Source organism: Blennius ocellaris, assembly GCF_963422515.1.
Source record: "Blennius ocellaris genome assembly, chromosome: 15".
In the NCBI taxonomy this organism is placed as follows: Eukaryota; Metazoa; Chordata; class Actinopteri; order Blenniiformes; family Blenniidae; genus Blennius; species Blennius ocellaris.
In genome coordinates, this window is record NC_137664.1 from 16,218,382 (window position 1) to 16,362,560 (window position 144,179).

Below are 144,179 nucleotides of genomic sequence, written 5' to 3' on the forward strand. Positions count from 1 at the left end.
AATTAATGCAAGCCAAAAGGGAAATTCCATTGCCTCAGCATGCAAATCCAGTAGACTTTATGCAGGATCTTAGTAAAATGGGCCCACTGTCAGAAAAAAAATTAAAATGGCTGGTTTCCAGATTAATTTTAATGTTGTGGTTGGTGAAATGTTTCCATGAAACAGTTAAGGTTTACTAATCCATTTGTGTAACAAATACTTTGGGTGAATTACACACATTATCACACATCCAATTAAAACCAGGATACTGAAAAGTTGTCTTTCATCTGGTTGTTCAAACATACACTCTCGTGTCCCTCAGTTACAAGGACACAAGACCTTGCCAAAGGACAATCTGTCAAAGACTGAGCAGTATGCTGGCAGAAGGCAACTACCGCACAATCCCAGATATCAGGAGGCTCGCTGCCAAGATGAAGACATGGAGCTGGAAGCTGAAAAAGTGAGAGTTTAAGGCAAGATTCATGATGTGTGGGGTGATTGCGGAAAAAGATTGAAGGGCAAAGATACTCTTCAACTGACATTAGCATGCATATTGGACACCATACACATACATGTGCAGTACATTGAAGCTTATTGAAGCAAAACATCCTATATTTTAAAGTCAGACTAAAGGATAAACAACTGATATAGACACTCCCTGAAATAATACTAATGCAAACTGTCTCAGGAAAATAATAGTGATGAGTCAAAGATGGATCGCCCCAAGGATCATTGTAGACATGGCAGCCGGTAATTTCAGTGTGATGGACTTCCATAATAACGACAATCAAATCAACTGGAAGGTGAGGAGCAGAGGACGGTCACACGTCGCATAAGAAGAAGAAGAAAAAAAATTCCATGGTGGCAGGTTTGAGGTTGACAGACAGGAGTAAAGTATTTTTATCTGTTTTTATTCTTGAAGAAAAGACTGGTCTCTGTCATTGTGGGACTTGAAAATATCTCTGTGTCCACAGGTGAGAGTAATACTTGCTGTGGACAGACAACTAATGAAGCTGCAGCTTCAGTCCACCCTTCCTCCTGGAGGTAATGTTTCATCTCCACGAATACAAACACAAAAGAAAAGACTCAAGGTGACGAATGTCAGCTGGTAAGTCATGCCAGGCATAGACTCATAATACAGTTATCAACAGCTTTCTTTTTTTTTTTTTTTACAGGGAACTAATATTTTTCTTGTATCAAACAGTTCAAAATGACTTACTCTAATGGCGCAAGTCTTTTTCATTTGAACTGTGATTGTTGCTCTAATGTCACCAATGAATTTTCTTAAATGATTTTGAATACAAGGCACAGAAAAACAAAGAACAAATGCAAATGCAATGGCCTGTTGAGCTCAAACACTGGATTTCACAGGGCTACAGTAGGCTGCAGCAAGTATAAATACACAGGTTGTACACAGTGCTGGCCCATAGCTCTAGTCAGTGAGGTCAATGAGAGCATCTGTGGCTCACCTCATGCTCCACTAGCAGTTTTCTTTTAAAGGTGGGAAACATCACCACCTGCTTATTCTCTCTGTATCTACTCAATTTTTTTAGCTGCAGAAAGGCACTGCTGGTTGCCTTAATATCTTTCAATTCTTTGTTTGACACATGTGTAATAATGATAATAATAAAAAAAAAATGTGGAGTATTTCTTTTGGATGCATTGTTCATACATTGTGATCTGATTGGCAGATTGACCACCAAACATATCTTCTATCATACTTGTTAGTAAAGTAATTGATGGATATAGCCAATGTGATACTGGGAGATGCGTCAGTTTAACTGAAGAAGAAATTATGTATGGGGTGCAATAGGCATACCAAATTAATTCAGTGAGGATGGATAATATTATATAGAGAACAACCAGGTCAATTTTACCAGGTCAATTGTATAATTTTTTAAGAATGCTTTTTTTGCAGAGCGGCATCTTACAAATATAAATAAAAGTTCTCAAAGATATGGAACATGGTGTAACTTTTTAATAATAGTGTTATAGAGTTGTCATAATATAAAAAATTGGTGATAGCGTAGATAGAGTGATAGTGCCTGTGCAGGTCTCTCAGACTTCTTAGTAATTTGTTTGTTGTATATTTTTATTCTTATGGTAAATTGATTTTTTGTATTGCATTGTTTTGTTTATCTATTGTTTGCCAATGAATGAAATAAAAATGAACTAGACTAAAACAAACTTAACTGAAACATGTTTTTTTTTACTTTATACATTTTTGCAATCTACATATACATATACATAATTGTTATTTGAGGCAGATACACATATATGATTGTGTATGTAAAGAATAAACTGCCACCAAAAGCAGTTGGAAGTAACAAAGGCTCACACCATCTCATCTCTCCACTGAAACACAGGATTGTCTATCCTGGCAGAGAAAAACCAACAAGTAGCATCTGACAGTGTTGACAAACTATTACCATCACCTAAAACCCATTTTGGAAACCTAATGTTCTTTATAGGAGCCATTCTAGCTTAGAGCAGCTGGAACATAAAAACAGATTGTAGCCTATATACATAAAGGGCAACCTGATGAAGTCCTGCGGGGGATTTCTACTATACACACACTGAGTTTAGTTGCCACCATCTCTGCAATCGTCAGTGTATAAGAGCAAAACTGACAAAAAGAAGAAGAGTAAGTAGTTCGGCGTTATTTCAACTGTCAACTTCATTTTAACTTGCACCTCTGAGTCGATCAGGAACGGTCCATTCCAGCCCTGAAAGTTTCAGCTGAGTTATCATCTTGTCTTTAGGAGATTCAACCTTGATTTGTCTTTGAGTTTAACCGCCTGCATTTAAGGCTCTCTGGAGGGAGGAAGTGCAAACACCATGCCAGCACTCACTCAATCTCTCTCTTTCTCTTTCTCCCCCTCTCTCTTTTACACACACGCACACGCACGCACACCACATTCGAGTACACCTGTACTAAATGATCCAGCAAATGGAAATCCGTTGCACGCCCACATTCAAATACACTAATATGCACATACATTCCAAGACAGATTTTCAGAAAGCAAAGAGAATCTGCTCGTACAAAAGCATGCAGAACAGTGGATTAATTTTGTGAAGCCTGACAGGAATGAGTCACAAAGGAGCAGTTCCTGAAATTATTGTTCGAACTAGGGTGTATAAAATTCATACATATATTCCTGTTTCCCCCCGTGTCTCTCTGTTCCACACATACACAGTCACACTTAAGTGTTTCTAAACAGATCGCACAGAACATTCAGGACAGCTGGAGTGCCATCCATTTTTATGAAACTATTTCACGGTCTGTTTACTCAAAAATTAAATTCACTCACCTTTTCCTTTCTGCATTCATGGACACAAACACGATCACTAATACAGATAATATTCCTGCACAAAGATAAATGTAAAGAATCCATTTTTTGTAATAGAACGGTGGAGTAAGAGATTTGCACACAACTGTGATAGAAAATCACGTTAAAAAAAAAAATGTTTTACTCTGGTTTAAGGCATGGCGCCTCAATGAAAATATACATCATGATGTTCTGTGACAGTCCAGTTTTTACATCATGCAAACATAGATGACAAACAGTTTTATATTCAGAGATTAACTATGTAAAAAGTTATTGGCTAGCTCTATGACGAAATCTCATTTTTGCAAATAGGAAAATATCTACACAATTACCAGTGCGTTTGTAGAGGTCTAAACATATGTTGTCATGCATCTCCAGTTTTTATAATGTCATAGTGTATGCGTATCTCTACAAGCATTGTATATTTTATTAATCTTAATGATACTGCTGGTTTCTTGCAATAATACATTGTTTTAATGAGAGCTTCATTATTGAGTTGAATGCACACAGCAGTACAAGGTTTTGTATAATTTGTACTTTAATCCATCTGGCAGTAAATGTAAGCAAATGTCAGTAGTTGTAGAGTAGCATGGTATAATTAGGTAAATAAAGCAGCTTCTCATAGTTTTGTTGATGTTTTATGCATAATTTATGAGAGGACAAATGACTGACTTTAATCTGGTACGATGAATTGGCTGGTATTTTTTACATACACGCTTCTGCTATGCATCAGTTCCAATGTTTCTTAAAAACTGGTGAACTTTAAATATTAATGTTAGAGTGTGAAGTGTGAAGAGTGTGGCGACCCCACATCTATTTAACTTTGAACCCCTTGACATAGGGTTGTAAGAGTGGCTCCAGTGGTGTACATAGGTGACAAACAGCATAACATTACTGTGTGTTCATATAAATCCTAGTGGTTGTCACCTCTGAGTCAATGGAGGGTGACCTCCTGCAGTTAAACCTTCTGTTGTACCAAAGTTTGAGGAATCAACTTTGCACAGTGTAGCAATAAAATGACTGAGACGGTTAAAATCTTACTGTCTGTAAGAGCCTGAAAATGATAAAGAAAGGGACACAATACAACAGAAAGGTTTATGACCAGCTCTACTTTAAGCACCAGAATTGTATTGTCAGACTCCTAGCGTAGTATATCTAACAGTGTAAGTAGTAAATTAGTGAAATTGATTGACAAAGTTCCACTGTAATTGAAAAATACAAAAAAACTAACCAATACATCCATTACATGATTACGTGATTATTTGATACATATTTAGTACATTTTGCTTGATATAGCTGCTTATATACATGTTTCCCTCAAACGTTTGCATTTCCGGTCTTGGAATGACTTGTATCATCCACAAATACATGTATTTCTTAAACGTGACATCTAGTCAATATAATAAGTTCTCCACCCTCTAATTATGGGAGCTCGCCTCAAACTTAACTCTTATTCTGACCCATTCTGAAAAGATTGGTTCATTGAACAAATTGCCCTCAGTCTTGCTGAACAGTTGAAGTGCACACACGTGCGTGCGCACACACACACACACACACACACACACACACACACACACACACACACACACACACACACACACACACACACACACACACACACACACACACACACACACACACACACACACACACACACACACACACACTATAACAAGGTTTAAACCTTTGCTGATCAGTCACAATAAAGCCACATTGGAAAAATAAGTGGACCAGAAGCCATTAGAGCTCTCTAACATACTGACATGTTGAGTTTGGATCAAGTGGGTGTGCGCGTGTGCGTGCGTGCGTGCGTGCACAGGGACCAGCAAGTAGTTCATTATCTCCAGTCAGTCTTTACTAAGCTCAGAGACCCTGCGGAGCCCAGCTGCTGTCATTTACTGTCATCTACCACACACATTGGGGACAGACATACACAGAACAACAACTCAAACTGTGTATACACACACACACACACGCACGCACACGCACACACACACACACACACACACACACACACACACACACACACACACTCTTTCAGAGAAATGCAAGTTGATGGGCTCATCAAGTTTGAATCTGCATTGTACTTCGGACAACAATTACCATCCAAATACCAACAAAAATTGGTCACACAGGGTGAATAGCTTGTTATTGCAGTAATTACATACAGTGGTTGTAAATCTCTTCCCACTGTGTCTCTGCTCATTTATTGTTTTACTTTTCCTCAAACCGCTCCTTTCTCAGCTGTATTTTTGGGCTGTATTTCTCACAATACCCAATCTTTGCCTATTATTATCTGCTTCTGGATTGTTTCACAGACAAATGCTCGTGGATCGATTCACATGTTAAGGGTCTTCATTTATCCATCTTCACTACCACTTATTTCAACTCAGGGTGGCAGGGCGCTGATGGGTAGTCAATTCCAGCTGAGTATACAGTATGTGAAGGCGGGGTATACCCTGATCAGTTCACTAGTCCAACACATGGTAAACACAGTGAGACATTCAATTACTTGGAAACACATTCGCACTTCAGTTTGGAAATACTAAATCACCCAAAATGTTTCAGCTGTGAAAAAAAAAACAACAGTACTCACAGGAAAACCATAGAATATGCACGTGCCTAAAAACTCCCCAAAGCCCAGAACTGATGCTCCAGTAGAGAGGAAAAATGCCATTGGAGTGATAAAAAGTGAGTTATAAAAACAAAACGGATATAAGTTTAGAAACATAAATGCTCCAGTGGCGCCTTCAACTATGCACAATTCATTTGCAGTCTGGATCCAGAGGTGAAAATCTCTCATTCTAACTCTTGCCCGAGGGGTGCTTGTGATGGGGAGGTGCCTACAGCTGAATGTCCTCTAAATTTTATTTGGCAACACTTCTCACCGAGAATTATATATTATTTATTTATGACTTTGTAAACCCTGGTGAGGACTAACTTTTACAAAATCTCCCTGGTCCGACAGACTTGATTCAAATGAATCTCTCTCCATTAAAATAGATGCTTGATAATGACCTGCTTATGTGAATCAGGCCCATTTAAGCATGAAGAGCACCTGAAACATGCTGGTCAGGAGGTTTCCCAGACCCATGATAAAGAAAGTCTGCTTTATGTGATTTAATTAGCCTGACATGGTTAAATGAAAGAGTAGGTGTTGCTTACATCCTGTACCCTCATGAAATTATTGAACCAATCAGAATGAACAAGTAATGTATTAAGTGGAGACATAAACTGAGACATGTCTTATGACAGCATGTTTCCTGTGGCTATTGCCCCTTTTTAAAAATGATGGCATGAAGGGCAGTTCGCAGCGAGATCGTGGCATTTGATTAAAAAATTTCAAGCAGTTGTATGGAACAACTGTACCTGAGGTTGTGTATTGATGAACAGCATCCTCTCTCATCTGGAAAAATAAAACTCAGATTCTTTATAAAAGTTGACAGCACAGTTTCAGGTGATGAGATACATTACAAATGCCACTACTATGTCTTCCATTTCGAAAGACCTTCAAACATCACAGCCTGTTGAAAAGAGTACCCGTCCGGTGAGCCTCTCTTGGCAAATGGTTGACCTTAAACAGGTTTTTACAGCTTCTCTCACCAGAGGCAACAGAGACAGGAAGATTAAAGAGTAGAAGCAATGCAATTTTAATATTACTGGAAAGACCCCAAAGCTTTTCACAGTCTATGCCATTCAGCATGGTATTTAAGCAGGTTGGAAGGAGGCATGGTTAACTACTGTGATTCACTGCAGCATCACCAGGCAGTAAGTGACTAGCAGGGGGTCCCATTATGGAGATTTCCAATGTGCCATTGCAGTCAAAGAGGTTGTGTCGTAAATATCGATCAGGGGTGGCCGACCAGTCAGAGACCAAAAGCCACAGAAATTACTGTGATTCTGCAAAGAGCCACAAAATACAAATTGGGCTGATAAAATAAACTCAGACACAATGTATGATACATTTCCATGTGGAAATACAAAAGTTAGACAGTCGGCAAGGCATGGATTTACAGCATATATAGCTTAGCAACAGCTGTGAAGTGTGAGAGGGATGCTGCATTCCATGGTGCAGTGTACTGAGTGGTGCATTTATGTACGAAAATCATATTGTCATCTACATGGACCTATGGACATATCCCTCCTCCCTCTTTCAGTCTAGGGCTTTAAATAAATCCCTCCCTTGCCCACCCTGTTGCAAGGCAAAACTCCACTTACAATACTAAAACATCTTCCAGGCATATGTGAGGCAGCAATCACAATGCACTCTGTTGTTCTTGAGTCAGACATAAATGATTTCCAGGTCACCACTTTTGCACTCTTAAAGACTCGGACTGTCAACTAATGGCAACACTATGACAGCAAAAGCTTGAAAGAGCAGGACAGAAACAGCAGGGAACTCCACTGGTTTACCAAACTGCTTTGTCTTCCAGGGAAGTCCTGCTATGTTTCTTTCTCTGCTTGTGTGCTGTATCTTGTTCTATGCTTGACTGTGTTCACTTGACTGGGGGCTTCATTTCAAAAAATATTTTTGCCATTTTTTGCTATGAATCCACAAGTGATTGAGTAGCTTCAATAAGTATGAACATGCCAATGTTATAATAGATTTAGACCCTTTAACACTTTAAAAACAAGGGCCAACTATCATAAAAAGGCCACAAAAATCAATAAGTTAAGTTTAGCGATGCTAAACTTAAAGGTATAGTAGAGGATTTTCTTCTTCCGGGTGGATCATCAAAATAACTGGTCCTCCCAATTGTCAATCATTCTGGTGATATATGACGTAAGCCCGTCGTACGTGCTCGTCCCTGCGCGCAGCTCACTCCACACGGTTCTCATCATGCCGGTGGCCGACCCGACGCATTATTCTCGGACATTTTGACACAGTTTCACCCCCTCTGGTGCAAATCTTCTTGTAAAGTGAGCTTATGTGAGCGATGCCGACTTGTGACTTGTAAACAGAGCGTGCACGAGGAGAACTGGGCTCGTGCATGTCTCTCGCACGCGTTTTAGTAGGCGTTCCGTCTCGGGAGCAGGTACAGCGTTGCGCATGCGCATTTTTTTCAAACGGTGGAGAGGGCGGTTCTTTCCTAAAATTCCTGAAAATCCTCCTGTATACCTTTAACTTAAAGTAGTGGTTCCCAAAGTGGGATGCCCCCTGGGGGGAGGTCAGAGCCATTGTTGTGTTGCTGAACATGATCATTACAGTAAATTTCTTTAAAAACCCGACCTATCAAACCACACAGCTATTTAATTCTCAATGTGTCCTGTTTGATTTTGCAAAGCTAATTGATTCACTATTTTAAAAAAACTTTGTTTGATCTATTTGTAATAAATTTGCAATTTCTGTCAAACATTAGGAAAAATAAGTGTAGCAGAGTTTGAATATAAAAGATAAGGGCATGCATGCCAATACTGAAAAAATCAAATTCCAAAGACCATGTAGCATAGTTTCAGCAACCGTGCTAGCCACATTTGGGACTCTAGTAAATAGAGTGTAGATAATTATGAAAGTATAAATGTTCATTATTGTCAAGCAGAAGACCAGAGATATAGGCTGGTTTAGAAGGGTCTGTGACAGTAAAGTGCACAGAAAACTTTCAAGTGAAAATGCAAAACTTTTTTTGCTTTTGGGGTGTCTGTTCATACAAACGATAGTGCTCAGAGCCACTGAAAACACAACTTTTCAAAAATGGCTCCCAAGGTGGATCTTTTTGAAAAAAACTGTCTCCATGTTGACGGCAGAAAACACAACCTTTCTAAAACTCTCCCGACTCTTCGTATAGAGAACGAAAATGCTGCTACTACCACGGCTAAAGTAAACAGTTGTTATGCACTTGTGTAAGGAGATGGACAATAACAGCAATGACAGTCTCCTATAGTAGACAGCATGTCACGGCTGGGCGCCGGCGTGTGGAGTGTCCTGAACCCAACAGCAGACCTCAAGCAGAAAGTTGTTTGCAAACAGTTAATGTTTATTGAGGAAACGGGGAAAAGGGGAGCTGGAACGGTGACGGGACCCGGGGCAACTCTGGGGGGCCTCTTGGAACCGGGACGGGACCCGGGGGGAATCTCGGGGGGGCCTCTCGGAACCGGGACGGGACCCGGGGGGAATCTCAGGGGGGGCCTCTCGGAACCGGGACGGGACCCGGGGGGAATCTCAGGGGGGGCCTCTCGGAACCGGGACGGGACCCGGGGGAATCTCAGGGGGGGCCTCTTGGAACGGGGACGGGACCCGGGGGGAACTTCTTGGAGCCGGGACGGGACCCGGGGAATCTCTGGGGGGGCTTCTTGGAACCGGGACGGGACCCGGGGAATCTCTGGGGGGGCTTCTTGCAACCGGGACGGGACCCGGGGAATCTCTGGGGGGGGCTTCTTGGAACCGGGATGGGACCCGGGGGAACTTCTTGGAGCCGGGACGGAACCCGGGGGGACTTCTTGGAACTGGCGTCGGAACAGGAACGGGAACGGGAACCACCCCGGGGAGGACACTCACTCCCCGGGGAGGACAACACCGACTCACCTCCACACGGAGTGAAGACTAGGCAATCCTCTGGCACCGGACCCACCTCCCTGCAGGGCTTAAGACTGCTTGACAATCAATTAGCTGATTGCCTGCAGGAGTGCCAGAGAGGATCCGGTGCTGGAGCGAGGTGTGTGACTCCTGACACAGCACCTACTATTGACCCCAGATGAAAACTGCATCATTTTCAGCAGTCCTGTCGTTTCTGTGTCATTTTCAATGGACATTGTTTTAACAATTTTGCTGTGTGAACACAAAGCTTTTCTGGAACAAAAACTCTAAAAGCATGCATTTTCATTTGAACTGTTGTATAAATTGAGCCTTAGTCTTAGGGTTGCGGGGGGCCTGGGCAGGTCATCAGCCTTTTTTAATAATAATAATAATAATAATAATAATAATAATAATAAGATTGTTCTTATTATAGAACAGAAACGTGTACAAGCAAATTTACAGCATACTCACAGTAAGCTTGTCCAATTTCCATTTGATAATGCTGGGTAGGACAGGCACATGGTAAAGTGGTTTGCAAGATGTTGCTAAAGTGGCAAAATTGGTTGCTTAAATTCTTCCTCATTATATTACAGTGCTGTAAAAGATTTGACAGCTGCTGCTTCAACAGCTGGTTACTTGAAAATCTTCCTTTTTCTTGTTGTAATATTACCAGCAATTCATTACATGTACAATTAGGTGCTTTGCAGTGGCTAGAGAATAGTTTTATTAGATTAAAAATATTTTACAGCGAACTGAAAAACATGAGGTGAAAAGTACTCCAGAGGGCTATAAAGCTAGAATAGGGGCAATATCTGACATGATGAAACAGCTTTAATACACGGTGGAAACTCAGCTTTATTTTTCAATGTTTATTTCTTCAGGAATAAAACAATAACAGTAACTAAATGATTCACACATTTTTGATCAGAAGTGCCAATCTCAGTTTTTTCCATGGGACACCGGCAGCTCAGTTTAATATGAATTGGGCCATGAAATGTTATAATAATTTCCCTTAGTTCTGATGCAAAAACACTTGTGCCTGCCAAAATGTTGACATTTAATACACTTTTTACAAAAGTTAGTAAGACAACAAGGAATAACATGAAAATAAAATAAGAAATTCTGTCAGCACTGTTTCTCTTCAAACAGAAATGGGTAAAAAAGAAAAGTTCCACTTCTCAGTTCACAGCATTTCACTCACTTTGATGGTTTTAAAGTTTTTATGGACTTAATTGGGTGATTCTCATGTCCAAACCATTTTCCTTAATCAATATTTAATACATACTATTTCTGATCATTTCTATAAAGAGAATGAAATGTACTATCACGGAAAATATCTTTTTTATAATTCCATTATAATTTTCCAAATTATTCTAAAAAATATACTTTACAGCATCATTACCGAAATGTGCCCAGATGCTTTAATGTTCTCTTATTTTCTATTCCATATAGTTCTTTTCATATTAAAACAACAATACCCCTGTTTTTTGTAGAGATGTGTGTATTTATGATTACAGCTAATATTTATGCTGTTTAACAAAATAAAAAAGCATTGTTATTGAGAATTTTTTCATCTGCATTTAATTGTCCTCATTCTCCTGATGTGATTTCTTTGACCTGTCATAGAATCGGCACTGGTTGTGCCTTTAAACTGAGTGACCACTCCCATGATGTGTCTCTTGGAGCAGAAGATTTGAAATTTGCACAATGTCAGTTTGCCTCTCTTTTCTCACATCATTAAAGAAAATTATCAAAATAGATTTTTTTTTGTTTTGTTATGTTACTTTGGCGGCAATTGTGAGAATAACCCACTTTATCAAACTTATGAGAAGGGCTGTGGTGAGGATTATTGTTCTGATTAATTCAGTATGGAGAGGCCAAATATTGAATGCTGTACATTTTTCACAATCTCACTTCATCTAATCAAAGCTATAATCTTACATTAATGCTCTTTTGCTAACAATAAGATTGGTAGCTATGGATCTCTTAGGTACAAGCATTGTGTCGTGGTTCACATTTCCCTTCTTGTGTTGTTTTGTTGGTCTGACAGTCTCTGGCTCCTTGGCTTTCCATCCTGATATCTGATTGCTGTTCTCTTTACTCATGTCTTTCACCTGTGCCTGAGTATGTGATTGTCTTCATCTGGTGGCTATGGTACATATTGAGCAACTCCCATGTGTTCTGGTTGTTGGTTTGTCTGTGTTTTTGTGTCGGTAGCTCTCCAGCATCTCAGTCTATGTTGTTTCTGTGTTCTGCACATTTGGGCTTTTCTGGTATCTCATTATCTCGTATGATCTGGTGAACTTTGTGATTTTGATCATTTGGATTTTCGTTTCTTTTGTGTGCGTGTGTGTGTGTGTGTGTGTGTGTGTGTGTGTGTGTGTGTGTGTGTGTGTGTGTGTGTGTGTGTGTGTGTGTGTGTGTGTGTGTGTGTGTGTGTGTGTGGTGTGTGTGTGTGTGTGTGTGTGTGTGTGTGCGTGTGCGTGTGCGTGTATTTTCAATAAAATGAGCTTCTGCTCCACCTGTGGCAGCATCTGGCATCCTGAGTCTTCCTCTGAGGAAACCTGAACGCATCGTTTCCCTCTGCTGTTCAGTTTTAGGACAAAGTAAGAACAGCAGTTATCTTTATGTAAAAAACTACTCCCACTTTGTTAATATTGTCATTCTTTGGGCTGGATTAGCGCCTCCTGCTGGCTGGTTCTGACCTACAGTTGTATTTATGCAGCAGGCGATAGTGCCTGTATCACCAAACTAACTCTGCTTTGTTATTCAGTCTCCTACTGATGTAAAATGAAATGTGTATTTGATTAGGTATCCACTCCATCAAAATTATCAGCAGGAGGTCACTTTGTGATTGGATTTAACTGACAGGGAGAAAAATCTCCTGGATGCAGTACATATAGAGAGATTTAGAGAGCTGCAGTAGAGCGGTGCTTTGACAGGCAGCATTAATCTGTCCTGTTTGGCTCTGTGTCAGTGTTACCAAAGAGACCTGAGCGTGAGCCTGTGATCTGTGGACGTCATCGACTGGACCCGTCTTGTCGTAGTGAAAATCCCAAAAAGGCATCAGCACATGAAAAGAGATGGTTTAAGCATTGTGTACCATCACCATTAATGGTGAAAGAAAATCTAGGGGTTGCCAACAGTGTTGTTCAGCTGTCTGAGGCAATCATGGAAAGGCGGGTGGGTTTGTTTTATACACGCCACCATGATGCAATGTGGATCGGCGGATGTAAGGCCTCTGCAGCCTCTGGCTGAAGATCGGGTTTTGTTTGTTTTGCTCCTTCTGCCAGTTTTCTTTGCAAATGTTTCATTACTGATGTCGATCGGTAAGAATGAGTCTCACTCAATATTATAAGAGGAGCCTGATGAGAGCACTTCTCTATTATGAAGGCCTTGTTGCAATGCTGACACCTTTTAATTTGTTTCATTGATACAAGGAAAAAAGTAATTAGCAGAGAGCTGATCATGTTGTACAAAGGGGCCTTTGAGTCTCAACAAGTGTTTTAAAGTCACATTGTTTTGTAAAGCTGTTAGAACAAAACAATTGTTTATGACAGAGTTTCTTTGTCATAACAGTTAAATGATCCTAATTCAATAGACACATTGATGTAGAAAAGCCCCTAATCGTCACTATTAGTCTAATAGTCTAAAGCTAATTCTATTAGTGAACCTTGTGGTTGTACTTGACAGAAAATGGAAAGGTTTCTTGACATAGAACTGATGGATTTTGTAAAGGAAAAACTAAATATCTATTGTAATCTGTTCATAAGCTCTTGTTTTGTTCCACAGTAGTTCACCACCAAAAGGTCTGCCAAAGAAATTTAAAACAGCCCCTCTATTAATTGGTGAATTTATTCAAGATGGACCCAACTCGTTTCTAATTGTTTATCCTAGAGCATCACTAAAATGTAATATTAGACCAGCTATGATACTTGGGAAATTGCTGCTAGGGAGTGATTATTCTAAAAACCAAAAAACTAGTTTCATAAAGAAAATGAACATAACAGAAGTATGTCATTTAAACCAATTCCAAGATGTAAAATCTGTTCTGGTGCAGTCACAGATTGCCTTTAATAAAGGCTTTGGACTTCCTCTCCTATCTTTGATTGCTAAAACATCAGTGATGCCAAATTCTGGCAAAAACAGGAAACTTCAAAACAAAAACAAAAGATAGTGTCCAAAGTCGACTCTAGTTTTGTGTATCTTAATATATTAGTGTTGTTTTCTTTGACCGTTCTATGAGAATCCCTCTCTGTGCCAAACGTTGTACAAACAGCAAGCCATTATGTTTTCAGTGGGACAATTTTTATTCAGAAGACAGTGACAAGTGCGCCAGAAATTATCCTGAGTTATTACTCTAAGAAATGTACATACAGAAATAAAATGCACTACCACATTTTGAACACTGAAGAGTGTTTTTATTTCTGAACCTGGTGGGTAGTTGGTGTCAAAGCTCATGTGGATTGTGTTTAAGTGTCACTGCCAGTTTTCACCTGGCGCATATCCCAAAACACACAGACGTCAACAGTGTATATTGAAGTTTTAACTTGTTGTATGTCATATATAGATAGTAGGACTCAACGCCATTAAGAGACAATGAATGTCACAACTCATTTTCTGTGTCTTAGTTCTTTCCCTCACCACTGCTGACTTGTAACCTTTCTACGGAACATTGCTTTCATTTTTTGTTATCAAAGCCTTGTTTTTGTTTGCCTCAAATCACCTGCTCGTTGTCATACATTTGGCTCCCCATCCTGAGAACGTGTCCATTTGAGTAATTTTTGTATTTTTGGTAGCGAACTGATAAGGGCTATTACAAGGATAACATCCTGAAATATATTTTCAAAGCATTGCCTGCTCATGCGATACATTCGGCCCATTTTCTGTTTGTTTATCTCCTTTGTTGGTTTTGCCTGTTGAAAGGTGTCATATTAAAATGAGCCCATCAGGAATGTCAACAGTGTGAGGTAGCACAGAGGCAAACACATTATTTATTGAAACCCTCAGAAAAACGTATATTATTGCATCACAGATGTCTCTCCTAAAAACCATAAATGTTGACAGTTGCTCCAATCAAGATAAGGTGGATGTTGTGGACATCACTGGTGGCTGCAGTTCCATCATCTCTGACTCCATGAGGTCGTCCTTGCGAACCTCATGGCATGGCTGTTTCCTGTTTCCTGGCTGACAGATTGGTAACTGCTTGAAAAAGTCTGGCTGGTTCGCCGGCCGGGCAGATGGCTGCTAACTGGCCTCATAGTCGGCCAGCAGCGGATGGCTATTCAGATAGTCTGCCAACAGACAGTTTACCTGTCGCTGCCAGTCTGTGGTGGGACGGAGGCTGGCTGCTGCTTCACAGATCGGCTTGTCCTCTGCTTGAGTGACGGAATCAGAGGGGCAACATTTTAGTGCATAGGTCAACTCAAAGAGAATTAGATTGTTGCTTTGGAAAGACATCCTGTTTAGAGTGAGTGTCTTTGGTAAAATAATGACCCATAGCGTGTTTTGTACATCAAAACTGATCATTAAGGGGTGTTTAACAAAAAGAAAACATGTAGAAGATTATTTCTGTTTTACCGATTGTATTGTCCTTATCCAGCTTGCATTGAAACTGTTCTTTCAGTAAAAGCAATAGAATTACCTATGCATACAAGAGAACAATTTTCTTGCTCAGTGTTTTGACAGCACAGTTTCTCAAGGTGTGTTTGCTGTTGCTACTGGTGTCACACACACATACTGTTTCCAATAAGCAATGGATCAAAACACTCACCGTGTGGGTTTTCAGAAATAAGTCCTCTTCATCTTCCTTTGTGAATGCCTTCCTGCCAGGTTCCATCCTCTCAGAGGATTACGATTGATTCACTATAGATTGGTTGGCCATGGCTTGTCAGCAGGCAGACTAAGCACTAACTGACTTGTGCTGATGTGTATGTAAACTACCATTAGGAAAGATCGCTTAACAAAAACTAAGCGCATGTTGTATTGGCAGGTATAGAAAGAGAAACTATTGTATCCACATTCTCCACAAAAAAGTTTGTGAAGTTCTAATTCTTTTCATTTACTTCAGAACTATCTCAGGTGTTTTCAACATTGGCAATCCAAAGTCATTATAGACACTTCGACTTTGGGCTGGTATTTTGAGAATAAACTTGTCAGGAAGACAAATTGAGGCTCATTTAATTGGTCGACTTCAGAAACTCTTGCATACTGGCAGACATAAATCCGTCCATTGAGACCTTGTCAATTTCATTCACATTTCTGTTTGTATCTTGAAAGCTTGCAGATATGGACAAACGGATCAGAAGCACCAGTGAATATGGTGACAGTGTGGCCACTGCACCTGATTGAGACATGAAACACAGCAGTACTTTATGAGGACAATTTGTGTGAGTTGTTCAGATACTTTAAAAACGTAGGACTACTATTATCACCTCAAAACATTTTGGATAATGTCACCATTCCCCAAAATGTATCCTTATCACCTCCCACTGTTTTCCTTCAGTGAAATACACTGTTGCAGAGCCGAGTTTATAACTTGCTCCCAAAGCGTGCGCTTTATTTCCTGTAGTGAGGAACACCAGTGAGACCTTCAAACCGGATGTGAAGCTGTCATGTGTGGGTCAAGAGATGAGGACTCAGAATGCCCAACATCACAATTGTTGCCGATAAAAAATATTTTATTGTCCACATCAAACCAGAAATTCAATAACTAAATGTTTTGCAGTAAGTTGAGCAACGTTCATAAAAAGCCACAGCACAGGTGCAAAATCCACACAAATGCAGAATCTGCAGCACAGGAGTGCAGAAACACAGAAATGCAGAGGAACACTGTATTGCAGCCACGTTTAGATGCAGAAACACAACTTCTCTGTACTGACAACTCGTAGAGACGAGATGAGCCAAATTTATATCAAAGCCATCAGGTTATGGCAATCTGACATAACACAGGTGACAGGCATCAGGGCAGAGAACAGCAAACCAAACATGAGGAAAGGAAGCCAAGCAGCTCGAAATAAGAGATAATATTATGGCCCATTTACACATTAACAATGTAATTTTTGAGAGAGAGAAAGAACATGATCATTGACAGAAGCACCACTTGGCCGAAGAAAGTTGCAAAAATGTCCAGTGAAAAATCAGAAATATTGACAAAATGCTGGTGATCATCACTTTCCCTCATTGTTAATGCCAGGAAAAGCAATCCTCTATTCTCAAAATGCTCTGAATCTTACAAGCTTGTCAATGCTGACTTCATTCTAATCTCCTTCTCAGAAGGTACAATGTTACACGCTCTTCAACATGTTTGCTGCCGTCAACACAACTTTTGCTGCCAAAGTTAACTGTTGCCAGAAACTGCTGTGGAGATATAGCGTAACGTCCGTGCAAAGTATGAACATAATTTGACCTGGACAGACTCATTTATTTATTTATTTATTTTTTGGGTGGGGTGGGGGGAGGGGTTGTTTTGTTTTGTTTTGTTTTTGAAATTCATACGAATGTAGCAATAATGATTTTTGACTCTATACCTGGAAGGCAACAACCAAGGTTTGCGAGGAAGTGATTTCATTCTAAATGAGGAATTCTGAGCACATCAGCATGACTATCTGCAACTATAAAAAATTGTATTAATACCAGGTCATGTGAGTACCAAGAAATCATGAAAACAAATACAATGATTGAGACAAGTGTATGGATGCGTGAAACATCACTGCAGGAAGAAAACAAGCAATGAACACTCATATGTGAAAAGCCCTGAAGGAACCAGGTAATAAAAAACCTTAAACAAAAACCTCTCCAATCAGAACAATAGCTTGTGCCTGTATATGAATGATTGTTGATGCTACTGTGCTTCAACAGAAGCATCAATGAACAATATCATGGACAATGAGATAAGACAACAAAAGGAAAAAATAAGGCACAGACTTGGGAACTGTGTTCGTCCAACAGAATTAACAGCCACTGGTACAGTGCCCTGACTGTGATCTCAAATAGATTCTTTTCATGTCATTATATGCTGCTATCTGGTCAAAGACTCAGTACTGCAGTTGTGTTGTTTTTATGAGATTATAGTATTAACTCCAGAATGTCGTTGAGCAGTTACGAGTAATACCTATACATCTGTTCACCTCAGACTTGTCGCTCTCGTCCCCGTGCTAATCGCTAACACCCAATAACCGCCTTTGTTGCTGCAATTGCCTTTCGTCCATTTTTTCTGGTTCTCGGCTGTTGCTCCTCTGTTGCTCCTCTGTTGTCCTCGTGTTCTGTTTAGTTTTCTTGTACGTTTTCGAAGGACCCTTTGTTCCTCTGCCTATTCTTCTCTCCACTCGCCAGTACACAAAGAGTTCTTCCATTCTTTTGTTGTCAATGCCTCTTTGCCTTGGTACGGTCTGTGCTTTCCTCTCTTCTAATTTCTCTGATGTTGAGCGCCAGACATGTGGAGCTTAAAAGACACAGCAATCATGTCGTCTTTTAAATGGCATCTCACAGCAGACGTCCACTATTTTATCATTTCTCATATTACATATATGAAATTCTGTACAGTTGTGAAACGCATTTCTATAGTTTCTCACGTCCCTGTGAACAATAGGGAGTTTTTGTTCTTTTATTTTTCACTTATCTTGAAGCCAGTATTTTTGTAAGCAAGTTTCAGCTGAGATACCTGAAACGTGATATGTGCTCAGCACAGCTTTGATAGACTTTCAAGTACTACCCAGCAGTTGAAAATGCATTAGTAATACAAAATGCAGCTTGGAAGCAGAGACTTTCAAAGTGTGTTTCTAGCGCTTAGTTTTCTCACTTCTTTAGAACATGTACATTTATAGGAGGAGGAGAGAAGAAGTAAGCCCAGCAATTATGAACAACTAGGAGTTGAAAAGGTTCCCAGTGGAAAAAGGACAGAATGCTCTCAAAATGTGGTGAATCCCGCTGAGAAAGTGAGAGGTTTGAGAAGTAGGTCTGAAAACAAACAAAAAAAAGTGCTGCATTAAAAAAATATCTTGTTTTGCTCTTATGGTATGGGAAAAAAACCATTCAATGTATATCTAAATACTATATAATAATTGTTAGTTATGTTAACAATAGCAAACAAATTGTGCTTTAACAAACGTATGATATAAAGGAGTTTCCTGGTGTTTATCACGACTCTGGCAATCGCATTCTGGACCAGCTCCAGCTTCCTAATGGATTATTTATTTAGACCTGTAAGTAAACCATGACTATATTGTAATCTACTGAAAATAGAAGCGAAAACAAGTCTTGTCAACAGAAAACCCTTGATTCTGATGTTTTTCAGGTAGTGTTAGTCTGACATAGTTGCTGGTATAGTGAGATGTGTGATAATAATCCATAATCTGGGACAAGGGGTCATTAAATAGAAGTGTTGAATGTTGAACAGCAGCAGCCCAAGGATTGAACCTTACGGAACCATATATTTAATCTTTTTGTTTGTTTGGATTCATAATTAAAACATTGAAACACAGTAGTCCTGATCTTGTAGATAATATTTAAACCAATTTAGGACAGTCTTCCTAAGCCTCCTAAATTCAGTCTGTTAAGCAAGATGCTGTCATTAACCGTGTTGAATGCAGCACCGAGATCAGTCAAAACAGTAGTCCAAAACAGTGGTTTTGCAGGCATCATTATTAAAAAGCTTGTCACGATTCAATGAGTGCCTCTCTGTGCTCTGTGGTGTGGCCAAAATCTCTACGAAATGCTGTGAATAGTTTGTTTTGGACCAAAAACCTGTAAACCTGGTAAACATATAACAAAAAAACAACCCTTTAATGACCTTATTGAAAAATTCAAGGTTTGATTATGGGTCTTTACTTTATGGAATAAATATCAGATGTCTATATAAGGTGTTGAAATGTGTTGATAGTGTCAGTCTTAATGTAAAACTCCAGAAAACAGCTGTGATTTCAGGAATATTATTGTTTCACTGATCTGAATGGTGGCCTCACCATTGGGAAATATTTCTACAAACAATTGTCATTATTAAATAAAGTTTTAAACTTCAATATCAGTTTATGATGACTCGTCACTAAATTATGTCACTAAATAAGACGTCAGCGGGATGTCTAATGACGTTTAACATCTTTGCTGTGAACACATTATATCTGAATGTCTTTACTTTGTAATTCAATCATTTCAACTGGGGTGTACAATGCATGTCAGCTTTAACATGTTCACTTTTGACATCATGCCATCCGCAATGCCTTCCTTTGTTTCTCTTTTCTTTATTTCTTGCATGCACCAGATTCAAAGTGCTCTTTGAAGGCCACCTCTTCACCTGCAACGTGTCTGGCTCCGACTGGGGATTAGTCAGACATGTGCTGTCAGAAATCATTCCAGTCAGGCCAGCGGTGGATGATAGATCTACTTTCTATTTGCACAGAGCCAGATGATTTGACTTCGCGTGTGCAAAGCTCTCAGGGAACAACTTGTGGCCTCATGACCTGCATGTGTGAACACTAAGCCACTGTATTTGCAAATAAAATGAGGTCCACAGCACCCAAGGCAAGTGAGCTCTTGATTGAGATTTTATTCGTATAATGCCAAGCAGGTTTAACAACATGAATAATTTGAATCCATGTATTCATACTCGATAAATATAGCATTATTATCTGATCTTCTCTTGTATATTTAAATATCACTATGTTGTGCCGCTGTACTGTCTACTGATTCAAAGAAAAATGTGTGTTTATCATTAATGTGAACTGCTTAAAACATGATAGTTAGTAGATATAAAAAGTTGTCAATGAATATTGTGCGATTAAAAAAAAAAGTTCAGGCATCAGTGTCTCTCACTTTGGGTGATCCCAAGTGACACGAAGACCAACCACAGAATATAATCTATCCGTCTCAGTTGGACGTTCTTGATAGAACTCAGATTATAGACATCTAAACCCAGACAACCACAATTGACTCATCATGATGTAGCTTCATGTGGCTTCAGTATTTTGAGTCTCTTCCAGATGGTCGAGCAAATCATTATATCAGGGCGAGTCTCACCTTCTACCCTTCAACCAATCATAGTCAATATTTCATCATTTCAGTCATGAGGCTTCATGTCAATATTTCTCCTATTACCACAACAGTCCAATACAGTAAACTCATCGCTGTCAGAATCTGCAGACAATTTATCAAACCATGCTCCACTTGAGCGTCCTCCACCACCTGAAGAGTAAGTTATGGTGTTTCCTTTTATAAGTCAGACAGCTTTTTTTTCTTTGTTTCACATGTCCTCCTTTCCTGCCTCCCCAACCTTTCTTCCTGTATCACAAAAGAATATTGAAGTAAAACTGTCTGTCTCGACGGCAGACAGACTTATTTGACAGTAAAAGATGATGTCTTGACATTTATGGCCACGTTTTGTGGGAGTCAGAATAAGTGTCTGCCTCTCGAATTCACAGCTTCATAATGTCACCTTTTCTGTGTTTTCATTCTACCTATTATCAGCCTACTTATCAGGATCGAAAAATACCACCTATTAACCCGCACAGTTCTTTGAATCTTTGAATCTGATGATCTTACTTGGTGAACTTGGGCTCAAACGACAAGTATGAAAATATCACAGGGCACAGTAGAAAAGTGAGGATGTTGATGTTTCACATGGAACTCAGATGTGTTTGTTTCTACACATCTTTGGATATCTATGGCTGCGGAGAGAGGCAAAAAAAAAAAAAAAAAGCTAGCATGTGTTTTTCGCAGCCTTTCTCGCCTCGGACATGTCGAGAAGGATTGTCTTTATGGCTGGCAGATAAACACAGGAAACGGTTTCTCAGCACTTCGCAGTGAGACTTTATTTATCACACTTCAGGGAAGACCACATGTTGTGTTGAGACACATGCTTCACCACGCTTGATAAATTAATCTGAGAGCAGCTCACGGGAGCGCGGACATCCCTTCTTTTATTCGAGGGAAGAAGGTCAAAGCCTTCCTCCCAACTTTTCTACACGGTCGACAGCGAAAAATTGATTTACATTCGGGAATTAAAGCCTGAGGGACAAGGAGGGGTGAGAGGGGCGAGTTGGGCTTCCGCCACTCGCCTGAGCAATAAAAACAAATTCGACAAGACAATAAATGGCACAATAAACATAGCGGAGTGGCTGGAGAGATAACATCCGGCGGTGGGCAGCACAAGTTAACAAGTGTTTGTTTAACAGTGCCACGATAAACATAGATAGAAATACTGTTTGTTTTTTTCTTGTCGCTCCGAGACCTGGAAGCTGAATCCGGAAGCGTCCAGACTTTATTATCTTAGTCGAGGTTATCACATGCAGCCTCTCAGTGTGTGGGTGTGTGTGTGTGTTTCATTATCTACAAAAGTAGCCATTAATGTTTGTTCATATATCTGAAAGAAGACACATCCATCTTTTCAGATCCAATCGTTTTTCTCCCTCTGCAAACTCTGTTTGAAGATTTCAGGATATTGCTGCATGTTCTGCTTGACTTGCAGACATTCATAAGTATTATAATCCAGAGTCTCCCTCTGTGGTTTTATGAAGTGGAGTTAAGGGACTCTGGGTCTGCTCTGAGCTACAGCAACTAATATTCACTTTCTGAAATCCATCTGCTTGGTAATTCTCTCGATGGCTATGAAACTCCTACGTAGCCATGTGGGGCTATCGATTGTATCTGTTTCACTTGTCAGTGTTTGGGGGGGGGTGGGGTGGGGGGGTGTGAGGGGGGGGACACGATAACACCAACAGCTGCTTAGTCAGCTTTCATACAGATGAATTATCCCTGGCTTATCCCTGTAGGTGGGGGAGGGAAGGACAAATGTAGAGGGATAAATGGGGAGACAGAGGGAAAGGTAGAAGAATAAAGAAAGAGGATGGTGATGAAAGTAATAGCGTAGAGAAGGAAATTAGGGCGACTGGAGGAATGATGAAGACAGATGGAGGAGCAGCAGTACAAAGATAAAAAGAAAAGCCACGGAGAGCAGGAGGAGGAGATGTGATCCTTCAGAGCGTTATAGAGGAAAATGTAAGAAGGTGTATCACATATTGTCTGTGTGCATAACAAAATAAGATGTTTAAGAAAAGAGTTTTCCCATTGTAGGAGACGATTTACTTCATGTTTCTATTCCTTCTTGTCCTTCTTGTCCTCATAGCTTGCTAGTTAGTTAGCTCAATGCTTCTGTTACAGTACATTAAGGTAAAGTTTGTTCTACAAAGTTATTGCTTTATTTTTTATGATTGTTAGCCTATTCTCTGCAGTAATGTGTTTTCTTTGTTTTAGAGTAGGGTGATGTCGGACAGTTTTACAGTTACTGTAGTTTGTACAATGATGTCATTTTTATTGGAAATTGTATGAATCTTTGGGTTAAATCTACTGCAAAAATAGTTCACAACTCATCATGTGGTGATTGAAAAATTCATGGTTTCATAATGGGTGGTACTCTTGGTACTTAAAATAAAAAATGTATTTGTTGAGTCAAGAATGGCACGCGTCACAATAGAATTTTCGATATCTGCTGAGCCAGCAGAAGACTATCTAAGGAAACAAGCTTTTTGTGTGCAAAACAACAAAATATCTCAGAAAATACAATAATTAATCTTTTTCACAGCTGAAAGGTTTTTTTTGTTTGGGGGGGTGGGGTAGCCACATTTTAACCAGATATCTACCGTAATATCCAAGTTTTTTCTATATTACTAAGTGCATTTTAAAGACAAAAACTGAAATACATGCACTTCTTTTAAATAACATGCAGTTCGCGCTTTTGTTTAGGAACACCCCCCCCCCCCCCAGCATCATAGATTCAAATCAGTTAGTTTCAGCTCAAACTATTCTTTCACCACTTTACTTCCATTTTAAAATGCATTGTATTGTATTTTGTAAGCCTTTTAAGTTTCAATCATTATTTCCCCCCTCTGCATGTCCCCAGTCCCAGAGTTTGCAATGAATCATTAAGAACCCTTCTCTAATACCCTGCAAAGTGCCCAACTCCATTTACTATCATTTTCAATCAATTAATGGCTGTTGTGCATAATGGCGACCGTGGTCCCTGCACATGAATGCATAATAATTCTGCCTGCAGACCCAATGCTTTTAAGTTGTTCACACATTTTCAGTCACACACATTCAGGTAAAAAGACTGATTTTGAAGTTTAAAGTTGCAGTCCAAAAGTTAATTTGAGTTATCAACTGACAATCATTCATTTTATAGTCGTTCTTTGACAACATGCATTCCTACCTGCATTACAACCCAACTTGGGGTTGTCTTGTTAATCTATTTCTGCTTCTAATCAATACCTCATTTTGCTGTCTGTGTAATTGGGATGGAAGCTAAGCAAAGCCATACTTCAGAAAATGGTCTTTGTTTGAAGTAGAACATGGGTGAGTACATAAAAACATTATTATTCAGAGAGAAATCTGATTTTAGAATTAAATGTTTAAAATGACTCAATCGATCCACCTTATCCAACTTAAGGTGACAAAGTGACACATATAATCACACACCTACAGATAATTCAGGTTCACCAAAAATCTCAAATGCATGACTTAAGATGTTGAAGGACACTGGAATACAAACCCCATGCTCGCACAGGGAAAACATAAAGAAGTCCACGTGAGAATACTTCAAAGCCCAAATTCAACCCAGGCAGCTTTCACTGTAAGGTTTAAGAGTTTCCCACTGGAACACTGCTTTGCCAGTTCATACAAATGACATTTATGTAGTAGACGTCATTGAAAAACCATCAATATCGCTGTTTCAATAGTAGATTTTTATTCATATGTGGAAAATGACCATAATGTAAATTCAACTATCTAGCAAACTCCAGCAGTGGTGTTTCGTTGTCTTTGGACCCCAAAGAGTAAAAAAGTAGCTTAAAAGATTTTGAGTACTCTGGACCTATATTGATCACAATTTCAATAAATACTGTCTTATCAATAATGATTTATGCTGTGTTTCAACTTTAGCCATGAATACCTCAAAACAAGTGTGGTACATAGTAATGTACTAATGGTGGATTAGAACGATTGAAGGAATACAGAGACTAACAGAGAATGGTAATCCTCTCCCTTCAAAACCCACTTCATATTTTTTCAATTGAAAAAGAGGCTCAGCTATTTCCAGACTTCACTTATTTCACTTTATATTCAGTTGCCATGTTAACAGATTCTCAAGCATTAACAGGAATTAACTTCAGATAGGTTCAATACAAATTGTTACAAACATGTTGCCATTTGTCATCTCTCTTGTTTACGCCACAGCTGGGATTTGAAAGTCTATTACTGCCCTCTGCTGAGCGTGCACATATTGTTTAAATACCAAAAAGATAGGAATATATACTGTAAGTAAACCCATGACCCCTTTATGAGCCTTTTCCAGTTTAAGTGATAGCGCTGCCTTCTGGGTATGTTTTCTTTTCAAAGTCCTTTTGTATTTTACTCTTTGTCACTCTAGATTTTCCACATGCCATGAAAAACATTGTTCTCCTGTTCATTTTCACCCCGCCAGCTCTGAACGAGTCCGGGACCCTACTGTGAAAGTTTTTTTTTAGCTCTGTTTGATGATTACTGTTGGAAAGACTTAATGTGGAGCTCTGAGGCAGAGAGAACTCATGTTTTGCCAGGAAAACTTTAAGAAATCAATCCAATGCATGAACAAAAACAAAGGTGAATATCTTTTAAAAAGCAAATCACATTTTGGTTGGTTTGGGTGTTTTAAGCCCATGTTTACTCACTATTGATCATCCTCATATCAAGAAAAACAACTATTCTATGTCATAGGACATGATATCATCGCAGGTGCCAGTTGTGGAGATTTTCTATGATTTCAAATTGCAGTCAAGATAGCTCAGGGTCAGTATGAGAAGTAAAATATATTTTTTTAAAAAGATGGAAAAGTGATGCACACACATATTTTCACATGGCCGCCTGTCTTTTCGGGTTAATGATTATATGCCTTGTACCCATGGAGGAATGGAAAAAACCCCAGATCGAAAAGCAGGGGAAGTTATATGCTTGATGTTGTAACCCTTGTTTAGTGCTGCTTTTGTAAATATCTCAACTCTGAAGAGAGAAAAAGGTTCAACAATGGGGAGGTTGAAAGTTACTATGCTTTTGCTGAATTCCAAATATTATTCATTTTTAAATTCCTACATTGGTCTGAGTTTGTAAAGACTTTTTAAACAACTTAAACCTGAGAGAGAATTATTTTCTATGCAGCTCCAATTTATTTTATTACATATCTGAAACACCTTAAAAAAAAAAAATCTATTCGAAAACTCTTTACAAACTAAATTGTTTCAAAGTGCGGATGTTGCACAGAAAACATTATCAGCAGAAAGGTCACCTGGAGCAATGTGAGCCACTCACATTGAAAACAAACACAAATGTCAGTCTGTTATACTTTGACGCAAGCTAAAGCTCCACCATTGAACAAGTTTTACCAAAAATAAATCAAATTACTGAGGGCAGCGCATAATGGAGTGGAAAGACAATTATCACCAAACTCGGGGCCTGCTTAATTTTTTTCTTTTTTTTTAGACTTGAGCTCATCATTTTGGTTTTGTGACCTTCACATTCTGCAGTCCACTTAATTCCCTGTAAACTTACATTTCAGTTCATTCTCTCAGCACTGGCAACTTGAGCAACAAGCTAACGTTGAGGAACCTGGCAACCATAAAATGTCTTTAACCCAATGTGTGTTTGGAAACCATTTAAGTCATTTTGAAAGTAATCATTGAATATTACAATTAAACTAATTACTATTTTACTGGTCTAACCCTTGAACTAAAATGTGTTTGACACCTGTTCTCTGTTGCTACACACTGGCGCAGCAGGTTGGGGGTGATGAACACCAACAGGCTTAACAACCCAATTGGAAAGGCCAGTGACGTGGTGGGGGTGGAGATGGGAGTGTTTTTAGGAATTTGGTATTTTGGAGTTTTTTTGTTTTTTGTTCTTAATAAATTGAGTGTTAACCATGTCAACTGAGCCCTCCTTCCAGGAAAACAACTTGATTCCAAATGCTTCATGCACTGTAGGCCTGAGAATTTCAAACTTTGGTAGTAGGATCCCCCAGAGTGATTCAAACACAATGCCCCCAAGTCTGTCATAATATACCAATTTGTGGTTGATTTCCGAAATGTTTTCACATTTTAAGATACAGCAGGAGGGATGCAAAGACAGCAAAAACCATAACCATTCTAGTTAGATGTTTATAAATTCCTCGAGTGAGCCATCATTTGTCCCCAGCCGTTCCACTGAAGGTTCCTTATTGGAGCTCATAAAAAAATGTGTGTTTTAATGAAATCATTAAAAGCAACACCTTGCAGGTAGTTATTTCTTAATCACAGTTTCTTCTTAAAGAAAAGGAAGGAAACATGCTGTTAAAGGGTGTATCCCCTGGCCCCCAGTCTGTCTCACCTCAGATTATGAAAGTCACTAATGTAAGCCGTTGTTAGAACGGGAGCTGTGCTGAGATAAGGAGAAGGGGAAACGTGGCTGATGAGGTGGGACACACATGTAGTGGGAGGGCGCCTTGTCAGAGCTTCATAAAAAATGGCACGCTGGCAATAAACTGGAATGAATTGCAGGGGCATACTGCATGTAATCCAATCCAATCCAATCGAACGAAGATAAACAGCTTGATGGAACAATAAATTCTAACCGAGACAAATCATGTCACAACAATGGTGTTTTATAATTCTGTGGAAAGTAGCTGTTTAAATAAATTCAAAGTCAAGTTAAAGAAATATGCGGAGTCCCCATCCATCCTGTTTGTGTCTCTCCTGCTGTGCATCTCCATCCTCTGCATCCTCATCTGCTTTCTCGTCCAGGATCTGCAGCACCCAGTGTGGTGTCAGATGAACAGGAGGGAGGCTCACTCGCGTCTTCCCTCTAATTGGAGTCTACTGAGCTGTTCGCTCCATTTCTATCTGTCCTGTTCTCCCTGGTCAGGCCCGGGGAAGGATCAAGGAAAGGATAGAGAGAAGGTACGATTTAAATTCTTCAGTTCAGCTTCTTCTTGAAATAATGATTTTTGGCACACCAAAGTGGTAGTTTTGACTGAGAATAGAAAGTGGTTTTCAACCTGCAGTGTGGCAGCCTTGGGGTGCCACCAAGAGGTCACATGGGGGTTGTTAAGCATTGCCTGCTCTGAGTTTTTCAAAATCAAAAATTTATATATAGCTAAACCAACAATAACACACTTTCAGATTCCAATTTTCCTTCATTCACTACAATGAGTGCACCAAGTAGCATTTGGCTTCACTGTAATGTTTTGGTAAATCAGAGATTAGAAGCTCATAGAAAAAAAGGATGGGAGCGACTGCACTGTATTCCACGGACACACTGTTTTCTCTGGATAGACATGGTAAATGTTTCACACACTGACATCTGTATAATACAACACAGAAAGCTGAAACAGGTCTTTTTGATACAATTTAAATTAAATGAAATAGGAGTTTAGAGCAAGAGTTTAATTAAAAAAAAGGTACCACCATGGAGCTGGAAATGTTCGGTATAACAGGCCACTCATTATAATCAAGAGTGGAGAAGCAGGGTGACTTGGAAACAATTCTTTGCCCAACTCGAGACTAGAGATAGGAGCATATGTATTCTTAATGAATGTTGAGACCTTCTTCTTACACAATGTAAGGAAATATATATATTTTTTTTTAGGTGAACATACTTAACAGTAAAAATACAACTGCAGGGGCACTGCAGAGACAAGAGGGTGTCATCAGTTTGAGACTGTGCTCGTGTTCTCCCGTCCTCTGGAGACCAAACTCCCAAGTCCAACTTGTCAAGTTCTGAACTCTCGAGAACGCGACTCACAGATCTGAATATTCAGAGAGGCCTCCATAGGCATAACCACTGACAACAGAAAGTAACAATTCTTTCTTTTTTTATTCTCTGATATGTTTAATCTATCTAAATCCCTGTTCAGCAGAAGAAGCTGTATGATCCATGTGAGCTCATGAGGATATATTGTGCTCTGATGTTGGTACGCTACAACATGATGCTAGACTAGATTAGCAGGTGACCCAGCTTCATTATGCTGGACCAACATCAACAACAACAAAAATTAACAAATTTGTCATAGCTTTTTATTTTTATTTTTTTATAAAAGGGTAGCCTGCATCCAAAAGCGCCCCTGTAGCATCTACACATCATTACACCTAAACGACACAGAATTATGCTGTAATGTTGCTTTCAGGTAAGCTAGAAAATCGGATAGAAATCTACCAAACTTAAATGAGGAGATTTACACAAAGAAAGTTTGGGCGATTTTCTTTTAATATTGTGAGAAAAAAAATTAACTGGGATGTTTAGGAAAGCTCTCAGCAGTGTGAATGACACTACTTATCATAGCAATGGCTTTCATGAAAGTTGAGAAGTGAACTGACTCTGTGCTGTATAGCTTATTTTCATCTCTTTTTCCCTCATACCCATTGACAGAAATGACTAAACTTGACTTGATGTTTGTAGCTACAAAGTATATTGCAATGGTTATAATAATTGCTGGACATGTCAATGCCATAAAACAAAGCAATGACTGGAGAATTAAATTGCAGAAAGATAATGTGAAAATAATGTGATGACAAGCTTGTTATCTCTTTTCTGGACTCTGACAGCAGCTATAAAGCAACACGATTAGAGGCAGCCATGCTACTTGTTTGTCATCTGAATGCTGCAAACTGGAAAATGGGAACTTTTCAACTAGTAGCCATCCCAGTCCCCAACTGCATGAACTCAGCACAAGACTGGACAGGCTGCAGGAGTGGCGGACCTGTGTTGCCATGGTAACACAGATAGATATGTTGTTTACATTGGCTTGGTTTAGGACCTTTAAAAAAGAAAACAATTCCCAACCCTAACTACATGCAATATTCTCTAATGTAGACTCCCATGGTTTTTAGATTTCACTTACTTTCTCCTTTGCCTCCATCATATTCACTAAGGCACATGTGGGTTGCTTGTGCTGATCAAAATGAACCATGATCAGAATAACACAGCATACTTCTGTTGTTGTGTCTTTCGGGGCCTGAAAAGAAACCAACATGAACAATCATTTGCACAGCTCTACTTGGTATTAGGCTCGCTTCTCATAATGATCTGATGAATGGAAAATTGATGTGTCTTCTCTAAGTTTTGTCACTGCACAACGTGTTGCTACAATGAGGACTCGCAAATTATATGAATCACATTTCATAAAGCACATTTGGCATCATTAGCTGCACTGGGAGAACAATTCTCAACCAGAATGGGCTGCAAGAGGCAATCAGCAAGACGTTTGGCAAAAACACAGAACTATCATCTTTCCATTGCCAGCAAGAAGATGCAAGAGGGTCACACACACACACACACACACACACACACACACACACTCACACACACGCACACTGCTTATCGCCGGTGTGGCGGTAGAAATATATATCTTCAATACACACATATGCACACACAGGGAGTCTTGAAGAAGTGATGAAATAGATGAGAAGAGGATCTGCAGTGAGCCTGGAGGACTGGATAAATATTGACCTGAATGAATGAGGTCTGACACAGTACATAAAAAGGCTATGTGCTTTCTCTCACACTCACACACACACACACACACACACACACACACACACACACACACACACACACACACACACACACACACACACACACACACACACACACACACACACACACACACACACACACACACACACACACACACACACACACACACACCTCATGAGGACAGTACATTTGCTTCAATTGCAACTTTCTCTAAACTCAGCCATAATGACCACTTGCCACACCCTCATCTTAATGTTAATATCACCCTAGCTATGTCTTTATTCATGCACCGATGTCTTCTTTTATTTTGTCTCTGCCACACACACACACACACACACACACACACACACACACACACACACACACACACACACACACACACACACACACACACACACACACACACGCACTTTCACACTCTCGCCACTCTCCCTGCCCTTGAAGAACCCTTCAGCCTGGAAACTACACCCACATCCTCACCGTTTCAGCACATATTTTAACAAAGCCCGGGAATCAATATTAATATTAATGAAGAGGGTGAGATTCAGAAAAAAGTAGTATAAATAATGAAAGTGGTGGATGAGTGTGGCTCATATTGTGTCTTGCACAAGTGATACTGTAATTTCACTTATATTACACACACACACACACACACACACACACACACACACACACACACACACACACACACACACACACACACATACCTATATATATACCTTTCTTGCCCTTCTTTTTCTCACCCACTCTGACACATCAATATAATAATAATAATAATAATAATAATCCATTTTATTTCAAGGCACCTTTCTGGGCACTCAAGGACACCTTACACTTTGTTAAAACAGTGCATTAAAACAATAAAAACAACAGTTAAAAACAATGCAAGACACAGGTTCAATTGGCATCAGATGAAATATACAGTTTTGAATAGATGTGTTACAGTCTATTCTATGTTTTTCAGCTGCAGGTTTCTGGTTGGATTAAACAGTCTGAGTTCTTCTCAAGGCTTCCTAAACATTCTGCAAGTAGTTCTAAGGATTACGTTTATCAGCACCTTTTTAAGGTTTTGAAGAAATAAAATGGTGTATTTAAAGTAAATCCACAAAGCAAACCCTGAAATATACTAATAATGATAGCTTTGGTGATTGACTTTTAACACCTTTTCTTTGACTTAAAGTCTCTGCACATTCTCCCTTGAAGGAAGCAATAAGATTACAAATCATGCTGTCCTACTTGCTCGCAGCACGCCATTATGAAGATGATTTGGACCTCTGACTCTTCTGCAGAGCCAGACGTGAAGCATTGAATTTGATTGTGATGGTGGAGACCACCGAGTTACATTGTCAGCCTGAACCCAGGTCATCCACTCCACTTTTTGAGCAATACCACCATCTACTGTTATCACAGTGAGAGAACATCTCACTTAACATATCAAATCTGTATTATGAGTGCTAAGCATGTGTATGGTTTAATGGTTTTCATCTATTTGGTTGTTGTAGTTAATTGAGAAGCAAACTGATGAATCATCATGTCGAGCCGCTGGATGTTTGTTCCCACCTTTCTCTAATAAGTACATTTAGCCTCAGCGTAAACACAGTGAACAAATTTACAATAGTAAAGTCTTTGTTTAATTTGCCCTGCGTAAATCACTCCAGTTAATTAAAGTATAGTCGTAAGAATTAACATTGCATGTACACACACCCACATGCAGTGGCTATGAATTCAGCATATGATGTAAAATCCATAAAGCTAGGTTAAATATTTCATGTGGCACATTGAGTTACTCCACCAGGTGTTGAAGGACTCCAAACCCGGGACAGGAGCCATATACCTGAACCAGCTGCCATCATCATTCAAAAGCCGCTGCTGCTCATTTTTCAAGCTGTCAGCTTTGTGGTCTGAAAGAGTCCTATGCTCCGACTGTTCACTGTGGCATTAGCACTGCTGTTAATATTCATCACAGCTCAGGCAGGATGGTCTGCCTTGTCAGTGATATGATTTTATTCACAAGGTGTTTTGTGGTCATACGCCACTATGGCTAGATATCCTTTTTAAAAAAGCACACAGAATTACTGTGTTCAGTCCCAGAATTCGTTTTGACAATCGATCCCGACAGTCTGGATTGAATTGGGTGAGAAAAGTGCAGAATACCTTTTTGCTCTGTGTTTAGAATAATTTTTAAGCTGGTTTCTCTGGTTTCAAAGTGGTTTTCCGCCACATTGCTTAACGTTTGAGTAACCTAAAAGATTAACACTTAGGACAGATTGAAATGAGAGATTGAACTGACAACCTGTTCTATCAACTGACCTATTAAATGTCACAACACTATTATCAGTTTCACTGTCATTAAAGCAACTTGTCATGCTAACTTCAAAGTGAATAAGGTGAATTGTGACCAACTTTATAATGGACTGTCGCTTCATTTTTGACCCATTCAGACAAAAATCTCAATTTTGAATACTATAACATTAACAGCCCTGTAATACATTCAAGAAAGTTTTATTATCAACTTGTGTTCAACATTTGAAGCTCCAAACACCAGTTCTCCATTATAAAAAACAAAGTTAAGTCAAGACAGTCTATCCGGTCTCTAATGAACCACTTTTAATGTAAAATTAGCACTGTGGTGCATCTTTGAGGTGGAAATCTGTCAGACAGGAAACTCATTGGAGAATTATTCATGTAAGAATAATTTTCGACACAAAGGCTTTCATTTGAATCACAAACAGCTCATTGTGTTGGTGGAAGAAAACGCTTTGCCGTTGAAAGCTTTCCAGCATCACCACACAACAAACAAAATGTTTAAATTCAACAGAAGGGACAGCAGGGAAGAAGAGAATAATGTTTTCTCTTCATTTACTTTGGAATATAAAGGAGGGTTTTCACAGTCAGTCTGTCGTCCATAATTCCAGTTAGAAGCAAAGTACAAACTTAGTGCATACACAAGTATATTATATATACTGAGTCTTGGGCAGATTGGAACATTTCAAAGCCCTGAGTCAGCAAAGGCACTTCAACATGATGCTTTTTAAAGTACTTTTAAAACAAGAACAAACACGCAAGTCATTTCCAAAGAGTGCAGTGTGGCTGGAAACAGGTTCCTCCATCCACTGCAAGGACTTTATTTCTCTTGTAGTTTTTCCTGCTCCTCCCTGGTTCTGTAATGATCTTCTGGAAGGTTCCTTAACTTCTCAGCAGCCTAAAACAAAAGCATATATATATTGGCTTGTTGCAGTTTTTAAACAAAAGCTACAATGGGTAAACATTATTGTTTGTTTTCAACAAAAATGTTCTTTTATTTAAAGGCCGTTGTTTGAATGATTTTGAAATATGACTTTTTCTCTACTCTTAAACATAGAAATCAAAATTTAGGGGAATCACGAGTTGTGGGGGTAATAAACTAGCACGGTCATAATCCTAAAATGAATCAAACAATAAAGAAAATTGATGAATAGAAGTAAAGCTTTGCTACAGCTTGGAGTCTGTTTGGGATTACACGAAGATTCAAATTAATTTGACCCATGCATCCTATACCCACTGAAGATCTGTTCTCAGTTCTCTGAGATTTGTTTTACGCAACTTCCAAGCCAAAAAAAGACTTTCAACAGAAAGATTAATGCTAGTCTGAATGCTGAAATGCAGATTTCTCTTCTGTTTATTGTCTTTGCGGTGCGATGAAGACTCCATGTAAACATCTTTAGCTTATAGAGGATTTGTCCCCATTTCCTAAAACTTCAGTCACTGAAGGAGATATCAGCGTTGTCCTTGGTTTCATGTCAACATCTGTGGCAAATGTGACAAGATGAGTGTGGTAAATATTTGCCTGTGAGTGTGAGAGTGCTCTACGTGATCAGCCAGCCTCTGTGTTCATTGAATGCATTTATAATAGTGTCACCTGCTCAGGAGTGAGGTCCCTCTGTTCCTGGGCGAGCATCTCGTACCCCACCATGAACTTCTTCACCGTAGCTGATCGCAGAAGAGGAGGGTAGTAGTGAGCGTGCAGCTGCCAGTGGGAGTTATCTTCCTTCAAATGGGGCCCAGTTGGAGCTCCTAGAAAGACGAAAGACAAAGCGAGAGGTCCTCAGCACCCTTGTGTGACGTCTGAGTATCAGCGTGAAGAATATGAGTCAACGCCGGCTGTTTACAGCGATATGGTGAGCCCGGGCTTTGATTGTTACCCTGTTATGAAATGAATTCCTGCTGGTTTCTGTGTGATACTGTTTCTGTGAGTTCAGGAGTGAACAGCTTAATATAATCTGGTCAAACACTGATTTACAAAATGGAGTAGAAATAAATTAAATGTGAATCGTGACCATATTATTGGCAAATGAAAGGAAAGGGGAACCAAAGAATGCAGCTTTGTTGATATAATTGCGTGAGAAAACTGTCTTTAGAACCGTGCTTCCTAATATGTTGTCTCATTAACACTTACTTGTGGTAAAAGTAATAACAACCCTGGTTTGAAAAGCTAGTATTTCCCATTATAGCAAAGCAAATGAACCTACTGTTTTTATTTTAGGATAATTGGCTACTTGTCTCTGACATCTTGGGGTCCAAGTAAAGTTTCTTCATTTACAAAATACTTTAGTTTGTGTGTGTGCATACAAATTGCCTTCTTCAAATCGACTTATTCTATGGGATTCTAATATAGGCATTTTTTTTAATTGAGTTCGTAATTTTAAAATCAGTGTTTTTTGATCAGTATGTAATAAAGTTTTGTTGGGTTTTCTACATTTCACGTAATTTATGAACTCAGTTTAAAGGCCATATCATTAAAAGGACCCAGGATAGACCAGTGGGCCTTACTATACTGGTTGTGTTTTCCAGTTTATACTCTGAAATACGAAATTTACTTCCGTGATACATTTTTCAACTGTAGGTAGGTTTCTTTTTTTTCTCCCAAAACCAATGAGATCAGGACGCCCCTCCCACGCTGATCTGAGAAATGTGACTTGTTACTTCAAGGCTTTTCTTTCCAGTAAATATATTAGAGCAAATATTACAAGGCGACAATATTGCACTGACTAATTTCTGGCTGTATTTAACTGTGATTTCAGTGTTTGCAGCTGTTCTACAGATATGAGGATCAGGAGTGTGTTGAGTGAGAGCAAGATCGTCCAGTGTGCCGTATCCAGATCGTCAGCAGTATTTGAGAGAAATGCAAGAGGAGTACAGTCAGTCGACACACAATTTCATTGGTAATAAATACAGATACTCCTAACTCCTTTTTGCTTGCTTTGCTTCCTTTTAGCATATAGCACTATCCATGCACACGCACACACAGGGGAGACGGCACCATAAACACAAGGACACAACCAGCCTTATTCGCCTGCCATCCACTTTACAAACAAGGCCCCTCTGCTCATTATGTCCTTTTAGCTGCACATCACACACCCCAGCCAACAAGTTCAATTAGAAAAGCAGCTTGAGTCGACTCTGTGGACAATAGAGTTTTAATATTACACGTTTAAAAAAAGACTTGACGGGTAAGGACGTCATCTCAAGAAAATGAAAATTGCAAATGTGTTTTCTTTAGCTGCTCGACTAAGTCTCTAGTGACTCTGAAAACCATCACATCTAATTTACTTCATTTCTGTGGCTATCACGGCCTACACTCATTATGTTTCCTTCCGCTCTTTTACCTCTAAACTTGTCATATATAACAAGACAAAGCTGCAGCTAACCGCATGAAAATGTGTGTTATTACATTAAGTGTTAAAATCTTCTAAAGAGGGTCATGCCCGAATCTGCATTTTCACTGATTTGTCACTGTAACATTTAAATAGCTACTGTGCAACCTTAATGGGAGGTAATGAGGCAATCAGGGGAGTACAGACGGCAGTGGCATATATATCTTTAAAAAAAAAAACCCATAGAAGTAGTTAAAAAAAATCCTGGAGACATTGTACTGAGAAGAAAAGCTTCTTACTTTCAATAGGTGTCCTGACAATGAGGGCTGACCAGGCACTGATTCCGATGACAGTGGGAAAGAATAAAGGAAACTAATGGACAGCAAGACAGAAAGAAAGAAAAAAACGTGAACAAAGAAAAAGGTTGAAATGGTCTGATAAAGAATGAAAAGAGGCGGATGCTCCTATTAGTGGACAATTACACAGGTTAAAATTTCCTTTGGGTGTGTGTGTGTGAGCAAATGAATATGTGAATAATTCCATTCACTGAGGCAAACTATACAGCTGTAGAAATGATTGTAAGTATATATCACCACCATATAACCAGGCTGTGTGACTCAACAGCATGCGACTGCTCCTCTTTCTCGCTGTGCTGCCGCCAGTAACTCAAGCCCTAAATAAGGGCTGGCTGCTATCAAATGATCTGAAATTAAACGAATGGAAAACTCACTTTGTGGCTCCAATGTGTTTGTGCTTGAAACTGAATGTTCTGAACTAAGTGGAAGGTGTGCACACTGTGTTTGCAGTGCTCATAAATATAATTAGAACATAATGAATATTTGGTGTGACGATTTTTGTGTTCAAAATGTGCTATCATTTACATAATATAAGTTAATTAAAATATAATGTACACATTAAGTAGGCTCTCATTCATTGATTTAATTAGATATACTTAGAGTACTTAGTGCATATTTGTACATGGAATGTATTGGGCAATGGGAGTGGGTTTAATACTGTTACACACGGTAGCACAAGAATTTCCTTAATAAATCCAGAACATGAGATTTGAGTAATTTATATTATCTGTTATCATGCATCTTCTATAAAGTTTTATCTAACTGCAGGAAGCTCTAAAATGCCCTTATTTGGCAAAGGGCTTTGAATCAAACTTTGGGTTGCTATTTAACCTGAAATCCAGGTTATCTTGGACCACAGGAAGAAACTGGAGCACTCGGAGAAAACCGTGGCAATTGTGGTTGGTGGAATATTTTTGTTGTAACAATTTTTTTTTTAATTCATTTCAGGCATGTGACATTAAATACATTAAAAGCTATGAAGCGTTTCAGGCATGTTCATAATGGTATATATAGTGTGTGTGTGTGTGTGTGTGTGTGTGTGTGTGCGTGCGTGCGTGCGTGCGTGCGTGCGTGCGTGCGTGCGTGCGTGCGTGTGTGTGTGTGTGTGTAGGGATATTGGATATATGTATTGTGTGGACATGTAAGGGCGACACTCTGCAATCACATCTCTGCAGGTTGTGCCAGGATGTCATGGCTGTATATATTCCTTCCTCGTGTTACCACAGCTCCAATTTCCTAAAGGTGTGAAGTTTTGACTTGACAACATGTATTGCTTCTGACAAGATCAATTGCAGAAGATCATTTGCCTTCATCGTTAATTCTTTCAGCTTATTAAACAGCATGTTCACTTTCATCTGAAGTATTTGCTTTACATACCTTTCATATTCAGCGATAATGAAAAATTCAATGAAGTTTTCAGTCCAATTTATTTCCAAGCCATATTGTGACATGGCATCATCCTTGCTACTTGCCTGATCTAGCTCTCTTTTAATAGAATTGCTGCTTCCAGCTTGCCTTTCCAACACTTTCCTCTCACTCTTTATCTTGTTTTGAATAACATGAAACCGGGTGTTAACGAGCATGTTGTGACAGCTCACAAATCTTAACAGACACAGAACAGATCTCAGAATAGGGACATGGTGTGAATCAGACAACTTCTCTGCAGGTATATTGAGAGATAGCATGTTGCATGATCATCAGCGAATTTCTGTTGTACAATATAAATACATGAAATGTTTTACCTTTTTAATTCATGTAAGTGCTACTGAATAATAACACAAAAAAAAAGCTATTAATAATAATATTAGTGAATAAGGAAAAACTACATCAACTGTCTATAGAGCTGTAAGTCTTGGCGGCAGCAGAATAAAAGATAAGACGACTGCAGCCAAAGCTTAACATGAGACCTGTAGGAACTTTGTCCACAAGCAGTTTGGCCCCAAGATGTGCTTCAAAGATTTGCTATCTGACAAAATGAAAAAAAAGAAGAAAGTCAGGCTGTGATTGTGGCCTCTGATGCCCTTTGTCCTTTTTTGTGCCAGACTGCAGGATTGGTGCGAGTGTATCATCTTTCTTTTTGGAAACTACCTTTCATGAGAGCTTTGAGTGCTTTTTTTTGGGGGGGGGGGGGGGGGGGGGCACAGATTGACAGCAGCATGATATCAACCCAGGTGGTGAGCTTAAAAAAAGATGGTGCCACAGCTTTCTTTTTTTTGAAATGCTCAGAAAAAACTACTCCAATACAAAGACATTAAAACATCAATTTGTTTAATTGAACTAGTTAAGTTTTAACCTCCTGGTTACTTTTTAAAAACTGAACATATGTAAAGGGATGCCTGAAAGGTGCAAATCACAAAAAGCAGCAACTTTTTAAACACTTCTGGCTAAATTCTAACTGAAGTATCAACAGATCCCAAAAAGCAAAAGTTAAGAATAACAAAAGTTAGGAAAACATGCACACATGCATGCACATAGCACACAAAGACTTAACAGATGCCGTAATTGAAAAACATCTAACTCGCACAGGCAACTCATTTCCCGAAAGAGCCACATGAACAATTTGCACCAAAATTAAGTGCTGAGACATAAACTGACTTGTGTTTTGCTCAATAAGAATGATCTTTTGATCAAAAGGATTTTTTTTACATGATTATCTTTTTACATGATATCACAATTATTATTAAGAGCTACTTTTGTTCTGCGTCACTTTACATCACAGTCGTTCTCTACAGATCGTGTTTAAATGTTTCTAAATTTTGAGTAAATTCAAACTAGATTTATTTATCCACTGTGAAACACACATTTTGTCTGATAACAATTGCTGGCTTTACTAGCCAAAGTGCTAGACAAAACTGATGATGTAGTAATTCTCAATAATGTGAAAAATGGGATGTTTTAGATGCAATAAAGCGAATAACGACAGCAATTTTCATTATATGCAGGATTTTCCAGTGACACCCTGAAGGCTGATCATGCAGCGCTAAAGGGCCACATGTGGCCCCCCGAGCCATATGAAGCCCAAGTCTGAACAAGCACCAAAAGAGTCATTCTTTTTATTGCCTCAGTACAATAACATCTAAAAACGTGAAGTTCATTTAAGCAATAATTACGACTTGTCATGAGACAAATAATGTGTGGAATGACAGATGAGACGGGGCTCATCCTCCCATACTTTGAAAATCCGCGGACTGAAAAAAAAAGTCTCACAGGAGCACTGCTCCGGTTGAAATTGAACCTGCAACCTTTAGCTTACACAAGAATCACTGTGAGCACTCAGCCACGATGACACAGCTCTCCCGGTGCCATTCATCACCCCATCGCATCACTGCACCCTGCGACACTCCGGCTCAGTTTGAACTTGAAGCCAGGCGTTTCTCTGTCTGAACTCACTTAATGTATCTCAATGTTTGAGTGCAAGCAAGTATCAAAGTTACATTTACTTTGTAAAAAGAGAAAGAAGAACTGTGTTGAAACACCCTTTGTGCATAGGTGCAGTGTTTTGCAAGCATTGTTTTGTTCTTTTTTCGGTTCACTGTTTACTGGAAATGTGTTTATCGCTGAGAAACTAATTTAGTACTTGTTGCCGAGGTGACATTTTCCCTGTGATTCTTTTAAATGTGTTTACTTGCTAATTCACCTGCTGTCATTACTGGCCTTTCATTTCCTATTGCGGATAATGAGCAACGGGAGGAAAATGGGTGTTGCATCAAGAACACAACAATAAATTAAACTTTATGGAACTGAACATATTCAGGATATTAAACTGCAACAATTGTTGAAAACAACTATACAGACCTCCATTGTTCTCATGGAGTGATGAATACACACAATATCCCTGAGACACTAAATGACTTGTGGTAACATTGTGGTACTATTAGTTAGTTAGTATGCTGACATGATGGGGCACCTTCACCTTTTATTAATTCACATGGAAATGTACTATCAGTTTGTTGATTGTGCTCACAAACTCTTTATGTCAATAGTGTCCAGTTCGCCCAATCCATGTTAATACGAGTGAAGACAACCTGAAGAGGAGCAATTACCTTGTTTGCAATGACTATTTTTACAAGAAAATCCATCATTTTGACCTCCAGAAAAACACTGGCAAATGCTGGATGACTCGTCCTGCACATGGAGGACGTCTCAAAACTGTGCAGACAATAGAAATGTATTTCTAGCCTTGCACTATGCCACCAAATTCAGAAATCGGAACTGGCACGGGTGTGTGAGTGTGTTGCCATGGAGGACCATGTCATTGGGAGTTTGGCATCGGCACTCTCAGTGTACCTCCTCAATGTAACATAGAGCAAATTAATTGGTACATGTGGAGTTGAAGACAGTTGGCACAATGGGGGGTAGCTAGTGCACAGGAAACATTGTGACACTTTAACTGATTATTTAAAAAAAAAAATTCCATTTCACAGCTTGTTTTGTCAGGATTCTGGCGATATTTATCAATTTTCTTCTTTTTTTGGTGTATGAAGACAAAAATTGCACAAGTTCATTGTGGCAGAAGTCAGAACCCTGGACAGGTCTGCAGTCCATCACAGGGAAAACAGAAATTATAGACAGTCACACTCATGCCTACAGAGAGGTTTAAAATGCAGACTTGGGACTGGAAGTTTGCAGGTTTGAATCCGACTGCAGACAGACCCTTGACCTTGGTTTAAATGCAGAGAAGACATTTCCTGAAGGGGATTAATAAAATGTGCTTTCTTTCTTCTTCCTTTACTGCCAAGAAGGAATGACCAGTTAACCATGTTTTTAGGCTGTACAGGAAACTGTAGAACATGTGGGGGGGAAACATTTATTTGCTAAGTTCTTTATTTTCATGCATTGATCTATATTTAATTGATTAATTTCTGTTTGTACATGAAAACAATGTAGGCAGCTTAAATGCCAATCCTTGAGAATAAATATATGTGGACTACATAGTAAATATGTAATGTAGAAATTAGAAAAACATAACCATGCAATGAATACATAATTGTAGAAATACAACAATAAATATTGTATATTACTGCAGTTTTATTTGCAAAGTGGAATAACTCCATTTCAGGAGCTGTGAACCAAGGACAAAACAAACACTGAATCGTAAGTGAGATTATTGCTTCTACACATCAGCTCAATTCGTACAAGCCATTATATTTCAATTACAATCGTTCACCAGCGTCATGTGACATTTACAGCCTGTCATGCTGTTGTGAAGTGGCCAAAGATGAAGGCTAATTTATGCATCTCCTCATTCAAAAGTAATTAAATAAAACATTTTTCAATACTAAAACGGTACATGAGCATAATTAGTTCCCCTCAGCCAATTTCTAAAAAACACCTGACCACTTCAATATTCAAATGATTTTGTGGTTTTGGTGTCTGTGTTCTACATTATGTGGGTGAAAGCCTGGAATTACTCCACAAGTGAGAACTCTTCACCTGGGAGAGCTCCTGCTTTCCATAAGAGGGCACTTTCTTAAAGCTTTATATATTCTGATAGGTCTGAGTGTGCATTGAAGTGGGAATACAGTAACTGAGTGGGAAACATCACAGCCGGGAGATTCTCATTTAATTTATTACAGCGGAGTCATTTGAAATGCAACGAGCGTTGCCTAACCTGTAAGAAAATCGCCAGCGGCACCTGAACTCACATATATCTTCCCCGTGACACTGAACAAGCAAATCGATATGTGTTGGTGCATGGTAAGTGCTTTTGCTAAAATTTTACGAGGGAGAGGAAAAAAAGACGGATGAAACATGGAGGCTGCCGGAGGATGTGGAGAGAAGTTCTTCGCATGTAAAATCATATTGATCTGACATTTGGTAAAAGGGGATCATATAACAGAGGGATTTCAATAATGAATTGAAGGAAGATGAATAGAATGAAGCACAAAGAGAAAGAAGGGATGGAATATAAAACCCCAAGTCCCAAACAATCTAAATAATAATAATTTTATATTATTATTAATTTATATGGTATTGTATTGTGATGGACTGCAGACTTCTCCAGGCTGCATGCTGCCTTTGCTCATAGTCAGCTGGGATGGGCTCCAGAAATGAAATGGTCTAGAAGATGGATGGATGGTACTGATAGTGTAATCATAATAAAATAACATATCCCATGTTCAAAGTAAGACGTTTTATCATCTACTATCATCATATATCATGAAAGACTTCTCAACTAAAAGAAATTCAGTGTCAGAAGTACATCACAAAAAGGTCTGAATGGAAGCAACGGAAAAGCTGTAGGGGTATTAGGGAAGACCTCAGTAACATAGCATAACAGAAACAGAGCTGTTTAATGAAAAATGAACAATTTTAGAAAGAAAAAGTCCACATAAAAACATGAAACTTTTATGATTTGAGCAACAGCAGTACTTGTTCTCCTCAAACGATGAGTGAAGCACGATTCAAAACAATATCTGCTACCATCCAGACCATGTCTCTTTCAGGTAAGGCCTTGCATCTTTAAGAAAGGCACTGTTGGAACACATACTGTATAAATCATAACAGCATGGCTTTGAAAAAGAAGAGTCTGGGGGCTGAACTGCACTGCCTGCAGTACAGATCTTTCACTAACAATAATAAAAAAAAAAAAATTGTGCTTCTTGAAATGGAAAGTCCTGCAACAAATGCCCAGGAGTATTGAGCAAGTACAATCCTGCAGCAGATAAAATTGGGAAAACTTGCAATCTGATGTTTATAGTCAATTGCACTATGGTCCCTTAACTATTTAAGTGTTGGACTGCCTGTTTTCTCCTGCTAATGTTCTTTGTAATTGCTGCAGTGTGATCTACATGCATTTTAATTTCCCCCCTGGAACTAATAAGGCTTTTGAATTGAACTGATCATACCTCACCCAACACTGAAGCAACTGGTTCACTTCCCGGATGCTGACATGTCGTCGTTGGAAGAGGATGGGGTGTTACACTTGGCCCTGTCTCAACTTTTGGGAGGCGCTTCCCCCTAGCGTTTAGTGCTTGGCCATGTGTGCAGCTTGCATGTCCTCCATGTGTATGTATGGGTTTTGTCCAGCTTCCCTCGCAGTAATTGGTGGCTCGACATAGTATAGATGTGAAGTGACTATGGATGTGAATGTGACTGTCAGTGAAACCCAGAAAACTAATTCTACAGTTTGCACACACAGGCTCACCTAAATTTTCTCTCTCAAAAGTCTCCTTTTCTGCTGCAACATTTAGATGATGGGCCTCTTTCAATCAACTAAACATCTTTTAAATGCCACATGCGGACCATGTCCACCCATTAGTGGCCACAGCGAACCATCTTCTCACCAGAAGGATAATGCGTCATGTCTTAAAGCTTAAATCCTAAAAAAGCTACTTTCTTGACAAGTACTTTACAGTAATCCAATGTCCTCCACGTTAAGAGACCTTAATTCAATAACACACCTTTAGGATATGGTCAAATGAGACATTTAAAACCTAAATGTGCAAAAGAACTAATCTGCAGCAACTATGGAAAAAATGTCTGAGGAGTGCTTCCAGCTCTTTCTTGAATCAATGCCACCATGGATTAGGTCACTTCTGAAGGCAAAAGGTGATCCAAGTCAGTATTAGAACTGCATACCTAATAAAGTGGCCTGTGAGTGAAGAAGGAGAAATGGCAAGGATTTAGTGAATTAAAAACCCCAGGGCTGTAATACCGTAACGAAACTGCTATGAGTAAGGTGTGACTGAATTTTAATGCACCTCCTCCTTCTATATTACTTCACATTTCTGCTTAAATTGAAGCAGCAGTTCAAGTCTTTGAAAACCCAGAAGGAACAGACTCCACGTCACATTTCCCATAACAGCTTGTAATTGATTAGTGTTGGAGATGATCAGACTTTGCTTTCACTCGCCAAGCATAGTGACGAACCACTATGTGAACAGTCTCCACTTTGTAGCAGCAAACTGTCTCAATCCACTAATGTGTCCCAATAATTTGAGGTATTTAGACCAAAAATCTCTTTAATCTTTTCGACCATCTGTCCCCTGCTGCTTCTTTTATTTAACAAGAAAAACCTGTCAACATTCAGACAAAAACTTTTCTTTTCAAGTGTGCTCACACCCCCCCTCTTATTTTCTTACCGTGCCAGCCCATGGAGTAGGGAAAAGAGACTTCAAACAGATTGTCATACTTGGTCAGCAGTCTCTTCATAATGGCAGCCAAATCTGATAAATTGTGAAGCAGACAGAGATAAGATATGAAAACTGGAGGACGGTGGACAGAAAAGAACATATGTTCATACTGTTGACAGTGAATGGCTTCACGAAAGCAGTCAAATTAGCTTGAAAAAGAAAGAAGAAATATACATTATCTTTTCAAACGGTTAAAAAACATAGTTAATTGTACTGTGTGAATTTGCAGTCCAACTTGTAAGTTCATCTCTGACAAACAGACTCAGCTCAGACTGTTGGAAATTACTTTATTACACTCCCAGTCATTCCCTCTGTTAGTATCTCTCTCTCGCACGCACGCACGCGCGCACACACACACACACACACACACACACACACACACACACACACACACACACACACACACACACACACACACACACACACACACACACACACACACACACACACACACACACACACACACACACACACACACACACACACACACACACACACACACACACACACACACACACACACACTCTTACCCTGCCTCTCCTCTGTTGTCAGGTCACTGATCCTGAGGACATGTCTTCGTGGCAACAGTAAGGTCTGGTAAGGCCATGTTGCCCAGTATGGAACCACGGCCAGCCAATCGGAGCTCTCGACCACAACACGTTCCTGAGGAAGGAGAGCTCCATATCAATATGTTTCAAAGTGCGTATGAAAGAAAGATGGCAGCACGGTGCCCTTTCACTTCGGAAAGAATATCTCCAGTTGGAAGTCTGTTGCTGGAGCTTTTTTGTGCAGGGATTGCATGTTCTCCCTGTGTTCATACTCTTAACTGATGGTAGGTATGAAAATGTTCAAAAGTGTGTGTGAATGGGCATGTGTGTTTTCCCTGTGATGGATTAGTGAACGGTCCACAGTGTGCTCCACTGACCACTGGTCAACTAAGTCAGATAAAATGGTCTCAAAGATCGATGGGAGAAATTTTATGCAGTATTTTAGATTGATGGGACATGACGTGAATGTTTGATGGTGAAATATTTACTGCTTCCCAGTGTATCAGATGAGTGGGATTCCCACCTATGAAGATTAAACCATGACTATTAGAGGTATCTGGACCTCATCAATAACAAAAACTATAGGAAATACAATTTGCTCACATATTTCCTCTTTCTTGAGAGTCCAGAAGGTCTATAATATGTCAATGTCAGCAAATTAAATATGTATCAGGTGTTACAGTCTGCCTCTATAGAAAACTTTAATAAAAAAAATGGATGTACAAAAGATCTGATTAAGAACATGGTGGCTTATTTGGGCCAGTTACAACACAAATCAAGATGAAGGTGAAATAGGTGTAAGAGAGATAATATATTGACTGGCACCACTCTCTCTTCTTAACAAAACGACTCCATCGGGAAAATAAAACAAGCTACTTAGGATTGGCAGTTTGCAGGAAGAAGTCTAATTATCATAAACCGTTTAAATGCAGATTGTGTGTGAAGCTGAGCTTTAACAAGCTGATGAGTAGGCACACACACGCCCTGACCTTACCATTACAATCCATCAAAAATAGATTAGTTCAGTGTGGGTTTGGGTGCTAAATAGCCACAGAGGGAATCTGTGTCAGGGATTGCAGGTGGACCCAAACGCAGTCGAGCCAGGCTGTACAAACATTTTTTACATTTATTTAAGAAATAGAAGTCCAGGGAAGTCAAAGTCCAAAAACCAAACGGGTAACACTGGGGAGCCGGGACGTGGTCGAGACAGTTTGACGAAATGAACTGACCGACAACAAAGAACGGGAGGCTTTAACTACACTGGGAAGGGGTGGAGACAGGTGGAACTCAACGATTGGAGCACACAGAGGGAGGATGCCATTGGTTAATTGGAAACATGTGCTGAGACAAACAGGGCAGACAGAGACCTGACAATCGGATGTGAGTTAACTCAACCCTGAGTGACCATAAAAAAATCTACTGTATGTTTTTCTTTGCACTGTTATTTTAGTTGTTGCACATCAACACAGATTTCTGAAAACAAATCCCTTCATTGTTTTGTCTGATCACCTCATGATTGTTCTGTTTTTTGTCGTTAAAATAAGACTAAAAACAACCCTAAAAAAAAATCCCCTTATGAATTTCACTAAGTTCTCCAAGTTAAAAGAAAAGCAATTCAAACACTTAAATTAGCTCTGATTTCTTTGTATAAGTGTTTCACTCCGTCTCCGGTCCGTCAAAGGTGCACCCAGCTCTGAGCTCAGATCGGCACAACACAACATGACCACAACTTGAAAAAGTCGATTGTAGTAGATGAATGGATGGATATAATCCTAGCAGCAAAGTAAATAGACAAATCTTCTTTGAGGTCAGCTCTGGCTTGGCAGAACACTTTCCCAGTACCGCCACGTGATCAGCAAACCATCTATTCTCAGTCCCTCTACCATCACTCATCATGTCCAGCCTCAGAACTGGAGATGTGATTCAATACAGAGCAAAACAAAAAGTAGTCTGGACTAAAGACGTAATTATCAGTAATCAGACGCCCAACCACAAAGAGCTCGGAATGACTCTCACATGTGTTTGAATAAGCTTGTCCAACATTCGACATTAGTGCATAATTAATGGCTCTACAGGGAGTACTGCGCTCTTTAAAAACTGTAGAGGAAAACACAAAGTAAAAGATCCTCAAAGTGCTCAGTTCTCTTAATGAGGTGAAGCGCCTGTATATGAGAGTACTTAGTGCCGAGTGAGATACCACTTTGAACATTGCTTTGCCTTCAACACAATAGGGGTTCAGAATAACAAGTGCAGACTTTCTCCCCATGTATTGTTTAAAAAAAAAAAGCCTCTTCTCACATATTCTCACTGTGTTTTGGGTCAAGGTTTTAGGTTTCTCCTCACACTAGTTTTTCACTGCCCCTGTACTTTTAACACGATTACAGGGGGGGCAGAATGAAACGGGGCACAAAGATGAGGAGGAGAGCTTGAGGATGAGGTACGAATTGAAACAGAAAGGGAGGAAGTGGAGGGTGTCCGGAAAACAGACACCTCACAGACACCAAATCCCTAAGAGTTTTATTCAATTAGCTTAGAAAGTTTTTGTTCCAAAGTCAAGAGTGTCACCTGGGAGCTGAGGCCCAATTCAAACTCCTCTAAACACTGCAGTGTGCCAATTTACGGTTCTAACCTCGGGTCAGGGAGACAGGAGGAGAGACGGAGTGAGGGAGACGTCGGCGCACACACACACACACACACACACACACACACACACACACACACACACACACACACACACACACACACACACACACACACACACACACACACACACACACACACACACACACACACACACACACACACACACACACCCCTGCTTCCACTCTGATTTTATAAAGGTCAGTCCCCATGAGTAGCTGTCGAGGAGATTCAAGTGTCTACTCTGCTCTTCTCAAAATCTTAATGCTTATCCTTTCCATCACACACACACGCGCACGAACACACGCACAGACACGCACACACACACACACGCCAGGTCAGTTCATTCCTTGAATGACTTAGTTGCCGATTTCTCAGTTCCTCCTCATCCACCCATCACTCTTTCCTTTGACTTTGCATCTTTGTTTGTCTCTCCCATGAATCCTTGTATTGCGTTCTCTCCTGTTTTTGTTCTTTCACTGTCCTACTTTGCACTTCAACTCATCTCAGTTAATTCCACACTTTATAATTAAGCCCATTTTTACTCCTTCATCTCCTTTTGAGAAGTAAGATCTCTTTTCTTAGTCACTCAAGAAATCAGCTTTTAATTCCGGAGCAGAGAAGGCCTCCACTTGAGTGAGACCCCGAGTGGATTGTGGCTGTTTGTGAAGTGGCTAATCAGCAAAAAATTAAAGCTGAGATTTCGTTCCAGAAAGTGGAAAAACTTCACAAAACCGAAACACATTGGGGCAAAGTTTAATTAATTCATCTTAGTTGAAGTGGAATATTATGAATCCACTAGTTGAATTCAAGTACACTTGTGTCCGTCTAGAACTTAATAAAAGCATGTACAGCTGTGTCTGGAAGTATTTAAAGAGTCTTGCTGTAGTTAACAGCTACTTTCTTTGGTTTTGGAAAGAAATAATCCTTACCTCTTCATACTGTTGCACAGTGCAAACTCTTACTTGATGGTCAATATAATTTTACAATTTTAAACTTTAAAACATATTAGATTTTGCTCATAACATACAGATTTGCCTGACTCTTTCAGGGTGTCGATACTACAAAATAAACCAAAATATTTTAAGAAAATATTTTTTGCAATGCAGTTTTTTTCAGGATTAGACAAACTCGATTTATTTGGAATTTTTGGCTGTGGAATTTAAAAAAAAATAGAGGAATTTTGAGTGAGTGATGCTCAAGATATAAAGCTCTGATTGTCTGCTTTCTTGTAGTTTTTTGCACTTCTAATAAGGATTAGGCATACCAAATCTCAGTGATGATAAGATTAAAATAAAAATACTGAGTCACACAAAAAAGCATACCAATGCATGGACATGTGCACGGCAAGTCTATTACAGTGCAAAACCTCATTACCAAAAATAAAAAAAACTGGCGATTACCACCAGACTAAGAGGAACAGTCTGATAGGAACACTGCAACTCCTTAATGTTGGAAAAAAAGATAAATTCACACCACATTGGGCTGACTTATCAGTGGGTAAACACAAGTGAAGCCGATTTCCAGCTGTGACTATATGGTATGATTAAGCGTATGAATAGTAAAGAGGTATAAATAAGCTGTTGCGCCACAGCTTGAGGTAGTCAGGCAAAACTTCACACATCCACCGAGTTTAATTCACCTGTGGAAAGTTCTTTCACAGTTTTCAACGAGCCTCCACTCGCTAATAAGACATTTGCCAACATGCTAAATGCGCTCAGCGCCGTCTTCAGAGGCTTCGGCTGCTGACACTCCACACACACTGCTGGAGAGCCACTGAAGCGGACAGACGTACAGAGTTTTCCTAATCTCCGTGCACTTTGAAGATGGATTCTGCAGCATTATGCTAATGAGCATGTCTGCTGTCCAATCACACGCTTCACTGACTCGAAGACGGGCAGAGGATGCAGACAGGAAATCAAGAGGACGATGAAGTAAAGAGAAAGCGAGGGAAGCATTGAGGATGAAAGGAGATGAATGAAGGTGGAGGGATTCATACAGTCGAGGGGAGAAAACTAAGGTGCCACTTCACTGACATCTTAAACACTTTATTAAAATGGAATTATTGTGCTGACTTTGGGCATTTCTTCATATTCTGAGTCTTTGCTGGAGAACCTTTCACTGAAATGCAGTAGCGAGAAGGGGAAGAAAAAAAAAACTTTTTGACTGGCTCGATACAAGAAACTAACATCGTTTGTTCAGAGCAGATGGTCATATGAGGAATTCTGTGATAATCTGGTGTCACTGCATTCAGATTAAGCAATCACAGTAGTCTGAAAGTTCACTTTCATCCTCTAAACGTGCATTTTGTGAGAGATGTTCACACTTCATTTACACTGAACATGCGTATCTACTGAGAGTCCCCTGTTAAAATATTACTTTCATACGTAAAATCACATGATTTTACTCTTTATCATCAAAGTAATTTTTTTGTGAGGAAACACATAAAGCAACACCTGAGTCAATAAGACAGACCTTTTAAACTATGTCGTCGAGTTTGAGTTGATATCGTGATGTTTAATTCTAGACGAAAGATTAGACTCAGATTTTCATAAATCACAGCTCTTACCTTGCTCCCCCAAAGCTTTAAAATTGACACGATTCAGTGGGCTGTTTATGTGTGCACACCATACCTGTTTCTCAGCCTCCTGTTTGGCGTATTGCAGCAGCATCGGCTCCCCGTGCTTCTGAAAGTACACTCTCTGGCAGCGGTCTGATAGAGCTGGCTCATTAGGCAGAAAGTTGCTGGCCCACACCTACAGGAAGCAGGAGGAAGATGGAGGCAGATGATGACGATGATGATGATGATGATGATGATGATGATGATGATGATGATGCTCGGCAGAAAAATGTAAATCTTTGAATTAATCAGGTTATTTGTCAATATCAGTGAATCAATAAATGTTTTACAGATGTAGAGATTTTTCGGTTTTCCAGTACTTTAATTTTTTTCCAGGCTTTCCAGGATTGATAAATGGTTTTTTCCCCCAAATCACCGGTGCTCATTTATTTCAATACCAGCTGAAATTTAGCTGATACTGAAACCTAATTGAGATAGCTACTTCATCACAGCAATGTGGTTATGTTCCATATATAAGCAATAAAAAGCCCTAGAAACCCCTTTCCCTCCCTCCTGAGCATATTCAACTTGAAAACTAATTTGAAAGGTTTTCCATATGTCTGTGACTAAAAATGATGATGAAGATTCTCTACAAAACTTTATCTCAAATAGTTAATAAATATCATGCTCGATGTCAAAGACTCGACTCATTCAGGTCTAGAAACACAACATAATGTTGGAAAATGCAAAAAAAAGAAAAGAAAATGCATGGACACAAAATGATTCTCTGAATTTCAAGTTGAAAGAATTATGGTTAAGTTCTGCTTTTCAAATCATTCTTATTATTCTCCTGCATTATTTTATGGTGCTGTTTTGTCAAGGCAGTTGTGAGTGTGAATGATTTCCCATTTCCGAACTGCAAATCTAAAGCTTCTCCTGTTTTCAAAATTTTTCTCAACCATCTTCCTTTCTTGCTTCATGACAGCAAACTGCTTTTCCTGGTATACTGATCTTTTTTCCCCAAATACCTCAGTTACCCACGTTCTCAGGACAACACAAAAGTTTGTGTTCAGACGGCAGCATTTTGAAGACGATGTCCGTTTACAAAGAAATAGCAGAATCTCTGAAAACAATATTGTTTTGAATATTAATTTCAAAACATTAATTATGGCATCTACAAGGACATTCGCATGGATCATCCAACAGATGAGAGTTGGATCGCTATTACGGTGACTCTCAACTATAAAACTACCAAGTCGGAGTGGAGTTGCATTTTCAGGATCTCCAAACACTGTTGTTGTGTGAACAGACATCCAAAAAACAACAGTAGTTTTCTGGTTTCACTTGAAAATGTTGTTTTGTAAACGGAGCCTCGATTGCTTAGCTTGCCTTTGTGTTGATGTCCACGGTGTACTCTGTCTTCAATAATACCCAGTTGGGATCAACTAAAGCACCGGAGACACAGAGTTCATTAAGATAATATGGAAAATTAATTGATAGGTTCTTGCTGGTTTAATGTTCATTGTAGCATCATCTACGTAACAAAAGAATATGGGGATAAAGCCTTAATTTGCACAGGTTATTCCTTCACCAATGAAATACCATTTGAGTCTATCTGTGGAGTTTTGTTATCTGACTAAGAAACTGTCAGACTGAATAAAAACAAAACTTTGTCAGCAGATGTCATTTGAGTTTTCCAGAATGTGAACAATAGGCAATTGCTTCTAATTAGACTAGAAATGCAAACATTTCACAATTACAGAAAAATACAACAAATAATGTGCAAATGATCTCAAATCCACCAGTTAGACACAATAAATTAGCAATCAGACCATGTGGCAGTACAAACAGACACACATCAGAGAAAAAGAGAGAGGGGCAAAAAAAAAAAAAGTTCCTCATTGTGATATCAACATCTCAAAAACAACTGTCAAGTTTGAAGCAGCTGTTTTGATATCTCACTGTGACAAACGCATCGTTCAATGCTCTCATCAGCCACCAACTGGCATCCCCAACCTGATCACATCCACCCGAAATGAGACGTTGGTGTTGTGTCTGATTGGGAAAGTGAGCCTCCCGGGAGAAAACAATGTTTGAAGCTCCACATCAGATGAGGCACGGCAGGTCATTTCATTTATAGGGGGAAAAAAAAATATTCATTCGCATTGCTCACATCAACAAGCAACACTACAGTGAAGTTTCCCATCTGACTGGGGAGTATTTTTAGGCTTTATAATGTACTGCTTTTGCATGCATATCGGTGCACATCAGGACAGACATTTCAATTATCCTTGTTTGTTCTTTATGGTAATTTCCGGGCAGATATTTCCATCACAAACTCAACACTACATGATAAACTTGTACCTGAAATCAGCCTTACTGAGGTTTTGATGGGAGGTGTATTTATGGACGTTTTGATCAAAATTAACCCCCACACCAATAAACTGGAGTGTGTGCAGGGAAGGCAGACAGTGCAACAGTATGCAATGTGCTGTGTATTCACGGCCTGATGAGTGAAACCTTCACTAGAATATTGATTAGTTATTGCAGTAGTAAGGGTTTAAAGTGCAAGGCTGTCTGTGTCTAAAATGAGCGAGGCATTTCTCTGAGCTTTTCAATGTTTACCTTACAATTCAGCAGGCTTTTAACCTTTTATTGTATTATCTTACAAGGATTACCATATTTGTTTCATCAGGAGGAGGCTTTCTAATTATATCATTGTGTTGCTTAATGAACAAGGTAGTAATCAGGTGCTCTCTGCAGCTTTAAGCAGCAGTGCTTCAAACTGCATTGCAAATTGTTCCCTGATTAAACACTCCTCCACCTTTTTCGCCCGCAACATGGTGCAGCAACAACACTCCTTTGGATTGTCGTGTCACTTGGCTGCACTAAGACTGGAAAATAAGTTGGCATTAGAATAATTCGTCTGTCACTTAAATACTGCACCTAAGTGTTTGCAGAAGTGACATATTCTTTGGGGGGAAGAAAAAAGGGAGGAAAAGTGGGTCTCTTGCACTCTTTCAAGCTTTCAAGCTTTCACAATGTCCAGCAACAGACCTGACACGGTATCGACTGCAGTTTCCTCCCGTCTCAGTGACAGCTGAGTGGGTCGGGGACTGTTCACCATATAATCATGCATCCAAAGAAGTGACACCACTGGTCCACTGGGCTGAAGTCAGACGTTCTGAGAAGTTACTCACCAAGCCTGCTCTTTATATCAAAGCCATATACATCGAAGTTAAATTAGATAAGCTGGAAGAAATAGCAGCTGCTCTGGCACAAAAATCTACAAACAGTGAATGAATAATATCCACGTAAATCAACATGGTCATCTGTTTTACCTTTTACCTCCTTACTCACTGGTCTGCAACAACTAACAAGTAGGTGGAAGGGCAAGAAACAATGAAAATTGGCAAAAATGTTCCCCACAAGGCTAAATTAGTACTTTGTATGTCACACAGATGTTACACAATCTCTCTGTGACTTTTGCATCAAGGAGCTTTACATGCATGTCACTTGGTGCTTCCTCAACATTCCACAGGTTTGAGATATTTTCATCAATTGGAACTATTTTTGGAACAAAATTCAAGCATGTTTACAAAAAAGTGCACCTTACCAGCTAAAACCCTTTCAAATATTTTGAGATGTTTTGGAAGCTGCTTTGCGTGTTCCATTCACAGCGAGATAGTGGCATTAGGTGCAGCTTTTGGAGCTTGTAGTCTCAGTGGCTTATGGGAAAAAAGCCACACTGGAAAGCCAGAAACTCAACAGCCTCTAACGCTGGACGATCCTCCACAGTCAAAAACGATTAACTTTGGAGTCAGGTAAATTCCTGTCCGCGAGTTGAGTGGACGATACAGTCTGCTTGTGAGATTCAGCTTTTACAATTTGGGCCTGCATTATTGCAGCTACACTGGTCTCTGGCACTCTTTCACACTGCTAATGGTGATTTGCAATGATGCCGGCTGTGCACACTGGTGAAGACGAGGCCTGCGACCTCCAGTGGGACACCCATATTGACATGTCTGAACCAATGTACACAGACTCCCCCGCCCAGGGTACATGTCGTACATTTATAGTACATTATGCTGCATCACCCTGGATTCAGATTCATTATCGGCACTTTAACGTGATAAAACAAGAAAAGAAATAATTTATTGATCTCAAAGTTAATTATTTTCTCTTTGCACAGGGATTCCACACACAAGTAGTGTGACAGAGGTAGAAACCTTGTGCCTTTTAATTAGTTTTTGCTGATGTTGTACAATGCTTTATTAAGCATCCACAGTCCTGAAACAACAGGGTGAAGCAAACATCCTTGATGTGTGAATTAAAAGTGTAAAGCTGCTCATCCGCATGCCTCCAGCCCTGCCTTATATAGTAAGTGTGAATATACGGTATATATGCCGGCAAACATCAGCAGCTATGGCTCTATTTGTACACCCTTGTTTTTGTATGCACTGACCCATCCTTTTGCCCAACAACAGATTGTTGATTCTTAAAGAGACGAGGGTGAAGACAGCACATGGGAGAGAATTATCCATTTGCCCAAAGCTATGACTTTTCACCAGCTGTATAACCACCATCATTCTCTCAACTTCACAAGTGAAATACCCACTTCCAAAGTTAATAATGAATCGAAAACTATCTGCTCTTGAGAGGCAAACATATTCAAACTCATTCTGTGCTCTTCACTGAATTAATACTATATACACGTTGGGGTTGCTGATGTAAAAGCAGAAAAAAAAGACTATTACTATTCCAAAGGCATATGTTTTTCTTCCTACACTTGCATAGAAACACATACAGTTCTGCTCCTGAGAGACCAACATTGTCAGAGGCAATGTAGCATAAAGTCCATGATTAACATTTTCTCTTCATTATTCTTTCCTTCAGATCTCTGTTTAGTACATTTTGGCCTGGACGACGTGCCTGACATAACACTCGCATGTGCAAACATTAAAGAATTACTTCTTTTTTTCATGGACTTTGATGCGAAAAGAAGAGGTAAAGATTTGGACACCAGGAAACAAACAACCACAAAAAATGCCACATAAAATCTGTTTCATGTTTCTCAGCAGTTACATAACTCCAACATGAATTTGACTGAATATATATGAAATATAATCTTCATCCAAAAAAGGGAAAATGTATTGATGGGTTTATTCTGCTACCTCCATCAGTTATGAACTACTTTCTTCTGAGGTCACATACTGCCCTCTATTGGGGAGTTTTATGTTGACAGCATAGATTAAAAGAACGCCTTTTATATGCATTCATAAATAACTGAAAAAGAGGAAAGGTGTTATTTCTCAGAGGGAAAATGTACCTGAAAATAGTGAAACACAAGGTTTTTAACTGGGAAAATTACTTAATTAAATGGACTTTCTGCTGTTTGTCACAATTCCCACGTTATATAATTGATTGCAATGATTGCTCAAATATGTTGCAACAGTAAAAAAAATGGCTGCAAAGTATGGAGAGAAACAATCGCACGTTGTGAGCTTCATTTCATCCTCCTCTGGATTGATGTATGAGGCGAGACCATGGTGTGTCTTGTTTGTGGACTCTGCTTCCTGGTGCTCATTTGTTGCCGTCGTTATGTCTGGCTGAGAAATGGGACTTTCCAAATAGGTAACTATCCACAGTGTCTGTGCATGAATGATGTTGTGTTGTGTTGTGATGGTGGAGTTTAGTAATGCAGGCTGTTGTAACCAATTCACAAGAGTCCAACATTTTTGATTATTATTTACCTGTCTTTTTTTTTTTTCTTTAATTACAGTTATACATGTTGAGGCAGATGTTGCTGTATAGCCACTGTGCAATATATCTGTAGGGAGGATAGAATGATTTGGGGGGGTTCTCCCCCTCTTTGCTTGACACAGTCCCCTTCAGATCTAGGTATATGTAGGGAATCAGTCTCATCATGGGATAGCTAATTAGAATCCAAGGATTGAAAGTTCTTAAGTACCCTATTGAAATTGTACACATTATTATTATTATACACACCTTTTTGCGATAATGTGCACAGTTGTCAGGCTTGGCAAAAAAAAAAAAGATAATTTGGAGGAATCACACATGTGACTGGAAAAATGGCTCAACGGCACCACCTGAAAAATGTTTAAAAAATTAATAAATTCAGCCCCCGGATCCCGTTTCACCTACAGCTACGAAAGTCGGCACACATATGTAACACCCCAGGATGCAGAAAAAAAGTATGTGACACACATACCGAAAACTCAACAGGAAGTTCACAATATTGAAATATATACTGGATTTTCTAGTCCGAGGGGGTAATTCCAAATGACCTGAAAATTGGTGTGATGATAGAAAAGAGACTGGTGAGCAAAGTCTATCAAAGTGGCGCCATAATATCTGATGGCGTACCCAAAAATGGACATTTTGCCGCGAAACAGTAAGTGTAGTGTAAAAACAGGAAGTGACATGTAAGAGGCCTTAACATCACTTGATTGGCGCATAACTTGACAATCTGCATCAGAGACCAGTTCTCATCACAAACATATGATGAGTTTCAGTCATAACGCCATTTGAGGTTGTGACCTTGGCCATTCTCGCGATGGAGGAAAACTGCACCCGTGTTTTGTCTTGTGGCCAACCAGAGGATTCAAGTGAGCGCCATGGAGCGACTTGTTACGAGTATTGGGAGGTCTCCGAGAAACGAAAAACGAAAGACATGCCCCCTCCACAAACTGCTCTGTTGCGCCAGTAATTTGATCCATCGCTAGTAAAATACCTGAGCTGCCATTTTCAATATTCACGTCTAAAAGACGGGCTGAGGTCAACATATCCTTTCTTTCCATCAAGAAAACAACTTGAAGAGGAAATATCTCCAACGTTATGTGTTTATATTCTACTTCACCTCCATGGATAGCATACTTTTTCTTCTAAAGTAATATGCTGTCATCTTTTGGTAAGTCTTATATTGGAATCTTGGAAATATATTGATAGCGCAAATAACAGTTACATGTGTGTGCAAAACTCAGACTTTTCTTTTTTGTTTAGACTTTGAAGAGTCAGACAAGGAGAAATAATGTCACATAAGGCTTTAGCATTACTAACAATAAAGCAACATTTTCTTGTCAAACACTACTCGTGTATCTGGTTTCAGACTTATAGGATTAGGTTGCTTTTGAGTATTCCAGCAAGAATAATGTTTTTTTTGTTGTTGTTTTTTATACCTGAAACTAACAACCTCCCTGTTTTTGTGAGTCTGCCTCCTGGTTGTATCTTTTTAATGCCATACTGTGAGGTGACAGACATAAAATAAAAAAATATATTTTTCTCCTGTCTCTCTCATTCTGTCATTCTCGATCAACTGCATTCAGGTAAAAATCGGAAAGACAAGAAGACATCCAGTTGAGTGTGAGAAAGCCAAGCTGTAATATAAGTGTGAAGATGCATCAAAAACACAATACAGCAAGAAACGACAGACACACGCACGCCTCTTCTCACACGCAGTGAGATGGGATGTACACGGCAGCTGATCATCTCTAGAAGAAGAGTCAATTAACGACTCCAGGTGAGAAACTTCAGAGTGCTTTCATAACACACTGTCATATAATTTGAAGTGCCGGCATCTCCGGCATGCAAATTAGACCAATGTGACAGATTGCCTACTTAAAAAAAAGAGAAGCTGCATCTTAAACAACTATACTGATGGAAACCTATTCTCACTGTGGGGACCTTTAACTTATTCATTACTTGAATGTGTGTGTGTGTGTGTGTGTGTGTGTGTGTGTGTGTGTGTGTGTGTGTGTGTGTGTGTGTGTGTGTGTGTGTGTGTGTGTGTGTGTGTGTGTGTGTGTGTGTGTGTGTGTGTGTGTGTGTGTGTGTGTGTGTGTGTGTGTGTGTGTGTGTGTTCTTACCTGGCAGTGAGGATGTGGATTCGAACAACCCATCATAGCACCCTTATTCTCAAAAATCTAAAAACAATTAAGAAAGAGAGGACAATATAATGATCTACTAGTCATGTAATATTTACTCTATTGTTTTGCATGTTAACTGCTTGTTATATTTCTTTCTACCGTCTTATTTGTCACAACAAATCATTAAGGAGTCCTTTATCGGAAAATCTATTCAGTAGCTTTAATTGTATCTGATAATTATTCAAAATGTAAATTCAGAGCAGGGGTTTTTGCTACACTCTCTGTATTTCAGAATACTGACTTGTCCAAAATCCGGAAGCTTTTTTTAGATTCAGCGTGCATAACTCAGGTAATTTACATTAGGAGCTCACAGCCCCAGAATCTCCTTTTTCAATAAATGAAATGTCCTCATATATGGGAAGAATTTAATTACAAGTTGTACAATGTCCAGCATCCTATCTCATTCATATCTTTCTGTGGCAGCTGCGGCTGTCAGAATTTGTGAGTTTGCCCAGAAGCGTGATAAAAGTTTCACTCAGTGTGATACAAGATCCATTAACATTTAAGAATATGGAATGAGCAGAAAACTGAATGATTAGTGACTGTGGAGGACGCAAGGGCATAAGCTATTTTTCAAATGTATCCAGATCTGAACAGGGATCCGTGTGTGCATGCATGTGTGCTATGTGGAGCCTAGTCTGTTATGGAGTCTTGGTATCTTTGTGGGAACAGTGATCAGAATCAGAATCGGAAAGGGGTTTATTGTGAAGTATAGTTCACACAATATGAGGACTTCATTTTGATAACACTGGTGCAACACAGGAAACTACATTTAATGAAGGAAGTAATGTCCCTGGGAGAAAAACAATATTATATTGTTAGGGGAAAAACATATTTTAAGGTTTGACTAAGGTTAGTTTAGTTCAGGGTGATGGTTGGGTTTGGGTTTGGTAGGTGGCTGGCTGAGTTATGTCTGCAGGAAATTTCTGCAAATCAATGTAATGTCTATAACGTTGTCAAGACAACTCAAGCGTGTGTGTGTGTGTGTGTGTGTGTGTGTGTGTGTGTGTGTGTGTGTGTGTGTGTGTGTGTGTGTGTGTGTGTGTGTGTGTGTGTGTGTGTGTGGGTGTGGGTGTGTGTCTGATACCTGAACCCAGGGGTAGGTCGTGCCTAGTTCATCAACAAGCTCTGCCCACTTGTCAATCACCTTGACAACCTCTTGCTGTTTCATAAGAGGAAGGGTGACGTCAGACCAGGGATGGAAACACATGACTTTACTGAGAAGAGCATAATGAACAAGAAACAGATGCAGAATCCATGTTAAGTTGTAGGGATACACATTTAGGACAACACTTGTGATTCTTTCCAAACAGTTTATTCTGTTCTCTTTCTGTGAGCAGATTTTTTGTTTTATCAGTGTTTCTTTTTCTCACCTTTGTTTGCTAATAATAAGCACTAAATGATCTGCTGCTGTCTTCGCTCTCATGGAGTAAAGAGAGGTTCTCGATGTATTTGGTCCAACCTTGGTTCACTAAAGTGGAGTGACAATTTGCGAAATTGCTGTTTGTATCTCTGGTGGAAGTGAAATCACTGCTCTGCACTTTGCTGAGAGCACCTGTCAAATACAACTACACATCTACTTTGATGTCTTTGTCTTCGGATTTTCTGTTTGCGGCTCTTGTTGTTGTGACTGAAAAGTGCACTGCACACACTGTAAAAGCAACTCTGAGAATTTGCTATAGATCTGTGTATTTCACTTGCAAATACACTCACAAAAAGACCTGAATTGCACTTGTGGTTTGTGTTCAGTCCTGGACTTGGAACCCAGTGGTACCCAAAGAATAGTTAAGCCATTGGTGGAAACATGCTTGGAAGGGCATAAGTTGAGGTTGCATCACCTCGCGCTTTAACAAACAGAGTCAAGCAATCAGAAAGCAGCAGAAAGAAACAAACAACAGAGCTGTGAACATCACATCAAATGTTGTTAGATAACACTCAAAATGAAAGTTATGAGACTGAAACTGTATACTCTCACACTATAAAACAAAGGACATTCACAAACTTAAATCAACTTACAGGGCAGTAATGAGCAAAACAAATGGAAACCACATAGTTCAGTTATGCAGGCTGTTGTTATTTATATCATTAGAGTTTGATCTTTTTGTGTTTTGTCTGTAAATAAATCACAATTATACATTTTCATGGGGATGTTTATGTATACCCACTGTGCTAATGGCAGTAAAAACAGCTGGCAGAGGTTGCTAGAACGGTAAAGCAGATGCAAATCCGAAGCACAAGTTCAAAAAGTCAGACAAGCCAGGCAAGACGGAGCTCAGACTCTTGATGAGGCCACTTAGATGGAAAAGGACAACAGAAGAGACGCCAAAAACACAACAGAGGTACCGTAGACACAATCAGGAGGTAGATACAACCAGGAGAGGCTCTGTGATCAACACAACAGGAGACACAAGAAGACACACAAGTGACACAATATAGAAATAAACTGCCTAAATTATGGTACAGATTATGGTACAACAATGAATGCCAACTACAAGACTGATCAAACATATGACACAATAATGTCTTTCAGAATGTCAAAGGTAGGTTTAATGGACAATAAACCGAGGTCTGACCTGAGGGAAGTAATTATTGCAAAGATAACAATAGACATGGATGAATGCCCGGCCCTGATTAATAATTTCACAGCATGTGAGCCTATCCAAGACTCAAATATACAAAATAAGGCTTGTGTACAACCAACCAGGCTTTCACTCGTAACCTTTGGATCTGAATTCAATCCTGAAACCACAAAACAGGCATAATTAAAGAGACTTGACTTCGGTGTTTATGCTTCCAGAAAAACCGAATGGTTGTGGGAGAGTTCTGGATGTCCATTTTAGACCTCCAGTCAAACACATACCACAAAAGAGGAATGTTATTCAAGGCTACCTCCACCCTCAGCAAGAATAATGCACGTTTACAATGTCTGCCTTTCCACAGATTCAAACTTTTTCCAAATCAGTTATTTGATTTATCTGACTACGGTAAATACTGGTGCTATTGTTGTAATTGATGGATACAAAAATCATGCAGTTTTTTCAAAGTGTTTTAATGAAGTTAAAATGGAGCAAAGCTCACATCTCTGTGAGGTTTAACTAAGACACAGTGCTGCTCTGGGCAAGAAAGCATCTATAGCTGTTGCATTATGCATTCTTTTATAAACTCACCCTGACAACATGGTTTTGTGGATAGCTTACTGGCCCACAGGCTACATGGTTGACACCCCTGCACTAAATCATATGTTTAAAATGTAAAGCATAGAGTTGTATCCATGTTTACTAAATCTTAGTTAACTTTAAGTGTATGCCCTACTTTTGGCTCTAAAGGTTTGCTTGCATGAAAGAAAAAAAAGTCTTGCAGCTTTTTGTGTCCTGGTGTCCTGGATTAAAGTACTTGCCTTAATTCCTTCGCCCTCCTTGCAATTGGCACACAATTATTTCCATCATATATTCTATCTCGTGTCTCCACATTGGTTCTGTCACAACAAGTGAAACCATTAGCTGCCCTAAACCTTAATTTTATACACTTTTCTCAATGTACAGCGTTAGACCACAGATTTTCAATCCACAATGAAAGATATCACTGGGGTTATATCCATTTTTTTCAACTCAGTTTTTTTTTTTTTATATAAGTTGTGTTAAATGTCAGTGGCATGTTCAAGAAACAAAAACTGCAGTTATATAACAATTCCCTTCCAGGGAATTATGAGGAAGCCATCATGCCTAAATAAGAAAAGAGTGCATGGCTGAGAAGGTGCGCTCAAATAAATTGTTAGGAATTGTCTTCTCTCTTCCCTCACACCATCTCTATTTGGTCTCCCATGACCCAGATCCCCCAAAATCCCATTTCCCATCGCGATTTCTCCTCTAATTGGCTCCCCGAAATGCTGTTGCAGGGAAACAAACTCCAGGTCAGCTTCCAGTTTCCTTCTTTTTATTTTTCATTCAGCCACAGAAACTCGCCGACTGAATGGACCACGAATGCACAAATAGCAGCATTGTGAAGAAACACTCATGCAACCACACAGCTGCCTGGGAAGGAAGAAAATATACCCCAAAATGTAACAATCAAAAACAAAGACAAGCGCAACGCGTCAAACAAAGCTGCCTGTGCGCTTCATCACTCCGTGAGAGAGCATGGCAAGAAATACCTAACAGCCTCTACGTCTGCCAACACATGGGATTTAAACACAGGGTTCAGTTTTCTCCCTGCACATGCAGTTACTGTGGTTTGAGTCACTCTGTTATTCAGCTGTGATGCAACTCTGCTGTCAGGCAGCATCATCCATGTATTATATGGCGAGGAACAATATCCACACACTTTGAATTACAGACGTTTGAGTTGTATACATTGATCAAAATGGGATTCAAATGTGTGAGAAGCCAATTCGAGGTCAGGGTTCAAAGGCAATTCTGTTAGAATACAAAATTATCTGTGTGTTCATGTACAACAGGATCAAAAATGATTAGGTCTCCCCTCCATCAACCTTAGATTGGATAAATTGAGCATATCACTTAAGACTCACACGCAACAGTGACAAGAAGCTGTGAGGAAAGATCCCCACCTACTGGTGCTGCTGAACCACCGCACATCCTCTGACATAAATATACATGCTGTGGACTTGTGCTTTAGTTTCACTCAAGTTCCTGATGTTCTGAAAACAGGAAGCATGCGGTGCACTGATTAACAAAATTAGCCTCACCTTAATAGCTGATTACAATGACAACGCTGACAACAGATTAACTGCGCCTCAGCTTGACTGCTCTGATTGCACGCCTCGGTTGAATTATTAATTCGCCATAAATTTTAATTCATCAACATTTTTATAAAGGAAATATAATCAAGAGGCATCTATTTAAAAAAAATTAAGCCAACCACATGTCTAAAAATCAAAGCTAACGTTCACAATGACCACATGTTTTTCTCTATGTTTGGATTTATTGACACATTCAGTCGCCATATCAAACACAAATGTTGTTTCAAATGTTTCCAATTTACTTTAATTACATTTTTTGGGGGGAGTCATTTTGCTATCTTTGGATATATTTGAGAATAACACGCAATGCCCCACGTGCAACACATACAAACAGTTTGAAGATTCAAAGTTGCAGTATGTGAAATCTGAGTAATACCGCATTTGTACAATAGGTGGCAATAGGGAGACACCAGACCAATTAATGTCTGAATTTTGGGCTCAGATCTCACTTGATACTGGACTAACAGAAGTGGAAGGCTTGAGCTTGCTGCTTCGCTGTTTGTTCTTTACTGACGTCACCCCTTATTCAGTTATTTTCTAAAGTCTTCAATTAATAAATGAGATGAGAACATACATGAGCAAAACGTCCGGCGACTAATGCAAACCCGAGATGAAATTGCAAAGTGTAAATGGGCCCTGCCACCATATGTGACCAGTGAGACAATTTCTCACGTGGATGTATGGTGGTCATTTTAAGCATATATTAACCAGTTATCGATTTAAATGACTTTTAATTGATGTATTAATGATTCATTTATCTTTTTGTGACCCTCAAATTGTTCAAAGATCCTCATCCCAATCTAAAAGCTTGGAAGAGGTTATTTATTTAAGTGCAATCTTGAACTTCAGTGCACAATAAGACTAGACTACACACACTAGTATATTTTATTAACATTTTTGTGCTTAACTAAAATATCAAGTGTGGTTCTTACCACACGCCTCTGGCAGCTTTAGACTGAAACAACGGATCTTGATCAGACCCTGAAGAAGAAGAAAGAAAAATGTAAATTAAAAAATGTGTCTGTTGAAAACCTGTATTCAGTACAACATGCAAAAAAATGGTTCCTGTCAATATCTCAGCTCAAATGTTGTTTTACTGTAATGACATGGCACTGGAACTCACCTGGACCTGGAGCGTCAGGCTGAAGAGCAGGAAAGTCATTTTCAAAGACAAAAGTACTGTCATACTCTGGATTTTCCTTGAGATAAATTAAGAAACACAACAAATCAAGAGAAGGGAGAAACATTATTTGTCTACAGTCCAAGACAGTCATAGTGAATAATAACAGAGATTAAAAGAAAGGCATACATCCTCATAAAGGCCTTCAACTGAATTCAATTCAATTCAATTCAATTCAATTCAATTCACTTTACTCATCCCCGAGAGGAATTTCAAGTTGTATTTAGTTGTTCTAGAGCACTAATTTCCTTGTTACACATACGAATGGGTTACATCAGGTCATAAACTCATTAAATCAGGAACCACATTCAGTTAATTAACAATAAATAAACATTTGTATTTGTTTTAGTGCAAACATTAAGTAAAACAACATTACATACAAATTCCATAGTATGTAATGTATAACAATGCATCCTTATGTATTATATGATGAAATCTCCAAAATCTATGTTGCTACTTTATGGGACATATTTTTAATTTGAAACTGTTGCATCTGAAACCGATTTGACTTCTGTGTTTTCGTTGGCAAATCTGCTGACAGATATAAAATACTCTCTGCTGATTAATATCGGTAAAATCCTGTTGCTTCTCAGAGAACATCATTTTGGAAGCATGTTTTTACAGTCCTCACTGTGTTGGGAGAACGCAAAAGTTAATGACTTATCCAGATAATTTCTACACTTTGCCACGTCTTCTTGCAGGCTGTTAAAGCTGGTTCAAGGTGAAAGAAAGCCAGCCTGAACTTGTGTTTCTACCTCTTCTCACCTCTCCGTTCGCTCGTGTGTTCCCAGGACAGAGTGGGTTGCGGGGATCATATCTGGGTACTTGCTCCTCTGGTGGCTTTTCTACCTGACCGGCCCAGGGTCTCTTCATGCGGTGGGCCGACACAAGAACCCAGCTGTCCCGTAGAGGGTTATAACGTAGGTGCTGGTGCTCTGAAGACAACATGCAATGGGAGATGACAAAATCATAAAACAGAATCTATTCATTCATCTTCTGTACTGCTTAATCCTGTGCAGGGTTGCGGGGCGCTGGAACCAATCCCAGCTCACTATGGACAAGGGCAGGGTCTCCAGTCCATCACAGGACAAACACACGGAGACAGACAATGACACACACTCACATTTATACCTATGTTTCTGGACCACTGGAGGAAACACACACACACAAGTGTAAAACATGCAAACTCCACAAAGAAAGACCCAGCCAGTATTTTAACCCATCACATTGTTGCTGTGAGGTGAGAGCACGTATCACTGCTCCACAGCCCTACAGAAGAACTAACAAGAAGGCCGTTGCTCGGCTAATCCCCCGCCGGAGGGCTTTATATTTTCTCACAAAGCCAGCTCTAAGGCAGCACACTTGGTACACTAGAGGGTGTTCCATGGGTCCTAGTAGATAATTATGTAGAATCTGAAAGGTCTTCTTCATAAGCTATGTCAAAATACGTCTCCAGAGCCCAAAAGGTGTTTTTTATGCACTTAGTGACCCTGTGACCTGATATGCAAATTAGGTCATGGTCACCATGGTGCCCCTTCTCCCCAGGTGGAGTGTCCATGTGTGAAGTTTGGTGACTGTGGGCCCAGGAACTGCTGAGAAATGAGGAGAAATGTTTATATGAAAATACATGTATTGTGCAACCATGACGAGCAAACTTCAGATCCTACCAATCTTCAAGGTCAAGGTCAGGTCACTTGGTGTACTGGAGGTTAATCCCTGGAGTGTGTATCATGTGTGTATAAAATTTCAGAGCCCTAGCTCAAAAACCTAGGCCTCCAGAGCCCAAAATGTGTTTTTAAGCACTTCGTGACCCTGTGACCTACTTAATATGCAAATTAGGTCAAGGTCACCATAGTATCCCTTCCCCCTCTGAGATGTATCCACATGTGAAGTTTGGTCACTGTGGTGGGCCCAGGGGTTGCCGAGATATAGGTAGAAACGTTCGAACGGACGGACGGACGGACGTACGGAGACTGTTTCAAGAACCCCCTTCGGGGCCCATCAGCCACGGTGGGGGATAATAATAAACGCCATGATGGAGCACCTCCAGCAACAGATTCATTCCACCAAAGTCCACAATAGAGCGCCACAGGAGATCCTTCACTCCTGTGGCAATACAACTCTATAACTCCTCCTTGTGAAGAGTGTGTGTTCTCTGCTCTGCTCCACCATCACTGCTGAGTTCAACTCTGGGCAGTTAAGTGAAATTAGATAAATTACAATAAATTAAGTTATCCATTTCATTTATTTTTGTGTGGAGTTATATCTAAGAATGTCCCCCAGGAATTAATAAAGTGATTTTGATTCTGATTCTAAACAGTGCCTCACAAATACATTTTGTTTTACTCAGCAATTTATATGCTGGACTTTGATTTGACACTGATCAATTACTGGAGATGTATTCCGTGAAACAAATGTGTCGTTTCATCCTACCATACCAATCATTTACTCCTTCCCGAATATATTGTTATTTCTATAAAATCCCAATGAAACGCATGTATCCCTGCATCCACCAGATGCTCACACTATGAAAAGTATCCAGCTGCATCATGCAGCAGTTTATTCTGTGCTGAGTCATCACATCTGGACTGAGGCGCACCGATGTCAGCAGAATAAAAACAGCCTTTCGTTGCCAACATAAAGGGAGCATTTTTATTTTTTCGAGGGACTAGTTCTGAAAGCATAATTTACCCTGCGATAAATGCAGCTGATAAACAAAACACGAGCCATTATTTGTCTTTAGTCTTGTTTAATTGCTCCAAAATTCCAAGGGAAATGTGCATGGGATATAAGCTTTGAAACGTACAGTTCTGATAGAAGTGATGTCCTGACTTTTACCAGTATAATGTCACATAGTGTTGAGATTGGACACACGGACCTTCTGCAGGTGAATAAATGGAAGTTATTTCTTATTCTAATGAATCGATTCGAGTACATACCTTTTGGATCAAAACTGACGTTTAGTTTCCCGCTCATGTCGATTCAGATTTTAGTCTGCTTGATATTCATTCGGTGTATTATTAGATCTTCTGTGAACTTTAGCTCACTGTGGATCTAAAAACAGCTTTCTGCTTGCTGCTTCCTGTTTTGTTTTGTTTTTCTCAACGAGTTGAAGAGTGGGCTCTTTGGGACAAATCAGTATATAATATGAAACCACAATATAAACAACAAAAGTAGACAATAAAAGCAAAAATATTATATTGTCTTAATATACATGTAATAGAGCAATATAAAAGTTTCCAAAAAAATGTACATTGAAAAATATTGTTAAATATATAAAATAATACTTATACGGCGAAGGGGGATATTCTCTGGATACTGGCAACTGAGTGCACGCGTGACAGAGTGGAGCTGTGATTGGCTGAGCTGGCATGTCCCGCCCTCAGCTGACCAGGAAGAAGCGGAGTGTGGACTCCACGCCTCCTTCAGCCTGTTGACCTGCCTCCTGCATGTGGCCGCTGCCCTAAACGCTGTTTGAGCCTCTTTTGTATTAGCAGGATGATTTTAAAACTACTGTTGCTCCTCGCAGCCTCCGTCCTCAGCGTCCTGCTGCTGCAGCACTGGATGGCCTCGAAGCAGTATGTTTTTGATCAAGAAGACGTCTCCAAACTGGCCAAACAGTACGCAGGTGAGTCAGCTACGAAGAGCAAGCCAGGGCAGGACTTTAAAGTCTTCTGCGTGTAAATGGTCTAATTTCTCTGTCTTTTAATGTGTTTGATCTCAGGACAGGACCATGAACAGGCTTTCCTGAAAGTGGTGATTGAGCTGAGGAAAAGGCAAGTGACTTTTAATAAACACTACAGTGGCGCTGAGAGACACTCTGGGGTCCCAGGTTACAAAACACCTTATCGGAAGTCTCTCAAACACAACCTGTTGTGTTTAAAATTTCGATGCATTTGCTTGGTTTGGCGGGCTTGGATAGCAGCTTCTTGCAGGCCACCTTCAGCCGACGGGCCATATGTTTGACACTGTGTTACAACAATATGTGTAGTTTATCTTTAGGTAAAATAGTAACATCTTGAGTCAAACTGAGCTCATGCATTTTTTTTTTTTATTTTTTTTTTTACATCGTTTACTGATAGTGCAGGTTGAATGTGGTTAAAAATAGCTGCTGGACCTTGGTGTGGATTATACCAATGAATTAATGAAGAAAGCAGGGGGGTCATGGTGATGGCTTAACAATACTACATTGTTTAAAACAAAGTGACTCTGTGATAGGTATCCTGGACATATCCTGCCAGATGAAGACCTGCAGTGGGTGTTTGTGAACGCTGGAGGCTGGATGGGCTCCATGTGCCTGCTTCATGCTTCTCTCACAGAATACTTACTGCTGTTTGGGACTGCAGTGGACACAGGAGGACACTCGGGTAAGAGAAGCTGAGGTCACCTCGGAACACTTGAAATCAGTCAATGAGAAGTAAATCATGTGTTGTTCATTAGGATTACAGTTGCTGTCATATGTTCTGTCAGGTCGTTACTGGGCGGAGATCTCTGACACCGTCATCTCTGGCACCTTCAGGCAGTGGAAGGAGGGAACAACCAAAAGTGAAATCTACTATCCTGGTAATACGTCAACCCTTGAATCGGCGCTGTTGCATTTTTAAACATGTTTTCTGCCGATACATTTCTTCCACTACTCTCACGCTTGTCCCCCACAGGCGACACCATAGTGCACGGTGTAGGAGAGGCCACGTCTGTGCAGTGGAGCGCAGGCACCTGGATGGTGGAGTACGGCAGAGGCTTCATTCCCTCCACGCTGGGTTTTGCTCTGGCAGACACGGTGTTCAGCACCCAGGACTTTGTCACAATGTTCTACATCTTGCGAGTGTACACGAAGGCGCTGCTGCTCGAAGCCGGCACCATGCTCACAGAGGCTGGACTTTTTTAAGGGACAGCTGAGACTCGGGCGCAACCGAACATGCGTCACGTCTAAATTTTGCCTTCTGGGGGAAAAAAAAAAAATGTTCGCCCAGATTTGTAGAGGAATCAAGGTTTGTCATTTTAATTTTGGGAATCCTCAATTCCAAGTCAAAAGCTAACAGGGATACGTGACACTATTTTAACACGGACGAAAATCAAAAACCTTGTTTTATTCTGATTCCACTTCCAGCCAAAAGGTTCAAATCCATAAACAGCAGCTTTACTCTTCAATGATCTGACTATTTCAATGTCATCCTCTAGATTTGAGGTTTTACAGTTTACTTCAGTAAATCTGATTTTCCATTTTGACTCGTTTTTGGAATTTTAACTTTTTTAGCAATAGATTACAGTTGCACACAATTACAGATTTTCTAATTGGTTGCAGATCTTTGCACATTTGAAGTTCAATGAATTATTTTTAATCGGTGCTTAATTTGACAAATCAATAATGTGACGCCAAAGCTATGGATCACAATGATAAGTTTCCTGTTTATATGCACGTGATTTTTCATTCACTACTGTTCACTCGTTTGCACTATGGTTATTTGGGGGAAACGCTTAATGAAGATGCACATGTTACGTTTCATATTGTGACTCTTGTCAGATGAGAAACAAAAGTGAAATTTTATTTTTCTAGTTCCTGTCTTGTGCTTGTCTTCAGGGTCGTAGTGCAGCAGCAAATTTCAAACAAAGGATAAAACGTCTCATTCTTTTCTTCTTCATCAGATTCCACATTTGTAGACTTGATGTTCAAGATTTTAATTGTCTGTCGGCACCAGCACCAATTCTGTACAACAAATAATCATATCCATGGTTTCAAGAGTCTGTATTTTTAAATCATTAAGAGGAGAATTTACACCACAAATGGTATGAATGAGGCACCAGAGGATTTATAATTGCGGAAAAGCAAAAAGCTGTGTGGGAGAGTACTGTTCTGTACGAGAGGTCTCTGCTGTCCTATACTGGAAATGTTCACGAAGCAGGATGGATTTACTTCAGAGTGACTTTCACTCCTTGACCAGTGGCAGAATAATGTGTGTGTGCATGAGGGATTTTTTCTGTATTGACATTTGTTTTTCCTGAATGCAAAGAAGGTGGGTAAAGCCACTTGAGATCACTTTACAGAGATTTGTCGTGATACACAAAAAGAAAATCTTTCTCTACACATCCTTAAGTGATTCTGCTACTTTAATAGATTCACTTGAAATATATCAGACTCTGGTGGTGGTGCTTTTCAGGATTCATGATTGCTCTACTCAAGTTGTGGGAGAAGCTCTATGCTTCCTCGTCTTAACAGAACACTGATCAACAGCGTAATTGTGTTATTTGTCAGTTCTATTGCACAATCAAATCCCTGCTGCCCAAGGTTTTTACCTGCAACAATAAAAAAAACCTCATATATGGACTGTTTGCTAAACTAATCAAGAACCACTTACAGTTTCCACTGAAGTGAGAATATGCTGCAGCAAGGTAAACGGGTGATAATTAGTTTACTTACAGCAGCATCAGCAATGTGCTTTCAGATGAATGCTGGAACAGCAAACATTCTTGTAGCAGATGTGCAATTTACTGAAGGTAAAGATTAAAACTGACAGTGCAGGAAAAATAAATGTTTTTGAAATAAAACTGCCAGTCTGTTTTTTTATTAATTGTCACATGCATCAAATCTGTGTGAAGGTGGGAGCTTTGTTGCTAACATGAAGACTGTGTGCCGTTGTGTCAGAGAAGACACGCACCCCAATGAATTTGGTGCTGGTAATCACAACTTTTATATGTTATTACTCCAAAATCTGAAAGTGTGTAAAATTCTTCAATTCTTCCTCATCTCATTTCATGGCTTGTTTCAGTTTTTATGAAGCATGTGCTCCAAAGAGCTAATAAGAAATCAAACTATGTAGTTTCATAGGGGTTTAGCCAATCCCATTCAAGGGAGGCCCTTCCTTTGACACTCCCACAATTGTGCAGCTCTGCTCTGGCATATGGTAGCAAGAGGAAGTCCTTACTCCTGTTCCCAAGATGGACGTGTGGGAAGAAACAGTCTAGCTCAGACTGACACAGCAGATTCTGGATGCAGTTCCTATGATCCAATGTTCAAATGGATAAAGAAATAAAAAGCTGAATTTGTGGTAATACACTTTGAATACAACATAACTGGGCCAATGGGATCCATGTGAAAGTGTTGAAAAGCTGTATAATGTGACCCCTTTAATTATTACATCGAATGCAAAATTCTCCTTATAATGTGAGCTGATCACAGGTCAAGCGCATGAGATAAATGGACAAAGTTAAACTGTTTGGAAGAAGTTTTTTTTGTCTTTGCAGAGGCCGTGGGAAAAGGCGCGTTGTTGCTTTTTAACCTTAGTACTGCTGTTGAGAAAAAGAGTTTTTTTGCAGTGGGTTTTCTAGTTATTACTCCTGAGGAATCCAAGTCTTTTCACTCAAATCCCCTCACACTACATACTACCTGACGTGTAACTGTACATAATACACAATTATAATGACCAATAAATCGAACATCTTACAAAATGCACTTAAGCACAGAGAGGAAAAGTAAACTCCACATGGAAAGTTGAGGGAGCTGCCAAAGTAGATGGGTCGACAAGATAATATATCTAAGGACTGGAGAATAGCTCAAGAAGCAGATATAAAGGTTTACGGAGAGGGAAAAACAGCTCTGATGTGAATCCCTTGTGTTGGAGGAGATTTGAAACAGGCATAAAATGCAAGAAGACCCTGAAACATGGTGCATCTGAAGAGATTTTGCTCGATAGAATGATGAAACCTTATTGCAAGCCCATGTCAAAAACTGGTGGCTGTAAATGCAAAACATAAACAAGAAGATACTTGAGTTGAAGGGTGTATATTAGCTTGTGATGTACATCCTATAAACAATACTGGAATTCATAGCTTTAATTACAATTCACATTGCAATACTTAGTCCTGGATTTCAGTGAATTGCTATGGATGTAGTTTAGCCCAGGTGCACTTGCATGCTCGACAAAATAAAGGGTTTCAACAGCTGAAAGGAAGATGAGTGAGACCACAAACCGACTATATGCACTCTGGAGACTTCATCTAAATGTATAAAGAATAAAGGCAAAGGTTTTTGGAGTGTGGGACGGTTGAGGGCAGCTGCATGAACAGATGGTGTTGTTCCATAAAACAGGCCAGCAGAAGAGAGAGTAAACACATCAGTCCTCATCGCCGTCTGTAAATGTCAGGAGGATGCAGACAACCTGATTTGTTGTCATATCTGCTAGTGCGAAGAGTTGGGGTGTTGTTTGAGTGTGTGTGTGTGTGTGTGTGTGTGTGTGTGTGTGTGTGTGTGTGTGTGTGTGTGTGTGTGTGTGTGTGTGTGTGTGTGTGTGTGTGTGTGTGTGTGTGTGTGTGTGTGTGTGTGTGTGTGTGTGTGTGTGTGTGTGTGTGTGTGCTTAAAGGCATGTGAATATTCATGCTCATGCACATGTTCTCCATGCTGTTGGGCTTTTCTTGAGCCTGTGTGTCTGATGCTCCTTCCTCTGGTCCTATCTTTTCATCAGCCCAGATGAAAATCTGCAAGTCAATTAAACACTGACTTGACCCTGCTGCCCTCCTTTTCTTTGAATCCCTGGAGGTACATGGGGTCAGAATAAAAGATAAAGCGACCAGCCTGATTTGAGCAGAGTCCTAATGGGACGACATCGTCCCTTCTGACGAACCGTCAGCTTCTTCCAGACGGATAATGTCCTCCCACTGGTTCCAAGAGTTGCACAAACAGATGTTAGGGATGAAAGTATTGCGTAGGACAGATGCAAAATACAAACACCCAACACAAACGTGCTTCTCACTCACACAATTACACCAAGGCAAAATGAGATGCACAAGCACAAGACATTCCCGGTAAATAAATGAAAAGGATCTACACTTCAAAGGAAAGATTTTTTTCAGCTCTCTGCAGTTTTAATAGTAGTAATTACTTCTCTAAACTGGAATGGACACACTACATCAAGAGTGGCACATACCTCTACCAATGCCACATTTGTCACCATGGACACCAAATAGACTACAAGGTTATTTGAGCCACCACATCACTCCTTTCATCATTTGTCAAGGTTGTTTGAAAGGCTTCATGTTAACACTGCTTGACACAGATATACACACCTTTTACAATTTCTGTGTGACCTCCCCCCGACTTTTGACCCCCGACCTCTAACCAGCGTATTAATGTGACTACATCATGTGGTGTATCAGAGGATAGGGAACTGAAAACTGAACAGTTTGATGTTGGTTTGACATCAATCACATGGCCACATTATCACTGACATATATTTTTGACGTGTTTGGGATCTAGACCTTGACCTTTGAACCAATCACACCAATCACCCTTAGATAAAGACAAATCATTCCTGAATCCCCAATCTGGGTAAGTAGTTTTTGCGAAATGTTGGTCAAATACATACATACATGCATACATACATACATATATCAATCAGGTTCGACATACTTTACATACTTTCAGTGAGCGATTTCATTTAACTTTTGAAACATTGCCACATCAGTCCCCTATTCAGGTGCCGTTCTCAGTTTGAGTCCTTCAGGTAGTGAGAACCAATTCACTGCTGCTTGCAGCTTTCATTTTCTTTTTATTGTTTCAAAATGTTTTCTTTCTCAATCTAATTTTTTTTCAAATGAACAAACCTTTTGGCCTGGATCTCGCGCCAAACCTTTGGAGCGGTTATTTCGGTACCATTAATAATTCTTGCAATGGAAACCTGAATGTACTGGACCAAACCATTCCTTTCCTTGCACTTTTTGCTTTGAGGTGAAAACAGGGCTTAAGTGAGAGTTTGTGAATACTGAATAAGACTCATACACATTTTACGGTTTATATATTTGTTTTTCTTTATATTTATTTCAGATACAATATTAACAAGCCAAAAGATATATTCCAATCATTTTATTGAGAGCAATTCTTTGTATGATCAATACATATTACAACTCATAGATATAAAACACATGTTACAATGTTACATGTTACTATGCTACAACTCTCCACAGACACACGCAGGTACGGTGGCCCAGATGAGTCAGTCCGCAGGCTCCATAATAAAAACACAACTCGAATAACCACTGCTGCAACAACCGGCCAACACACGCGGATTACTAATTACTTCTCACAACAATGGAGCTCTCGTATCAATCAATGAAAATTTCCCATCAAGCCCGGGAGGCGGTGAGTGAACCGCAGCGAAGGTTTGCCTTATTTTCTAACAACTTTCTGAGGAAACCGTCAGCGAGCTTTCAACTTAAACTCATTAAGTAGCATTGACTGCCCAAAATGGCACACAGTGGTTGATAGTGAGTATTTAGGCAGTGCTTTGTTTATTGTACCGATGTTTAAAAAGGCAAAGCCCTGGTAAACAGTCGTAGGTGTAGTACTGAGTGCGCCATGGTAGTTTTACATTCATTAAACAGGACTACAGCGTTAATCTGAGTCCAGCGGTTGCCTGGTTACCTGTGGTTTTATTTATGATGGTTTGGCGCCCTCTCCTGGACATCAACGTCTCTACACGCTTCAATGAAGCAAGTCTCAGAGCATGGAACCTTTTTTCTTAATTTCATCCAGAGTGGAAGTGTGGGATATTTTCTAGGTTGTTGTTTTTGTTTTTTGTTTTTTGCAGAGCAAAAATATTTTGAAGATTTTTCTTGTTATTGTTTCCACATAAAAAAAACAAATGATGTAATCCTGCTCTGTGATATTCGTATATATCATCATCTGGTTTTGACATTTCATGTGAAACCTGAAATCAACTCTGCTAAAGCTTCGGCTTTCATGTGTCTGTTAAAACAAACCAACACTTTGAAGCTGTCCGAGTCAGATTTCTATTCTGTAGGTGTGTACAAACTATTCAATCACTGTGTCATTTTTCATCATCATGACAACATTACTGGCTGTAGTCTCTTTAGCTGCCTCACTTTTAGCGTTTAAGTTCAGTCACAACAAACCGAGGAACTCATTCATTGGCACACTGATGTAGTGGTAAGTATTCTCATCTTATTTATCCTGAAACCACACAGAAGATGGACGCTTTTCCCAGTAACAACTCAGTGTTTCTCCCATCATCGCTGTGGATCATTGTACAACAGACGTCCGCGGGATGCTGCTGCGCCTCAGGACTGACGTTAGTGTTTGTGTGCCCGTCGAATAGGACGAACTGAAGACTGAGACCAGGAAGAAGAACCTCCTCACCCTCATCTATCACCACCTGCTTGGACAAAGGTCAGTTGGGAGTTTAGAGTCACTTGTTATTTTTATTGTTGTCGTCAAGAATTTGCAATTCAGGCTTGTTCATCACACATTTAAAGAGAAATACAAGTGAAGCCAGTTTGTATTGCATTCATCGCAACAAGCGCCTTCTAAAGGTCGCGTGTGTGTGCGTGCGTGTGTGTTCGAGTAATTCATGAAGAGAGTCAATTATAGGGGACAGCGGACGTGATTGACCTCGGTCGACCTCGGTCGTGTTCCTTTTTGAGCTTTACAAAGTGTGTGGGTCTTTCTGTGGGTCCGCCAGCTACGTGGCGGCAGCACTGGCCTTGGACCAGGAGACGAATGGAGGTGTGAGTAGGTTCGAGGTCTGTGACAACATCGATCTGGAGATGGTATTGATGGAGTACGAGCGTTTTCACTACATCAAGTTCCAGAAGTATCCCAAACTCATCCGAAGAGGAGCGGAGGCGGGTACGAACGCATGTCCACAACTCAGAACATCACCAACATTTTCAGAGTTTGGGGGCATGACTTTAATCTAAATTCTCTAAATCTTAACCAGAGCTTTCTTTTCTTAATGATTATGATCATTAATGAGAAAAATACATAATAAATATTATGTTCAATTTCTTTAATAAAACACAACTCCAGATCCCAATAAGCTTCAATAATATATCATCTTGTGAAAAACCGGACGTCTGACCCTCACTACTTTGCGCAATACGGTGTGAGAGTCTTTATATATAAATAACATATTGGATATTTTCTTTTCTATTGCTTTTTTTGTGTGTGAAGGTGAGACAAGAGATACAAAAAGTGGCGGAGTCAAAAGGTGAGTCAGTCCAGCTTTTATTTCAAACATTGAGTTTGATTTCAGAACTTTTGTCACACATTATCCATAAAGCATATTGCAATATATATATTCTCATCATGTTGTTTTTCTTCTCAGGAGTCCCTGTTCAGCTGTGAAGCCTCTTCCTAAAATCAGCCCGGCTTCATGCCCTCAGTCCAGAAATGGAACAAAGAAGAAAATTGCAGTTCTCCATCCAAATGTGCAGCACAAAACTTTAAGAATCCGTTTATTAATATATCCCATGGAGTAGATTATGCTGACGGCATAACTCTCGTTACAGGAGCAGAGTCGCGCCCCCTTTACGCCGGAGTTGACCGAGTTTGGTCTCCATGTTTCCTCCCTGAGACATGAGCCAGCTGGGGAGACCGTCCACAACAGGAAGGTACTGCTGTCACACAAAACTACTAAGAATCTCCAGCAAAAAGAGTAAATACACACATGTTGACAGGTTAGAGAAGTGTACTGAAAGCCAACCATGAAAAAGAAGATTGGATTTATAGTTTCATTTGTAAAAAGAGGAATCATCTCACAAGAGAGGGAAATGGTGGATAGAGAGCTGTTTTGATAACACATTGTTTTGTTTGTAGTATCAAGGGCTACAGACAGACAACACAGATGTGCTCCCTGATTTATAAAGTCAATGATTTCCAAAATGTATTCGTTGAGGATATACCAATGCTTTTCCATACATTAATCCCGTTTGTATTTATTATAGATTTGATCAATTATCAATGAGATGTTTCTAAAAATGCAAACGCTCCATTTTATTTCCTCATGAACTTTGTTCAATATTTCGAATATCATAGGATTGTTCTACGAGTGTCTTTAGCTTCTTAAATATTCACCTGTGACTTACTGGAAGGCGTCCAAAAAGGAAGCTTTCACAACCAGCCACACCAGATCCTTCTCTTAATTTGCAATATGGCACTTGTCTGAACAAAAATAAAATTTGTTTTCTAAGCAATTAACTCTAGTCAAATCTAATAAAGGTGTAGTTCAGTGAAACTGCATCTATTCAAGCATCAAATGTGTGTGTCTGTTTGTTTTTGGCTGTGTCAACGATAAGAAAGTACAATGACAATATAGAATAAACCCCAAAGATAAGCATTATTCACAAAGGATGATCCAAAATTGTCTGTAATCATCTTTATATAAACTGTTAAACAGCAAGTCTGTAGTGAAAAAACACACTTCGTTCAGTCTTTTCCGTCTGCTCCGGCTTTACATTCAATCTGATCATACAGTCTCATCCAAGTACTGACAGGATAGTTCAGGCATAAGAATTTAGTTCAGAAACTACCAGCCAAGAAGTAGAACTTTGCTCCCGTAAGCTTGTCATTGAAGGAGACTTGTTTGAGCACAATGGTCCAGCGGGACTCAGTCAAAGCCAAGAAATCTAAATAAATGAGTTGTCGTCTTCTGAATGTGTCTATTGTTTTGTAAGCAGATGACTGACTGTCAACTGAACGACTCTGACCATATGGTAATTACACAGCAGCTCTTCACCACACGAAAACGCTCGAGAACAAACTTGTTATGCGACTTAAAGTATTACACCTTTCACTTTAGCGATGCATTTATATTGCAGGAACGGCTGCTGAAGCCACTCAGTGGCTTTTCGGGGAATGGTGAGATGAAGGAACTGGCTTCTATCATTAGCACGGTATATATACACACACACACACATTCACACACGCGCACAGATTTTATTTTAAATTGCCACTGAAAATGACAATGCTGAGTGTGTCCACTAGAGACCGATAAAGGGCTTTGTCATGAATAAATGGAGCTGCCCTATTAATGAAGGCCCAGGCTCTATCCATATCCCTTATCCAATGTCTTATTCTAAAGGACACCTTTTTACGCAAGCCTAACTAGGGTGTGTGTGTGTGTGTGTGTGTGTGTGTGTGTGTGTGTGTGTGTGTGTGTGTGTGTGTGTGTGTGTGTGTGTGTGTGTGTGTGTGTGTGTGTGTGTGTGTGTGTGTGTGTGTGTGTGTGTGTGTTTTCCCCTAAAGGACATCTATTTGCACAGCCCAAACGTGCGGTGGGAGGACATCATCGGTCTGGAGGATGCCAAGCGATTAGTCAAAGAGGCCGTCGTTTATCCCATTAAGGTGCGGCCGCTACCCGAGCAAGCTGGTATTTCAGTGTCGCTCGCCCGTCTTCGATTCTGAATACATCTCCTTTAAAGGGCTTAAAGAGAAGGAGGGCAGCGGGGTCAGGCCAGTCTATTAGACTGACATTAAATCCATATCTGGGATAATACGCGAGCGCCCATACATAGATGGATAGACAAGACAAGAAGGGAGATAACACACACACACACACACACACACACACACACACACACACACACACACACACACACACACACACACACACACACACACGAAACGCCCTGTAGAATTTATTATACCACGTTCACACAATTTTGCCTCTGCGTGTAGATAAAAGCTGGCACACACACACACACACAGAAAATACACACTTCTATCATCATCACCCAGACCTTTCTCATGGATATGATGACAACAAATCAGGTTGTCTGCATCCTCTTGACATTTACACACAAAGATGAGGACTGATGTGTCTATCTCGCCTCTGGGTTTTCATGTCGCCCTGTTTTATTGAATAAAACCGTCCCTCCGCATCTCCACCATCCCTAACTTTTGCCTCCATTATTATTCATTCTGCTTGGTATAAGGTCAGCATGGTGATTTGACTCGGCCTCTGTTTGCCACCTGAAATGCAGACTGATTTGCAGCATCGTGTTCACAGCGATACGTCAGACATTATCTGCTTTCTTTGCACACAGCTCAGCTTGTAAAATGTGTGTTTGCAGCTTTGAAGATTTCCTCTATTGAACTTTTACTTATCAGGTCTGTTATTTTAAATCAGAAAGGTTTTTATTGCCGTGGTAGTTTCATTCAGATGTGTCTCACTGCTTTTCCCCTTTCATTTAAACTCTTTTTATTTCACTCACTCTCCACAGTATCCTCAGTTGTTTACAGGCATCCTGTCTCCATGGAAGGGTTTGCTGCTTTATGGTCCACCAGGTAAGAAAAAGGTCCTCACCCGTAGGTTAAATACTCACATCCAAGGAGGTGACGTCACATTTCTGATCATTTCCACGCAGGCACAGGGAAGACGCTCCTGGCCAAGGCCGTGGCAACCGAGTGTAAGACCACGTTCTTCAACATCTCAGCCTCCAGCATCGTCAGCAAGTGGAGGGGAGACTCTGAGAAGCTGGTCCGGGTAGGTTCTCACTTTACTGGGAAACAACACAAACTTGTTTGCACTTCAGTTTGTATATTCAAGTGATTTGCATATGAGCAGGTTCTGTTTGAGCTGGCCCGGTACCACGCACCATCCACCATCTTCCTGGATGAGCTGGACTCAGTGATGGGCCAGAGAGGAGGCGGTATGGGGTGAGCGCCTCACTGTTATAATTGTCAATACAAGATTACTTCGATTACTTGGATCTGTAACCTGCAGCTCTGGAGCCACTTGTGGCTCCTTGGCCCTCAAGCTTTGACTAAATTATACCTAAATAAACATTTGATCTTATTTCTATTTATTTACACACCTGTCATTTTCAAACTGACTTTTATCTATTGCATAAAAAAAGGGTTTTTAAAAAAAGGGGGAAAAAAGGCACAATAACCAAAATAGGGGAAAATGAGGTTTATAAAAACATAAGGAAAACTGCTCACTAAAGAGATAAAATGGCTAAAATATCCTTCCTTCCTGTGGGTGGCCATAAGATTCCATAACTGCTGTTATGTTATAATTGTCTGAAAAAAGCTTGAGAAAAAGGATGACACTGCTAAAATCAGGTATAAAAACAGCTGAGTGTTTACCATCCTAAATTGTAATTGAAACTACATAAATGCAACATAATGGAACCAAACCCACCAAGCACAAGAACCCCGTGTTCGTATGTGGGAAGCAGCCTGAAAATGGGCTTGACGTGTTTTCAGAGGAGAGCATGAAGCAAGCCGCAGGATGAAGACGGAGCTGCTGATTCAGATGGATGGCCTCGCCAGATCAGACCACCTCGTGTTTGTACTCGCTGCCTCCAACCGGCCTTGGTAACAACCCAAATCATAGGAAGAGAAATACAAATCTTCCTGTGCGAGTTCCTTCTGCTTTCATTTGTTTACACTGATCGAACGTCTTGCATCTCCTCCATCAGGGAGCTCGGCCATGCCATGCTGAGGAGGTTGGAAAAGAGGATCTTGGTTAGTCTTCCCTCCATTGAAGCCCGCCAAGCCATGATCTCTCATTGGCTGCCTCCCGTCAGCTCTCCGGGAGGTGTGGAGCTCCGGACAGTGCTGGATTATCGGCTGCTGTCAAAGGTGTGTCACAGTTTGATCATCACTAAAGCATAATTGTTCATCTATTGTGGTTGTATTCTTTAATTTGACCATGTTAGCGCCTCATTCACTTGCAGTGTTTGCTTTTTGTGTCAGGAGACTGACGGCTACTCCGGTTCTGATGTGAGATTGGTGTGTAAAGAGGCGGCCATGAGACCAGTTCGCAAGATCTTCAATGTCCTGGAGTCACACCAGGATGGTAGGACTACGCACGCGCACATGAAGATACAGATACAGAGTTTATTAGTTACACCAGAGAACACCATCCTTTCTGCCCATCTGTGTCACCACAGACACTGACATGCCCTCCATCCAGCTGGAGACTGCAACCACAGCCGACTTCCTGGAAGTGATCGCCCACACCAAACCCTCTGCCAGGAACCTGATGGACAGATACACAGCCTGGGAGAGGGAGTACGAGTCTGTATGACTCTCAAAGGAAAACACACCGTATACGAATGTCATGCAAAATCTTCACTCCTGTCAATACATGCATACATACAAGTTTTTCTCAGCTCTAGTTATTCGTCAAATTTGAGATTTGATATTCAAAATTCACTTTCTGATGGTTTTCCAACAGTAATATGCATCCCTATACCTGGAATGACACCTCAGAAGTGAGGAAAGTCTGTCATCTCTCTCCCTGGCTTGTTTAATTTTTTATAAAATGTGTACTCCAATGAGCAAATCAGAAATCAAACCCTATAAAGTGTCATCAGGGGTTCAACCACTCCCAATCAAGGTAGGCCCTCCCACAATTAGGCAGCTCTGCTCTGGCACATGGCACCACGTGAGGAAGAACTTCCTCCTCTTCCCAAGATAGACATGTGTGGGCGGAGACAGTCCAGCTCACACAGACACAGCAGATTCTGAATGCAGCTCCTAGGATCCAAGAATTCAAATGGAGGAAAATGTGTTTTGTTTCTTTCTCAAAGCACAAATATATTGTGGGGAAATATTGTTTAACCACAGATTCCAACAAAATAAGACAAACATAACCAGTTGGTTTGTTTTATAATTCACACATTATTTCATACATCTTACTGAAGCAAAACCTTTGTTTTTAAGGCAACTTAGAAAATGAAAATCATCAGGACGGCCACGTTTTAGGACATGTTCTTTCCTATTAATGTTCTCGACTGATCAAGATGTCCAGCAACTTCAACACTGCAAATTAAAGATTGTAGGATTACAGCAGGTTCTGTAGGATGTGTTCAACAGCGTCGGGGAAACTGTCACAGGTCAGGTGTGGAGGGGGGCTGATTTTTTTCTCATCACCTGGTCTGTATTTCCCTGGAACACAACACGAGAGAGGAGGCATTCGTGATGGTGAAACCCAACAGAAGAAGCAGTTTGTGGGTTTCACTCATTATTTAGTCTTCCTATTGCTTTAGTTTGACAGGCAAAGTTCTCAACGTCATATTTGACCAACATATGAGGTTCAAGAGAAAAGGAAAGCGACTACTGTCCAACTCACCAGTTCTGACTAAGATACCCAACATCCCTGCATCCTGAGCCCCGCCCACATCGTCCCTGGCATCCTGTAGGAACAAAAAAACACAAGACTTATTGTATTTACATCAGTGCATAGTAGAGTCACTTGTTTTCGGAGAAAATGTAAAAGCGGAAGCGAATCGAATGACAACTGTAAAACAACACTCATGTCATTAAGTAAGTCCCAATTAAGACAAATGATAAGAATAGTTCCCAAACATAAATCGAACAAGTAAAGTGAGTCACACTAACTGTGTAAACGAACATTTGCTGCTCTGTGCTCGTAAAGCAGCTGGGAAGCAATTTCGTCAATCAGTAAAACACCTACATCTCCGATCATGACGGCCTCACCAGGGCTGCACCCTAAATCAGCCAGAGCCTTGAAAGAGCAGAACCACAGGGGAGTGAGAAAAGAGGCAGCGATTAGCCCTTCGTTTCAAATCAGAACAAAGATTGACCGAACACTGCAGTGAGTCATAAAATAAATACGAAGCATTTTTAAAGGACTTGGTGTGGGTCACAATGTTTAAAGATTTAAGAAAAAAAAAAAAAAAAAAAAAGCCTCACTTGTGTAAAAAATGTCTTCTCAGGTTTTCCCACGACAGTAGCTTTACAGTCTGTGGCGTACTCCAGCCCTGTCACAAAGGGCCCGGGGCCGAGGGCCAAGCCGTCCTTACGCTTGTAGTAACGAGCTTTATGGATGGCGATGAGCGGAGCTCCGTCGAGGATTGCCCTACAAACACACACATCGATTCATACATCAAGACATACAAGTGATTTTTCAAATGGAAAAACACTGAGTCCCAACAATGACATTTTAAAGTGGGACATTGAACCACAAAGAAACATTTTGAAGGTTGTTTACATTATTTCATGACACAATGTTACAACTGTCCTCACTGCAGAACATGCTCGACTTCCGAACCTGAAGGCTTTGTTAAGTGTTTGGTAGTTGAAGTGATCGGGAGCGAGTCCGATGACGACGGCGTTTGGCTCTGATGTGTCGAGGCCTGCAGAGAAAAACAGGCACTGTGCGAATGCTCAGCATTAAATGATACTCCCATCAGATTCTGTTTACAAAAACAGCAATACATTGAAAAAACTACATTACTATTTCCCCAATATTCCCTTCGAACTCAACACTTTTTAAAGTTTACTAAGGCAAAATTTGAATCCGTTGCGTGTCCCACGCACACATTTTCCAGTGTCTTACCGGTGAAGTCTTCCAGAGCGCCGTCTTCCACCAGCAGCAGCGGTCGGAGTTGCTTCTGCTCCAACAAACTTCTCGCAGCGCTCAGAGAAGTGAAGATCTCCTTTTCCTGCAAAGTAGAGTGAATTTGGAAAAAAAAAAAAAACAACACAGGAAAGACAGCAGTTCTCCTGCGGCAGAGGGGGGGCATTATATTTTTACACAACAGAAGTGAGCAGAACTTCCACCTGCAGGTCGAAGTTGAGTCGTTGCAGTCGTTCCAGTAAGTTCCTCTTGCTCTCCTTCGTTGTGTTGGTCACAAACTTCACAGCCACTGACGCCTGCCGTAACCTGAAGGCGCCGAAGCACAAGAACAACATTTCACTGCCTGAATGAGGATGATCAATACAGTAACTGGGAAAGACAAGTCTTTATTTATAGTGATTTGTTTGAGCTGTGGATATACTTCCAATTACGCATGTCAAATAAAAAAATAAACCATTCTAATGTCACAAAAGATGATATTAAAGGAAGATTGAAATAAGATGGTATGATTTCCTCATGTGGTGCCTGCAGGTAATGTGAAGCTGAACAATGCACCACTCACTTCTTTACAAGACATTTTTTCACTATTTTAATTGTGTATTTCAGATGATCCTTACTCTTTAACACTGAATAGACATTTTCTCAATTTCACATAATCACCATCCATGTAGTGTACCAGTTTTTTGTTTTTTTTTGATTAGTACTCTGTCCTTTATCAAGTTTTGTTTTTATATATTTGATTTTTGACTTTTTAAATGGATTTTTTTATGTCCATAGTTTAACATCATTTTATAGTTTGTGATACTTTTGGTTGGTGTGAATATCATGGCTTTAAAACACTTATGTTGGAGTTTGTACCATTTTTTTCTTCATAGTTTTCACACCTATACATGCCTTTTAACTTTTGAGAAGTTTAAGTAGTTGTCCCTGTGTTTCCATTTTAAATAAAAAAAACAAACAAATGAGATGTAAATAAATAAACATGAGACAAAAAAGAAAAATATTTGATTGACAAATATGATTTACCCCAGTAAAGACAGTGGAAACAAAAGTAGACAAACTATAATTTCTAGTACTAAAATATGTCATTAACATAAGTGAAAATGCCTGAACTAGGATGCCAATATCATGTACTTATACAGATAAAAAAAAATTTCTTCCGAACTTATATATTCCATTGTTTTCTACAAGACAAAGATCCATTGATGCAGTATTAATGTGGGTTCTGGGATCTCCAGTTGCTACTTGTTCTCCTCGATTTGTTTCTGACCTCTTGAGGGCATCCTGAGCTCCGGGTACTGCCGAGTCTTCTATGTGTAGAGTTCCACTCAGGTCGATAAGCACCGCCTTCAGAGCTCGTCTCCCCGCCATGTCCACAACCTGCAGGAGGAGCGCAGAACAAAGCCTGAGACTTAAAACCACACGGGACATCAGAATAGAACAGCAACCAGCAATGTGTAACTTTAACTTGATAACATTTGGAGAAGCTAAGACTGACTGAGGAAAGTAGCTGCAGAAAACATTGTTACTCAACAGTGTAACTTTTAAATGACTGATTTTTATGCTCATCCAGTTTGTCAACTAATCATTGACGCTCCAGCTATGAGCTGAGATCTTAAGGTGATTTTTTTCACATGTGCATGATGACACAGAAACATTTCATTGGTCTCAACTTTGTTCATAGGTCCAGTATGAGGTAGCAAAAGTGTGATATCATAATCCTTTAAGTCTTCTTTGTCTTCCATTCCTAATGAATGAAGATGAAACTGAAACTCCAGCAGGTTTGCTCCACATTTTAGATAAATCAGGAAGGAATCAGAGAGCTGCAATCTCTGATTATGAATTTGCAAACCGCTAAATGTGACCTCAGCCTGCTGTAAACGGAGCTTTACTCAGTTTTAAAAAAAAAAGGCTTATTCTGCCATAATAATGTATTATTTTAGAGATTACAATCATAAATCACATTGGAAGAATTTACCAGATTACTGTGTTGTTCAATGCTACACGAGGACAAACTGAGAGGATTAATGAAGGCCAGCGCTGGTGGGTCTCTGCATGGAAACCAGATCTTTGGATTCTTTGTGTATTTCACAGTGTTATCCCTCATTATTTAGACATTTCTGTCGTGTAGTTATCAATGTGAGGGTACAATTAATACTCTTAAAGCCCACTGAGAACACACACACACACACTAAATCTATCATTTGTATTTATCTGGGCTGATCACAGGAAAGTGAACTGTCAGGGAAATGCCAAAAATCTGAACAAGCTTAGTGTGCATGTGTGTGTATGTGTATGTTTTATGCTCAATCTTTAATCTATTAAACACACTCACAGATTATGTGACCTTGAATTTCCACATGAGGAAAGTGAATCCATTTTCTGGTGAAATCCCCATCATTGGTATTTTTTAGTAATGTCATTTTACTCATAAAATGCTAATTCAAATACACGGTGGAACAGTGGTTCGCGCCGCACAGCGAGAAAGTTTTGGATTCAAAGAGCAGCCAAACTTTTCTGTGTGGAGTTTGCATGTTCTCCCCGTGTGTGCGTGGGTTTACTCCAGGTACTCTGGTCTCCCTCACAGTCCAAAAACATGCACCTGAGGATAATTGGTGACCATCATTTTCAGGTGCAAAGTTGCAAGGTGTGAATGCGAGTGTGTGTGGTTGCCTGTCTCCTGTGTTTGCCCTGTGGTGGAGGGTGTATCCTGCCCTCCACCATATTAAACTGGGATTGACTGCAACGCCCTGCAACCCTGTACAGGACACAACATGACATTTATCATGATGCCTTTTAGTGAAAAATACAGCGAAATGCCCAAGTAGACTTCTGTTTTATTTTATTTTATTTTATTTTCATTTTGTACCCACAAAGGGTAAACAAATCTGATTTGAATTTGTGCTTCTGTTTGCTACAAATGCACAAAGCTGTGAGATCCTGCCTCTTCTCTCCAGACTGATGTTCAATAAAGTTGATTTCTGCAGCTTTTCATGCAGGTCTGCACTAACTTTCCTTTAACAGTTTGGTTTTTGGAGCTGATTTCATTTAGTAAGAAATAAGGCAGCTTTTGATTGAAGTATGGCGATCAATGTTGTCTTGTGTCTAATACTCTCAATAAAACTGTGAATAAATCAGCTAATTTCCAAACATATTGTGATTATTCATATTTCCTGTACCATCACTACTGCAGGGTGTTCTCTGATGGTAAAACAGCTAACAGGGGGTTGCACGTGCGTCGTCACTGAAATCCTCCATTCGCTTATATATGCCTCCTTGATTAATGTTACAAAAGTGTTGCTGTTTCATTCACAAAAACGACAAATCAGCTGAAAAGTGTCAATAAAGTCATGAAATTGAAGCTCACCTGGCAGCAGCCTGTTTCCCCCCTCGGCTTCTTCTTCTTGAGCTCCGTGTCCGGTGGCTCACTATTTGGTGCTGCCATCTGCAGGTTTGAATAAGCAACTGCATCTTCTCTGCTAGGTGAATTTATGGAATTAAGTTCAAAGTATGGCAAGTTTTATTCATTTTTATTTCTTCTTCTTGACAGCTGCTTCCCTCTACGTTCCAGATTCTTGGAGAAATCCTCTCCAAACAACTGTATGTCATGAGCTGCAGTTACAACATGATAAACCGATTAAATATCAATGTTTCATCTTAATTTTAGGCCATGTAAAGAGATCAGTGTACCTCAGCAGAAGGAACAAGTTAGAAAAGTCTTTGTATAGTGATGTGAACATGTTTTTTGTCAAGCTGATTACAGTCACATTGAGGGCTAACTTTTACATGTGGGCAAACAATGTGGAGGACTTTGTCAGTATTTGCTGCTTTAAATGTGTTTTATGTTCCATTGTGTAAAATGGCCATATATTTAGAAGTTTTTTGACTTAAGTTCTAGTATTGGTTTTTTTTCTTCTTCTTTTTTTTAATTTAGCTTTCTAAACTTTATGCTTGAAAATAGTGTTTTTCATTGTGTGGACTTTTCTGTAAATAGTCATCTTGTTCTTCCTATTAGTAATTATAACGTAAATAAATGATGATGATGATGGTTATTATTATTATTATTATTACAAAGGGATACACCCTAATCAGCTAAAAGGTTAAGCCTCAACCAGCAGATCGCTCATTATAATAATAATAAAAACATATGTGTCCCATCACACTAACAAGCAGCAGATATATGGCATTAGTGGCTCTTTTAGGACATTCAGATAGATTTAATATGATGGGAGGTATTATCAAAAACCCCTCTCTCCCCCACCATGCCAGACAGATCAAATCCTCTTTTCACATAACTGCCACAGAACAACACTCTTGTTGTTTCTGGTTTTGTTTTTAACAGCGTGTTTTTTAGAGGTTTGTAATAAATATTTTGAGGCATAGATTACATTTTGGGGAAAACATTATGTTGAGAGGTAATCTCACACTCTGCAGGTCTTTTGGGCATATTTAAATCAGGGTTGTTCTTTTTGATAGATGATTCAGATTTTGATATACATTTCTCTGTTTCTATAGTTATTCATTTTTAAATGTTTGTCTTTTGACAGTGTGATTGGATTTAATTCTGTTCTAATATGTTATGTAGTAGTAATATGTAGAAGAACAATGTTGGAAAATTTAATTTGGATTAAAATTGAAACTATACTTTTGTTTTCTCTTTATGATCAGGGCCTCAGCGTTTTTTCCAAATGGAAGCGTTTAGTGATCCAAGTTTCTTATTGCTTTAGATTCCTCTCTGAATTCAACTTTTCCTCCTCTCTGTTGAGCTTAGGTACGGTACATATATTTTTTTTTGAATAAGAGCACCAATAAATGTTTAAAAAATTCAATAAATTCTGCTACAAACTATTACCATGAGCAAACATCGAACCTGCCTCCACCCTGACCTGTGAAGTGCAGACACACATTCACATTGTGAATTTACAGGTTTTATATTTTTAGTCAGCCTCCAGCTAAACTCCCACTAATCACATATCAAAGTGGCTTTACTGCGTTAATCTCCCCGATAAACATATGCTTCTAATTCCAGGAGATCCTCACCATGTCCAAACGCCGATGTATTGAGGGGCAAAATCTAATGTTAATAAAAGAGGAGCTTAACAAGAGAGGAAACGCTGATAATTCACAACATATGGGGATTATTGTTCGTGAAAGCAGGAGGTCTAGCCACATTATGAAGAGAAGGTTGTCATATTTACACAGCAGTGTGGTAAAGTATTCAAATATTGTCCAATTATAAAAGCAGCAATAAAACTCAGTTTTAAGTAAAAGAAGAAATTCATCAAGTCCTTCAACAGACAAAGGTTGTAGAAGTGTGAGAGTTGACATGTTGATGCTGCTCTGTATTAAAGAGGGGACACATGCAGTACTTGTGTGTGAATCCATGCTATACTAGATTACTCTGGTTAGTAATCCCAATGTACTCTGAGAGAAAACTAAACTATTTTATAAAAAAGAACTCACCATCATTTATTAAAACAGAATAATGCATTCATTTTAAAACAACTGTACCTCTCACTGTGTGTGGCGCCGACAAGGATATTTTATATGCAAACAATACAAAGGACATTAGTGTGTTTAACATTGTTGCTCATAATTTAGAATAACAGACCAATTTAGGTTGAGATTCTACACTTGAATAGGCAGAGAAAGGTCTGTGTGTGTGAAATATCTTCACTGTGACAAATGTGTTCAGACTTTTCTTACAAAATATTTTGCGATTCAAATTCAAAATATTTCCCCTCCGCTGCATGAAAATACGTAAGAAATATTAAGAAATTCATAAAAACAGATCCAAGAAGTAAGGAGAAACACACTGTGTGGCAAAAAACAAACATTTAGGAATTATCATGCAGGGTAACGTTTGACTCCTAAATGCTGGAATGAGTTCAGTCTTTTTGGTGTGACGTGGACGAGGAGAAGTCTCCACCTGTTGGTGACAGAATCCCTTCATCTTTTCAGGTTTGTTCCCTTCAAATATTTCTTCTTTTCTTCATCCAGGTCTGTGGAGAAACTCATCCATGCTGCTGTTGAGGGACGATGGCAGACTGTTGGAACGGAGTGTGTGTGATGCTCAGCCATCAACCAAACAGCAGCAGCAGGACGATGCAGGCTGAATTTACTATTATTAAAGGCACTGTAACGAGAAAAAGACAAACACTGTGTTGTTTTCCATAATTACACCTGAGACCATTTCCATCCATCCATCCATTGGCTACCGCTTTATCCGGGGCCGGGTCGCGGAGGCAGCAGTCTGAGCAGAGTTGCCCAGACTTCCCTCGCCCCAGACACTTCCTCCAGCTCCTCCGGTGGCACCCCAAGGCGTTCCCAGGCCAGCCGAGAGACATAGTCCCTCCAGCGTGTCCTGGGTCTGCCCCGAGGCCTCCTACCGGAGGGACATGCCCGAAACACCTCCCTCGGGAGGCGTCCGGGGGGCATCCGAAATAGATGCCCGAGCCACCTCAGCTGGCTCCTCTCGATGTGGAGGAGCAGCGGCTCTACTCCGAGCTCCTCCCTGGTGACTGAGCTCCTCACCCTATCTCTAAGGGTACGCCCAGCCACCCTACGGAGGAAGCTCATTTCAGCCGCTTGTATCCGAGATCTCGTTCTTTCGGTCATGACCCATAGTTCATGACCATAGGTGAGGGTAGGAACGAAGATCGACCGGTAAATCGAGAGCTTCGCTTTTTGGCTCAGCTCCTTCTTCACCACGACGGACCGATACAACGTCCGCATGACTGCAGACGCTGCACCGATCCGCCTGTCGATCTCACGCTCCATCTTTCCCCCACTCGTGAACAAGACCCCAAGATACTTAAACTCCACCACTTGGGACAAGGGCACTCCACCGACCTGGAGGGGGCAAGCCACCTTTTTCCGGTCGAGAACCATGGCCTCGGATTTAGAGGTGCTGATCCTCATCCCAGCTGCTTCACACTCGGCTGCGAACCGTGTCAGTGCACGCTGGAGATCCAGGCTTGATGGGGCCAACAGAACCACATCATCCGCAAATAGCAGAGATGAGATTCTGTGGTCCCCAAACCGGACCCCCTCTGGCCCCCGGCTGTGCCTAGAAATTCTGTCCATATATATGATGAACAGAACCGGTGACAAAGGACACCCCTGCCGGAGGCCAACGTGCACAGGGAACAGGTCCGACTTACTGCCGGCAATGCGAACCAGACTCCTGCTCCGGGAATACAAGGACCGAACAGCCCTCAACAAGGGACCCCGGACTCCGTACTCCCGGAGCACCCCCCACAGGACATCTCGGGGGACGCGGTCGAACGCCTTCTCCAGATCCACAAAACACATGTGGACTGGTTGGGCGAACTCCCACGAACCCTCAAGCACCTGGTGGAGGGTATAGAGCTGGTCCAGTGTTCCACGACCAGGACGAAAACCGCATTTGAGACCATTTAATCAAACAAAATAAAAAAGAGTATGCTCTGCAGAGAATTGTGAAGTCAAGTGCAGAAAATGTGATTTAACCGAATATCTGCTGCATTCATGATTTTAAAGTGTTTCATCAGCTTCCCCTATAATGAAAACTCTGGGTGAAAAAAAAAAAAAGATTTTGTGTACAGCTGTATAATACTTTTTTTTGTATTATACAACTCAGGTGTCATGCAAGCGCAACATATAGAGATAATCCAAAAGTTTGTTTTAATCTCTGCTACAGGGACAATGAACAGCTCGTGTTGAAAATAATATTTAAAATTTCAATCCTTATATGATTGCCTCATACCCTTATATAATGCCTCATTAAAATGTTTCCTAGACTATGAATCCAGTCATGTCTTGTTCAGTAAATATCCAGTGAGTTGAACTGATTTACATAAAACTCAGAATCTGCTGGGACTGCATTGTCCAGACTGGATTTGTACTGAAGACACAAAGTTAACAGTTTCATGAGGACCATCATGCCATATGAAGATAAACTGTAATGTAGTACAGACAGGGTTTTCATGAATCTCGTCTCACCTCTCATGACGGTCCGGACTGAGCGGATTAGATTGAGGATCTGAGCTTTGACTCCAGGGTCATCACCAAAACCTCCAACTCCCTGATCCACGCCCCAACCGACTGCATAGAAAGAGAGAAAGTAAGGAGACAGAAATCTAACACGAAGAAGCTTTGAGCTTTAAAAACATCTCGAGACTGAACCTCCTCAAGAGAGGCTGTTCGTCTATGTGGCAGAATAACAACACCCAGCGAGCAGCTCTCCGCCTGAAAACAGCCTCATTTCAAAAGAACGTGAGACGCAGATTGAATAAAATACAGCAGGACACGTACTCTTGCTCAGAAACCTCTCCTCGTGCAGCACAGCCACGGCATTCGTGCATAAAATCGCAGTTTGGATGAGAGAGTAGAGAGTGAACGCCATGCTGGCACTTCTGCTTCTGCTTGCCGTAAAGCGGTGGCTGATGTCGTGCAACGTGGACAAGACGAGAAACAGATTTACGTCACTTAAAAATAATCATTCTTTTTTAAACGTTATAAAAAATTATTTTGTGAATATTAACCAATAAATTCAGTTTTTATATATATATATATATATGTGTAACTATATATATATATATATATATAAACTCATATATATATATATATATATATAAACTCATGTATATATAAACTCATAAAATCTCAGCAAAGCAAAACTTTCATGAGAGTTACCTTTCATTCAGGTTATTTATTTCCTACAGGTCCTTTATATAGTCCTCAATCTATATACAACCTAATTCACCTTCTATTTCTTGAGGATCCTCCCTTTAAGGAATGATGACCCAGGCAATAAGCAATAGCAAATGCATGTAATTTGACATCAGCCTCATCACTTTGCCTACAGCTGACCTTAAGAACTGACGTCAGCTCAAACTGGACATCCAGAATTAAATTGTCCAGGTAATGTTGAAGGGTAAAGCTTTGACTTTAACATGAACTGAAGACTTAAACTGTAACATCACACAATCATCACAGGCGTCTGGATTTCTTTTTGATGGTCGTGGTCCTTGAAAATCCTGAAACATTTAACCAGAAGGGGTGGACTTTCAACTGAAAGAAAATAATGCCTCATAAAAATTATTCACATGATCATTTACAATGACATTGCATATAAGGTAAAATACTTGTGCATTTGTATTTTACATTTCATCAAGCATGTTGAGTAAATGGGTCATGTTGTGGTGACGTGATTAGTACTGTGATGGTGACCTGTACAGGATGTGCTCTACTTTGTCCCATACTCAACTGGGATAGGCGCTGAAAATTATTAACTCAAATGTTCACAAAATAAAAGAACTCAATGACTCCTTGTCATGTGATTGTGTTGTTTAATGTGGCTTCACTGAACTGTGTTCTTATGAATGAACCAAAACCTTAAGTCACATTCCAACAGTCTTCAGTTCATTTTGTGACTGACAGAGAGGCTATTGTTGTCAAAGTGATGTACATAAATTAAAAAATTGGTTTAACTTGTAAAAGTTTAAAAGTTCTTTCAATTTGGCACAAACTTCAACTCAGAAAATAAATTGACAATCTTTTTTTTTTTTAATAGTCTTTTAATTTACACATAAATAGTAGAGAAACTACAAGAACATTTTGAAATACATCTGCATTAACAGTTTATGATGACAACATTTCTCAATGTGTGACAACTTCATTCATTCTATAAACAAGGTGGGAGCATTGCCATTTTTATTCTTTTAGATGTACAATGAACTGCACCACCAACCAGCATCATCAGCATCATCATCATCATCATCATCATCATTATGTCTCTTTCGTTTCCATTCAACAATATAATAAATAGTATTTTCACAATCAGGGCCTTGAGGGTTTCATACTCAAATAAATAAACAAACAAACACATATAGATACACTGACAGTGAGTTTCAGTCTTCTCATGACATTTTATACAGAAATCATTTACATGTAGATTTACAGCAGCGAGTCTTTTGTTCCTTGTGGCTCATCTAGAGAGAAAACAAGTCACACACACGGTTGACTTTCCATTTGTCTATGTGACAACAGACTACGCAGTCTTCAGCTTCATACTTGGTGACAATCGAAGGCTCATACAAGTACAAAAAGATGTGTCCGGAGAGTAAAAAGTACCCGCGGTGTGTCCTTATAAAAGTTACTGAGAATCCCGCTGCTCTGTTTGTAATGCTTTAAGTTGAACAGGAAGTGTGACACAGGAAGAAGTTCTGCTTCATCAATTAAAAGTGTAACACAATGCAGGTACATCTGAAGTGAATATAATACTTTAAGTCTTCTATACAGTAGACAATCACTCCCAAATACTACAACTTTGGGTCCAAATCGTCTGTGTACATCATATTCCAGTGAATTATTTTTCTAATAATACCTTTGCTGCATTTCAGTCTTTACTTTGTTCTTCTGATTTATGCATGTGGTGGATGTCACAGACCAATCCGGTGGACTTAAGAAAATATAAATGCTCGTCTGACTCTCTTCATGTTTCTCATTTGTGATGAAGCAAAAAACCAAAACAAAACACAACAGTCAGAATCTTAGCGTGAAGTCCATCCTCCATACGAAGTCTTGTGTATGTACAGGTGTCAGAGCTGCACAGAGGATCGACGTGTCTTTCCGTATTCAGGAGTTTGAGTTGATCTGTTTTCTGCCTTCCTGTTGGTTTTCAAGGGCCGGCGAAAGTTCACCAAGGTCAATAAAAGCTAAGGTTGCTTTGGTCCTGGTAAGATAAAGCTTCATATGTGACGGCGAACCCACCAAGTGAAGGAAGAGGAAATGGTTTTCAATCTTTTACTATTGATGAAGTGGCCCCAGGAAAATGTCACAATTGTCTGAGGTCCTCTCTGTCTGTCTCTCTCTCCTATATTTCTCTGTACAATTACTGGGTGTCACTTTACGACGTTCAACAAAATCAAAGCAATCTTCATCTTCTTAATTTTGAAGGCTGTGGGGAAAAAAAAAAGAATCAAACATTAGTTTCATAATATATGTAATATAACTCAAAACCACTGTGAATCAAAACATTGAATGATACAAGCGCCTCACTCAAGTTTAACGAATGTGGTCCCAAAATGTTCTTAAGACACTATAATGATAATCACATCAAACTAATTTGTTGGTCCAAAAGACCGGGACTTAATTAAAGCAAAACAGTTTTTTTCTGTCTTCACACTGTGAAGATAGTTTAAGCTCAAATTTAACTCTCAAACACAATAAAAGAAAGACTATGTTACGCTTTCACAAAAAACTCAACAATAAATTTAAAAAAACGTAATAATATTATAGGACAAGTTTGAGTGTAGGTTTCACTGTTTGTTCTTAATTTAAACTAAATATCACTTTTGTCTGAATGCAGGGTGCTACAAAACCCATTGAGTGATAATAAACACAAACAAGGTAATTTAACTATATAAAGGGCCAGTGAAAGTTAAAATAAACATACTTTAAGGACAATATTTCACCAAAATTTAGTTAAAACATTTTTTTAATTCTATGACTTGGTGGCTTTTGTTTGTTTTGTTGCTTAATTATTAACAATTACTAAAGTAACTGTTTTCCAAAACTGCAGATTATTACATTAAAGGCAATGAATCAAGGTTACCGTTCAGCTACTTGTTGAGATGAGAGCTGATCTTCTCTTTCCTGATGATATTCGCATAGGGAATCTGTAGAGCACATAAAAAAAGACAAAACGCTCGTCAGATCAATCTCCATCAGGAAAGACAAATACATTCAGGATACATTGACGATTCAATAAGATATGCAATACCATATGAATGTTAATAGGTTGTTTGTTTAAAAACAAACATTCATGTGAACCAGTGAAATCAGGGTCCATCGCTCTTCGAAAATGTGAAAACTGGAAAGTTTTGAGATGGCGTCCGACAGCAACATAAATTACACATTTTGCTGGAGTTCATTTGGGTGTCTGTGTGAAATTAATGTCATTACTCTCAGACGGATCCATCTGCTGCATCCAGACACATTTGTCAATTTATATGCAAGTATGTGAACATACGTGCTTATAAATTAGCTCCGGCGCCCCCTTTTCTTTTTTCCTTTTTGTTTTCAGTCATATGCTTTTGTGGTTACACAAGTTCTCCGCCGTGCTCTTGTGTGTATGTGTGTGTTTTAGTGTACGTTTTGTCAGGATGTGCACACAAGCGTGTACAGTTGTTGCACGTGTCAGAAAGCAAAGACAAACAGCGTCTGTCAGCCTGTCTGCCGGCTGCTCCGGTGATTGATGTCGACGGAAACAGTCAGACGGCTGGGGAGGAACTTCTCACCCATGAAAGACAAACTAGGTGATTGGCTCCTGACGGACACATAAACAACAGCGCCAGTGTCCAGTTGCGTCCCTTTGATGCCTTTATCTATTCATTATTTCATTCTTTTTACGAGTTCAAACCTGTGCCGTGGGATTCTGTCATTTTGTCCCAAAGTTACCATGATTTTGGAGTCTATTTAACATCTGTTTTTGATTTCTTACCTGTTTAAAACCGCGCGGTAATATTTCACTGAGAATAGCCTCATAATTGGTCTTAATTATGTTCTTTCCTAAAATCATTACAAAGACTGTTTTTAAAAGCAATCAGTTTTTCAAACTCCTATATCCATAATGGGGTGTTTTATTTGTCGTTTGAAAGTGTATTTTGCATCAGTGTTCAGCACTGATTGTCCCATTAGCAGCCTTACCATCTGTAACTGCTGGACCATCTCCTCTCTGTAGGCGAGCTCTCGTTTCATCTGATCTTGAAAATTGTCTGAAATTAGTGGAAAGAGCTATGATTATCGGAGGCAGTGTTAGCATTTGACAAGTTTGATTAGATGTGGTTCTAAAGACAGGCTGAGGGAGGAAAAGTTTGGGTGGGAAAATGATGAGGAAGACAGAGGAGGAGACATTGCCCTTCAGAAGACACCAAAAGTATAGCAGAGTGAGAGAAAACTTACGAAAGACAGGGAACGGTGAGGTGCCTTTCAGGGCATGAAACTCCTGTTCCAGTCTTCTCCTGAAGTCAATCTGCTCCAGTAAAACCTTCTGGAGCTCCTCTATAAAGGAAGGAAACACAAGCTGTTAGGACAAAAATGGAGCAGCCACACTGTATTATAAAAATAATATAATTTTGTATTGATATTGTCAGGTCAGCTGAAATACTTGAACATCCTTTACCTTTCTCCATGTTCTCCACGTCTTTTTTAAGTGGCACAGGCGAAGCAGCACCTTGGCTTCGATCCCCTGAAAACACAGAAAAAAGGGTCTTATTCAGTATTTTCCCAGTAAAGATCAGGCTCATGTACATATTTCATCATATAATTACATTAAATTGTGTCTAAATGCCAATCCGATACATCACCCTTCTTCAAGAAACTCAAAGAAAACAGTCAGACTAATTCATGAACACATTATGTCTTAAGGAACATGTGATGTCTGAAGGCAAAGACAACAATGATTTATTTTAGCAAACCATCATGCACATCAAGGTATTATTTTGAATGAGTTCAAGGATCGGACAATGACTGTTTTGAGAGGTCATTTAAAGGATCACAATCAATTTTCAATCTTGAGTTTGTGATATCAAGCAGATAATTTCATCATTTAGAATTTTTTACAATTGACTTGGATACATTTAGATGAACTAAAATAGACACATCTTTGAGTATTTCTGATGCAAATATATATAACTGTCAAATATAAGCTGGAAATATTTGAGTTGCATATTCACAATTGTTGTCTTATTTTCTCTTGGCTGCCTGTCGAGGGAGTTACACTAGTGATGCAAAATACTGATTTTGCCTTGATCCTGCTTGATTTCCTCAATTTCTTCACCAATGTTAAACGTGGGGTTGTAGTTCCTCTTTTGGCCTCTGGGTGTCAGTGCAAGCTCGTTGTAAAGACACATTCACGTCAAACAATGTTCTAAGTTGCGTTCACTATTTGAGGTATTTGGGCTCCTCTTGCTGTGAGATCAAATCAAATAAACTGGAGAAAATCAATTCAACTAAAGTATGAGCGAGAAAAAAAACAACTTTAGACCAATATTCTACAGATTTTGCTTAAATGAAATAGATAATAGAAGAAATTGCAGACAACGGTTGCTTTATCAAATACAGTATTTGTTTTTCACAAGTGAACTTTTGATCATCATTAATGTCTATTGCAAAGTGTATACTGAGATTTTAAACTCTATAGCTAAATACAAAAGTCTCTTATACAGAATGTATTTTGAAAGCATTGTTAATCTACCTGTTGCTTTAAAAGTTTATCCTCTTCATATTGATGTTGTTTATTAAAATTTTGAAAAGCACCAGGATTGCTTCACATGCACGCATGAGTTCTCGCAGTAACGTATGAATTGTGACAATGAGGCATCTAGCACCTCAAATGAAGCAATCCGGCACCCTGGATATGTATATTCTCCTCCAGTCATTTCATGTCCTGGCTCCTTAAGCCCGGCTGTGCGTCTCTCTTTTCTCATTTAGAGCAGAGAGAGAGAGAGCTCTCTCCTCTCCTCTCTTTCTCTCCTCCTCTCCTTTCCTCTCCTCTCTCTGTCTCATTTGACAAGCAAATTTGCAGACAGTGCCCGAGGATAACAACCTCGTTTGACAGTCAATTAACCGTGAATAGTCAAAGCCAAGGCGGTTTGCATTACATAAATGGAAAATTAGATTATTTTTTCTCCCTAGAAACAGAGGGAGAGTTTAAAGACAGTGGAGGTGGGGGGTGTGCGTGTGGTGGGACTCAGAGGAATCAGGCCTTCTAATCACGTAGAGCTTCCCACCGCCCAGGGAGACGTTTGGCAATCAGGGGAAAGGTGGTCTCATTTAATTTGTTTCGTGTAATTTTTCGAAATACATTATACATTATGCGCAGGGATCATTACGGTGTGTGTGTGTGTGTGTGTATTGGGGCTGAGGGAGAGTGTGTGTGTGTGTGTGTGTGTGTGTGTCTGTGTGTGTGTAGGGGGGGTAGATATAAATGTTGGCACAGATGTCATAAAGCACTTTTAATGTCTTCCTGACAGATATAAAAAGGCAATAAGCTGTGATCTTTTTCAAACGGGAAAGGGGTTTTTTTTGCGCTGAGAAAGGGGAAAAAAGGCAATTATGTCGGCGGTGATATGGGTCTAGGATGGAGATTGCCGGTGCGGCTGCTTATCTCTGAGCTGATGTTTTCTTGTTGAACTATAACGGCCCCCCGAAGAGCAACAGCCTCGGCGACAGAGCCCGCTAAAAGAGAGCATCCGCGGCGGAGCGGCGGCAGCGGGAACAGCTTCACAACTGCTGTTTCCTCTCTGTGTGTGTTTGATATGAATCCCTAAACTCCCCGTCTGAGGTGAGAACCAAGTGGAGGTGGATAAGGGTAGACTGGGGAGCTTTAACAAACAGTCTGAGCATCATCTGTGTCATGAGAAAAATGTTGATGTAATTGTGTGCATGCAAACTTTTTGGAAGAAATCTTTGCTTATAGGTGGTTTCTACTTTTAATTATGTCAGATCAGCTCTGAGAAGAGGGAGAATCAGCAATACAAAGTCTTAACTAATGCCAATTTCACATTTCAGCAATTGACTTCTTCCATGGCTGCTTTGTGACCATTTACAAAATAATAATAAGAATAATAATAATAAGAATAAGAATAAGAATAAGAATAAGAATAAGAATAATAAGAATAAGAGTAAGAGTAAGAATAAGAATAATAATAATAATAAGAATAATAATTAAAGGACTATTTTGTACCTGAACTCTCCCTCCAGTAGTCTGGTGCTGACGTCTCACTCTCTGGTACAAAGAAACTATTGTGCTGCTCTTTGTTTTCTTCTGGCAGAAGATAAGGAAAGAAAGAGACAGATTCAGCGAGGCTGAGCTGGTTGTACACACACATGGAGATAACTAATCATACGCGTGTGTGTCTGTTTAGGTAAATCAGGTCACAGAGTGTGCGCGTGTGTTTGTTACCATGTTGCCACAAAAACACACAGAAGATATTTTCTTCAGTAAAAAGGGTCAGTGTGGAAGATGAGTGGAGCAAATGAAACGTCAGGGGAAGATGAGCTTTGCGGGGACGCCATAAAACTAGTCAGTCAGACAATAGATGAAACAAAGATGCTCTATTACAAGAGACCGAGACATCTGATGAAACATGGAATAAATTGTGTGATGTTATTTGATCGAACAGTGTCGGGGGGGGGGGGGGGTGGGGGGGGGGGGGGGTGGGGGGAGATTAAACTAATATGTTAAAGTAGGATTAAGATGTCAAACATCCCATCAAAAAAAGAAAGTGATTATTGGAAACTATTTATACATTAAAATGACAAGAGTAAATTTAGATTAGAATTTTCATGACTGAGGTGCATATGTTTTGATGTGTCAACCTTAAAAAATGTACAGCAGAAATGAAAACAAACAAACAAACAAACAAAAACAAAACATTAAATTGATGTTGCTCACCAGAAATGCTGGAACTGTCTTTGGTTGCGTATGCCGGTAGTCCCTCGTCTCTGTTTTTGTGAACCTGGACAAACATAGATTGTTATGAGTCTTCAGTTTAACTCTTACATATGTGGTACAATAATGAAACTGTGTGATTGTGACAGTCTGTTCTTCCTGAAAAGCAATATTCTTTTGTTTTATTTTATTTTTTCTCGAATGCACATTTTTCTTCGTGTTTGAAAACCAGTTTTTAAAACAGCCAATAGTAATTTTATTAGTAGCAATTCGGATTAAAGTCGATAGATCTGAATTAATTGCAGTGTACTATGGAGTAGATGGTTTAACTAGTTTAAAATCGTCTTTATGACTGCCTCAGTCGCTCGCTCCCTCCTCCTCTCGGAGGCCTGGTTAATGTGGGAGTCGACAGGTTAAAGATTAGAGTTGCCCTAACAGGCGGGGGTGACAGAGGGAGAACAAACACATTGTGGCCATTAAACAATCCGCGCCTGTGCCTATTAGCTGGGATCAGAGTAAGGTGACTGTTTCAATTTCTACAGGGAGAAACCAGCCTATCAATCTGCTTATGCAGATCACACTGCCGCCCGACTACAGCACCATTTAAATAATAATTAGCTAAAGTGGCCTGTGGGGATATTTACGTTTTTGTAAGCTGTGTCCTCTCGGTGAGGCGGGGTGGAGCTGGATAGAGGCAGGCTGGCGGGAGGGGAGGCGGGCAGACTGGGGGACTCCTGGCGGATGGGATCTGTGGTGGATCGAGGGGAGGCATTGGGATACATGGCACCACTCCCCCTGTCCTTCCCCCTCTCCTCTCCGGTGCTGTCACTCAGTGCCGAGAGGTACAGGCTGGTTTGAGTCTGTGGCGGCCTGCCTGTGAAGTTCCCCTCCTCCTCCTCATCCTCCTGCTTCGATGACTCCACGTCCACTTCCCCTTCCTCCTCGCTCTCTCCACCCTCTGCTTCTCCGTCGCCTCCACTTTCGCTCCCGTAACTACAGCTGCTGCTAGGAGACAGCCGCTGGTGTCGGTCTGACCCGGCAACCGTTACCCCGAAGTCCTCGTCTGTTGCCCCGGTGACTCCTCCACCATTGCCGTGGAGCTTGGCGATGCTCTCTGCATCTTTGATGACGGGACGGAAGGCAGAACCGTAACTCGGCTTCCTGGCTTGGAGTGTTGGGGTGTCCAGTAGTTTGAGCCAGCCCTCTGATGTCACAGGGCGGTGGTCAGGTGTCACTGCCGAGCACTCTGGGTCGAACAGGCCAGATCTGGGTGTGGCGGCCCCGCTTCCAGGGCCCATGCTGCTGCTGACACCATTCCCATTGCCACTCACAGTTCCAGAGTCACTGGGGTCTGACAGATCCAGGAAGGCCTGTCTGAGAGAGGGGTTGTCCGCTAACGATGAGAGGGTGCTGGGCTGGGGCTGCAGGTAGGTGGGGACGGGGATTCCTCCTGCTGTTCTCGGTGGCCAAAACATGCAGAAAGGGGGATAAAAAGTGTCTTTGCGACCAGGCCATAAAAGACCTGACAGGCCTGCTCCTTTCTGGCCGGCCGAAACGTCGCTGTCCTCTTTTTTCTGCTGGCAGAGGCCAAATGCAGGAAAGGGATAAGGGGAGGGGAAGAGTGAGGTTGGTGGGAACTTCTGCAGCATGCCGAAGCCTTTGCTTGGCACAGGGATGACAGGGAAGCTGCGTGGCGTCTTACGGGGTGAGAGACTGCCACCGTCCAGATCGTCCTCATCGTCAAAACGGGCTCTTTTCTGAGCGCTGAGGTCGGGCCCCATCATGTGAGGCACCACAGTACCTGGGAGACTCTTCATTGAGCCTATGGAGGAGCAATGACTCGAGGGCAGCGCTCTCTTTCGGCTGCCTCCGTTGAACATCGCTTTCACATCTTCCCATGCGTAGACTAACTCATCCGCCGGGTGTTTGTCACTGAGTTTGAGGTGTCGTCGCCACGAGTTGAAGTTGGCAGCGTCAGGCTGGGTGTACTTGGCATCTGGAGTACGGTGGGAATGGAAAATGAACTTATTTGGGGAGAAGTACATGTTGCAGAAAGAGCATTTGATGCACTTGGCCCTTGAGCTGTTGTAGCGAGCTGGAATGAAGTTACCACGGCAGCCCCAGGCACACTCGTGCGACACGTCGAAGGCAAAGTTGTCGGGCAGCTTGGGTGGCGCGTTCTCTCCCAGGAAGGACTTGCAGAGACGCTCGGCTTCACGCTTGGTGATCATGCCGCAGCGGCGTGACGAGATGGGCATGGCGCCAGCCCGACGGAGGATCTCCAGCTGAACAGGAGTGCACTGCACGCAGGTGATGCCCAGAGCCACGCGACGATTATGAATCTCATTATAGCTGTAGTTCTTGAGGAGAGTGTTGGAGATCTGTGCCAAGCAGAGTCGCTCGTTGTTGTCAATGACCAGCGACACGATGGGGACGCCGTACAGGATAACTTGGCCCACCTGGTTGGGCTTGAGCGGCGAGGAGGAAGAGGAGGGAGAGGGTGAGGACATGGAGGAGGAGGAAGAGTGCAGATGGGTGGGCCGGGGTGGAGTCAGGGGCTCCTGTTGATAAGAGCCTGTGGAGCTCGTCATTATGATGTCATTAGAGCTTTGAAGATGGGTCTTGTCCATACTTTAGAAAACTGTTTGCAGAACAACCTGTTTGAAAAGAAAACAAGTTTGTTTACAAAAAATTGTTTAGGTAAACTTAAAACACACTTTGCCCAAAATGTACAATGAGATTTAGTGCAATTATCTAAATAATCTAAAAACATCTAATAATAATTGGAAAGGTAGAATTGAATTTATTATTATAATTATTTCTTAGTAAACTGGTTTTACCTTTACATGACACAACAGTTCTTTTTAAATACATTATTATTGTTATTATTATTATTGTTATTATTATTATGATCATCATCATTATTTTATCATTATTATTATTATTATTAATTATAATAATAGGTCCTATAAAATATGACCCTCTCTTTTAAAGTACAAGTCAAAAATAATTATTAAATCAAGTAGAATACTGAATTATCCCTGCTCTATATTTATTCAAATAGAACATCAAGTTTTACATTTTTACAACAGCAAATTAAAAAATATTAAATCAAGACATATTTTTCTCAAAATGAGAGCTGGACAATATTTCATCAATCCAAAGCTCAATTCTTAAGTTGCTTCTGTGTGTGTTTCCAACAAGCTATACGAGTACCACACTCTCCTACATTCAATCACACTGAAAGCACAGCATTATCCTATCTTTAAAATAATGCATATGTTCAGGCATTCATTTCAAAATGTTATTACATAATCAAATCCTTACAGAGTATAACTCTATATAAATCATTGAACAGCTATTATAAGAGAATCGCATTTGATGGGAAAACTCTTCCCTTCACCTAATTAACTGACATGATCAGTTTTGTTGAGCTCATTTGCACTTCATAAAAGCATAACTGAAACTTTAATGTGAATAATTATTGAGGTGGCACAAAGGTATAAATACTAAATCCATTTTTATAATTGTCAAAATTACTAAGTTCACTATCAAATATTAAAGGCAGACAAAAAAAATCATTGTGTTCCAACAACTTAAAATTACAATACCAAGCACAGTTTGGATGATGACACTAATGCTTAATGGTTAGACCATATCTTTAAAATGAATGTCAAATATACGTGTTTTATACTCAAGTTTCTTTTTTTTTTTTTTTTTACCTTTTTTCTTGAATAACAAACACACACACACACACACACACACACACACACACACACACACACACACACACACACACACACACACACACACACACACACACACACACACACACACACACACACACACACACACACACAAGCAGCCTTTTGCCAACACAACACTATAGAGAGCTAATTTTCATTTAGTTCCATTTTGGTAAATGTTAGTTTTACAAATAAATTGGTTTTAAATTCTCCGATTATATTATATTTTATCTACCGAGGGGAAAACATTAAACATCTAGAAATTGCAGAACTCCGCCGACTCTGTCGCTTCTCTGATGAATACATTATTAAAGCGCAGGACATATTTTGCAGCATGTGTCCAAAGTTATATATATATATATATATATATATATATATATATATATAGATATAGCCTAGTAATCAACAATTAACTGCAATAACTTAAAGTATGTAAGACTCACAATTTATGAACATGTAGTACAAGTTTTACTTCTGACAAAAGTGCCGGAACAGGCCTGCATCGAAACAGCAACAACTGACATGACAGGCGTCATGCTTAACTTAAACAATACTTAATGTACTGCATCATGCATGTATAATAAGAGCAATAATAATAATAATAATAATAATAATAATAATAATAATAATAATAATAATAATGAACAACAAAATTTTGCTGTTTGAAAATATCAATCTTGCCATAGGCTTTTTTTTATTAGTCTATAGACTATTTTCGGTTCAAATGCAACAACATGGTATGAATAGAATATTTTAGTATTCAGTACTTCAGTCATTCCGCAATATTTCTTACCTTTGACTTCTAGGATTAATCCCAAAACGCTTCGGTTAAAAAAAAAAACCAACTATATCCTTTTTAGGACATAAATCGATTTATCCTACGCGCACTCATTTTTTTTAAATGACATTTATAAAAAAAAAAGAATGTCCGTAAAACACGTGGAGGCGGCACCGGCTACTTTCCCCTCCGAATTGTGGACTGAGCTCGTGAGATGTGAGTAAACTGCGCCGCTCGCGCTGGCTTTATTCCCCTTTCAGAGCCTTCACGCGCAGTCCTAATCTCTCTCTCTCTCTCTCTCTCTCTCTCTCTCTCTCTCTCTCTCTCTCTCTCTCTCTCTCTCTCTCTCTCTCGCTCTCTCGCTCTCTCGCTCTCTCTCCCCCCCACCTGCCTGGAGTTTGATTGGCGTGTTGTGCGAGCTCAGCCCACATGCGCCCCGCACACACACGCACGCCTCCATGCACGCGCCAACACTTTATTCCTCCTCCCGCGTGCAGCTACAATAAATTCTCGCGCACTGTCAGTCAATTGCGGAGAAAGGTGAGGTCCGCGACTCACACGTGGTCGCACTGTGCCATTAGCTCTGGCCAGGCGCGCGCACGTGCTGGATGGGTCGGAAACATGGAAACGATCATACTGACACTGAGGTTAGAATAACTTCAGATTATTTTACAACTGTGTTATTGAGACTCCCTCAATGTGAATTATAAAATAGGCTTTAGTGCAAAATGTAACAACAGTTGCGGTATCAACTCTGCAACGAAAGGTCGGGGGACACCCGGGGATGAAGCTCCGCGAGAGCTCATCTTCCCCCACTTTGAGAACAGCTGACCTAATGAATGTTAATTTCGAATTAATCTGACACTTCGGCGCCGCGTCATAACTACAGTACAAGCTGTCGCCATCAGATGGGTGTCTGCTGGTCGGCTGCACACGCACCCTGAGTTGCAAATTAATTACCAGCAAACGGATGCTAAAAGAGACTGCTGGCAGCAGAAGAGCCTGGCACCAGAGAAGTGGCTCTTAAACACAGACACAGTGTGGAGTAAAACATTAGCCTGACCGTAGGGGCCCAAGGAAGGAGAGGTAAGAGCTGAAACAGCAGACAAGACAGGCAGGCAGGCAGTCTGGGGATCAGAATTATGTCTGTCAGTGCAGCTGATACCCACGTTCAAAGCCGAGAAGGCTTTCGGAAATATGACTCTCTCCATACATGTGCAGGTTGTTCCCAGGAGATAAGAAGCAGCAGGGAGCGCACTGTAGTCTGGATCATCTCTTGTAATTGAGGGTCAGAGGAGCTGCAGTGCGCCTGAAAAGGGCCCTCAAGAATTTCTGGATAGGCTTATTTTATTTTATTAGTGTACCTGTCGGTGTGTGTGTGTGTGTGGTGTGTTGGGTATACAGCGGTAGGGCCAACCTATGGAGTTTCTTGGCAGGCCCCTGCTTCAAGCTCCTATGGAGTTGACAGAAGAGAATTACTTCTCCAACTAAAAAATCTGCGTGAGAATTAGAGATGCGAAGAAGGCACAGACCTAAATATGAAGTCCATAACCCAGATAGCAGCCGTCTGAACTCCAGCACACCGCTGTGTGATCATGTAACTCTTCACGGGCTCATGGGGAAGTGTAGTTCCAAATACTGACTGCCATCTTTAATTAAGGAAAGGCAATAACAAAGTTGTTCTAAGCACAAACTCAATTTGTGAATGAACCCTTTTAGGTGGAAATCACACATTTAAATGCTATTTCAAGAGTGAGACCTCTCAGGATGGGATTATAATTCTTTACTGATTAAATGCAGCCATACTTAGCTGCACTTCATGAAAAACAACAGGATTTCCATTCAAATGGGCATACATGAAATTGTTTTAATGTACTGGTTTGAACAACAGATTGACAGTTTGGATAACTTGTGGATCTATGCTGTGGTTAAAGGCTTTTATGTGTCGAGATTAAAACTTAAGTCAAATATTTAGGATGAGGCAACAGGTACTGAGACGATGAGTCGCCTTAATTAATTAATTTTTTATTAGTGATTTTAAAAACACAAACCACGAATAATAAGTTTGATTCTTTATAATGAAGCTATTGACTCATTGAGATAACATTATTAAATAAAGGTCCAAACAAAGTTTTGAAACAGATTCTGCAGCAAGATTGGGACCCAGCCCACCCGAGATCAAGACTGAACCCGGTGCATATTATAAAATCACTAAAACTCCCACAAAAGCAGCGCCCAAAAAAATAAAAAAACAAAACAAACCCCAACAACAGTCTTTTCTCTATTTTAAATTATGCATCTATCTTTCTGAACAATGAGAGGAGGAAAAAGGAAAAAGGCCGCTGGATATTGAGACTGGCTGTAATTTATTCCCACACAATCGTCTCTCAATAACATCTTGATAAACATGACAGAATTGCTTTTAAGCGCACTTAAATCTGCGCGCCCGTGCGTGCGTGTGTGTGTGTGTGTGTGTGTGCGTGTGTGTGTGTGTGTGTACGTGTGTGCGTGCGTGCGTGCGTGCGTGCAATAGAGACGAGAGGAGAGCACGAGCCCCATCTGCTCCGTATCAAACCAATTTAGGTTGTCACCGCGCGCGCTTTTGTCTCGCGGACGTACGCCACGGGGACACTCTGCGATGGGACACGAGGAGGGGAGGGGGCAGTGAGCGCGAGCTTTGCACCGGGCCGCGGCTATTAAAGTCGGTGACGTCACAACAAAGAAACGGCAATTCAAAAAAGGGCCAATAATGTGCAGGGAAAAAAAGCAAGACATTTTTACAATAGATAACATAAGAATGTGACATATTTAATTATATATTTGAGTTATATCCAGTGATATTTTGCTTTTTAAGCACCTCTTAAAGATATTGTATTTCTGTAACGCTCAATGACTTGTTTCTGGAACAAATTATATCATTTTCCTATTTTCATTCCACATATTAATATCAACAAACAATTACAAATGTCATCAAAATCAAGTTTCTGCCTGTTACCTGTACATTTGAGTCTAAAATAATTGTACCAAAAGTTTCCACTGCGTTTCTTTGATAAGATTTATTTTTGGCTATATAAAATGCGTGTCTGACAGCATGTGAAGCTGAAAAAAAAAGGCTTCGAGGAGTACAATAGCTCTATTAGCCCTTCACTTTTCATAATGCATTAGCCGGGCCCTGTCGCCCTACTGAGAAATTAATCATGCGTTTAAAAAAAAATAAAAAAAATGCTTGCGTGACCTCGGAGGGTCAACCCGTGGAGAAAGAAAAGAGCTCAAAACATAATAAATTAAGAGCTACAACACTAAGTGAGCTTGAGACATTTAACATCAAATCTGTCAATAAATGAGACAAGCTGTGTGTGAGTGATCGCCACACCGAAATGCATCGCCTCCTTTTCTCTGGATCAACGCTGAATTAACACACAGTTCTAAACTAAATATTCGTGATTTTTTTGTCCCCTTCTTTGCTTATTATGTGATTTATCAAACCAAACCAAACTTTTTTCTCTCTTTCAGAATAGTATTCTTCCTCCAAATTCCTCAACACTTTCCTTTCAACTCCGAATAGAAAATAAATCCTTTTTTAACCACGCAGCCTTGCTTATATTAATTTATTGTGGATTTACAGGCAGATGTAGGCTACAATATGGTGCACAATCAGATTTAATCCTTACTTAACGCTGCGCTTCTTTTACTGAAGATTTACTGTGCATTACAATTAACACACTTCTTACAGAAATTCGAAAAAAAATAAGATTATTAACGGAGACCCCCCCCCCAGTCCATTTTCCTTGATGAGGAGAAATCGTGTGGATTAGTTGGAAGGCTGTGCGTGCGTGCGTGCGCGCGCGCGCGCGCCTCGTGCCACCATTCACGCGGGTCATTACTCTCCTGCTTCACAGCGGCATCGATACATTATTAGAATAAAACAAGGCTACAACATTATTGGTCTGTTTACAGTATCAGTCCTGCCATGTCACAGCTTATTAGGCTGCATTACGCACACGCCATCCCACCGGCTATTTAAAGCAATGGGCCGATGCGTAAAAATCAGGACAGTGATTTCCTTTGTTTTGGAAGGAATTAAGAGTGATTTCTGCCACTTTTCTTTTCTTTAAAGGCAACGTTTTCAGCACACACACAATCCATATGTTAAATCTAAAGCACCAGTAAGGTGTGCAGACCCATGTGTCCTAATTCATCTTTTATTTGTCATGCGTCTATTTTTACAGGGCTGCGCCACAGACGGACGCAGCCCTGTGAGTTTGTTCGACATGAAGCTCGCCCCAGGCGTGTGTACCAATTAGCAGAACAGAGCAGCCACTAAAGATTCCCATATTTCATCCAAGATCTGGAACATTAGCCAGTGAATTATTCAGAAATCATCTTTATTTTTTTTACTCTTTTTTTGCCAATTCGGCCTGGGCGACTTCCCCCCCTTAATCAAGCAGAAATGCATAATATATATTCGATTACAACGTCATCAATTTGACTATCATTTGTTAAAGACTACATTTAAGAAGGAAGGGGATAAGAAAGAGGTGGATGAAGATTGTAATAGTGAATAAATAAAGATAACGACATATATTAATTTTTGCCCTTAGTGATCTGCAGATTTCTGAGTGTTTTTTCACCCCAATCACAAATTACACAATTACCTTATTAATAAGCAAAACATGGTTTAGGCACCATTAAAATGCTCCCCCACCTCAAGCATATTTAAGTTACATAATTGAATTCAATAAGAACTTCTTGGAAATGCTATTTAGTGCAGCTTGCCTATGCATTGAATAAAAGTCTTGGAGCTTTATGTTACTATTCATCTTGTGTTACAAGATGAATAGATGAATAGATGACACATCTAAGTCCACCGTGTTGGCTTATGTGAGAGATAGGCACTTTTAGGTGTTCACTTCAGAGATATGCATCAGAGATTATATATGAATACAGTTTTACATTGTTTAAGAAGGTGAATAACACCCTGGTGGATGTAATCAAATAGAAAAAAAAAGACTAATACAGATACACCTCTTTCTGGTGATCAAGAACATGAGTGTCATAAATTATAACATAGGTGGAGGATTCCTTTAAAGTTATAACAGCACTCATCATGCAGACATTTAAAGCGTGCTTCTTCAGGATAACAGGCAGACTTTCCACATGCAGTTAGGGAAGACAGTGCAAAATCGCTCTGATTTTTATCTCAAAGTAATACGCACTGGAGTTTCTGACATTTCAACTCTGGGGTCACAGATGAAGTGCAAGCTGCAGATCATTAGAGATTGTTTTTCAATATGTGGAAGGATCAGCCCTCCTCCTCAGACCCTGAACCCACCAGCGTGCCCTAACTCTTTGTCTCAGCCCAAACCTTTGGTCTGAATGTTTTCGGAATGTTTCATATTAGAAGATGCTATAGTTCACAGTTGTTCAGATCCAAAAGCAAATAAAAAGTTTCACTCTTATTGTATGGTTGATGCTTTCAATCCCAAATATGTGGTGAGGCTAAATATATCATGTAACTGTTGCATTTTGCATTAAATCTTATTTCATTATTTTCAATAGTTGTTTTATTTTTAATTGGATTCTGAAAACTACTGTTAATGATGCACTTGTTCTACTTTTGGTTGATTTAAACTTCTCTACTGTTGGCCTGGACTTCAAACTTATCCTCAGAGTGTCGTCCTTCTCCACAGTGAGCCTCAGCTTCACTGACATTTAAAGCGCCTTGTCATTCATCCCTGAGTGACTGCAGCTGCATTTCATGGCTGATTTTGTAAAAGGTCTAAATAAAGGATACCGCAGAGCTGCCGGGAGATGCAGTTTTATTTACTGAACGATCCGGGTCCATAATTAAAGGCTTGCTTGACTTTTAATGACCCCTGAACACAAGCAAACTTGTGGAAGTTATTCTAAGTGGAATGAGTAATGAGACGTTAACAGTGAACACTGAGCTGAAGCCAATTAGCTCAGCAGTGCAGCCAGACTGCTGGGCGCTACCGAGCGCTTTAAAGGCAAGCAGAGAGCCTGCAAGGTCAGAGGGGGCGGGCGGGGGGACAGTGCCTGCGTATGTCTGTGGTTATACGCATACAGGAGTGACATGAAGCTTCTTTGGGATTATTTGGGTTTTCAAATAAACCGTGCGGCGAAGAAGTGAAAATCAACGTCCACAATGAAGATGGACACCTTTGTTGAGATGACCGATCCTTTAAGGGAAATAAATATTCAGCTGTTTTGGTCGTCAAAGCTGCATGATCATCGCACTGTGACGGGACTGTTTTGACAACACTCCCTCGTACTCATGGGGACGCTCCCATACCGATCTAATCCGGAAAAATCTATTAAAAACCTCACACTATGCTATAGAAGCTCGTCTGCAGCGATGCCACATACACAATACAATTTGAGGTTAATGAGCTAAATCATGTAGAAGCACTGGTATGGCTCTTTAAACGTTTGATCTTCTGAATATAGCTCAGATTGATGTTCTGAGAGGGTTTGTGGTGGAGGCTGCTTTTGAAGCAGTAACAAGTCAGTAGAACTAATGGTACTTTTATATTGTTTGTGTTGGATGTGTTTATGAATATCATTTTTCATAACATTTAAGCAGGATTTAAGAAGACGCAATAAAGTGTTGATTTTGATCATGTCAAAGTAGAGCAACTTCAGAACAGGATAATTCAGATTAAGAAAAGGGAAGAGGGCTGAACAGTGGCACTTACCGGCGTTCATACAGTCATTTTATTCGTTTTCTGTTTCAGTTCCTCTACACGTAGGGTACTGCAAGTTTTCCTGTATCACCTACACCAAATTGCACAGTTTTGTATCAAAAAAGAAATATAAAGAGAGAGCGAGAGAGCAAGAGAGAGAGAGGGAGGGAGCTCTCAGGCAAGCAACACACTGTAAGACTATTATCCCTCGTCCAAGAGAGTCATTCAGCTCTCTGCGGGGTGTCAAACCAACACATCTCGGCGGGGAGAAGATAACTAACCGAGATGATCTCGCAGTATCGCGGCTTAATTTTCTTTACTGGGGAATATTCAGTGGTAATGTAACTTAAATAGGCCATTGTGGAGCAAATTGCATCGTTTTATATGGGACATAAAATCATGGAAACTCACCAAAAAGGAAGATTGGCACTTAGGCCTGCGCAATGCGTTAAAATGGATTCTGAATGAATTACCACAAATGTAGTCCCATAAGGACTGTACACAGTGCTTTCGCTCACTCGCCCTCTCTCTCGCTCTGTGTGCGTGTGTGTGTGTGTGTGTGTGTGTGTGTGTGTATAAAAAGCCTCCTGATTTCAATAAAATGAACAAGTTTAAAAAAATGTAAAAAAAAAAAATTTCCTTGATTAACATCCTGATTGCCTTTTCTCTCTTTCTGTGTGACAGGAAGACAAAAACTTCCTAATTGTCATTAATGGTGTTCAAGAGCCTAATTTTGAGATGCGCACATTTCAAAATATGTAGATACATTTTGATTGGCACTCTGTGTGTGTGTGTGTGTGTGCGTGCGTGCGTGTGTGTGTGTGTGTGTGTGTGTGTGTGTGTGTGTGTGTGTGTGTGTACTTACAGACCAGACAATTGTTGCCAAAGGGCACATCAGCACTTTGATGCAATCTGTCGATTACATGAAAATGTCAGATCTGTGCAAACCAACAACAACAGTAGTTATTTTATTAGACACTATCCACTAATAGATTAGTTGTTTTTTTTAAAATCAGTTACAGTGTCACTCCCACGTATGCGTATTCAGAAAACCAAGGAAAATGACTTTTTACTCTGAATCCGTTGATAATTACATTAAGGCTCTCGTTGTACAATTGAGAAGGACCTTAATGCTGCAGCTTAATGGCTTCTTAATGAACTTCAAGTTAAAGGAAGTCAAGTTACAGCTCCTCCTTGCACTGAGCCATTTCAGTGACCTTAAAAGCATATGAAGGGCCAAGTATTTAATGAAACTCAGCGCTTTGCAGCCAGATACTTTTGGCTCCTTCCATGTGAGCAGAGTGTAAAGATTCTATCCAGCTAACCAATTTCAATGTCGAGTAAACAACAAAAAAAGCACATGATCCTTGCCAGTTTTCTGACATTGAAGTTAGATTACTTTTACAACAAAGCTTTTCCACTAAGATAACACACAAAAAAGCTAATACCACTGTTTGAGACAATTTATATAAAAACAAAAAGAAACCTTTAAATTACTGGTTTCACAGGTGGTGGGGAGATCGTTTAAAAATGAGAACCAGATGTTAATAGCAATTTCTCAATAATAAATGTGTTTTAATATGGAAATAAGCACATTTGAGTATGTTGGTTTAATACATGTGATCTGAAGACACACAGAGTAAAGGTCAACATTGACATATATAATTGTGGAACAGGTGCTCAATCACATTTCTGCCTGATGACATTAAAATACATTTTATCTGGCACTTCAATTGATTAAAATTGCATACTTGTAGTTTAATTTATTGTATATTCAACATACTATACCTAATAGTAAATAGCTAAATCTAAAAGTTTATTGCATATGCAAATTATTACTATGTCTTTCTTTTTGTATAATTAATTTTAATGGAGATTATGCCACACACAGACAGTTGAAATACAGGTTTGATTTATGTATGAATTTAGAAGTTTCATCCATATTTACCTTTACACGTCTGGTGGTATACAAAAGGTCAGTTTCAAGCATTCAACAACAATTTATTGGTGCAACTTTTTTGAAACTCTTCTGAGCAACGTGGATTATTATTAATGACAAAAGATGCAGAACTTTATACACTGTAGTTATTGGTGTATGTGTAAAGTGACATTTTTAGATTAAATATATTAAAAGAAAATGATCTGTTGGGTTGTCGCTGCTGACCCAATAACAAATGTCAGCCAGATTCAAATACTCATTGTCAAGCATCCAATGAGAGTCAAGTTGCAGCTGCAGCGTACTTTTCACGTATGATGTCCACATGTTTGTATTACCCAGGAGTCCACATACTTTTGGCCATGCAGCTCACATGCATTACACTTTCAGACACAATGCATTATGTGTCTCGTCTTTCCGCCTGTCCACGTTTCTGACTCGTCCGTCCATCTGCCTGAGTAAACAAGAGCTATGTTAATGTGAACGTTAAGGGGCTCTATTAGTGCCACAGACAGGAAGCGGAACAACCCAGGCTTTTTCTATCCCTCCATTATTAATGAGGACTGGAGGTTAAACTACCGCTTAATCACCAGGCAACATAGAGAGTGATACGAAGATGGAGGGGGGTAAATAAAAGCAGAGGGCGGAAAGCGGCGATATTCTGAGGAAATCAAACGGCGAGTGAGAGAGAGATTAGGAGAGGGAGATAGACATTAATGACCTCATCCGCGATGATCGATAACTGAATGTGTTTCTCCGCAAATGAGGACGTGTAAAAAGACATCTCTCGTTCACCCTGTGATGATTGGCTAAAATATGAGCTCATGCTATTGTGGCGGTGTGGACTGACAGTAACATATCCATTAGTTAAAAGTGTTCATGGAGTCTCAAGTCGGAGAATGACGTCTGTAAATGTAATGAGTGGTTCCTTCCAGGCTACAAACACAACAAGAGTCTAAATATTCTACCTGCTTCAGTCCAGCCATTGTAGGCTTTCATCCTCCTTATCTGCACATACAGTTGGACTCCTTACCAAGCTTTTAGGATTGACATTTAGGATATCTTATGAAGAAAAAAAATACAGAAACTTTATTTTGCCTTGGAATAGAACAAACATGGATGTTTTCCATATATTTAACACCAAATACATCCTTGTTTCCAAAATGTTTGAAAGGTGATTTATGCAAATCAACAGTCTTTAATATTTTTGTTCTGTTGAGCCAATAATGACAAATTTGCACTTGTTAAGAATTCAACTTTAATTTATTCAACTCAATATAAATGCAATGGTTAATGGACTTTCGGCTAATCACTCGGGGCTAAAGAAGTGTGCAGAAAACAGCATCAGTGCCTTGAATGACGCAGTCCAAACTTACAGCAGCTTAACTAAAAAGTATCCCTGCACACATTCTAATCCACAGTCAACTCAGAGGAAACCAGAGTGCCTGGCGAAAGTCGACCTTCTTCCTCACAGTTGACGTTCTCACAAGTTTTGTCTCATATATATATCATATCATCATAAAATGTCATTTATAATATATGTATTTAAGATCTTCACAGCATTTCTCCTGAACCAGTTTGCATCATATCTTGCACAATGACGCAAAATACCATGGTCATATGGGAAAATAACAATAACAAAAAACAAATTGTTCCCTATTATTATTTTTTAAAGCGCATTGCCATTTATCAGTGGGCACAGTTGGACTGTTTCACAGACAGTCCATAAATCTTAAAAAAAAAAAAAAAGGGACTAACTTGTTTTGATATGATTGTATGTGTGTTGCAATATTGTTTTGGGTTTGTGTTTTTTTCATTTTTATATTTTGCCTCCCCCAACATGGTCAAAAACAAACACCAGCATCGGCTCGTGTGTGTGTGTGTGTGTGTGTGTGTGTGTGTTCCACTGTTCCTGCCGGCTCAATGGGGCATCAGCGGCCCTCCCTCAACCCTGACGAGCTTTAATTGTGTAATCCTGTGATCCGGCTTGTAATCCCTTCAAACATACAGCACAGGGGCGATCATGTACACAGTGACACACACAAACACACTCCAGTGATCTCTGTCAGATTAAACAGCAACCAGCAGATTTGTCTCTATTGAACTTTTATGAGCTACAACAAGGTAAACAGCAAAAGGCAACAAAGCAGATGGATTAATAGAAATGATTGTTTTGCTTTATTGATTAAAATAGACCTTTTCTGAAATCATGTGTTTTGATTTAACATATCAGGAAAATAATTTCTCTAAATATTTACAGTCATGACAGTTGTGGTTGCTAAAACACAATAGAAAATCTAATTAAACCATGAACAGGAGTTATGTAATCATGCAAAACTTTGATTTAATAGCTTGTCAATCTTTTTAAAAGGCTTGATAGTGATGAAATATTACTTTTGACTGTTTCTGCACATGCCAGCATGGCGGGGAGGCTGGAGTCAAATTACAAGCACTGGATGTATCAACACTTTTGAAAATATTTTTTTTTTAATAAAATGTAGAATTCATTAAAGGTTTTGATTCCAGAAGATTATTAGAAGATGTTTCAGAGAACATGTTGGGGCCTCTTCAAAACAGACACATTACGTAGCCGTAGCCATTTGACAACGGTGAGCTTATTGATCAACACAACAATATTCCATGAAACACACAAACAATATGTGAATAGTGTTTATAAAGACTAAGTCAAAAAGGCTAAGGCCCTGTTTACACAACAACGTTTTCAAATGAAAACAGAAAACTTTTGTTATGTTTCGTGTCCGTTAACGTAACAACGATGTTCAGAGCCACTGAAAAGGAAACTATTTGAAAATGGCTCCCAAAGTGGAACCTTTTGAAAACACTTCCACTCCATCTCTGTGTAAACAGAGAAAACAGCAAACATTTCTGTAATGGTGAGACTGTGCATGTGCACCATGGCCTTAGTAAATAGTTTTTTCACACAAGCATGAGTAGATGGACAATAACAACAATGGTGGCTTCCAGAGCGTCATGACTCTCAGTCAATGTTCTTCTGGGATTTGGTAGTTTTATATTTGAGTCACCCATAAAAGTCAGAATTTGTCACATATCCATACGAAAGTCTGTCCATTGTAAACATTTATATCATGTTGTCCTCTGTGTGCATCTATGTGCAGTTTAATTCAAAAAACAGCATCCACTAATGGCGCAACTCAAAAACGACATCATTTTCAGCCTTCCTGCCATTTTCATGGAAACAGACATCTTACAAAACGATGCTGTGTAAATGCAATTTTTTTTTCAAAACAAAAAGGCAAAAAATCTGACATTTCAAGTTTTCACATCAAATGTCACGTAAAATGCTGAATGTAGGCAGACAGGAAATCTGAAGCATATGTATGTATGTATGTATGTATGTATGTATGTATGTATGTATGTATGTATGTATGTATGTATGTATGTATGTATGTATGTATGCATGTATGTATGTATGTATGTATGTATGTATGTATGTATGTATGTATGTATGTATGTATGTATGTATGTATGTATGTATGTATGTGTGCGTGCGTGCGTGCGTGCGTGTATGTATGTATGTATGTATGTATGTATGTATGTATGTGTGTATGTGAAACCAATAGCACATCTCTGGTAAGACCCAGCTTAAGCACCGTTGTGGCAATTAACATTCAAATATGAAAAAAAAAGAAACATTTTACATTTTTTGCTTTTCAATTATTTGATTTTTAATTATTTGATATTTGTGTTAAATGTAGTTCTGCTCAAGGGCTTGCCATTATAGATAGAGGCTGCCTTTTAAAGAGGGGCCACCGGGCAAAATGGTAAACAACAGAATTAAATGGTAATAATTATTGTCCCAGAAAATAATTATTGTTCAGCTGCCTATCTTCTCTGGTGTTTAAATAACAACCAATATTAGCTGCCATTTATTTTTCTGTGAGGCCACAGTGTGTGTGTGTGTGTGTGTGTGTGTGTGTGTGTGTGTGTGTGTGTGTGTGTGTGTGTGTGTGTGTGTGTGTGTGTGTGTGTGTGTTAACGTAAGCTGGATCACATATGTCAGACAGGCGTGACACAAAACTACCCGTATAGCTTAAGACACAGTGGGTTTTCATAGATAAGAAATGAAGAAACGTGAACTGCATTGTTTTTCCTCTGAACATTAATCTTTTGTTTCTACTGACAGAATATCACAAAGGCAAATATTTTGATTTGCAACTTTGTAATTAGTTTGCCCTAAAAGTGCTGTGAAAAAATAATGAATAAATGAATCTAAAAAACAGGACGTTTATTGAAGTTATGATAAGACACTTTACTGTTGTCATATCACATTTCTCTTTATTGTCTGTTTTCAATATTTGCTTCTTTGACACGGCAGCGATTTGTGTCCTAAACGGGATCATACAAAGCACATATGGATGGATTTCACATCTGTATTGTTTTTGATGTGCTGATCCCCCACATTAAAACCCCATATCAAAACAGCTTTTATCACTATTATTGTTATTCTTGCTTTTCTCTGATCTCTTGTTGAATTACTGCTGATCCACTGATGCATAAATACCCTTCGACTGAAGTGTGTGAACACCGGGGATTAAGAGAGGAACACTCGGGGTGTGTGTTACCGTGATCTGACAACACTAGTGGTGACAGAAACATGAGCCTGTTTTGTTTTTGTTGAGTCCAGTGTAGAAATAAACAGCGTGCACGACGCATGCTCCCCGACTGAAAGCACACGCAAACATACTGTGTCTCCATTAATACGCACAGACAAATATCAGACACTGTAAAATGTTTTCATGTCTAAATGTCATGGATTAATTTCTTCTTAATATTAGAGTAATCTTGGGGATCCGATGACAGATGTTATAAATGAAGGCGATAAAAAAACATCCACATTGGATATAAACTGAGGTTCATTCATAAACAGTTGTCAAACCCAATGCAATTAGAAGACCCTTTTTTTTTTTTTTTTTAAGAGTTTTGATCACATTTTAGCACGATAATACGGATATTATTATATCTGTAGTTAAGATTTAAGATTTTGGCAATCAACGCACATCCTGACGTTGAGGCGAAATTAAATAGAAAAACATTGGCATGGAGACAATATGTACCAGGGCTGCATGATATACCATACATTTATCATTTGCAGTATGTTTCCATGCACTATGCATTCAGTGTACTTGCCTGACACATTTTATTTTATTATTTCAACATCACATCAGATCTGGTGCCAAAAAGGCAAAAGTCAGGAAGACAAAGCACAAAAAAAACAAAACTATTTTCTTTCACTATTCAAATGCAACTGGTTAAGAACTGCAAACACAAAAAAGAAAGGATAAACACAAACATCATTAACTTCATTGTTTTCGTATTCATCAGAAGTCATATCACAATCCCAATTCTCAGCACTATCACATGTTTAACTAATACCATCCAGCTTTTGTACTGACGGTAAGAATTATCATCATTCATTTTAAATTAAAAGAAAGTGAAGAAAAACTATTTGTGGTCAGGCATTGTAGTCAACACAGATAACACAGTTACACAGATTTACCAGGTATATATTGTACATGACGAGACTAAAATGTTTTCGATCCAAACAAATGACTACAGATGTCAACAGGTGTGGGTGATTGGAGATCCTCACTGCTAGATGGCTTAGGTATCGAAATATGTTGTTCCGATATAGAGAATACTAAAATAAAAATAATAGAAGTTGTTTATTAACACATGCTTATTAAATGCAATGTTAGTATGCTTCATCTTTACAAATAGGGGTAAAAATGTTGTTTATTTGTCAACTAAAATAGTTACAACAGAGATGCAAAATGAGCCATTCCAAAGCCCTGATTTTTATTATTTTCAAATAGGATTTTTTTCCTACAACCCACCCAATACCACAAATTAACAGTCAGCCACAATGATTTATACTCATGTGCTAATATGATATAGCTCACACATTGTTTTACGGTCATTTTGTCTGGTTTGTAAAAGAAGAGAGATGAAACAGTTGCAGCTGTTTCTTCAGTATGATTATTACCGAAACGTATTACAGTTGCCACTTTTAAGAAGTTTTTCTCTGACTTGCAATTTAAGTAACTTCTTAAAATCAGTGAAAATAGAATGACATTGCTGCAAGTTACATTGAAATTTACCCCCAAAAATCTCTAAAATCTGAAGGGCTTTTTAAAAAAAAGAGGAGTGTTACGTCTTGGTCTGGATAAGGTCCTCATGATTACACTTGAACCGGAAGTTTTAATCTAGAACACATACCTCTGACATACTTTAGCCCCCGTTGACTCGAATTTGCCCTCACTGTCCTGCACTTGACTTTTAAGATCCTCTTTTTTTTTTTTTTTAGGAACAGGGATTAGAAATCCTTGCTGAGAGCATAAATACATTCCGACGTGTGTATTTGGTTTTTATAAAAATCCCCACAGCATATTACACTGACATGGGCTCTGTGCGCTAAGTAAGAATCATGGAGTGTAAAATTGACAGATGGGGCTATTTGGGTTTCCTTAAGTGCTCAGGGACACTCACACAGTTTGGGTGGGTCTCTTGTCATCAGTGGTACTTTGGTTAATGATGACAGCTGCACTCAGTCAAGTGATTTACTTGTTTTAACAGAGAAGGAGAGAGAGAGAGTTATCATCCGACTCCCCCCTTCACTCACCACCACTCTCACTCGCCCTCTCTCGTCCTGAAATTAAGAGCAACATGTTGACTTGTAAATCTAAACATTAAAAACATATGCGGGCCATTAGCACAGTCCGCAGATGTTGCCGCTTGTAATCCCGGCCTTCTGCCGCTCTGATTGGCCCACAACGTTAATCATGAGGAGGTTAATGCATTGCATGGCAGACAATGAAAGTGCTCTCGGTGCCGGGAACAGACAGCGATACACAAATACATAAAGTCTCCATTAAACATAACTGTGTGAACTCTTATAAAAAGTGGAGGGCAAGAAACAACAGTTCCCATCTCTCCCTCCCTCATCTTTCTATGGAAGGGAGATCAAACATGTTCCTGGTTTGTTGTTACAGATGCACGTTTGTGTTTTTCCAGTATTGGCCCTACCAAATTGTACCCACTATTCGTTGTAGTAAAATAGAAATGAGTAAGGAGAGAGAACCTTTAGTGAGACTAGCAGCTCAGCTATGCCACGATATAGACAGTTTGAGCAAGCTGGGACACTAAAATGTTGCGGTTCCCTTTCAATTATAACCTATTGCCAATTCAATGCCAACAAAACAATAATAAATAAACTAAGAGTACAAGAAGAGTGGCATTACGCAGCAAGTAGTTTAGCTGTCATTTGGACGGTCAGTTTTTAGAAAAGATGGATGAAAAAATAAGCAGACGTGTTGCGCAAAGTCATCTAAAATATATGTATCATGGCCATCCCTACTTGTCACCGTCTAATTTAGTCTAAATCTGTATTTTTTCACCAAAATATAGTGAACTGTCAGGTGAAGTTGACAAGCCAGTTTTGTATTACACCCAGTAACAGGCGACCTGATTGGTCAAGCGATACCACATGGTATACACCTTTTGAAAGGAGGCCTCTGATGAAATTTCTCATTCCTCTTGATGCCTTCAGATACTGAAGCAGTGAGGAGTTTTACCATCCAGACTCGAATCGAGACACGGCTGCATTGACGCTTATCTATAGAGCGATTGGACAAGCTCATTGGACTTTCATACAGGGGAATCCATTGGGAGGAATTTCCTTTCCAAGATGCTGTGGAATTATATAAGCAAAATTAACAAAAGTGGTATTCATTTGAGGGATATATGATCTATCTAATTTTCCACTTCCAAAATGTTGATACATCTTTGTATAGCTCTACATCATTCATGTTTTTTTATTGAGTAATGAAATATTTCTTGCTGTGAAAATATTGTTGAATTTGATACAAGTACTGGCAATCATGCTTGTTCCCTCACCAATTTAATTATGTGTGACTGTGACATTCTAAGGCCTTTGGGATCGAGCTACAGGTGGCATGCCGATAAATACACATCAAACATTCAATTCAAAACTCATAAGAGGATAATAGGGTCTACAGTTGCTCAAGGGTGCAGATAGAAGCAATGTGCCAACGACAAGGGGTTTAAACACGGGAATGCAGTGAAGTCTGGAATGAGGTGATTCAGGTACAGGTACAGGTCAGCAAAAAAAAGGAAATATATTACTGTTAAGAGGCAAAACCTAATGACATTAGAATGGACCATTTAAATCCCGTTTAAGTTTGTGCTTCCAAGACAGCTTGGTCAGATTTATGAATATAAAGTTTTTTTTAAATATTATGCCGTATAAAAGTGTGTGGTTAGCCAAAACTAAGATAATACTGCAAATTCACGTTGATATATCTATTGGATTTGTTTTGGTTAATTTCTAATAGAAGAAAAGAAATTGAACCATTATATAGGTGATTAACAGGGTGTAGTATCAGACAAAATTAGGGCTTTATCATCCACATCCAAACCAGACTTGGGCATTCTTTTAATTTTATTATAAATACAGGTTTGAAAGATCTATGGGACCAGCAATGATGATCTGAACTGATCACAATCAAATCCACTGCTTTTTGCTGTCTGAGAAGCATCAGTTTTCAGTCGATCAGTTTTTACACTTTGATCCAACCCTGCCAAGAATAGTGTGGCTCAATATGTACCTGTGTCATCCAATATGGTGTATCAATACCGATTATAAATCTAATAATTACTAAAAACAACTCCAATAAAGGAACAATATGTACTGTAAATAGTGATAGGAAGCCTCTCGTGACAGATGTTTCAGTAATTACATTAAACTACTCTTGTAGTTTATGTATATTCATAAACAGCGAGTTTAATACTTCAACAGACCATACAGATGGACGGGGGGGAAATATGAGGCTGAGAAACAGCTTTAAGTTGATCCTCCCTGAATGTTGCAGATTTAAATCTCTCTCTCGCTCTCTGCCATTTTGCTCGGCTCTCTTTTAGCCCAACTCGCCAGTAAACCTCTAAGCTGTATTTGAAAAAAAAAAAAACAGAGGCCACAAAGAAGATATTCAAGAGGAAGTGGATCCTTAAATGCCCCGGCCGCTTGCCTTCGCGGCTTTGGAGCTGCAAATGGACCCAGCAGGCAGGAGTAAAGACCTTAAATACCTGTCGTTTTCACTTTATGTCATGTTCACGTTTGTGTGTAAGTACTTAAGTATTTGAGCAGCTCGACAGGTTGTTTCAAACAAATCGCATCCATTAATGAAGCATAAAATAGCTCAGTTCATGGTGGCATTACAGTAAGATCCAGATGACCCTTTTCCGTGCCACATTGTCAACTCTGTTGTGCAAAACTCAATTTAACCTGAATACAAGACATTCTGAGCTGAATCATGCTAAATCTCTGCTTTTTACTCAAACCTCGAAAGCTGTGACCTCGAAGCGCTACATTTAAAAATGTAAAGTGAAGGATTAGACTAAGTCTCATTCACACAGTTGGAGAAGGAAAACCTCTGAGGTGTACTTGAAACACAAAGGGCACATCCCTCTTTAAAGGTCCTTAAAAGCAATACTGATGCAGATTTTTTTCTTGGACTGCTGGTCTAGAAGCAACGCTTGTATAGAAAACTATGGCTTCTTTGTGGAAAAATACACATTATTATTAATTTTTTAGTCAAATGAGCTCATGATCTCAAGCAAAAAATACTGTGGAGTTTCATGAACACCCAAAGATTAGTAGAGGTTTGTGAGGTAAATTTATCGACATGTTGAACATAGTGATTGTGGTGTTACCACACTGTCACCCTGGCAATATTGGACAGGCAGCATTAGTAAGATACACCATTCCAACGATGAACATTTGAGCCAGAAATCAACAAGTGATAAGTGGATTATCATCTTTTTAAGTTTCCCTGGCATTCGACAGCAACGTTCCCATGAATCTCCATGTGGAAGTGAAGATGTCTACCAGCGGCTTCATAGAGAATCTGTATGTAAATGCCACGCATACTTTATTCTTATACTCCGGGGTAATCCCTGGTTGAACATTCGCTTGCTTGTCCGTCAGGTACACCTGTTCAAAAACATATTAATTGGCAAATCACATGGCAGCAATTCAATGTATTTATCCATGTAGACATCATCAAGATGGAGTCAAACTGAGCATGGGAATGGGGAACAAAGGTGATTTAAGTGACTTTGGTTGTTGGTGACAGCAACTGCTGATCTCATGGGATTTTTACACATCATCTCTGAGGTTTAGAGAAAAGGCTGCATTTCTCTGGGACAAAAGGCATTGTTGGTGTCAGATGTCAGACAAGAGTCAGCAGACTGTTTCAAGATGATAGAACAACAGGAACTCAAAAAAGCACAAATTATCACTCTAGTCAGAATCATCAGCTTCCTCCTCAGAGGAGATACTTCACACTATTTATTAAGGTAGAAGAGGTTGTCATTCAGTTACAAGGTTAGTATTTCGATTCTAAATCTTGCCCAACTTATGTGACTTTGGACAAGATGACTGTTGGTGTGTGAGTGTGTACATGACTGTGTGAGCAAACATTACGAACAGACAGAAATTACTCTGGTATTACTGGTTTCTGAGTTTTTGAGAAGCATTTTTGGATGACAAATCTATTGAAACAGAGATATAACTGATCATAGTATACATATGTATCTGACCGAGTGCTTTGGTTTAATATCAGAGGTTGAGAACTCTTCCCTCCAGAGACGTGGGATTAGTTACATATGCCTGTCGTCAGCACTACTAATCCAGGACATTTTTATAAGCCTCTACATGTGCTTGAAACATTAGGTTCATCTTTGGCCATAGGGCAAAAATATTCTAGACAGAGCTGAGCTTTAAATTGTATCTGTGCACATGTTGTTTTTTTTCTACTAGTATGTCAAGCAGTGTGTGTAAATGTAAATTGATAATATCATCACAATTTCTTTTGAATTCATTGCGACGATCAGTGCTGATTAAATGACAAGTATTTCATTCCTTATTATTTCTTAGTTGATTAATACAACGTGTGTAAAATGTAAAATACCGTCTTATTAATGGTCTCCATTGCCCACAGCTTCATTTGCCCTCAATTTATAAACACACACAGAGACACACTCATAAATAAATGCATGCTGAGCAAACAATTCATGACCCAATCCAACTCTATTAACAGAGGAAATAGAGATGCCATCATATTGTTTTACATACAGACAATGTTTGAGTACTGTGTAATTAGTAACTGATTACAGTTTGTAAGCAACGGTTCCACACAAACTCAGACAGGCGCATGGACAGCTAGCTAACATATGGCTACAAACTTATGAATGGAGTCTATGTAACTCACAGCTCAGTAAAGACAGCTTATTAGAGCATATACAAATGTACTGCATTGGTCATGACTACTCAACATTTAAAAAGTGTAAATGTTTACATAAAAGATTTAAGTGGTGAAAATGGCAGCGTTGTGGTCGTGAGGTTTTCCACATGAGATCCAAGGAAGCAGATGAGAACATATGGAGTTTTAGAGTAATGCAGTTCATATAGGTCAAAGAGGCATCAAGTCACTTAACTGCTGCACTGCTTGATCTGTAATCGCTCTCTCACCATCTCTGCTCAGACTTTCTGGTATTTACATTTGATTCAACTTATAGCGTGACATCTGTACGTGGAAGTAATCGAGAGGTATAATAAGATCAGAGTTGCAGCCAGCGCTGGATTTTCCATCGCAAAGGTTTATGGTTCCTTGATCTTTTGAGATGTAAATAATCTTCATAAGAGGTTTTCTGCTGTTGTAATAGACAGTTTATCTTGTATTTCAAATTGTGGTTATAGAACTTCTATTTTTGTGTTCACTTTCACGATCAAGAGGTGTGCGTGTGTGTGTGTGTGTGTGTGTGTGTGTATGTGTGTGTGTGTGTGTGTAAATTGGAAGGGATAATTGGAAACAAAAGCATTGGATATGTACGCAAGCAATGGCACCATTAACATATGTGCTCACTGCTTTGACATATAGGTTAACTCTCCAAATATAAGTATTATTGGCCCCAGATGTTTCCGTTGTAGTCTTATTATTGTGTGACATGTTTCAGGATTAAGATTACAACATATGCATTGTAAATTAAAAGACTGGATGTATAAGTCAAACAGATGGTAATGGGTAGAGCTGGTAGCACATCATGCACGCTTCATCATGAATATGCCATACAGCAGTCAGAAAAAAAAAGCATTACAATGATCCTTGCAGGCTCTGAGTAGCTTTCCATATCAGAACCATGGACAGAGACAAGGGAAGTAAAAAAACAAACAAAAAGCAAACAAACATCAAAGTTCAAAGACATTCTTTGTTCAATGTTTTAACACCACAGTTGTAATTGTAACTCTTCCAAACATATTGATCATGACTGAAAGAAACATTCAACGCAGCTTTAGATTCAACTTTACAGAATTCTTTTCACCCAAAACCAAATGTGACAGTTCAGAAATAAACTTCAAGCAAATGATTCAAAGGGCAAAAGGTACAATGGCCCTGTTGCGTCACAGAACACTCCTGGTTCGACTGTTGAGACTTTGTGGAGATTCTCCCTGTGCACGCATAGGTTTTATTCAGGTAATTCTGTTTCTTCTAATGGTTTAAAACAACACATTTGTTAACTTAGTGACACTAAGGCTCCATTCACGCGACATTTCAAATGAAAACGCATTGTTGTTTGTATTTTTGTATCATAAAAATTTTGCATTTACGTAAAAACGGCAGAAACTGTGAAAACGCTGTGGCTCGCATGCCAGGCCAGGAGTTGGCACAGTTGGTTGTTTTCGCAACACACATATCTAAGCAGAGAACAATACGCCATAAACATTAACAATGGTGAGTTCACGGACATTCATATGAACAGACGACAGTTGAATTGATGTTATGCGTGAATCTCAACTCTAAAACTGCCAAGTCCCAGGAGAATAAGGTCTGGGAGTCATGACACTCTGGAGGCAAATATTGTTGTTATTGGTCCATCTCCAAAACAACTATCTATTGTTTGGTGAGTATTATTTGGCGGTAGCAGCAGCAGCATTGCTCCTAGTTTAGTAAGACATCATGTTCCTTCACAGAAAGGTCGTAACCACAGGTGGCAGATTAGAAACAAACTGACAGATACATTCTGTACAAGATTGTCATGCAGGCAGAGAGAGACTTCATTAGGATTTGCACTCTCGCTTCATATCAACAATGCAGAAGGTTCAGATTCACTCATCGAGATCTATGTGTGTGGAGTTTACATGTTTGTTCAGTGTCTGTCTGGGTTATCTTTCTGGTGCTTCAGATTTCCTCCTACAGACTAAAAGAAACACCTTCTAATGCTAATTCATGAATCTGTCTATGTGTTTGCCTTGTGTTCAAAATACACAATAACTTTGCCTGTAGTCAGCTCCGATGTTGGATGACCTTGTATAAAGTATTATGGAAGACGGAGTGATCGAAGATGAATAATTAATAAATAAGACATCAGTAACTCACCTTGTTTCTACATGTAATATCACAAATGCAGGCCACACAAGGTGTCTTAGTCTCAACAAGGTCGCCTACACAACAATTATTGAGAAATGAGACTTCACCATTGATTTATCTGAGGAATTTCAAAACATAAACATCCTGGTGTCGTGCAATTGTGACAGTGGAATGAATAGACAGTCAAAATCCAATTTATATGAGTGTTTGGCTGAAATGTGCATGTAGAACAATAAATCGGGAGGAGGTGTACTGTGATGGGCAGCAAAAGGATCATTATTAAACTTTTAATGGTCAGGCTACATACAGAGTAAAATCAGCTTCTCGCACTGGGACTCATTGTAAAACACCACCAGTTAGTTACTGGTGAAAAACCGCAGGGTGGATGGACGGGATCACTGGTGCCAACTTCAGGGCTTTTTCCAACATTTGTTTTGAGAAGATACTGTATGATTACGATAAATAACTTAAAGCAAGGTAAAAATTATGTAATTATGTATATTTATATGAATATAAGTACTTTTTTGTGTGAGATATTTAAAACTGCAGTAAACTATATGGCAAAATCTTCTAATTACCTCAATCTACTTGTCTATAGATTTTAAACTTTATTAAAAGTAATTGTCTTTTATTTCTATATCTTTTTAGTATATAAACGTAGAGGAGTCACACTCCAATCCAGCCCTGGAAACAACCAAGCAAATTCTAAGAATTGCAATGAATCAATTGACTTTTTATCACAAATTTCTTAAGAACAGCAGACTTAACACAACATTGAAACCCAAGCTAGCTGCGTCACTGTAATTAGATTTCTTATTCTATTTAGATTTTTTTGGGTTATTGTGATTTTGTACTAGCAAGTTGAATTTTTAGTGGCTCTGAGCACTGTTGTCATGTAAATATTTTGCATTATCATATTAAAAGCCTGAGGCCCCGTTTGCACGACAACGAACACGAGTCTATCCGCAAAACACTCTTCACTTTTGGGGGGTCCGGTTACATCACATCGGTGTGTGGATCCACTGTATCCGTTGTTGTGTAAATGAAGTATTAGTTTCCAGTTCTCTGGTTTATGAAATTGACCAAACTCAAATCTTAAAAATAAATGTGGAAAAAAAAAAAGGGAAAACTCTTTTCGACTCACTGGAGTTGATGGATGTACCTCTTGAACTCTCAAAGGAGACCTGACTGATGCTTGACATCGCTCTCTCTGCCTCCTCCTTGTGTTTGCCCCCCCCGCCTCCCTCGTCCTTCATCCTGTCACGTCAAACGGTGTCCTGTGGGATCCGGGAAATGATTAAGGAAGACAGTTTCAAATACCTTTCAAGTTTCTCCCAGATGGCATCACAAAGTAGGTGGGCACAAAGAAAGTCGGAGTTGGTAAGGGGAGCGTTGCCAGTCTGCCTGGTGGAGGGAGAAGAGATGTTTGGTTGTATGCCTCGTGTTTGAGAGCGTGTATTTCTAGCCTCGAAGAGTGCTCAAGTTTGTGCGAGGAATCACTGCTGGCAAAACACCGTGTAACAACAAACTGGGCCTTTTGAGCTCCAGCGGCTAACATTTGATCTCTTTTAAATCTGTGATATACTTCAGTGTCTTGTTCACTGTGACACACATTTACGGTCCCTCGCTGTGACACGCTGTGCACTGTGGCATGACGAAGGGTGTGCATGTGTGAGTACATATCTTTGTGTGAATGTCTTTGTACAGTATGTGTCCTTGCATGTGTGTGTGTGTGTGTGTGTGAGAGAGAGAGAGAGAGATAATGAGATCTTGTTCAGCTGAGACCTGGTCTTGATCCCCAGAAGCCCTGGACTCATTTCAGTGAGAAACCTCTCGACATTGTGTGTGCGAGGCTGAACATCTCTAGCAGGAACAGTAACTCGCTCTCCTGCAGAGAAATCGTAAACCTATGGATGTGGAGGATTATGGGCTTTAGTCCTTGCGATGGGAGTTGGTGGTGTTCAGTAGCTTATGTACGGGCCTTTAGCATGTTTTCCACTGTGAAAGTTTGCAACGTGTGTGTGTGTGCTTGTTCTTTGTCAGCTTCTTCATAAATGTGATTTCAGCATAACATGCTGATATTTTCAGCAGATCACAATGTACTGTAATCATCTTTATTATCTTCCATCAAATCATAACTTGGAAACTAAACACCTCCAACAGATTTTTAGAATAAAAATCAAGCTGAACTTCATACTTTAAGGAAATTACAACTGTAGTCTTTGAAAATAAATATGTCAATTACAAATTGGGAGTGTTTTAGAGCTCGATCAGTATCTTTGGTTCACTTTGATGAATTCTAGTGTTTTATCCATAGACAACCAAGGTTGGCCCATTCCTGTAGGCCAGCCATGGAGTAAACATCATTCTATCTATTTTAAGAAGAAGACAATTAGATTTTTCTTTGGTTTTTAAATATGCTTTATCCAAATTTGGGTCGAGGACTTTATCTCACCTGGCTATGGGCATTCCCTAGTTGTCTGTTCGTCTATAACACAGACAGATACACAATCACACTCACACTATTTGAATGCCACGCATGCAGAGTTCATACAAAGGCCTTAACATCTGAATCGAACAATGGATATTGTTCCTGTGAAATGAGCAGCCTATCCACTGCAACACTATATTAAAAAAAAGAAAAACAAAAAGATTTGTGAAAAAAAAAGTGATGTGTTTTGCATGTATTGCAGTCCCATATGGGGCTATATGACATGGTCAAGCTGGAAATAAATCAAGACTGTTACAGAACATTGGCAATTAATCTTTCAAAAAAAGTCAATAAACCCGAGGAGAAGAAAACCAGAAGAGTAAAGAAAAATGGTGGCACTCACAAATGTAATCAGTGGTCGAAACTACAACAGCACATTAGTGAAACATGCAACAACAAGACTTGCGATGCACGAACACAGATTTAATTCGAGGACGTTGATGTGTTACAGGATTTTGAGTTTCTTATCATTGTGCTCTTTTAAAAGACTTTGTTGACTTAGTGGTTTTTAAATAACTTGTCCTGCGTTTTTGTGCTTTCATGTTTCCAGTTTTTGGCCTGTTGCCACCAGGTACAAGGCAATGTTGAATTTTTCTGAATCACGATGTACATTCCACACACAATCCAGTAGAGCTCCACCTTACTAAACGTTGAAGGTGCCTGAATACACGCATCATAATATATTGTTAATGTTGATATTGCAGAAAATATGCAATAAACTGAGCAGTCCTAATCCCAGAAAACACATTGTCTTTGTCTTTTAAGAAAGCAAAAGCTGTTCATTCTTTAGAAAATCTACATCTCCCGACATATCAGACCAACATGAGCACTGATTGAACCGAAGCTCATTCATGTCAGTGACACCATCGAGTTCATAAACTGCTTTTTCTTCCTCCCCGCATTATCATTCCCTCTTCTCTTCCTTTCACCCTCCACTCCTCCCCTCCTTTCCATGCCTGTCAGCTAACTTTACCACGTGAGCTAGCGCCAAAGCTATCACTGTTCCCTTTTCTTTTTGGCATTGTTCAAACTAAATGGAAACAAGGTAATTAGCTTGTTACAATTAAAGCGAGACGAGCGGATGAATTGTAATCACCCGCAATGGAGTTCCTGCTTTCTCCCCTGCAGCCTCCAACAGGCCAGCTGAGCTATCCTCATTTGCATAATTAAAATATACAAATGATAATGGATTTTGTAGTCAATGTCCAGAGGCTGCAGAGGCAGGGATGAGAAGAAAATATGAAATCACAATAACAACCGCACTGGTTTTTCGCCTAGAGGGGAGAGACGGGGGTGGAGGAGGGAAAAGAGCGGTAGACGGGGAAGGAGAGGAGGAATGCGGGGCTGCTGGAAAAAGACGGAAGGAGGATGAAGGGAGGAGGCTGAGATAATGGGGGATAAATGAGTGAGAGAAAAGACGGCCCGGACGTCAGAGGGAGCAGAATAAAGGTGAACCAATTACATTTGAAAATAGCATGCGCGTGGCCCTGGCCTGCGCTGCCCTCCCTCTGGGGAAGTCTTTCGCCTGATTACATGAAATTGGGATAGAATTAAACATCTAAGAGTTGTCCTAAGACAAACCAAAATGAAATTAGAACCCAATTTTTTTTTTTTTTTTTTTACCTTGGAGCGCCACAGAGCAGCACGACAGGGAGGGAAGGAAAAATGGAAGGATTTTGCAATTAGGCGAGGGACAATGTCAGTGAAATTAGGCCTTAGAGCTGAGTTCTCTCTCCCTCTGCTTTTTTTTTTACCCCCCCCCCCCCACTACTTCTGGCTTCCTGTATAGTTTTTCTCTCTTTTTGCCATCAGAAAGTTTGGAGGCGAAACAGCTGTGATCCCTTGACACTGATGTGGTAATAAGCTTCACACACACACAACCCCACAACGCCAAAATACATTTACACCCACTCCTGGGCCCCGCTGATTTGGCCTGTATGGCAGCTCAGTGCACAAAGAGTGTGACATTAGAGTGGTGTGCGCCGGCAGCGCTGGGCAAGGCCCCAAAACAACAACTGAACAGCTCTCCAGTCACCAAACAAACTTCTCCTGTCTCTACAGTGAATGTTTGAGGGATGCGGGGGTTCTTATGTTGAGTGGGGGTCTCCTTAAAAAGCACGAGTGTTTCTTTTCTTGTCAAATAAAAGAAGGAAGGTTAGCTTGCGGGTTTTACTGGGATCCGTTCTTCTGTGCTCCTAGACTTTTTTGTTTTTCATTTCCTGCTGCACATCCACATAGCACAAGAACAAAGAAGAAAAAAACAACAACTATTAAATCAGATATGCTATTCTGGAAAACATCAACATAAAGAGGGGCTTTGCTGTTGTTGTTATGATTATAACACAAAAAATAAAATAAATGTGTGCATATTTTCTATTCCCTTCCACACCATTTACCACCCCATTCAGTTTTCCCACTGGGACCAGAAACAGTGCATTTAACTTGTAATCTGATCTAATCTAATCTGATCATTTTATTACCACGAACCATTTTGAAGGTAATGACAAAACATGCTGCTTTTCACTCCCTTCCCGTCTACATAAACAGCTTCTGTTACTCAGCCGTAATGGAGAGGCAAATATTCTGTCAGCGTCTTCCCAAAACCCGCGTAAAAAAAAAAAAAAAGATCCTCACTACCTTATTTTTGAGTTTCGAAATAGTGTGGTCATGTGTGTGTGTCATCTCCTCCCTCCAGGGTCGCCTCAGGAGATCATGTTATGCACATATTTGATTTGGTCCAAGTTTCCAGAGGGTTGCTCTTCAGCAGCTGTGAGCAGGTTTTGTTTTGAATGCCAATATATAGCTTTTCAGTGAAGTGTTAATGGGAGGCATGAAACATCCTTGAACTGGAAAGACACTAGTTAAATCTCACTAGCAAATCTCTCTCTATATATAAAAACACAGTACACGCGTAACATGACATATAATGCATATAATGCATATAATGATGTCACGTAATGGTGAGTTTGCATGTTCTCATCGTGTGTGTGTGTTTTTTTTCTTCACTATCCTCACTGACTCAAACTCTAAATTTCCCATAGATGTAAATGTGTTTGTGTGTAGTGGTCCATCTTTTGGTATGAGCTTGTTTAACCGGCGACCTGTCCAGAGAATACCCTGCCTTCACTCATAGTCGAGTGGTATCGGTGCTCCAGACCCCCGACCATAATTTGCATTGAGCGCATAACATGAACCTGGTTTATTAACCTGCTTTATTTTTACCTATAAACATCCATATGAAACATCTCAGCACCATTAACAGCTATACATTTTCCTACTCTAATTCACTAATCTCACTGAAGCGTCATGTCCACTACTGAAGCCACGAGTCAATGTTTATGTTGACCTCTTGTGGACATTGTAAACATGACCGAAGCATGACAGGCCGGAAGAGGTCCACTTGTTTTTGTTGTGTGTTTCGAGAAATGTTATGGCCAAAGGTGACTACAACATATTATAAAGCAATATTGTACTTCTTTAAGGACTAAATCCCAAAAGGTTCTCATGAGACACCAGGATGAAATATACTTTTTAAAATGTTTTGTATCCATGAATCAAACACAAACAGGAGTGTTCAAACGAGGGGTTTGTATGCATCAGTACTAGTTTTAGAGGGATTGGATGGAGCGCTGAACCCTCAAAACAATGAAATACATGTTAATTTTGCAAGCTTATCAAACATATTGTAGCATTACAGCTAAAACAATTGAATTTGTGAAGGAAACAAAATACACAACTTGTACATGTTCTGTTACAAAGTCAAAGTATGGAAAATCAACATCTGGGGAGATAATTTGTTGCTTTAGGTTTTGACCTTAGCTACTGCAGATGTTCGCACAAGTCATCTGAGGCTTCTTTGTTCTGATGTCCAAGTGAGGTGGTTTTGCAGATTAGCTTGTATTTATACAAATATTTGTACAATCTTATCTTGAAGGAATCACCATTTCTCATGTGTTCCAACTTTCAATGTCTTCGTTATTTTCACTAAATGAGATATAGTGAACAGCACTGCCCCCACAGATTATCAGTGGTATTACTATGTATGCTTCACATCTGTCAATTCTGTGGAAACACACCAAATTACACACGGAAGACGGGCAGAAGGCTTAATTCGCACTCATCTGCATTTAGGCTTTAAGATCACAAATTTACATGACAAACAAGTCATTGGCTTGTGAAAGGAAGCTGGGATACCCATAGAATACCCACAGACACATAACACGAACAAGCAAACTCGTAAAAAAAACTCAAATAAAAGGTATTTCTGCAAGAATCTGATCCTAGATACTAATGAGAAACTAGCAATTTATGCTATAAAGTCTGTTCTTTTAAAAAGGTTGGTTTTGTTGGTGGGTTGCTTGGTTGTCGGTGTTTGTTTGTTTTGTTTTTGACTATGAAGAGCACATATGACGTTTGAAATAACCTGTGGAATTGTGAAATTGGCGGACTCCAATAAACAATGACAACAGAGTCAACAGATCTGTGGAGTATTGTGATTTATTGTCACATTATGCTCCTACCATAAAGAGACAGACAACCACACACAAACACAATATGCAAACTCGATAGATTCACCTGAAATTGAAGCGCATGCTCTTCTCTTTGAGGTGGGAGTCCTAACCACCATGCAACTTTGCTATATTCTTTTAAAATGTTGCTTTTTGCTTAAACTGTAGGAGACATACATGCAAATAACACCCTTTTTCTGTTGGCCTCTTCTTTTAAAACATCATCCTCTTTTTCTTAGTTTGCTCCACAATGACTCAAACTGTCTTTGCTTTCGTTCCCCCTTTATCTTCTTTCTCCCCCGGTTTGATTCCATTCCCCATGAAACCTGCACTAACAGCGTGAGTGCAATGAAATGAAATGTTCACGGCAGTGTTTGATGGTTCACTTCATCTGTCTGTGTAAACAGTCATTTTCTCTTTTCTCGCCCCGCCTTTTTTATTTTAATTCCCTCTTTTCATTCCCACAAAAATACACATCCTCTATGTGTGCCCCCTCGCTCCTTTCCTCCTCCTCTCTCCGCTCTCTCTCTCTATGGAGCCGTTTTCTTTGTGCGTATTCCCTTTCGGATTTTTCCCTCCAAACATATTTCAATTCCTCTGAAAACATCAACTCTTCATTAGTTACACTTGGTGTTTCCGTGTCCTCCATCGTCTTTACATGTGTTTTCATGTGACTCCGGATGTGTGCGACCCGTTTACATCACAGACGCCCTCGCTCCACGCCGCCTCTCCTTTTTTCCTGTACGTGTGTGAGTGAAAGCAATAACAGTGGCAGAGCTGTAAGTAAATAATGAGGAGTAATCAAAGTTAATGGAACCCAATGGGAGCCACAGCTTCTGTGTGTGGCAATAATCTCATTTAGAGAGAGAGGCAGATTTAGTGGATAATTGGGGCCTAAGTACTCGCTGATTCCCCTGCTAACTAACTAACTACCTAACTGAGCTGCTGATGCTTGTTTTGTTGGTGCCGACGCAGACGGAGCACAAACAAAAGAAGAGACGTTTGATGAACTCCCTCTTCTTGGCTTCATCGGCTTTTCCCTCATTTCTCTTCTTCCCCATGCTGCTGCTATTTCATTCATTTCCTCTCATCTCTGCTTTACCATTTCATCCCTTCATCCTTTTCTTGCAGATTTTATTTCACCTCTTCCACTTCTCTTTCATCACATTTTCACCCACTTCTTATCCTCTTTCCCGTCCTCTGCTGGCCCTCCTGTATTTCCTTAGTTCTCGTCGTTCTGATCTGATGTCGTCGCCGAGCTTTTTGTTTTCTTTCTATTATGTCAGCTTTATTTTCTTCCTTCTTGATCTTTCTATCCTCTTCTTCCACCTTTTTCTTATAGCATTTTGCCTCCTCTGCTTCGATCGTGCCCATCCTTTTCACTTTATCCCTTTCACTTTCCTTTTCTTCCTTTTTCTCCATGTCTTCTCTCTTTCTGTTGTCAAGTCTTGTTCACTTTTTCTAATCTTTCCCCTGTGCAAGGTCTTTCTCTCACCCCGTCTCCTGCCCTCCGCTGTGTGTGTGTCTATCACATAAAGACAGACTTGTACATGGTTGTGCGTATTTGTGTGCGTCGTGAGTTAATGGAGGGTGCCGTCGGTGGCGCAGCGGGGTTGCCCTCGCTCTTGGGAAAGCCCAGCATGCTTTGCTCCAGGTACGTGTGTGTGGTTTCAGTATGACGGCACGCCAACTTGGAGTCCACGTGTCATTATACAGAGCAACATCGTGCCGCTTTTCTCTCAAGCCATGCACTCCAGTCTTTAACCCTCAATTTGATAAAAGCGCCAAATCATTTACGCAGCGTGACGACTGGCCCGCTGCCAAAGAATCCCCCCCGTATTGTTCCTACGTCTTCTACCTCCTCCACCGCTCTCTAATTAACCACCCTTCTCTCGTTTTTATCTCGCTCTTTTGCTCTCCACTTATCACATGTCTTCCGTCCTTCTCATCTTGCTTTTTATTGGCATAAATCTCAGATGAACTGAATTAATGGAGTATCTAAATACAAAAAGGAAATTAACAAGAGGAATAATTAACAAACAGATAAAACATAAAATGTCTGATTTCCCTGCCGTCTCCTTCGCGTTCATTCATTTTCATAATCTCTTTTCTTCTTACAGCAGGTCTGTAGATAATTATGTATGCACATTTAAACCAGAAAATGCTGGATCACTTTACCTCTTGGATTGTGACTTAGCACTATGGTGATACAGCCAGAAATTGTTGCCCTCACCCTAGCCCTTTGATATAGTTATTTTTCTATAGCTAGCATGAAATTGCTGACTAATTGTGAAATGCTCACTAAATGATACCAGTTGGTGCTAGTGAGCATACGCATTTGAAAAAGTAAGCTTGCATTAGAGTTAAGCCCCATTTACACATTTCAAGTGAAAATGCATCGTTTTGCGTTTTCTTTTCGGAAAAGTTGCGCAGTGGCACCGTTTTGAAAATGATCTATTTTCACGGAAAAGGCAAAAAATGCGGAGAAGGGTGTCATTAGTCAGTTGGACCATTAGTGGGTGCTGTTGTTTTTGTAATGAAACCACGCACGTTATTCACTACGGCTATGGTGCACATGTGCAGTAAGCCAAATAATATAGCTAAATCAAGATATCTTTCTTTATTTTGATGCAATTGAAATACATCAGCAAACCACATCAGGTTCTTAGCTTGTCGAACTGAGCCTCTGAAGTATGTTTTTAAAGTGCACGGTAAACAGGTTCAAGTTCAGATCAATATAAAAAGCAAATACCATTACATCACAAACATTGATTGATGGACCAAGTGAAAGCCAAACTCCTTCTGATCAAATATGCAACTCAGGCAGCATTAGCACCTTGCTTTAGGGTCAAGTCGACAGAGTCATCACTGTAACAGGTTCGCCGACATTCACTATACAAACTTTGATCATTTGATGTTGGTCCATAGTCATCAAGCAGAGTGATTTTCGTAGGGTCCCTAAAAGATACATGGGTCAGGACACATATTTAAAAGTGCCATTTGCAAAGCTGTCTCGCTGCCTTTAATATCTTTAAGTGTGGTTATGCCACTGTGATTATATGTAATTCAGTGTGTGTGAATTGATTGTGGATGCTATGCCTGAATAACGTGTGTGTGTGTGTGTGTGTGTGTGTGTGTGTGTGTGTGTGTGTGTGTGTGTGTGTGTGTGTGTGTGTGTGTGTGTGTGTGTGTGTGTGTGTGTGTGTGTGTGTGTGTGTGTGTGTGTGTGTGTGCACGCCTAAGGGCAGCAGCTTAAAGCAACACAGCAGGACAAAGCCAGACTGTAAAAGATGTATTTAATCTGAAGATATTAGACTCAGGTTATTTTTATTTACCATCGCTTGGTATTAAAAAGCACAGTTACAGTCATTGTGCGCTCAGGAGGTAGTTATGCTTATTGGACAGGACCTTGGGAAAGGAGGAGGGAGATTAAAGGGGCTGTTTAATCAAGGAGTGCACAAAGACAATCCCTAAAAATTGACTCGTATGATCAGGGTATACATAAAAATGAATTGCAGATTGACACTTCTGGGCAACTTTGTAACAGTTTGACAACAGTACAATTAGAAATAATGCACGATTGACTCCCACACCTCCGCACAGCCGTGTGCAGATGCATCTCAGGCCTCTAGAAGTGTTTGAACTGTGTTTCATTCAGTCCGCCATTATATTAATGGGCAGGATAAGATGCTTAGATGTTATTTACATACAAGGCAAGAGCGGATTAGGATGGACTCCTGCCAATCCTTCCTTTTCTTGTTTTTGTCATTTTGCTTTGTCTCACATTGCTTTGTTTGAGCAAATTTTAATTAAATTGTGCTTCTGTTACCCAAAATTAAATTGTTATGCAACTGCAGTCTAGGCCAGTGCTTCTTACAGTATGGGGACGGCTTCTTCTGGAGGGTGCAAGGGAGCTTTGGGGAAAGTTTTAGTTTTAGTAGCTGGCCTCATCCCAGCATGTTTTTTTCTTCTCATTTGATTCTTGGCTAGAGATCATAATAAAGACAAAACGTAGCCAGTAATAGTTTAATTTAATATACATACTTTAAGGACAGTATTATTTTAATAGGTGCAGTCTATAGACTGAGACTTAGAAATATTTCAAATTAAATTCAATCAACTGGAAGGACAGATATATGCTATACATTGTCTATAAATCCCAACAGCTGTGAATGATAACATCTTATTATGTTAAAAATGTTAAGAAATCATGCACTCCAGCATTTAAGAATGCACAGTGTCCTTCAAGCTCGGTGAGGAGGGCTCATCCTCCCACACTATGAAAATACCCGCTCCAAAATAAAACTGTGCGTTACTGAAAAATCAATTCTATATCTCAATTGAAATAGAAAAATGTTGACCAACACTCCACGTTGGTTTAGGTCAGTATAATATCATCATAAAAATATTTATGAAACAGGTTTATCAACCTGGTTTATATGTTCTTCAGCCAGTTGGATCTGGAAAATGACTCAATTTGTCCTCAAAAGTTTGTTGTAGTGGTTCAAACTCTTGTCAAACTCAAGTTTGATTCAGGTCCAGGGCATTTATACATGAAGTTTGGTTGTTGTAATTGTGTGTGAGATTTTGCACTGCAGCCCAAAAACATGTGGATTAGTTCATCTGGTGTCTTCAAATTGACCATACGAGTGAATAAAAGTGTCTCTCACTGTGTTTGCTCTGTGATGGACTGTTTATCCCTTCATCTGGGAAGGATCCCAAGGAGAGGTCCACAACTGTGTTCCTCTATACTCGTCTTCAAGTTTCTGTAGGGACTGTTAATTGAGTGGAACACTTTCTTAGTTATTTGATCTTGAGCCACTGCCTATGAAGATGCAACTTAGGATATAGTCCAAGTATGATTATTTAACCAGACCAATTAAAATGGCATGACTTAATTTCACTACAAGGGAAAGCTGTATTCAGTCATTGTTGATTAAAAAACAAATAAAGACGCCACAAAAACACTGAAAGTAAAAGAGGTCCATGTTACCTGTTCTCCTCTGTCACTGCTCACTGAGTCCGAGAGTAAATCGACCTCTGCATCTGAGTGCTAACTGGAGCAACTAGTCATTCTGTCAGAGGTCCTGATTGGCTCATTTAAATACCGCTCAGGTGTAATTGGTTGGCAAATTAAACTGTCATTATTGGACAGGCAACTACGTGTGGGGGGGGGGGACACAGAGAAGTGACAGGACAAAATGTCTGCCACATTCCCAAGGGATCGCCAGGAAATAAGGAGAGACGGACGTGTGCAGACATGCAGAAACACACACTAGGAGACCTTGTTTTAGAGTGTATGTGATGCATGAACTCACTGGGGCATGTATAAATACACACAGGCCATCAAAGTTGCAAATGAAACGGGATGTTAACCGTGGGTCAGGTTAAAACTTCTTCATTAAAATGCACAGTCGTCGTACTATCACTACTTCATTAGGCATACTTGTCCATTTGAACATGGCCCAGTTAAATACCTCAGCCTTTATAAGAGCTACAATGTTCAGCTTTACGTCGGATGGACAAAATGTTAGTACAGATTGTGTCCTAAAGTGGATATATTTGGTTTGAAGTCCATCCATCCATCCCTGCATCAACCCATCAATCCTCTGGCTCATCCATCCATCCATTCATCCATCAGTTCTCTGAACTATCCACCCATCTGTAAACCTCAGATCCAACCAGCTGGTTCTAGTTTGTAATCAACGCTGAACAGAATGGTGTACAGTTTAACTTGCTTCTGCTAATTTTCCAAGAGACTTCAGCTAAAATGTGGGTGTTCTAAAAATGTCAAGTTTATTTTCTGCTCAACCAAAAGGTCAAAGCATTCCTGAATACATAACAAGGTTGCCCTAAAAAAACCAACAGGATCCAATAAGTTGCATGGCGTGAATGAGCTTGTTGTGCTGGAATCAATTTAAACTAGGATTCATATTCAGGTTTATCCAACTTTAGATTTACATTTATTTCTTTGTTGGCAAAAAAAAAAAACATTTGCCAGTTTTCATGTTTGTGTTGGTCATTAGTCCACAACAAAGCTGAAAAAAAAAATCAGAGAGCGTTTCGTCATATTTCCATTCCTAACATCAGACTTTGAAATACTGATGGGACATAAAAGACATCAGGGTTACAGACAAATATCAAATGCATAAAGTTTTTTTTTTTTTTTTTTTTTTAATTTGAATTCAAAGACCAGTTTGCATTTTCTATTACTCTGATGCTGCCTGCTTTCACTGTTTTGCCATGAGTCATAAAACTATAAAACTGATGGATGTATGGTGACCAGAGCCTCCCCGTCTGAACTCTGACCTTCCAGAGTGTGTGCGCGTGTAAGTTTGCGCGAGTGGAACCGTGGCCCATCTGTGTGGCCTGTTAAGAGCCCCTTTCTGTCTTTGCCCTCTTATTCCGACCCACAGCGGTCAACACTGAGAGCACTGAGAACCCTGGGGATCATGTCTCTCTTTCTGTGTGTGTGTGTGTGTGTGTGTGTCTGTGTGTGTGGGTTTACGAGTGTCAACACATGCAGGGGTGAGTCTTAAGAGGGCAAACACACACACACACACACGCCCAGGAGAAAAAAACACACACACACACACATGGTTTTTCATGATCTCATCAATGGATTGTGAATACAGTAGTAACGATGGCTGCATGGCCCCTGGCCACTACTTACTGAATCAGATATGTGACATCGGATATGGCTTCAATTTGAAATCCATTTGTAATGCAATATAGCAGTGTACTTCATGAGAGGGTCGGGACCCGGAGCTGGGTCACTGAAAGATCATCATCATTTTAAAGAAAGTGGGATGGCCTGGCAAGAGGACCATGGATTAATGCTGCACTGCCCAAAATGTGCTTTGACTTCGAACATGATGTGAGGAATGACAAGATGAAATGTTACATGTTTTAAATCACCAACATTGAGCGACGCTAATCTTTCGTTAGGTTGGCTAGCTAAGAGATTTGTGTAGATAATTTCACCTCTAATTAGAAGCAATAAATGACGTAATTTCACATGAAGGGCAGTTTTAAGGGTGTATCAGAGCTATTAATATGAAAAACTTGGAATATTTTTGGTAGTCTTTACAACTAGAGCACTCTACAAATCCACAAGAGAAAATATAAAGAGAAAAACCTTTATAAACTCATAACTAACATATTTACAAACATTTACATCATTTTCAAAAGGTATAATTAAATATTTTCCTAATTTGGCCCCATTACGATATCGCATTTATGGCACTGAAATATGTCAATGATTACAAACATAATCTTTACAGGAACAGTTTGATAAAATGAGCTTGCAAATGTAGACTGAGGACACGTGTCTGTTCAGGTGAAAGCTGGGACCTGAATTGGAAGTGAAGGTAGCAGCATTTACAGGTGTCTGGACACAAAAACACACATACGACTCTGCACACACACTCAACTTTTGTTTTCCAGGGATTAAACTCGGGCAAGCTTCAAGTATCTTGAGATTGTTTCACACAGTGTGACAGAAAAAGTTTGTTTTCACAGCACTTTCTTACATCCCCTGTAGATGCAGTTCTGCGACAATGTTGCCTGTATGAAGTTATGATGTTGTGTGTATTTGAAATGCAGCCAATTAAAGAAGAAATTTAAAAAATCATACTTAGAAAAACACCTGAATGAGAAGCGCCTATTGTTGACTTACCAATGATTTATGGAATGATGCTATAATCTGGATTCTCTGAAGTGAGCAACTGAACAGCTGCATTTATTTCAAACAAATATGATAGAGCTGTAGTCTATAGTTTGATGTAAAAAATAGTCCCTGTACGTTGTATAACGTGGATACATTTTAAGGTTTGAGCAAGGTGCTAGAAATGTTACATGACTGTTATTTCTGACTTGACTGAATGACACAAAACTTATCAGAGAGCCCCGAATGTTCTGCCTCCTGCTTTCTTACTGTTAATATGTAGTATTGAATATGACATTATAATGGCCGACTGTGTTCTGCTAATGACATGGTCCAGTGGACCATCTGTCTGGGGAACGAAAAGGACAGCAGACATTAGAACGGCTGTCCGTGGTGAGACACACACAAACACGCACAGAGGTACACTGTGCGTGCGCGCACACAAATACACAGGGTGCCATTAAATGCTGTTTAGGATGGAGAGCCTTTGCGTGGTGTTTTTGTTTTACTGTGTGTTTTGGTGCACAAAGCTCAAACAAATGGATTCAATCCCTCAACGGGCTGTGTGTGTGTGTGTGTGTGTGTGCGTGTGTGTGTGTGTGTGTGTGCGTCTCAAAGCCCTGTGCCCCTGTTGTGACATCATCTATGAATGTCATAATTGAGGGTCGGTAAATTGCCGCTTTTCCCCGCTCAGCGTCGCCCCATGTGTCAATACCGAGGTTCAAGGTGACGGAGCGGATCAATACGCAGAGACAGGAGCCATCCGCTGAATTTACAGCCCAGTAACAAGAGAGCCATGAAAACGACGCTGCTGTAGCCTTCAGCGGGCTGCTGGATGAGACCGCAGCGCTGCCGGCGAGCATTTGTCAAACATGCACACCAGTGATTCTCTGAGGAATTTTCTGCTCTCGCTGTTGTTTTGGGCGGATAATTCAGCTGCGAGTTTTTGCATCAGTCATTGCTGTGGGGTTGTGCTTTGGCTGGATGTGTGTTTGTGTTGTTTTTTTTCTCCTTGTGTGGAAAGACTAATGGGCCGGTTTTTTAAAAGGAGATATTCTGACAGTTGGAGGAAGGCAGAAGCACAGGTGAAACTAATAACATTAACAATAGATCTGCTTCATTTAGTCGTCCCAGTGAGTCATGCCTGTGAGCCAATGTGCACAATAGCAGAGCCCAGCAATGAAAATCCTAAATGAAGTGCAGCTATTATTCATATTCTTTATTACACCTGTGGTTCAGTGGGGAAATTAACTGAATACATTTAAACAAGTACTGTAATTAACTGCCACTTTGAGATACTTCTATTGCTGTTTACTTGAGTATTTTAAGTTTTGATTACTTTTACTTCTATTTCACCACAGTTTTAGTTGTCCACTGCTTACTGGGAAGTGCAATGTCTTGTATTTGCATCACTGCTGGAAATTTGTAGAATTCCAATGGCTTAACGGAATGTGATAAGCTCTACATTTAGCTGTTATCTACCTTATATTTGTTTATTTACCTTGTTATGAAGGTAATTACTTCTTGATGTGGTTATTGACTAAGTTAGCTATTTGGTTCTTGAATTATTTTATTTTGTTAATTAGTTAGTAGTCATCTTGCTTTTATTATTCCTTCCGTTTGTAGTTATTTATTTAGTTTTTAACTTAGTTGATTTACTTAGTTACTTTCTAATCATTTATTTACTAAGTTAGCTCCCTAGTTGGTTATTTGTTTATTTATTATGCTGTTTATTTATATATTTATATGCATCCATAAACATTTAATAAGGTCAAATAAATATTTATCTATTCACATATTTCACAATGTAGTACTTGCTTTTATGCTTATTTGGCTAATTGCTCAGTTCTTCAGTCATTTATTTGTTTAGTCTTTCCACATCACTATTTTGTGAATTACTTGGTTTGCTTGTTGATTTATTGGTTGCCGAGCCAACCATTCGTTTTCTGGTTTTGGTTCAATTACACATATTTTATCACCAATCTTAATTTGAATGTAGATTTTTTTTCTTTTTAGTTACTTAATTAGCTCGACTTCCTATTAACTCAAACCGTTTAAGATACTTCTGATTGACAAAGTATCAGATCATTCACTAAAATAACATATTTTCACAGTTGGATCCCATTAAAAAAGCTGTTAAAAAGCTGCTCAGTAATACTCAATTGTGACAATAACGAATGGAAGCTTACTACATGTGTGCTGTGAACTTCAACCAAAAAAAAGTCAAATTTATTATTATTTTGGTCTCTCATGCATGAATTCACACGCATACATGGGGGGTCTGTGTATCTATGATTTCATCACAGCGGCTGCAGTGTCCAGCAGGCATGGATGTCACCATGATAGCAGGTGAGCTGTGAAGGTGACAATGCCAAGCGTGTGTGTGTGTGTGTGTGTGTGTGTTCTTCCAGGTGATAGATTAGCTTCATTTCCAGCATAAGCCATCGGTTGTGAATGAGTGAGTGTGTGCGTGCTTGAACCTAAGCAGCAGGAAGAAGTGTGTAAATGATATGTTTGTGTGTGTGTGTGCTGGAGCATGTGTGTACGTGTCACATTGGGTCCATTTATATGTGTCTTTACCTGCATGTGTGTGTCCCTGTAAGTGCATGTTTCTGTATGACAGAGGCTGAGCGATGGGTCCAGCATAGCGTGTAGTATAGCGGACAAACGCAGGGTTTCTATTGCCGGGGGCAACAGCGAGGGGTGTGTACAATCAAACGTGTGTTGACAGGTGCGATGGACATCACATGAGTATGATGACCCCAATGTGCTGCAGGTGATGCCCCGCCATCACCGTTGTAAACTCAACTAATGTCCCTCAGTTCTTAATTGAGCGCTGGAAAAAAAAAAGTCTTGAAAAATATGGCATACTAAAACATTCCTCTTGCAAGTGTGAAATTTGCATACGGAGCATAATACCTGCATGAATCCAAAGAAAAATCAATACGTTTCTTCATATTCGTGGAGATAATTTGTTTCGTGTTGGGTTAAAGTCCCTTAAAATGGTGAAATAAAAAAACTATTCGTCCACTCCTGTGCATCATCAGTAATTCAGATGATTCAATCAGCGTTTGGAGGCTGTGATCCATTCTCATCTAAAATCTGTACTTCCTCTCATGAATGTTCTCCAGATTGAACGGGGACAAACTTCCACAGAAACATGCAAACAGAAAGTTGTACAAGAGGACAAGGGGAA

General features: G+C 39.8%; 6 protein-coding genes across 7 annotated transcripts; 2 read left to right on the top strand and 4 right to left on the bottom strand.

Moving 5' to 3' along the window:
- Positions 1–31,192: 31,192 nt before the first annotated feature.
- Positions 31,193–67,177, bottom strand: galt (galactose-1-phosphate uridylyltransferase). Of its 2 annotated transcripts, none has more exons than XM_080510689.1 (11): positions 67,042–67,177; positions 64,868–65,037; positions 64,046–64,121; positions 63,855–63,903; positions 59,254–59,383; positions 58,107–58,163; positions 50,294–50,416; positions 45,003–45,135; positions 44,422–44,505; positions 34,247–34,401; positions 31,193–33,550 (listed from the first exon to the last, which is right to left on the bottom strand). In XM_080510689.1, exons 1-11 carry the CDS (start codon positions 67,076–67,078, stop codon positions 33,473–33,475), a joined length of 1,092 nt encoding a protein of 363 aa, XP_080366815.1. In that variant the 5' UTR covers positions 67,079–67,177; the 3' UTR covers positions 31,193–33,472. The 2 variants fall into 2 exon arrangements, with proteins under 2 accessions (XP_080366815.1, XP_080366816.1); XM_080510690.1 differs by lacking the exon at positions 31,193–33,550 and adding an exon at positions 36,281–36,353 and having other exon boundaries at positions 34,283–34,401.
- Positions 67,178–67,558: 381 nt separating this feature from the next.
- sigmar1 (sigma non-opioid intracellular receptor 1) lies at positions 67,559–70,648 on the top strand. Its single transcript, XM_080510450.1, has 5 exons — positions 67,559–67,730; positions 67,827–67,878; positions 68,321–68,469; positions 68,573–68,665; positions 68,761–70,648. The coding sequence occupies exons 1-5, from the start codon at positions 67,601–67,603 to the stop codon at positions 68,988–68,990; spliced, it is 654 nt and encodes a 217-aa protein (XP_080366576.1). The 5' UTR covers positions 67,559–67,600; the 3' UTR covers positions 68,991–70,648.
- A 3,535-nt stretch (positions 70,649–74,183) lies between these two features.
- Positions 74,184–81,286, top strand: katnal2 (katanin p60 subunit A-like 2; the record flags this gene model as incomplete). Its single annotated transcript, XM_080509932.1, has 16 exons — positions 74,184–74,234; positions 75,211–75,281; positions 75,574–75,740; positions 76,065–76,101; positions 76,219–76,321; positions 76,403–76,504; positions 77,570–77,605; positions 77,711–77,785; positions 78,138–78,236; positions 79,115–79,178; positions 79,259–79,377; positions 79,459–79,550; positions 80,103–80,213; positions 80,318–80,480; positions 80,595–80,697; positions 80,792–81,286. 16 exons carry the CDS (start codon positions 74,184–74,186, stop codon positions 80,926–80,928), a joined length of 1,530 nt encoding a protein of 509 aa, XP_080366058.1. The 3' UTR covers positions 80,929–81,286.
- A 209-nt stretch (positions 81,287–81,495) lies between these two features.
- Positions 81,496–86,609, bottom strand: hdhd2 (haloacid dehalogenase-like hydrolase domain containing 2). The gene is made up of 9 exons (XM_080509697.1): positions 86,594–86,609; positions 84,497–84,606; positions 83,430–83,532; positions 83,206–83,311; positions 82,918–83,002; positions 82,560–82,725; positions 82,321–82,371; positions 81,976–82,039; positions 81,496–81,791 (listed from the first exon to the last, which is right to left on the bottom strand). The coding sequence occupies exons 2-9, from the start codon at positions 84,595–84,597 to the stop codon at positions 81,688–81,690; spliced, it is 780 nt and encodes a 259-aa protein (XP_080365823.1). The 5' UTR covers positions 84,598–84,606; positions 86,594–86,609; the 3' UTR covers positions 81,496–81,687.
- A 2,082-nt stretch (positions 86,610–88,691) lies between these two features.
- ier3ip1 (immediate early response 3 interacting protein 1) lies at positions 88,692–91,637 on the bottom strand. Its single transcript, XM_080509807.1, has 3 exons — positions 91,522–91,637; positions 91,210–91,311; positions 88,692–89,362 (listed from the first exon to the last, which is right to left on the bottom strand). Exons 1-3 carry the CDS (start codon positions 91,610–91,612, stop codon positions 89,307–89,309), a joined length of 249 nt encoding a protein of 82 aa, XP_080365933.1. The 5' UTR covers positions 91,613–91,637; the 3' UTR covers positions 88,692–89,306.
- A 3,195-nt stretch (positions 91,638–94,832) lies between these two features.
- skor2 (SKI family transcriptional corepressor 2) lies at positions 94,833–102,297 on the bottom strand (the record flags this gene model as incomplete). Its single annotated transcript, XM_080510321.1, has 7 exons — positions 94,833–94,889; positions 95,920–95,987; positions 96,175–96,273; positions 96,395–96,460; positions 98,960–99,040; positions 99,671–99,734; positions 100,312–102,297. The coding sequence occupies 7 exons, from the start codon at positions 102,295–102,297 to the stop codon at positions 94,833–94,835; spliced, it is 2,421 nt and encodes an 806-aa protein (XP_080366447.1).
- Between the last annotated feature and the right edge of the window lie 41,882 nt (positions 102,298–144,179).

What these genes read in the sequence shown, in the direction of transcription:
- sigmar1 (XM_080510450.1), top strand. Translation starts at nt 67,601, where the DNA reads ATGATTTTAAAACTACTGTTGCTCCTCGCAGCCTCCGTCCTCAGCGTC. An exon ending in ACTGGCCAAACAGTACGCAG is followed by an intron (nt 67,731 to 67,826) that starts GTGAGTCAGCTA and finishes GTTTGATCTCAG; the next exon opens with GACAGGACCATGAACAGGCT. An exon ending in GTGATTGAGCTGAGGAAAAG is followed by an intron (nt 67,879 to 68,320) that starts GCAAGTGACTTT and finishes ACTCTGTGATAG; the next exon opens with GTATCCTGGACATATCCTGC.
- galt (XM_080510689.1), bottom strand. Translation starts at nt 67,078, where the DNA reads ATGAGCGGGAAACTAAACGTCAGTTTTGATCCAAAAG. An exon ending in ACACACGAGCGAACGGAGAG is followed by an intron (nt 64,122 to 64,867) that starts GTGAGAAGAGGT and finishes ATTTATCTCAAG; the next exon opens with GAAAATCCAGAGTATGACAG. An exon ending in ATCCACATCCTCACTGCCAG is followed by an intron (nt 50,417 to 58,106) that starts GTAAGAACACAC and finishes TGCTTCCTGTAG; the next exon opens with GTGTGGGCCAGCAACTTTCT.
- ier3ip1 (XM_080509807.1), bottom strand. Translation starts at nt 91,612, where the DNA reads ATGGCGTTCACTCTCTACTCTCTCATCCAAACTGCGATTTTATGCACG. An exon ending in GGAGAGGTTTCTGAGCAAGA is followed by an intron (nt 91,312 to 91,521) that starts GTACGTGTCCTG and finishes CTTTCTATGCAG; the next exon opens with TCGGTTGGGGCGTGGATCAG. An exon ending in AGTCCGGACCGTCATGAGAG is followed by an intron (nt 89,363 to 91,209) that starts GTGAGACGAGAT and finishes TTCTCGTTACAG; the next exon opens with TGCCTTTAATAATAGTAAAT.
- hdhd2 (XM_080509697.1), bottom strand. Translation starts at nt 84,597, where the DNA reads ATGGCGGGGAGACGAGCTCTGAAGGCGGTGCTTATCGACCTGAGTGGA. An exon ending in CGCTCTGGAAGACTTCACCG is followed by an intron (nt 83,003 to 83,205) that starts GTAAGACACTGG and finishes TTTTCTCTGCAG; the next exon opens with GCCTCGACACATCAGAGCCA. An exon ending in GGGTATCTTAGTCAGAACTG is followed by an intron (nt 81,792 to 81,975) that starts GTGAGTTGGACA and finishes GTTGTGTTCCAG; the next exon opens with GGAAATACAGACCAGGTGAT.